The sequence below is a fragment of the Pagrus pagrus genome, assembly GCF_965226575.1.
Source record: "Pagrus pagrus genome assembly, chromosome: 24".
Taxonomy (NCBI): Eukaryota; Metazoa; Chordata; class Actinopteri; order Spariformes; family Sparidae; genus Pagrus; species Pagrus pagrus.
In genome coordinates this window covers 11,202,172-11,327,227 of record NC_140206.1, presented here as the reverse complement: position 1 = coordinate 11,327,227, position 125,056 = coordinate 11,202,172, and the positions used below count along the sequence as shown (strand labels likewise).

General features: G+C 42.5%; 11 protein-coding genes across 19 annotated transcripts in view; 5 read left to right on the top strand and 6 right to left on the bottom strand.

The window, feature by feature from the left end:
* pspc1 (paraspeckle component 1) overlaps positions 1 to 1,257 on the top strand; it is a 14,697-nt gene extending 13,440 nt beyond the window's left edge. The window contains exon 8 of the mRNA XM_084347565.1: positions 278 to 1,257. Coding sequence (XP_084203691.1) covers positions 278 to 304 — 27 coding nt within the window. The 3' untranslated portion in view covers positions 305 to 1,257. The remainder of the gene's footprint in view (positions 1 to 277) is intronic.
* Positions 1,258 to 3,732: 2,475 nt separating this feature from the next.
* Positions 3,733 to 21,065, top strand: LOC311253530 (rho GTPase-activating protein 20-like). 2 transcript variants are annotated; one of them, XM_084347561.1, is made up of 16 exons: positions 3,733 to 4,185; positions 4,278 to 4,510; positions 8,310 to 8,395; positions 10,701 to 10,874; positions 11,052 to 11,201; positions 11,847 to 11,888; positions 11,991 to 12,075; positions 12,204 to 12,281; positions 12,808 to 12,874; positions 13,192 to 13,568; positions 14,779 to 14,943; positions 15,440 to 15,552; positions 15,662 to 15,854; positions 16,812 to 16,926; positions 17,149 to 18,062; positions 18,490 to 21,065. In XM_084347561.1, the coding sequence occupies exons 2-16, from the start codon at positions 4,439 to 4,441 to the stop codon at positions 19,237 to 19,239; spliced, it is 3,381 nt and encodes a 1,126-aa protein (XP_084203687.1). In that variant the 5' UTR covers positions 3,733 to 4,185; positions 4,278 to 4,438; the 3' UTR covers positions 19,240 to 21,065. The 2 variants fall into 2 exon arrangements, with proteins under 2 accessions (XP_084203687.1, XP_084203688.1); XM_084347562.1 differs by having other exon boundaries at positions 3,734 to 4,510; positions 18,493 to 21,065.
* Positions 21,066 to 21,141: 76 nt separating this feature from the next.
* On the bottom strand, positions 21,142 to 26,277 carry fdx1 (ferredoxin 1). Its single transcript, XM_084347566.1, has 4 exons — positions 25,735 to 26,277; positions 22,938 to 23,062; positions 22,564 to 22,693; positions 21,142 to 22,018 (listed from the first exon to the last, which is right to left on the bottom strand). Exons 1-4 carry the CDS (start codon positions 25,866 to 25,868, stop codon positions 21,910 to 21,912), a joined length of 498 nt encoding a protein of 165 aa, XP_084203692.1. The 5' UTR covers positions 25,869 to 26,277; the 3' UTR covers positions 21,142 to 21,909.
* Positions 26,278 to 27,827: 1,550 nt separating this feature from the next.
* On the top strand, positions 27,828 to 32,364 carry LOC311252967 (uncharacterized protein; the record flags this gene model as incomplete). The annotated part of the gene is made up of 7 exons (XM_084346630.1): positions 27,828 to 27,864; positions 28,777 to 28,995; positions 29,166 to 29,228; positions 29,764 to 30,629; positions 30,766 to 30,903; positions 31,432 to 31,543; positions 32,291 to 32,364. The coding sequence occupies 7 exons, from the start codon at positions 27,828 to 27,830 to the stop codon at positions 32,362 to 32,364; spliced, it is 1,509 nt and encodes a 502-aa protein (XP_084202756.1).
* Positions 32,365 to 32,581: 217 nt separating this feature from the next.
* On the bottom strand, positions 32,582 to 74,201 carry nbeal1 (neurobeachin-like 1). Of its 3 annotated transcripts, XM_084346794.1 has the most exons (55): positions 74,110 to 74,201; positions 73,244 to 73,597; positions 65,075 to 65,166; positions 63,659 to 63,820; positions 63,444 to 63,525; positions 63,018 to 63,145; positions 62,801 to 62,883; positions 61,684 to 61,769; positions 61,020 to 61,380; positions 60,766 to 60,872; positions 58,885 to 58,971; positions 56,309 to 56,392; positions 56,005 to 56,103; positions 55,343 to 55,914; positions 55,119 to 55,251; positions 54,764 to 54,883; positions 54,207 to 54,516; positions 53,310 to 53,395; positions 53,031 to 53,120; positions 52,691 to 52,868; positions 52,448 to 52,581; positions 51,303 to 51,462; positions 50,519 to 50,621; positions 50,268 to 50,427; positions 49,072 to 49,230; positions 48,652 to 48,811; positions 48,330 to 48,418; positions 46,563 to 47,168; positions 45,507 to 45,682; positions 45,134 to 45,422; positions 44,741 to 45,049; positions 44,504 to 44,653; positions 44,266 to 44,423; positions 44,046 to 44,170; positions 42,607 to 42,733; positions 42,364 to 42,512; positions 42,139 to 42,272; positions 41,937 to 42,038; positions 41,358 to 41,453; positions 41,139 to 41,263; positions 40,844 to 40,984; positions 40,566 to 40,696; positions 40,130 to 40,239; positions 39,822 to 39,939; positions 39,462 to 39,559; positions 39,210 to 39,326; positions 39,034 to 39,123; positions 38,816 to 38,925; positions 38,539 to 38,711; positions 38,255 to 38,349; positions 37,777 to 37,893; positions 36,942 to 37,103; positions 36,571 to 36,719; positions 36,328 to 36,463; positions 32,582 to 35,139 (listed from the first exon to the last, which is right to left on the bottom strand). In XM_084346794.1, the coding sequence occupies exons 2-55, from the start codon at positions 73,292 to 73,294 to the stop codon at positions 35,050 to 35,052; spliced, it is 8,259 nt and encodes a 2,752-aa protein (XP_084202920.1). In that variant the 5' UTR covers positions 73,295 to 73,597; positions 74,110 to 74,201; the 3' UTR covers positions 32,582 to 35,049. The 3 variants fall into 3 exon arrangements, with proteins under 3 accessions (XP_084202920.1, XP_084202922.1, XP_084202921.1); XM_084346796.1 differs by lacking the exon at positions 58,885 to 58,971; XM_084346795.1 differs by lacking the exons at positions 32,582 to 35,139; positions 74,110 to 74,201 and having other exon boundaries at positions 35,144 to 36,463; positions 73,244 to 73,309.
* A 3,718-nt stretch (positions 74,202 to 77,919) lies between these two features.
* Positions 77,920 to 84,956, bottom strand: stradb (STE20 related adaptor beta). Its single transcript, XM_084346751.1, has 12 exons — positions 84,742 to 84,956; positions 83,903 to 84,254; positions 83,227 to 83,307; positions 80,585 to 80,687; positions 80,339 to 80,460; positions 79,957 to 80,065; positions 79,330 to 79,453; positions 79,032 to 79,203; positions 78,822 to 78,926; positions 78,479 to 78,735; positions 78,324 to 78,366; positions 77,920 to 78,176 (listed from the first exon to the last, which is right to left on the bottom strand). Exons 2-12 carry the CDS (start codon positions 83,912 to 83,914, stop codon positions 78,018 to 78,020), a joined length of 1,287 nt encoding a protein of 428 aa, XP_084202877.1. The 5' UTR covers positions 83,915 to 84,254; positions 84,742 to 84,956; the 3' UTR covers positions 77,920 to 78,017.
* Positions 84,957 to 85,000: 44 nt separating this feature from the next.
* On the top strand, positions 85,001 to 102,955 carry trak2 (trafficking protein, kinesin binding 2). Of its 5 annotated transcripts, XM_084346746.1 has the most exons (17): positions 85,001 to 85,146; positions 88,221 to 88,409; positions 89,271 to 89,456; positions 93,024 to 93,083; positions 93,694 to 93,770; positions 93,856 to 93,972; positions 94,164 to 94,382; positions 94,641 to 94,719; positions 94,808 to 94,938; positions 95,268 to 95,342; positions 95,797 to 95,934; positions 96,138 to 96,217; positions 96,494 to 96,634; positions 96,724 to 97,010; positions 97,916 to 98,440; positions 98,523 to 98,622; positions 99,379 to 102,955. In XM_084346746.1, exons 2-17 carry the CDS (start codon positions 88,355 to 88,357, stop codon positions 100,169 to 100,171), a joined length of 3,063 nt encoding a protein of 1,020 aa, XP_084202872.1. In that variant the 5' UTR covers positions 85,001 to 85,146; positions 88,221 to 88,354; the 3' UTR covers positions 100,172 to 102,955. The 5 variants fall into 5 exon arrangements, with proteins under 5 accessions (XP_084202872.1, XP_084202873.1, XP_084202874.1 ...); XM_084346747.1 differs by lacking the exon at positions 93,024 to 93,083; XM_084346748.1 differs by lacking the exons at positions 85,001 to 85,146; positions 88,221 to 88,409; positions 89,271 to 89,456 and adding an exon at positions 89,623 to 90,036.
* Positions 102,956 to 103,606: 651 nt separating this feature from the next.
* On the bottom strand, positions 103,607 to 110,027 carry trim25l (tripartite motif containing 25, like; the record flags this gene model as incomplete). The annotated part of the gene is made up of 16 exons (XM_084346786.1): positions 103,607 to 104,315; positions 104,600 to 104,665; positions 104,783 to 104,851; positions 104,971 to 105,006; positions 105,415 to 105,519; positions 105,644 to 105,820; positions 106,485 to 106,541; positions 106,661 to 106,702; positions 106,808 to 106,861; positions 106,968 to 107,012; positions 107,106 to 107,144; positions 107,244 to 107,276; positions 107,356 to 107,515; positions 108,218 to 108,451; positions 108,573 to 108,668; positions 109,395 to 110,027. 16 exons carry the CDS (start codon positions 110,025 to 110,027, stop codon positions 103,741 to 103,743), a joined length of 2,421 nt encoding a protein of 806 aa, XP_084202912.1. The 3' UTR covers positions 103,607 to 103,740.
* Positions 110,028 to 111,123: 1,096 nt separating this feature from the next.
* nudt15 (nudix (nucleoside diphosphate linked moiety X)-type motif 15) lies at positions 111,124 to 114,541 on the top strand. Of its 2 annotated transcripts, none has more exons than XM_084346818.1 (3): positions 111,124 to 111,328; positions 111,712 to 111,908; positions 114,474 to 114,541. In XM_084346818.1, the coding sequence occupies exons 1-3, from the start codon at positions 111,180 to 111,182 to the stop codon at positions 114,518 to 114,520; spliced, it is 393 nt and encodes a 130-aa protein (XP_084202944.1). In that variant the 5' UTR covers positions 111,124 to 111,179; the 3' UTR covers positions 114,521 to 114,541. The 2 variants fall into 2 exon arrangements, with proteins under 2 accessions (XP_084202944.1, XP_084202943.1); XM_084346817.1 differs by lacking the exon at positions 114,474 to 114,541 and adding an exon at positions 112,000 to 112,729.
* On the bottom strand, positions 112,754 to 117,503 carry LOC311253081 (carboxypeptidase O-like). Its single transcript, XM_084346814.1, has 9 exons — positions 117,421 to 117,503; positions 116,773 to 116,809; positions 116,572 to 116,673; positions 116,039 to 116,143; positions 115,774 to 115,890; positions 115,456 to 115,549; positions 114,484 to 114,686; positions 113,128 to 113,212; positions 112,754 to 113,020 (listed from the first exon to the last, which is right to left on the bottom strand). The coding sequence occupies exons 1-9, from the start codon at positions 117,486 to 117,488 to the stop codon at positions 112,755 to 112,757; spliced, it is 1,077 nt and encodes a 358-aa protein (XP_084202940.1). The 5' UTR covers positions 117,489 to 117,503; the 3' UTR covers position 112,754.
* An 815-nt stretch (positions 117,504 to 118,318) lies between these two features.
* LOC311253083 (carboxypeptidase O-like) lies at positions 118,319 to 123,266 on the bottom strand. The gene is made up of 8 exons (XM_084346816.1): positions 123,252 to 123,266; positions 123,051 to 123,152; positions 122,518 to 122,622; positions 122,253 to 122,369; positions 121,935 to 122,028; positions 120,720 to 120,922; positions 119,198 to 119,282; positions 118,319 to 119,090 (listed from the first exon to the last, which is right to left on the bottom strand). The coding sequence occupies exons 1-8, from the start codon at positions 123,258 to 123,260 to the stop codon at positions 118,825 to 118,827; spliced, it is 981 nt and encodes a 326-aa protein (XP_084202942.1). The 5' UTR covers positions 123,261 to 123,266; the 3' UTR covers positions 118,319 to 118,824.
* Between the last annotated feature and the right edge of the window lie 1,790 nt (positions 123,267 to 125,056).

Below are 125,056 nucleotides of genomic sequence, written 5' to 3'. Positions count from 1 at the left end.
ATTTTTTTTTAGTAAATCAGAGGGTAAAAGACTCGATAGTCCAGCGGGGGATTCAGAGTGCCAGATCTGCCAGCTGAGGTGTATTTGGATAAAATGAAGAGTGACTGAAAGACGCGCCATCTGATGAGACAGTTTTTGATTCATTTGTCCGCTCTCATCTAGGTCATCTCCGTCTTGCACACATATTTCAGAGGCTACATAAAAAGGTCACGTTTAGTTGTCTGTTAAGTGTTGCAGAATATTGTTTCTAAATTGTCTTCTTTTTCATCTCTCATAGGTCCTGTTTGTGTACCGCGTCCAGTGAAGGTAAATCCCAACACACACACACATGCATAGAGTCTGTACACAGGCTTGAACATGTTTGATCCCAGTAAGGACTGGGATGAGAGTCTACAACTCTGTATGTCCATTATATTGTCTTTGAAATGTTACAGACATACTGGTGAATATTTTTGATAATAGACACATTTTCAATACAGCCCCAAAAAGGTTATATATGTATGTGTGTGTAAATGTATTGTTTCTTCTTCCTTTCTTTGTTATAACAATTTACACAGGGATTTAGAAAAGTAAAGGATTGGGTAAATACAAAAAAGTTCAATGTACTTTAATCTGTTTGTTTCACGAGAGTAACAATTTCATCCTCGAGTTTTCACTCTTTCTGTAGTCAAAGGTTGTAAGTCATCCACCGCCAGCTTTGAATAATAAAAAAATAAAACTTATAGCCATAAAGACCTGTAGGAGGTACACTCACTGTTACACAAACCTTTAGTCAGATCTTCAAAACATGGAGAGACAAACAAAGAAGGACACTTGTTTAGATGACAACAAAAAAATATCTTTGAGGGACGTCAGGGCTTCGTGCATACGCAGTGACTTTGCCTGAGAATAGTGACAGACAGACGGTGAGTCAGCTCTGACGGTGCCGTCTTTGGAAAGGTCAAGGACAGTCCCAAAGACTCTGTACCATCTCGTTACATTTTTGAGACATGAAGTCACGACAAAATGGAGATTTTTCTGTCTGCAGCCCATAAATAGTCGCTGCTTTGCCTTTAATTTACAGACATTCAGTTTTTCAGTGCTGTTAATCTCCGTTGTTGAAAACAAAAGTGGGCTTCATGGAGGTTAAGGTGGATAACATTACACAACAATTTTACAGTAACATTAATTATTTTCAATTTGACCAATGTGATTGCACAGGTAGGTTTTCAATAATTGCTGTGTCTTCATTAAATAAAGATGATTTATAAAACCAAAGTGTTGTCGATGCCTCTGATTTGTGACCTTTTGTTCTTCTGTCACATTATTGATTGATGTCAATGATTTGCTGTTGATTTTTGCTGTTGTTTGAAATATTTATATGCAACTATAAATCAGAAATTGATCCCAGACAGATGATGTAATCCCTTAATTTGAGTTAAAGGTGCAGTATGTAAAATTGTTGATTCAGAATCACTTTTAGCAGCTTTAAGTTGAATAAACTGAAGTTTCTGTTGAGTCATACTTTATAGATAAGTTTTTCCTGTCCTATTAAAACAGAAAGCATAAATTAGATTAGATGCTGTCGTGATCCACTAAATTAGAACCTCAAACATTTAATTTGTTAATTAGGTCATGTCTGTAATTGATGTACAAAGATAATTGTTGTATTGTGGCGGGATCATTGACAGACTTTGTGGGCTATTTGTAGCGAAACAGAACAATAAGGAACTATTGTTTTCATACATGTGTTCAGGAGATATAAACTACAGTATTGGGGCAACAGCCAGTGTTGGTGAAGGTTATTGATCCCCCCATTGAGATCACCATCCATCTTGTATGCGTTTCATATATTTGAGTGGCATTTCATCTCTCAAACTCAGCCGTCTCTTGGCCAAATGAATGAATATAAGTGACAAGTCACACTGAGATGTGAAGGGTCTCTCTTGTCTCGGACATTTGGACCACCTCTGTTATTAATTCAAAGCAAACTGATTGATGTTTTCAGGGTGGAAAAAGTGTGTTTGTAGCAGGAACGTTGGCAGCCAGTGAGGAGGGTTGTGTTGCTTTTCTTTGCCATGCCCAAGGCTGTTCATTATCAACAGGAGGGAAGGTAATCATTGAAGTGATCCAGTTTTTAACGGGGCTGATTGTGGCCAATTTGGGGAATGAATACTCAGTGTCTCTGTTCTTCACTTTCTGCCCTGGTTCTTCTTTAGCCCAGTTTGTGGCCCACTTCTGTTTCCAGAAGGACAATCGATTGTGGGGCAATTATCATTTGTACATTAGAAAATGTGTCACGATTTCCTCCCTTCATTGAGTCAGGTGTTTACTTGTATCCATTACTGTATGTATAGAAATGTAAATTAATATCATTATTCTCTTTGTTTCAAACATCTTCAGAACATTATCTGCTTTGAATTACAGTAAGTTGAAGGAGAGTAACTTGACGTAAGGTATGAATGTGCCCTACATTACAACCTTATGGCCTAGATAGCAGTGAGTACTATTCGTGACTGTTTCCCAGAGACGCTGGAATCTAATAACGTGGCTTCACACTGATGGAGAGCCTGCAGCTACTGTACTGACAGTGAGCACCAGACTCACGCTGATGACCCATAATCTAATAACGTATGTCTGTTGGATCTAAACAACTTCTATTAGTGTCGAACATGTTCCCAGGATTCCTTCGTTTATTCGTCTACGCTGATGACATCGACCTACTCTCTAATTGTTTTGGCTCCAATGCTGTAAATAATAATAATAATTAGTATTTGGAACTTATCTCTTTAGAACAAGTAAAGTTTGTAGTTAAAAATGAGTTATCATTCTGTTACATAATGTGAAACGCTCCATGTTAAAACTGGAAACATATTATTTTAAAGAAAACATTTTTAAATTTGATGATTTATTGTTAAACGATAAAATGTTTCATATCATTTGAAAAGTTGTTGTTAAAATTGAAGATGTCATTAATATTTGATCATTTATTGTTATGATATTAAACATTTCATGTTACAATGTGAAAAATTTATTTTTACCACAGGCCGATGAAACGTTTCACATAACAAGATGTTTATTATATTATAACGGCGAATGTTTCCTGTTATAACAATGTTATGTTAGGGTCAGTAGTATATTGTTACAACAACAACAGTTTATTGTTATAAAGAGATAAGTTTGTGTTTTGGTATGTGAAAGTATTTTTTTTTATAACACAACAAATCATCTTGTTAGAATTATAAATAGAGCCGGACTGATACTTGATTTTTCAGGCCGATACCGATATTGGTAAGTTAAAATAAATAAATATCTGATATGGATATATTGAATATTATACACACATTTGTAGCATCAAACCCTTGTGAAAAAGATATTTTACAGTTTAACCATCAATTATACTGTTTGAAAAGACATCACTGAGATGAAACGTAAACTTTAGTGAGAATTTAATATTTATAAATTACTGCAAACATCTTTTTCTCCATTATGTTCTGTAAAAACAAAAGTTTTCATATGGACACATATCAAACAACATATATGTTGACTGATTTATCTGATGGGCAAATATCTGGTGTTCATCATGTTATATGGTGATACTGATCCATTTTGTTAACTGCCCTTACTTTAGATTATATACATTTGTTCTTAAAAAGATGTAATTATTTATAGAACTATACAGCATGTTTTGTACAAAGCAGCTGGTATCACTTATACAACCAGGAATTATTCAACTGTTTATTAGATAATAAGCTAATTATGTCACTTTGTTTAACAAGCTTCTGAGAAATGTTTGAGTCTAATCTACTAACTGAATTATCTTGTTTCTGCTAATAGGCCAGAGATGGAGACGCTTCTGTTTCTGCACAGAGTAACGTGTTGATTTACAGCTGGCTGAAATTACTCGACTTTTTTCTAACGCAGTTTGGTGACAGTGATTAAAGCCACTCCGCCGGAACAAGCTGATCCCCAAAGCAACCAACTGTTCTTACCTCATAATATTAAAGGTGTCATTGTTTGTTTTGGTGTAAAAATCTGACTGTCTGCTGAATGAAGGAGCAAAGCGGTTAAAAATAGATGGACCTATTTTTTGTCGCGTGTTGGCGCCGCCTCCAATCTGTGCGTAAAGGCGCATTAAGAAGTGGCACAGCAGTTGATAATCCAGACAGGCGGCGCGTTTGGTTACAGCACAGCCTTTCACCGATGGTGAGAAGAGAAGGAGAGGTCTGTGAACCAGCTGAGCTAGAGTTTCTTTGGCTTTTTAAAATAATTTTATTTTTAAACTGCTCTTTCCTCAGGGTTTCCACTGACGCGCCCTGCTCGCAGACTAAAAGTTTTCAGTGACTTTCTAACACGCTTGTGTTGAGATGGTTTCTGTCTTCCGGAGTCGGAGGTTATTAATGGGATATCTGTCACCTCTACATCACCTGAAGTGAGCTGTAGGTCGTCTGGAGGCTGGATGGACAACATGTCTCCACAACAGCAACAGGACAGCCTCAGCCGAGGCGGAGGACAGCAAGAGAACAAACGGGTATGACATTTCTGACAATGTTGTGCGTCTTTGTCAATGTTAACAGATACTTCTGGTTTTAATTGTGATGGAAAACAAGTGTCGTGATTTCTTCTCAACCTGATTGCGCGCAGTTTTCTCCAGATCGTTCAGGTTATCAAATGGAAGACTGTTATTTTCAGCTTCTTTTATTCCGTTTGCGCTCATTTGCCCGATGAAATGAGAAAAAGGGACATTTTCGTAGGAGGAAACCGACGCATGAATGAGTGTATTGTGAACAGTCGGGTGAGAGAGGAGTTCAGAGTTCAAGACTTTTACCCAAGTGACACCCCGCCTCCACGAAGACAGTCAAACAACTGAAGGAGCAGGAACACTTTGGGATGGCGGTGTACAAAATACCTCAAACGCCCATAAATAATATCATAGTGGTGCAGCAGCGCCAGATGAACAGAAAGAGCCCATTATGACCAGAACACTGGCTGTCAGCCCGCCTCTGGGTAAAGTAGATTAAAAACACTGGTAATTAAGAGGTTTGTGTCTCCAAACTAATTGGCTAAAGCTCTGCGCGCCAGTAAAACGCTGGCCAGTACTGGACAGTATAGCATCAGAATGAAGATCATATCATTAATAACTAGTTATTGGTGATAAATAGCCAATAATGCAATTTATGTACAATATATCAGTGTATTTTATCTTATAAACTTATTTCCCAGTGTGATCACATTATTTAAAATACCCTCCATGACAGCATTTATATCATTTGCTATAATGTAACTGTCAACAACTAAAACTTAAGTGTTCTTACAACACCATCATAGTGTGTTTGGTCCATTTATTAAAGCTACAAGGAACTTTTTATGTTGATTGGCGAAAACAAAAAGTCAGCTTTGTTTTAGTGCTGTGACATCCCACCAGACTGCCGAGCAGCTCCTCTCCTCAGGCTGTGAGTCTGACCTGGTGACAGGCGTTAGGAATAACAATAATACTGCAGAAATGGTCAAATGTTCTCACTGGTGGTGTTGTTTAATTATGTAGGTCATACAGAGACATGAGTATTTAGATAAGACTGTTTCATAACCAGTTAAAGTGTCTTAAAATAAAGTTTTAACTAATTTAAACTAGTTTTGAACACATAATTGGTTGATTATTAAAGTTGTTTACTATAGATAAGGAGACTTACTGTTACCTTACGATGATAACAATTCATATCTGTAGTCTGGTATGCAGTTGGGTTGTTGGTTATGTGTATTTCTGCGCTGACACAAGTCAGAAAGCTAATCACCAGCTGTTAATAATAATCAATTAATCGTTAAAGTTCATTTTCAAGCCAAAGTTTCAAACATTTGCTTGTTCCAGCTCCTCAAATGTGAAGATTCACTTCTCTTCTCTGTTTTATATCGCTCTAAATTAAACGTGTTTGTTTCTTGGACTGCTTGTCCGTCTTAAAAATGAAACAGGAAAACAGTTTATAACCATCGTGCATCATCGCTGCTCGTACTGTGGAGACTCTTGACAGTATGAGTAAATACAGTGAGCACTTGAGACGTGCAGTCCCACCTGTACCGAACTCAATCCTGTGTTTGTCTCATCTTTTATATATTTGGCACAAAATCTTAGCTGAAAGTTTAAATGTGGCGTATCTCATGAGTTGAATCGTTGTTCTATGAGCCCTGTGGCACCTGCTGGCAGTATGATAGTCTGGAAACTCTGGAAGTCTCTATGAATGAATTTCCTTTTAAGCTGCTTTGTGTTGAAACAGTCAGTAATATCAGAGCTGGGCTGGTGTTGGTCGGTGGATTTCTTTCCCAGCATTAACCCGTATCTCCATGTTGGCTTATGTATGTTATTTTAAGGTAACATTGCGGCTGGAGTGTAAGGAATGTTTCACCACGGTGTGACCCCGCTAAGTCAGTCATATTACATTGTGAAATGTAAAAAATGCTTGGACGTGGATGGATGGAGGCGGATTGATCTTTTCTCACTGTGGAGATTTTTTTTGGACTGAAAGGTCAAAGAGGCAAACAGACGAATTGCTAATGTCAGTCTCCTGGTTCACCTGCACCGGTGTGAAATATCTCAAAACCTCTTGATGGATTGACATGAAATTTGGTTCCGACATTCATGTAACCCTCGGGATGAGTTGTTATAACTTGAGTATTTCATATGCTTCCATATGTAATACTTTGTATTTCATATTGATTAGTAGTATGAATTATATGAGTAAATGACTGAGAGGTTAATTGGCTGTTCACTTCTTTACTTCTCCCTTTGCAGCAACACATCCAACACTTTAAATAACAAAATATAATTAAATAAGAAATTTTAATAAGCAAAGAATGAATTGTAAACATAAAAGAATAGCCTGCAGTATTTGGTGCAGCTCGTCTGTCGCTGGTTCCCATCCCTCTAAACTCTCGAGGGCCCAAGCCTACATGCTAATGCTAACATGCTTAAATCTTAGCATGTTGACTTTTAGCTCAAATAATATGAAATTCATTTTACAAAGTTATGTAAAGAAAAGAGGAACACTTTTTAAAGTTAAACGTGTTTAAAGGCGAGATTTAAAAGACATTTTAAAGCAACAAAATTTAACTTCCTGGAGAAATTTAGTTGATTGTTGAGTCTCATCCCTAGGTCGTCGAATACTGATGTTTTGGGTTGGCAGCTCGGGTTGGACGCCAACCCAAAGTATTTCATCCTGAAGTCACCGTGGTTACAGTGTTATCTGTAAACTACCATTAATTTTAAAATATCCGGCAGACGGTTGCAACTGTGTACTCAGGCTTATTCACATTAGTCTCTTCATTTAGATTTTAATCGCAAAACTTTATGGTTAGATTCCCTTTAAATCCCACAAACCTAAGAATGATTCAACTTGACACAATAACTATTAGGTGGCGGTACCACAGAGTGTGTTAATCCGACATACAATGACAAAACTCATTATGTAATGTTTGTCAGCTTCACACTCAAATCCTTCTGCAATTAGATTAAATGAAACTTTAATGATCCTCGTGAGGAAACTGGGATAATAGGATCCAGCACAGAAAAGAGGGATCTCAATATGCAGCAATGTTTTATTCAGTAGGAGGGAACAATGGAGTGATTCAGAGCTGAAGTGCCATGTATTTGTCTAGTCTTGTTTTATATCAACTTAGAAGACTTTGGATGAAGAAAAGGCATTATATAGTTATAAAATGACACAAATTAAACACTTAAATATAACGAGTAAAGATTAAATTGAGAAATATATGAATAAAATAAACTAAAGCTGTTTTTTATGGAGTAGTTGAAGTGTGAGGGGGGAGTGTCATGGTACAGACGGATAGTAAAGTCTACCTCTAACATTCCTCCGTGTTTAAATTCTCCTGCTTCAGCCTGATGTTCCCGTCCTTTTGGAGGCCACAGTCGGTCCCAATGATCTGATTAATGTGTTGAACACTATGTGTGGAACATTTTGTGTTAGGCATCGGCTTATGTAACGAATGAGGAAAGTGTAAACATGACATAAGCATGGAGTAAACTCCGTCCAGCTGTCGTCGTAGATCTGAGCCTTTTTATATGTGCAGGGCAGTGTGGTCAGACAGAGCGGGCAGGAGTAAAACGGTTTCATTCAGGTTATTTTTGTGTTTTTTAGACATTTCAGCGTAGACCTATGAGACTATTGGGAAAGATGAGAGCGGGAAGAGCTTATGGCGTACAACTTGACTTTCTGCCACACCCTTAATACATAAATGTTATGAATATGTGGTAATTATGCAGTGGACAGACAGTATTTTGATTCAGATTAACTTTCTTTGCCTTTCTTTGTCTGTTTTAGCGGTTGAAGTCTCAGAGTTATCGGCGCCAGTCTGCCCCTTCTCTGGTCATCAGCAAGGCTCTCACCAGGTCCAAGACCCTCTCCAGGTACTGTGAAATACATTTAAAGCAGCAGCCGTTGATTATGTAGTCGATCAAAACCAACATCGCATTCTATGAGTTCACCCAGTTTTAAAAATCCCTTGTAAATTTGTAATCTCACAATCTTTAGGTCTAGTTATTACTACTTTAGTTTTCAACCATGTGTTTGTTGGTTTGTCAGCAGGATTACACAAAAACTGTTGAGCGGATTTCCACAAAACTTCCATGGAGGATGGGTCCCGACCCAGAATAGACCACATTAGCGCTTGGCGCGAATCTGGGTAAAGGGATCCAGGAATTTAGTCTCATTAATGCAATTGCCCCTTTTTTGCGAAATAATCTGATTTAGTTATAGGTCGAGGTGTCTTTTCTCACCACAACCCACAAGATTTGTTTTCACAACCGGTACATATTCCACACAGACACATGCAGACATAGACAACACTGTATGACATGTACGCTTATAAATAGACACTATACAACATGTCCCTGCCACTATCCCAGTCTATACTTAAATACACCTATATGCACCAACACAGACGACTCTGGAATCGTATAACTGTGTCAGTGGGGCAGTCTGATCAGGGTTGTTCTGGCTGACAGGACAAAACTCCTGCCAAGGTGAGCGCTTATTGTGTATAAGAGAGGTGCACCTTGCCAACGCTTTATATCAACCATCTGTATTTGAGCTATCCCAGGCTGCAGGTGTATCTGCATCCTCAGTGTCACCAAAGGTAACAGCAGTGCTCAATAGGGTGGATAGGTCAGTTATAACATGCTCAGAAATCAGTCCTCATCCAGTTCTGCAGCCCAGAGGTCACTGATGTCAGGCCACGCTGAAGCCACGCACGTACATGCACGCTCACATGCCCCGGGAACAACCCCGAGTGAGGTGTTGAACCCACACGATAGATAATCCTCCTGTAACTGGACTTATCGGAGGATCAGGCGTCTATTAATAGCTCTGCCGTTGAACATATGGAGTGGGAAAGTGAAGAAGAAATAACCTCGTTAAAAAGCTCCTGCAGGGGGTGGGCTGGGTCAGCTGGCCGAACAAACACCCACCCGAGCTGTTGACTCACTCCGAGTTTAAACGCGGTTAATACGATATAACGCAGACGTATGAAGTCATATCTCTTAAAAACTGGTTGACAACCTTATTTTATGTCTCGGACAATTATTAGATCTGCTCAATTGGAATTATTTGTCTGTTTAACTGCATTTTTGGTCATGTAATTGGATTGAATTGGTCTTGAGTCAACTGAACCGAGCAATATAAGCTCTAAAAACCGCTTATTCACTATCATGCTCAGCTATAAATAAAAAGAACGATATATACGTCTGTCCACTAATTGTCTGTCGTCTCCAGTCTGCGCTGAGCTAAGCTAAGCTAACTGGCTACTGGCTGTAGCTTCTGACAGAGCGAACAGATCTTTCTCATCTAATTCTTGCGCAGAAATCAAATAAGCACTGAAAATATCGCACAAATGAATCCACTAATTCGTTTAAATGGTGACCTGGTTCTGAATTAAACCAGTGAACAATAATAAAAATGCCAAAAATAAAGCAATAAATAATTTTTGGCTCCGTACACATTCAGTAACACGTACACTTTCGCTGCTTATTAACCATTTTGAAAGATCCCATTCAAAAGTTGCTTGGGAAAAGCATCAATTTAAGGAATGAGAGTACAGATCCGACTTTATGAAACCTGCAGATTCCCTGACCCCCACACCACACTCGACTCTCAGGCTAACCACCTATACATCACAGCATACACCACAGTTTACATGATGAAGAGCGCTCTGATCTCTTATCAGTCTCTGAATCTGAAAAATCAAGTCAAATCAGGATCAGGCAAATTTAATATGTCAGTATTTAGAAGATATATTTGATGAAGGACACCAGACTGAGAGAGAGAGACAGACATCTGAAGTGAATAATCTAATAAAATCTATTATTTAATAAACGAGGCACTGACTGACCACGCACTATATGAAACAGTCTTTGTTCAGAACGTGACGTCACCAGCGAACACGCCCTCTGATGGGCAAACACTTTAAACTTTAAGTGTCTCCTTATTCGACCCAGTGAGCTGTTTAGCATTACCGGTCAGTCACACTGGTTCAAAAGCAAGTTTCTGCATCACAGATTTGGAAGCTGACAGTAATCCTGGGAGTATTTTTGATCAGCAGCCTTTGCAATAAGTGTCTGAGGAATGATCTGTTTTGTCATTGTACTGAAACAGGATATTTCAACGTGTAAAATGAGATATGTCACTGATTTTTGTCTCCATGTGTTTGTGTTCCAGGGAGAGCTTCCTGGTTCCTGTGTGCCCGGAGAGCTGCCCGTTGGTCCAGTCCTTCCTCGTCGGCTCTGATAGGTCGTTTCTCCTCCACGGTCACGCTCAGCTCAAGACCGGGATGCAGACCCAGGACAGACACCTCTTCCTGTTCACTGACACGCTGGTGATCGCCAAAGCCAAGTAAGCACAAGCGTGTGTGTTGCTGTATTTTAATCCTCGTGCGGAGCCGTTCGGGAGCATTTTGGCCGCTCCTCGCGCCCTTCACCTGTGAATCAGGTTAATACCTGCGTCTAATGTTAAAATTGGAGTGTGTGTGTGGGCGTTTGCACCGGTGCTCATTTCTCTGTGTGTTTTCAGATCAGCCAACCACTTCAAACAGAAGGCCCAGGTGCGCGTGTGTGAGATGTGGACGGCCGGCTGCATGGACGAGGTGTGTGAGGGCAGCACAAACCCCGAGAGGAGCTTCGTCATGGGCTGGCCCACCTGCAACTATGTCGCCATGTTTAGGTAACGAACACACACGTAAATACTTTAAACCAGTCCAGTGATGTTATTATTTATGTTGCTATGAATCTGCACACACACTGTACACAGAAACACACAAATACTGACACATACTGGAATGTGTTTCATTTATAAACAGATAAATAACTGAGATCAATCTCATAAACACATAAACTCAACTTAATGTTTCATATCAGATGATCCAGCCTTTTTTTGTCTCCTTATTCAGGCTCCTGGTTTATGTTCACGCTGCCTTACGTCAGAGGCTGTAAAATGTGTTTATGCTTCATTAGTAAATATGTTGGTGATGCCGTAAACTTGACCCTGAATGCAACACGAAGATAAACCAGACAGGATGAGCCATAAAGACTTAAATTCTTAAGTCTTAAATTTGGATTTGTGAGGTCTTCCACCTTATTCCTTGGTTAAAAATACCTTGAAAAAAGTCGAAAATACCATCAAATTTAAATGTCCGACACCTGTAGACGACACCATGTCCTGCTCAACCTGATATTGAAATCTTTTAAAATCCGACTAGAACCCATTAAAACTTGTTAATACTTATAAATCCCATTAAAAGATTAAACACTATATACCCACGCACTGCAGTGATGTGTGACTGTGACGTCCTCCTCCGTGTTTCCTCAGCTCAGCAGAACAGAAAGAGAAATGGCTCTCCCTCCTCAAAAGGTAAACTCCTTTTAAAGCCTCCACACACCAACATTGAGTGTGTCCACGTGTGTGTAGAGAGAGATCTCACACGTCGTGTTTTCCTCTTTGATTTCCCTCCAGTCGGATAAAAGAAGAGAAGGAGAGTGAAGAACCTAAAACTATTCCTCTGAGAGTGTACGGGAAGGGGATCAATACTTTTGCCGTCGTAAGTTTACATTTTTGCCCACTTTTCTTAATGATCCAGAGGTGAAATGTTGATGTGTGTTGAGAGTATGTGATCTTCTGTTGACCCTGTGTGTGTGTGTGTGTCTGCTGCCCTCTCCCCCCGATTAGACCAAGACGCTTCCCGTCAGCAACTGGGATTCAACCAATGAGGTGGTGCGACTGGCCCTGCAGCAGTTTAGCATCATCGTGAGTGAAGAAAATACTTTTTAACCCACATTATTGGCATCATGTAATAATATCAGTTAGAGTTAGACCAATATATCGAGAACAGTTTGTATCTTGTATCGGTCAGGCTTTCTTTATTATATTCATTAATCTAGTGTTGTAATCACAGCAGCCAGCTGCTCTGTTTGCCGTCCCATCAGATAAGCTAACCAATCACGGAACAGATAAAATTGAAGGGGTGTTGCTGTCCATTAAAGCAAACTTATCTGACGATGGCTGACCTTGATAAAACACATGTCACACAGCAGTACCGACATTTTCTCACCGACACAGAGGCCCTGTGGCCTCGCCGGCCGGGTTACACAACACGCAGCATGTGAAAGCTGAGAGAGAATACTTGTCTTTGTCACATCTCGGCTTCCGAATACGTATCCCTTCCTGCTCCGTGCAGAGGAGCCTGGTGTGGTTTCTGAGGCTTCTTGTTCTCTGAGGCCGTGGAGAGTGTGTGTCTTGTTTCTCTGACTGTCTTTGTCTCTGTTTCGCACAGGGAAATGTGAAAGACTTCCAGCTGTGGGTCATCTCTAAACGAGACAACACCCCCTATCCTCTCATCGGTCAGTGAGCGACGGCTAGACTAGTTTGACAAAATGTCATCACTTCCTGTTGTCGTGTGGTATGAATGTTTTCTGAAAAGGTTTGAGAAGCAGCGCTCTTGAGTCTTGACAGAGGGGTGAGATGTTGTTTCAGACACACTAGTACCATTCATTCCCAGAGAAGAGTGTGTTGTGTGATGTTGCTCCTGCTGGGAAGGAACCAGGGGTAACAGCGTGTGTGTGCTGACGAACATTGTGATGTTGTGGTGGTGTCGATGCTATAGCAACTGCAACGAGCCCCTGGGGAATGATGTGCTGCTGCCTCTCCTCTGTCTCAGGTCATGAGTTCCCCTTCAGTATCCAGATGAGCCATGTGAGACACTCTCAGGGAGGAGGCGGTGGTGGAAGGGACGCAGCTGCATCACCTGCGGACAGACAGGAGGCCATGCAGGTGGAGCAGCTGCAGGCGTACAAGCAGTGCCAGTTCATCCTGAAGCCTCGACCCACTGACACAATGCACCTGTCTGTGGGGGAGGTCAGATCAGAGCTGCCTCGGAAGTCGTTTAAGAGGAGGCGCTCTCTGATCACCTGGGCCTTCTGGAAAGGCTCCTCCTCTCACCTCAATGAACTGTCCCTCGGCGTGGCTCGCGGCTGCCTGTTCGGACAGCCGCTCAGCTCTGTTTGTGTGGAGGACGCTCTGCCGAAGCCAGTCATGGTGAGTGGGTTCATTTCAGATCGTATCAAAACGCAACAGATCAAAATTGAGCCTTCTAGTTCGAATCCATCAACCAAATCATGTTTTTGCATCTGCAGACATCCTCAATATGTTTTAAAGTCAATCACATCAAACTGAAATATTATATTTCTTTTGCTTTGTCTTTGTTTGAGAAGACCAAGTGTCTACTGCCATGCTAGCAGCCTTATGAGGCTGTACGCTAAACGCTAACATGCTCACAGTAGCAATGTTAGCATGTAGATGTTTGACAAGCAAGTATGACGTTTATCTCGTCACCATTTTAGTTTGTGTTGGCATGCTAACATTTGCTAAATTGCACTAAACGCAAGTATAGCGGAGGTTGATGGGACTAGATTAAAGGTGCAATATGTAAGAATTGGCCACGTGTCAAATCCAAACCAATCAGGAGCAACATATCACCAGAGTAACTGCTAACATAGCTGCTATTAGATTGTTAACTCAGTTAGCCATGCAGCTAGCAGTTTGGCTACAGTTAGCAGCAGTTAGCGGTTAGTCTGATGATAAGCTGCCCCCTACTTGTTTTGAGTGTGATTTTGACAGGTGGCTAATTTTTTTAATCAATCAATCAATCAATCAAACTTTATTTCTATAGCACATTTCATACAAATCAATGTAACACAATGTGCTTTATACATAGCGACAACATGAATACAAGACAAGTGCAGAAAGTCTGTGCAATTATACAAAGAACCAGCGCATGCAGCTTTTACAAATCTTACAATATACAGAACAGACACATGCATGCGCACGCACAGACACACACATACACATACACATACACACACACACACACACACACAGAAACTTAGTCATAAACTTTAGAAAAAAGGAAGGTTTTTAACCTGCTTTTAAAAATGCTCAGTGTAGGAGCGTCTCTCAGGTCCTCAGGCAGGGTGTTCCATTTACTTGGGGCATAGATACAGAAGGCAGCCTCCCCTGCTCTAGAGTTAGTACGAGGGATGGTTAAAAGACCGCTGCCGGTGGACCTGAGAGTTCTTGCTGGTTCATATCTACAAGATTAAGACTGAAACAGGCTGGGAAACAATTAGAAGCACACTGGACGTCCACTGGAGGGGGTCATACTTCTTTCCTCCGTCTTCCTCACTCAGTATTGTAATGGTAAACAAATAGCAACAAACTGTTGACTTCCTGTCCTGTCTCTCACCAGGACATGCTGGCGTTTCTGTACTCCGAGGGTTCATGGACGCGGGGGATCTTCCGTCGGCCGGCCGGAGCTCGGGCTGTCAGGGAACTGCGGGACTCTCTGGACAGCGGATCGTCTCACCTTCCTCTCACAAGAGACCACGTCTTTATCATCGCTGGAGTCTTTAAGGTGCGGCAGTATGAGTGTGTTCGTCTCTGTGTGAGTATTTCAGACGGATTTGAAAGAAGCACTCATATTCAGGTGATCTTACCTGTTTAGTTTGAGAAATAATGGGTCTGTTACTTTATTGACCCACATCTGTAAGCACAGAATTAATCTGCGTCCATCCTACTCAGCCTGTGCGTGACAAGCGATGCAGCTTCGTTATCAGGACAAGCTGTTCGGATTGGTTTGTTAATGTGATCGGGATTATAATGTGTTATTATCTGGAGGGATAACGGAGCTTCTGTGCACGAGTGCTTAAACTGAGTCACGTCTTCACATGGCAACTCTTTCATATCCATCATTTATATTTGTCACAGTCACGGCTCATTTTAATCTCACTTATACCAACTCATAAAAATGTCTCACACCAACTCAGTTATCCAACACAATCGTTTGTAAATTTCTTTTATTCTGAGTGATACATTTTCAGTCAGACATCATCTTTCGTGCACGTTTTCAGGATTTCTTGCGCAGCATCCCGGGCAGCTTGTTGTGTTGCGAGCTGCATGAAGAATGGATGGACGTGCTGGAGGAAGAAGAGGACGAGGAAGAGCAGGTGCAGGACGTAAAGAGGTAACGTGCACACACTCTTTTTAGTACCATTGAAGAGTGTCAATGTTCAAAGTCGACACGATACGCAACTTTCTTCTTTTCCCGTTCTCTGCTTTATGTCTTTCTGCAGGATGATTTGTCGTCTGCCCAAAGAGAACGCGCTGCTGCTACGCTACCTGTTGGCCATGCTGCACGGTATTCAGAGCAACGCGCAGGAGAACCAGATGACCACTTTCAATTTATCAGTGTGCATCGCTCCCAGCTTGCTTTGGCCTCCTGGAGCGCCTTGTAGCCCTGAGGTGGAGGGAGAAGGAGCTAAGAAGGTAAGAGGGGGAGGAAGTTCACCCTGTTGCAGCTTTGAAAGAAGGCTGATCAGAATGTTTTTGTCTGAGACGATCAGCTGTGGTGAGCTGTAACTCAGTCGCTTTTATAATGGATTCCATTTTTTGGGTTTACAATGAATGATTGTGTAAATGAAACACCAGGTTTGGTATAAAATTAACCATTTTCTGGGATTTAATTTGAATTCAAGCTTATTCCTAACAACAATATTTTGATATATTATTCCAAAAAGCTTTAAAGACCTTAAGTGGGATCAGAGTTTGACATTTCATTCTGAATATCAGTTTAACAGTGAACAATTTGTGGAATTTGACCCGGACCTCGATAGAATTGGCCGTTGTAACTTTGGCTACTCCTGCTATAATGACTTTGTAACCCAGGATTGTTGCAACACAATTAAATCAGTGTGTCTAAGCCGAGACACGGCTCAGTAACAAAGAGAAGTTTGTTAGTGTTTTGTCTGCAGGGAATTAAAAACAGAAAAACAACTGCCTCTCCTCTGATTTGGAAATAGAAATTCTTTTTTACAGCTTGTTTATACAGTATTTTGTATTATTTGGTCCTAAAATATTCATTCACACACGCTGAACTGCCTAAACAGTCAACTTAATGATTTCTGTTTGTTTAATTCCATTAAACAGTGCATTGTAACACCTCTGACCAGCTTTTCTTATAGGAATGTCTCAAATTAGTTTTCTAGAAAGGATAAAACGTCTAATTTTAGAGCAGTTTCACATTTTGAAATATGGACAGGAACAGAACAAGCTCTAGAAATAAGGTCAGATGAAAGCACGCTGACACTCGATCTCTTGTTTTCAGCATTTAAAGTGTATCATTTCTGGAACAAAGTGTTTCCGCGCAGCCTTGAAAACACTGAGAACACTAAAACAATTGTTTCACTTGTTAAATGCCAGTTCTCTTCCTGTTGTCTGCTGCAGGTTTGTGAGCTGGTGAAGTTTATGATTGAACACTGTCAGCAGATTCTGGGAGAGGATCCGTCCTCTCTGTTCGGAGGGCCGCCGCAAAGATGCAACACTGACGAGATGGGATCAGGTAGAGAAACAACTGACATATACTGAATGTTTTTGTTCAAGTCTCAACTGGAGAGGGGTTAACAGTCATGGTACCGGTCTACTTCCTGCTCATCTTCTGCATGTATTTTGAGTTTTGTTTCGTCCTGGGCTGTAAAAGATAATTTTGCAAACAGTTTCTCAGTCTTCCTACATCTGTTTTTCTGTTCTCCCTCAATTCTCGTCGCTTCTCCTGGACCATCAGACCCGTGGCTGTTCCCTCTGACCGACTCATCCTACGACAGTCTGGAGAACGAGCTGGACAACAGCAGCGGTGGCTCACCGGGCTTCTGCAGCAGAAGGCAGCTCAGACCCAAACCACTACAAGGCAGCATGGACTCCATCCTCACATTCAGCGACTACGACCCAGACACAGACCCGGATGTAAACCAGACCCAAACCGACAGCCTGCATGGCCTCAAGTTAAGAACCAGAGGCAGGAGGCAGGACCGGGACCTCTCCTGCCACAACCAGGATGCACCACCTGTGGACAACTCCTCCCTCCTGGACTCCCTGTCTCTGGATGGTCTGCGCAGACAGCGGCGGCGCTCAGAGCCAGCTATAGCATACATGGCCAAGTTTGGACCGTGTGCTTCAAGAAGCACTGAAGGTCTCACCGGTGAGGATAACGATGGTGAGGAAGAGCCTGGCAAGAAGCACAGCAGCCTCACTGTCCCAAGAGGTCAGACCAGGATGGGTGGAGGTGAGCATGGGGTGAGGTCAGCAGCTCTGGACACAAGCTTGTCCAGCCTCTCCTCTACCCCCGTCTCCCCTGCACCAACCCACTCCCCCCTGGACTCTCCGGACTCCCTCAGCGGTGACAAAACCTGGATGACCAGAAGGACGCTGCACCCAACCAAGACAGACCTGCCCAACTCCTCCTCATCATCATCTGTTCCCTCCTCCTCTACACCCGTCACCATCAGCTCTACTCTGACCTCTAGTGGAAACCCAGACCTGGGGACCTGTCCAAAAGGCTCCCCACCTAAAGAACCAGTCAACTGGGGGACTTTAAAAGGCTGCAGGGGCCTCCACCCAAACTCCTGGCTAAAGAAAGGCCGGAGGCTGTCACTAACACAACAAGACAATTTAGAGAAGGAAGAGGAAGACAAGACTGGGGTGAGTCTAAAATCAAATTATACATGCTATTAATACCACTATGGATGTAAAACACTTAAATGGGATCTTTAGGTGTTGAATGGTTTGTGAGCAGAAGCCATAACATGACACGTGTGACATTACAGGGACAACCAAAGGCAACCCAGTGAGACTCATTATGTGGCTGGACTGTCAGGACATGTAGTGAGCATTTGTCACAAACCACTCAACACCTTAAGATCTCTGCTGGTACTGAGCCACTGAGTGACATCACTGGAGGCAATTTATCATATTACATGTAGCTTCCTCTGGAGCCACAGAAGGCTTTATGCTACTTTTTCCACATATGCAGTAGTACTCCACAAGACCTGTAAACACACTTTAATGTGTAAAATTGGCAGAGTTACCCTTTAATAAATTTGGATTTTCTTCCCTGTGTTTCTTCAAGCAGGGAGGACCCACTGACAAGTCGCTCACTCTTGGGAAACTCATCCCAGAGAAAGGAAAAGCAGGCGAAAAGGGAGATGGGAAACGCATCTCCAGCAGCCAAGCCAAGCCCAAAACAACCTGCAGGACCTCAAAAGATGAAGGAGGAGGTGGTGTAAAGGGGAAGCATCTTAAACAGAACTCATCCAGCCCTCCGTCCCACCATCGCTCTACAGGGAGCCTCCACTTTCCTAAATCTCCCTGGTTCCACTCCTCAGACACACATGCCAACAAAGGAGGCGGCACCAACCACAGCCACGCAGCAGAAAGTGAGCTGAAGCAGCCGTCGCCATCTTTATTTTACAAGCAGAGTGGGCCATCTCTGTCTCTGTTCAAGCAAAACAAGTCTCACTCCGTGGAGGAGCAACACCACCCCAGGCTCTACCAGCGCCGGGGCTCAGAACCCGGACGGCAGGTTGTGGAGCGAGCCTCCACCCTCGCACGGGCGAGGCTGCCCAGCGACCCAGGACTGAAGGTTACAGAGGTGGACGCACAGGGCGGGACGACAGAGGCCCGTTTCTGCCTCTCCCCATACGCCACCAAAGCTGTGAAGGACTACTTCTCCTCTCACCCGTGCAGTAACCCTCAGAGCAGCCAGCAGGTGGCGCTCGCTCTGGTGGAGAGTCGCAGGGAGTGGGTGAAGAGATGCAGCGATCCCTCAGCAGAGGCAGACTTTGACCAGCTTCTGTTTGCTGAAGAGTCCTACGTCTGATCCTGACGGTAACCTGAGGCGCAGCCAACGCTGGAAATACACGACTTCACTGCTGTTCTCAACCTTCGAATAAAAATATTAGATATACTCACTTCCTTTAAAAATGATGCTTTTCTGTGTTTCATTAGATGCATTGGACTCTACCATAGTACAGTGATACGTTTTTTCTGAGTTTGTAACAGGACTTAATTGGTTTTCTGTGGTAGAACAAACAGAGAAAACTCGTTTCACGCAAGACTAGGTACATTTTTTAAACAAATGAGAAAATAAGCACATTTCAATCTTTGCCTAGAGCTTATTGCCATTAAGGGAATGTAAACATTGCACAACACGCAGAAGGAAAATTACTTTGTAACCTTATTTATATTGAAAGATTTATCTTGGCCTAAGCTGATGGGTTGTCTTTTAATTTTACACTATATTAGGCCAAAGTTGAAACCTGCCAATTAAAACTACCTGCTGTTGCCTTGTTCATAAAAACTGTTTTGCGTATTTGGTGGGATGCTACTTTTTTTCACATTTTATTCTTAGAAATGTTCAAGCATGACAGCTAAAGTGTTAAGAACTGGTTAAGGATCGTGTTAACACTTGATTTCTGTAGTTAAATAGGATGCTTAATAGAGTACCACTGACCTAGACAACTTTTTCAACGCCATACGCTTTTCAAAACAAAAGCATAAAAGTGTAAGAAATGGATTTAACAGTGTGTTTGTCTGCTGTAATTTACTGTATGCTACTAATTTTAGCATTAGTACCTGAACATTACGTCCAAAGCTCAGAAGCATTATCAATAGCTAACAAAAAGATGTTTTGGGATAGGTTAAAGGCATGTAAGAATTGGCCACCTGTCGAATTCGAACAGACAGGGGGCAGCATATCACCAGAATAACCGCTAACTGCTGCTAACTGTAGCTGGTGTTAGCTAGTTAGCTGTGCTGCTAGCAGTTGTATAGGATGACACTGCCTGTACTGGGAGTTTTGGGGAGCTCTGACGTTGTTTACTATCAGACTATAACCTCGTTAAGCATGTTAACTTCAGTATATATCCCTGCAACACAATACATGACTGTTCCTTCATGTTGTTTGGATAACTTTAGTTCATTTTGAAATGTGAATGTTTTAAACTGAAATTCTTACATATTGCACCTTTTAATTAAAAAAAGCCCAACTGTGGGATGTCATTAGATTTGTTAACTTGGCCTGTAGTCATTTCATAAGAAAAGAGAAGCTTATTTAATGGCTAACACAATCACGATTATAGTTTAGATTCAGAACCATCACTTCACGCTACTGTTGGCATCTTAACTTACACAATATGTACTGAATGTACACAGCTTTTGTAGTGAATGGTCATATTATTCATTATTTCGAACAGATCTGTGCTTTTATTTTGGTCTCTAGTCATGGTTGTACGGCTTTTTGCCAACTCTAGTGTCTGGAGTGAAATATCATTATTGAACTTTACTAGACGACACTGATTAGGTTTTGCCTCATCTTTGCTCTTTTACGTCCTTTTACATTACGCACATTTCAAACGCTTCTCTGCATTAGCACTTAAATCACGTGTTCCAGCTCATATATGCAGTAGATTTAATCCTCGTTTCCTATTTGTTGCCAACTTTGTGGTTTTCACAGAAGCCTGTATTGATTTGAATTAATCACATGTCCCAGTATTTCTATTATGTAAACATTTTCAAGCTTTGTTTTATGCAGCTCAAGACTGTTGCTTTATTACATTGTCTATGCCTCCTTTCTATATTCATACGCTGTGTTGATACGCCTGAAAATCTGCTTTTAAATAAAATTACCTACGAGTGAAAATCTGATCAGTGTGATGTAATTATTGGTTGATGTTTTTCATTACAAACGGCATAAATAAAAAGTGACAGTTCAACACACCGCTAGAAAGGTTATTTCTTTTATTACATTACTTTTCACTCTATACACAGATATACGTGTGTGCTCTAGATATGTACAATCACATGATGAAATTATGCGGTTACATGGAGGATTCGATCAAACCAAACAATGGCAGGGGTATACATAATGTGGAGAATAAAATAAAATATGTTGGAGAGGATTTCGGCATCAGCACATTCTCTAATGCGAACATCGAGGACTGTTAGTTTTACGTTTCAGTCACAGGAGTCAGCTGTCTATCTGTTCATTTACTTTTTTAGTAGATATGACTTGAATTTACACACAAAGAAAGTGTGTGATGTGTCCGTGTAAATTCAGTCATAGTTACAAAATTAAATACAGTCTTTGATAATCGAAGGCACAGCCACAAACGAGAGGTGGACAGCAGTGACAGGTTAGATTCTGAGTGTTAATGAATGATGAGTTATATTTATTTAAAAATGGACCAACCTTAAATCAGGGCGGATTAACAGTTTACAATGATACAATATCATATACATATCATATATATTGTCATAATTTACTGTTTCACTCTATAAAAATCTCCTTGTGCAGTTTGACCTTCTAGAAAAAATCCTGTATTATTCATCTGTGACTTGGAAAAAGGAGGAGATACTGTTGCCGCCGAGCAGCTAGAGCGGTGCTGGCAGAGTTACACCTGCCATCCATCGTCCTCATACGGACACACACGTCGTGCCCTCAGTTCTGACCGGGCAACGACCACACTGTCTGCATCCGCAGGGCTGCCGGTTAAGAGGATCCGTCTTTGCTCTGTCGGATGTCCGCTACGCTCTCTGGAACCCTGGCCACCATGCCGTCCAGAGACTTGGTCAGACAGATCTGGCAACCCAGACGAGATCTGAAGGGAAAAATGAGAACCTTTTATTATTGTTTGAGGAACATATCAGGCTCTTTAGCTGCTGAATGCACCACCACATTCAACAGCTAATCGCTAACTATGTTTGTCTACCGTTTTATGCCGTTTTGTTTATTTATTTATTATTTATTCCTGGAAATGACACCAATGAGAGCAATTAATCAATTAACTAAAAAGCTCCATCGTGCATTGTAACTGAAGAGTCTGTTTTCTTGTATCATTTTGAGTTAATGACAGCTTGTTGAACAGTAACAAGGGAGGAGCTCAGTTGTGTTTACTCCTTTGTCCCTCGCTGATTAACTGATCTACTCTGACAAATCTCATTACCTAACAGAACCATCTCATCAGCATCAGGCAGTGTGAAACCACTTTCCTAAAAAGGATCAAGCTGACACTGACCATCTTATCACTTTTATCAACACATGATAGAGAAAAAACTAACACAACGTTAAATAATCTAATTAACAAGTACTGTATTTAGCCAGAAATTCAAATGTAACTGTGACCATGTTTTATAACATCCTTACGTGTCGGTCAGGCCGTACGCCAAGTCTAGCATGTCCATCTCCTCATCTGTGACTCGCCCCAGGTTCTTGTAGACGTCCTCGTCAAAGATCAGATGGCACGTGGAGCACGCCAGGGTTCCCTCACACGCTCCTGAAGACACACACACACACACACACACACACACACTTTTACTGCACAACTTTATCTGATGGATGAGGGGGAGCTCAGCCACGGAGAGGCAGCTATCTCTTCCTGTTTGAATCAAGTCGGACAGGTCTTTGCATGCCAGTGAAGAGCGCGAACATTGAAAGTGGTAAGAGACGGCAAAAATGTGAGGGAGAGAGGTCACTGGTTACACCAATCCAAACACTAGTCGGTGTGTGTGCTGACGTACCAAAGCCGTCAAAGTCGAGGTCCTCATTAATAACAAGATCTAGCAGTGAGTCTCCAGGCGAGCCCTTCACTGTGATCTTCTCCCCGTCTCTGTTGATGAAGTTGACCGTCACCTTGTTGTCTGACCTGAAACACACAGAAGAGTTTCAGCCTCAGTATAAAGTTGACTTACACTTTGCTGCCCTCTGGTGGCCAGAGCTCATCACTACACACAGAGGAACGTCAACAACTGGATATAAAATCAGATTTTAAAGTCTGATTTATTCATCAGAGCACAGTTCTTGTACCAAGAAATGTTCATTCCCACTTAAAGTTGAGTGTAGGAAGTAAAATCTTCACACTAAAAATATTCTAAATTCTCATCAATGAAATATTAAGAGCTCCAACGATAGACAGAAAAGAATCTGCAACTATTTTAATTTAATTTAATTTTAATAATTGATTAATCATTTAAGTCATTTATTAAGCAAAATGTATAAATCATTTGATGGTTTCAGCTTCACAGTTGCTTGATTCCCTTGTTTCATGTTACAGTACATGTAATATTTTAAATTACATCCGCTAAATCCACTAAATCTTTTGAGGAAAACCACAGATATCCTGAGGGTAACTTTCTCACTTCTCTCACAGTGGTTCGCTACGGGTCACTGTGCATCAGGGAAAATTACCAGATATAGACCACATATATTATATACATAAGCATGAAATACATGTTAAACCTCTGTGACAATCCTTTACTGTATTCGGCAAATTAATGTTTCTTTACGGCGTAATTTAGTTTGAGGATCAACATTTATCCGATTACCATCGCCAGTCAATTCGCCGTTTAATGACAAGTGAATGTTTAGGTGTAGATTAAATTAATGCCAACTTTTTCAGCTTTATACTAGTTAGGTTTGAACAAGGATTGGAAACAATAGAGTGAGATTGTGAAAAGAACTTTGTACATCTGTAAGCAGAACGTTAACAAAGTCAGCGTTTTGCATCCAATGAATTTTAGCACAGAGAGAACTAACGCAGCAAGTCCTTTTTCACCAAACACCAAAATAAACCACTGCTCCACGTTAATGCAGCCACTTATTCATCTACTTCAGAGCTATTTGTGAACCAAGGCTCACTATTATCAAAGGCTACAGACTCAGTGACTTTCCACAAACTAATATTCGGAGGTCGTACAACTTTTTAGGAGTCAAGCACTTTCAAGTTACACAAAACAACTTCCAGACTCTTGAAGCTGTCGTCATCACATCTTGTTATTATAAATGCAAGTGCGAAAAACAACCCACAGCAATCAATATATATAAATAGTCACTTTGGTTTTTGTTCCAGCTAATAATTAGAGCTGCGATGATTTTGACAACTGATTGAATTAAGTCAAAATTCTCTGATTCAAGCTTTTTGAAATGGGACTAATTTCTTTTTCCCCCTCTTCTATGACGGTAATCTGAATATCTTTGGGTTGAGGACAAAACAAGACATTTGAGGACGTCAACTTTATCTTTGGGAATCACTGATTGACTTTTTGCACCATTTTATGACAACCCAACAACTAACTGATTAATCAAGAATAAGATGCATCAACAGTGGTCATTATATTTGTTTTTCTTAAATATAACAACATGTTGGTTTGTGTGCGTGAATGTGAAGATGAAACACCAGATTATGTCAAGCAAGCTATATCAAGCTTTTTTGCCAGGATTATATTCAAATTCCAGCATTTTCCCCAACACTGAAAACACAACGGTTAAAATCAAGCTTTTCTCAAACCCTTACTAACAAAATGTGTTTGTAAAGTTCCCTGACATTCTCAGTCAACAGATGAAATGCTCTCATTTCCCGGCCATTACCATTAAACTCAATGACCTTCTGTAAATCTCCAGACTAGTGGGAACCCTGTTTAATCCTCTTTAAAAAAAAATATGTCAATTACCAAACTTTACTCCATGACCTTTTAAGACATTAACAGGGAAGGTGCATGAAGCTTTGATCACCAAAGTGTTGTTTTTTTAAAGAATGACAGTTACGGGAGGGTCAGGGCCAGCCATGCCCGCCTGACGTGAGCACACAGGGACAGTGCTAACCAGTTTAAGGCCAAAACTCCAAACCTTCAACCTGAGCTGCATGTCAGCGCTCATTATGCAATTCAACAAGTTGTTTGGCCCTGGGATGCCCGGCCTCAGTTAGAGAGCCTTGTACCTGAACAGAAGGATGGATCTCTTCAGCCTTGTGGACATATTCAAGATGATAACTACCAGTCTGTGTGTATTTGCTGACATAAACACACCTGTTTCACACACAATTTCAGATTTTCATATAAACTCAAATGCAAACCTGATCAGGTTGTTTCATTCCTGCAAGTCAGTTTTGTTGATCTGTTTACCTTGGAAGAAGGTTTCAGACCAAACTCCATTCAAAATTATGACATTTTTGAGAAACCTCAGGGTTTTATGAGGCAGTCTCAAGTTACATTGTGATACTAATGAAGGAAACAAACATTATCAAACATACTAAAGTTCAGCTTGGTGTTTCCTGCACACATGTCTCAATATTGAGGACAAAATTAAGTAATGAGCCCACCCAAAAAAGGGATAACAAAGCGAGATGAATCAGCATTCACACTGTAGAGGTCTCCACTAATGTTCTACCTGATACTGTACCAGCCGCACACTGATAACAAAGGTCATATTTAAATATGCCTGTTTACTGAATGGAGTTTGGTGTGACAGCCAGTGGTGAACCTCACCGAGTTCAAACTTAATATTTGAGCAGTGCCCTCTTGACAAAGTGACATAACTCACCTCAGAGACTGTGTTCCGGTGGTAAAACTCCTCTGACCCGTGAGCCAGGCACCTGAAGTTACTGCCGCCGTCCGCCGCGAACATTCACGTAACCGAACATGAGCTAGTCTCCTCAACGCTGTTACCAGAGCCATTTAAAAAGTAACGTAACGGAGAAGAAGTCGAAAAGAAAGCAGAGAAGAGGGACTGTCCGAGCTGCTGGACACTAAACACGCCGGGTAACACGGTCCACTTCGGTCGACCTCTTCGCTTCTCCACGCAGAGACACCCAACGATGTTAGACTTAGCACACGGAGCTAGCTACCCGAAGCTAGCTTGTTTTATCTGCGAGAAGTCACTCTGTCACTGTCACGTTCATTGCGTAACGTGCAACATATGTCAACTGCTCGTCGTCGGAGGTCTCAGATCAATTAGTCGAGCGGCTCGTGATAACCGGCTAAAGAAAGCACACAGAAAGCAGATGTTATCGGCTGCAATCACACTACACAGCTTTCTGCGGTCAATCGGTAAATGTGAGCGAACTCTGATGTATTTCCTTGTGAGGAAAACATTGTAAGAGTAGGGAAATTAAATCAACATCCTGTCATGACTTCAAAAATAAAAGCTATAGCGTGCTACATGTTGAAACGTTTCGGGAATTACACCATCCAGAGGTTACAAATAAGTATTTACATAGTGAGAGATGTTGAGCTAATAAATAGCCAACATTTCGTTGTTCATAGAACCCAAGCTTTCATTGATTTTAACGTAAATGTTTTTGTTTTACCTTTATTTTGAAAGCTAATCCGCCACGCTTCCTGCTGTGTGCTGCTTAATTATCGCTAGCTTGATGCAGCTAACAGAAACGGCTCGGTGCCCTCTACACGTGCTTGCGTTTGCCAATCAGGGTCTGAGTGAGTTTAATGCTCGTTTTGAATCACAGCGTCAGCCGGCAGAGCGGGGTTAAAGCGTTTATTTACATAGTAATGTTGACTTGACTAGTGTAACTACCACTCAGTGTAGCTGAGTATCACAGCTGAGACACTCCCAAAGTATTGAACAGTGACAGTCAAAGCCGTCAAAGTTTAAGGGCTCCGCGCTCTTCTCTCCTGCCAAAGGGATTAAAGGAAATACAAATCAAATGCAGCGCAACCTTGAAGTTTCGAAATGTTTAAACAGGGCACACTTTAACTCATTGTGCATACGCTCTTCAGTTCGATCCTGTCATGAAAACAGGAATGACAGGAATGTACAATATTCATAAATACAAGGCAATCTATGGCTGACTAATCCATAAAAAATGTTGAAACTATAATTTTACGCAGTGTGTGTATTGCAGTGTTTGTGTGAGACTAGTATACACCAGGTGGAGCCAGAGATATAAAATCATTTGTCACATCCTCCATAAAGAATCTATGTGATTTACTCTATCTTTAGACTTTAACATTGATGAAATGCAGTGATAAATCTGGAAATGTCAGTATCCAGTAACATATGGTTTTATCTTTTTAATCAGTGGCCCCAAATTGCTACCCAGCCCTCTGTTTTCAAAGTCAACGGCACTAACAACACAGTGTACATGTATACCTACAAACACATCAAAATAACCTGTAAAATACCTCCCAAAACAATCACGTCATGTTTACCATCTGTTCACATTGGTCTCCATTCTCTGACTATGTTCACAAATATTGATTGACCCTTGATTAACCCAAGTGCCATTCACCTGGAACATATTTACAAGACCCTGAAAACGGGATGAGCACGTTATAATAGGATGTCCGGGAAAACTAACAATTTCTCTGATGACTTAACATCACAGGTCAAATGTTGACCTAATGTTGTGTTCAGGCAGGCAAAGTGCATCCAATATCAGTGGTCAGATTTATCTGTAATCTCATTCAAAGTCTCATTGGTAGGGTTGGGTTTATGACCAAGACAGTGACATATTAACGCACAGCCCTTTGTTTCTGCGGTGCTCAGTGTTCATCACCGCCGTCTCAGGTAAGCTGCACAAAAAAGTGGCAGAGTCTCTGCGCTGAAACAGCCTCTGTGTTTACGGTCATCTTAAATACTAAACTGACATCTTAAAAGGTTGTTCTGGTGTTCACAGGATGTTCAAGTTAGTGCTGCTGTTCCTGACGCTGTCAGGTAAGATCCCTTCTACTATAGTAGTTATGTTTATTTAATATCTGTCAAATGTAGTCATTCTTGTGAATTCTTTTTTGTCATTGATGTGTGTCTCAGGGTTTGTTTTATCATGAGCAAAATATCTGTTTCTCTACATTGATATAGCTAGATGTTTTACCTCAAGATAGTTTTATTACACACGCCCTAGAGGTTTTCTAATGAATCAGTTTTTAAAAACTTTATTATTCCGAGATCATACCAGAAGCAGTTTGACAGCAAGCAACAAAAAAAAGCACAATCAAAATCAAAATCAAATAATCCTGACATAATGTCGAGATAATACAATATCTTTCATGCAATCAAGAAAAAAAAAAAATAAAATATATTTTGTTTCTTGTGAGCAATTTTCAATTGTCTTGATGCACCAAGCTTTTCTTTGACATTTTATCACATTAAAATCTGGTAAAAAATGTCAACTTAATTTGAATAAAGTCCCCTATGGGCTTCTGTATTCATATATTTCCACTGCTAATTAGATGTACATCACTGCTTCCTGTAAAAAATGTGAGAAATATTTTTGAGACTCAGCCAAACAATTTAAGAACACATTTATTCCTTTTGACAATCCAAGTTAATTGTTTGATCATTGTCAAGCCAACACTAATAGCGGCCTCGTTGCCTCGGCAGTAAAAGTGTTTACTGGGGCAAATAATATAATCAGTTGGACTGACGTATGCAGATATTAGACTTTGTCCATTATTGATTTATTACACTGTTAAAGAAAAGCTGTGCCCCACATAATATTCTGGCACAACAGTTAATAATTGATGTAATAGGCCAAACAGTTATGTATCCTATAACTGGCAAAGGTATTTGTTTAATCGAGGCTGTGAATTCAAACACTAACTGTAAAACAAACAACAGCCTTCACAGGCCTCCAGGCTGCCCCACTTGCAGTCCCTAGAAGATTGCAGAAGACATCTTCAACCTACCAGCTCCCTGATGGCTTTCGACAGGGCACCGAACACTCCTACACCGGCCGGGCTCTTCCTGACGGCTTCAGACAAGGTACTGAGCCCTCCAGGAGAATAATTGTTGACCTCAACACCGGCCGGATGCAAGAACACATCAGTGAGATGGAAAGGAGAGTGGGTAAGTACATATTCAAACCCTATGAGGAACTAATGACTTCAAGGGTCATTTGTCTCATTTTGGCTGCTTATTGATTAGATGTAATGACACAAATATGCTAATGTAAGTACCTATTTGAGAGAGTTCATTAGCAACAAGACCTGAGAACATTTGTACGTTTCCTCTTCCAGATATCGCTCGTACTTCTCTGGGCAATAGAGAGATGGAAAGAAGACACTGGCTGACTGATGAGGGTGAGCAAATTCAATCATGACTTATCCTCCACTTCTTTCAGCCCTCACCCACAAGAAACTACCAAGATACAGCAGAGATGTCTGTAAAACTACATCATATTTGGTCATTGTGGTGTCATTACTCTTTGGACCAAAATGTATGTCTGTTAGTTGGTCTACCACTTTGGTTTCAGGCTTAAATATCTCAACAAATATTTGATGGATTGGCACAAATGTTGTACAAACATTCATTGTTCCCAGATGATGTATCCCATAGCTTTGGCGATCCATTGACTTTATTACTAACAGCAGATTGAAATTTTTGAGTTGTTACAAAAGAATCTCAACTATTGTATAGACTTATGTGAAATTTGGACATTTATGGTCTGCAGAGGACGAACTATAATAACTTGTAATAGATACTAGATCCACCCAAAGTACATTAGCCTCACATAGCCACTAGCATGGCTGTAACATCTTCATCTTGTATTTAATGTACTTAATAGAATATCACTATGTTCAAGCCTGTATAATCTAAAGACCATCTGTCTTCCAGTTGCTGTTGATGTTCCAGCCGAGAGAAGTGGTGCTGGTTGGGTCCGGGTGGAGGAACTCTCTGCTCCTCGTCTTCCTGACGGTTTCAGACAGGGAACTGAACCAAAGATGTCTATCCCTGTTGGTTTCAGACAGGGAACTGAACCTTTAATGTCAATCCCAGAAGGTTTTAGACAGGGAACTGAACCAGTTATGTCTGCCTCAAATGGTCTTAAGATAGAAGCAGAAGCTGCGTTGTCCAGACAGGAAATTGAACCCATCCACATGGTCCCAGACGGCTTTCGACAAGGAACAGAGCCATCATCTCGTATCCCAGAGGGCTTTAGGCAGGGAACCGAACCATCTCTTCGTATCCCAGAGGGCTTTAGGCAGGGAACCGAACCATCTTCTCGTATCCCAGAGGGCTTTAGGCAGGGAACCGAACCATCTTCTCGTATCCCAGAGGGCTTTAGGCAGGGAACCGAACCATCTCTTCGTATCCCGGAGGGCTTTAGGCAGGGAACCGAACCATCTTCTCGTATCCCAGAGGGCTTTAGGCAGGGAACCGAACCATCCTTTCGTATCCCGGAGGGCTTTAGGCAGGGAACCGAACCATCCTTTCGTATCCCAGAGGGCTTTAGGCAGGGAACCGAACCATCCTTTCGTATCCCAGAGGGCTTTAGGCAGGGAACCGAACCATCCTTTCGTATCCCAGAGGGCTTCAGGCAGGGAACCGAACCATCCTCTCGTATCCCAGTGGGCTTCAGGCAGGGAACTGAACCCTCCACCAATAGCCGCCAAACACAGACAGTGGCATGCAAGGGGGAGGTCATCGATGGAAACTGCTATGAGTTCAACCCCACTCCACTGGCCTTCCAGGAGGCACAGGTAAGAAACATTATCTCTCACATTACAAGGAGGGTAATACAGCCCAGTTGAACTTTAACTGGCAAGTCCATGTCACCAGAGCCTGTGTGGCTCTGTAAATCAAATCTCACACTTTTCTTTGTCCTTTGTTCTCCAGGCCTTATGCAGAGCTCTCGCCCCAAATGCTGAGCTTGCATCTGTAACCAGTGGTGATCTGCATTCCCGCCTGGTCTCCCTGGTGACCAAGGGTGGGAAGAGCCACCCTGTGTTGACCTGGCTCGGAGGCACGGTCAAGGCAAGTTCCTCTCATCAACTCTCAACAACACACATTTTGAAGGAGACTGTTTGTTCTGAAAATATACACTGCTGTAGTAATGTAGTAGCAGTGAAACCAACCGATCGGTACCCAGGCTTTCTGTCCCCCAAGTATCTAGTTATATCTAAGTTAATCTACTTTATGTTTTCTTTAAAGAGAAAGGAGAAACATTAGAATCACAAATCAACATGTTTACTTCATGTGCTCATCGACTGTGACGCCAGCAGTCTGGTCTTGTACTGTGGCACAGACTGGAGGCCAAGGAGACTATCATTAGATATGTTATCAACAGACAGATAGTGTTATTCTTACCTTGGTGAAACATTGACCTTTAAACTTTTTATTTTAGGATGTTCCATCTGTGTCCGTACAAGTACATTTTCCTGATAAAACTTCTGTACTGTTACATAAGTAATACTTTACTTTTAACAATGTTTTTTTTTAAATAAGAAGGGTTTGTGTGCAAATGTTTGATATACTGTATATATGTTGTGTTGCACACCTCAGAACCAGCAGGGATCGTGGGTCGATGGGTCAGAGTGGAGTTACAGTGACTGGATGCCAGGTCACCCCAACATTCACACTGATAAGCCTGTCTGTGTAGAGATGTTCAAGATAGGTAAGAACTGCACTCACACACTACAGACACAGTAACACACATTGATCACCGACTTATGTCTGAAGTCAGCATTTCTCAGAAGTCTTGTGTCAGACAGGCAGACCATTAAAGTGAAAATATGAGCCTTGAAAAAATAAATCACACATTTGTTACTTTAAAAACTAAATGTTGAACTTTGTTGCTGTCATGCACACGTTACATGTGCTCGCTTTAACATCTTACCAAAAAGTATTAATAGTTATTAAGTACTATGTGATATCATAATGCACCTTTAAACCAGAAAGAACCAACAAGATCAGGTGTTTGATTTTAACGTTTTTAATCTTTGTACCACCTGTTATTTAAAAATTGTCTGACTAACACCACTGGACCAGGACTTATTATGACTTGTTGATAAAATATGTACTTGTGTATGTGTTACACATTAAACAGTAGAGCTTTAGTTGCGCAACTAATCAAAGGGTTATGGATCAGGGAAGGTCAGATTACTCTCTGACCGTCTTGGAAAGATAATAAAATACTAAAATATTAACTTGAATGGTGTTATCTTTGCCCTTTCGGCACAAAGGACAATCTCCCCTTGGATTTATTTACTCTTAGTTCTTTCCCTTTTGCATAATTATACAACGTTTTTAGATGGCTTAACCTAACTCCACCAGGCATGTTGGGTTCAGTCATATTTTACTTAATGCTCTTAGAAATACTCTATGAATGTGTGTTACAATCTGTCCCTACCGCTGTTTGCAGATGAGAGCTGGTGGACGGCCAACGATTGTGAACTGAAGAGGGCGTCTATCTGCTCGTACCCGATCACTGCATGAAAACCATAAAGAGACACAACATCTTGATTTGTCTCCTCCCGAACATCCTGAACAATCAGACATTGTTTCCATTGGTTTGGGCTACCATCCTGTACATTCATGTGTCCCTGAATAAAACTTGGCATATTACACACAAGACTTTTTTACCTTAGCCATGGCAGTCACTCTTCACTCTTCTTCAGCCCTCAGACAGATGAACCACAATCCAAACAATCCATTTAAATTTAGACAAGACTTTAATGATCATTTTCCACTTGTGTATACAAAGCAGTTTGTACAGATTAGGGAGCCAAGTTAAAACAATTTGTTACAATTTAGTACCTGGAAAGTGCAAAAGTACATTTCAAATACACTGAAATAAAAATCATGCTGTACATTATATACTGTATTCATAAATAATCACAGATATACACACATCCATTTGGTGACAGTCACAGAGAATGTTGCTAAGACACAAAATAGTAAGTTTTTTTGATTTTGAAGTCCTACAGTATAATCTTGGTTCCCGTTGAACCTGTGGAGGTTTTAACATCTGGAATGCTGCTTTTATTTGAGTTACGGTAAGGTCGGGGATGATTATCTTAAACCTAGCTCTATGTCAACGCCACACTGGGGGATAAAGGCACTCCGTTTTGTTGCAGTCGTGGAACAACTCAAACAGTGGTCTTTTGTCTGAACGACAAAATGTGGATGAACGAATGAAAACAAAAAAAAAACTGCATTGAAAAACATTTTATGCACCTTTCACAGAAATCTCTTAGAAGGACACAGATTGGTCTTTGCACTCCACCTCGCTGTGACATTTAAATACAAACCAAACACAAAAAAGGGAACCACTAGAGCAACCCTATGTCCAATGCCTAAACCATGACTGAGGGCTGCCATGGTTCACAGAAACAGTATCAACATGTATGATCAAATCAAGAATTTGGCTATAAAAAAATATTCTCACACACACACACACACACACACACACACACACACACACACACACACACTCAATCTCACACACTCAATCTCACACACTCACACACACACGTATGGTGCAAAAATATAAACCACACAGTCTTATCCACAGGAGCTTCATACTGTGGCTTTTTTGTGATTCTGACAATCACATTCACACAAGCGAACAACACGTCTTTTGAGCGACCTACACAAGGCATGCGGACCTTCTCGATAAAAGGAAAAAACTCCTCTGAAATCAGTCACTTCACAATGAGCAGGAAGGAGAATGAGATGCAAAAACAACAAAGAATGATAGTTTGATGCGATGATGAGAGCTGAAGGCAGTTGAGGGCGGGGATGTTAGGGTGCATTTACTGTCCCAGTTAAGCTAAAGGAAGACGGGATACGATACGGGACAGAAAAAACAGGAAGGAAGCATCGACAGCCACCCGATGAAGGAGCTGTATTGCTGTTAACACTGACATCTCATAAAGCCCTTGAGGATTTCTTCTTTCTCCTTCTTTTACAGGTGTCTAAACAGTCAGAAGAGTTTAAAGTATGCCATGAAAGTGTGATTTTAAAAAACTGCTACTTTGACTTATAAATAAACACGGATTCAAGTAACTTAAAAACATTCGATGAAGCACTGAGAGCGTTTTTTCTCTCTACTGCTGTGATAAATCTTCACATGGAAGCGCCTTGCGTTTCAGAGTGTAGTGTTTCCTTGCCTGTAGTGTGATTTTTTTTGTATAAAACTACATCTTAAATGATATGCTAACATTAAAGACAGACGCTACAGATGCTATCTTCTGTTGTGTGGCAGATGTTTCTAAAACAAAACAAGTCAAGCGTAAAAAAAACCCCCAAACTTCTCCGTCACTTTGCTACCTAATCTCAAACTGGACCAAAAATGCCATGCGGACAAACAGATGCCAAGTTGCTGGGCACATGCATAAAGAAAGAGACAACAACAAAGAAATCCACAATAAAAAACAAATGACACACACGCGCACACACACACATATTTTTATATATAAAAACACACAGGAAAGGCAGAGAGTTTGGTCTTGTGAGTGATGGAGCCGTCTTACTGCATAAGGCTGCTGTGTGGCAGCTTTGAGGCAACCATGAGGAGTCTCCGCCTACAGAGCACAGGCCCGCCTGTCTGCATCGAAGGCAAACTAAGAGGAGGCGAAAAGGCCACTTGAAACTATATTTTGAGATAGAGCATGGCAATACACTGCGCATGCACACACACACACACACACACACACATACAAACATGAGAGCAGTAAGCTGACCGATCCTGTTAAACCGAGGCTGAGCAGGTCAGAGAGTACGCAGTGCCTCTTAGCATAACCATGTAGCATCATGTGAAAATGTTGATGACTGGCTGAGAGATTAGGATGTTTGGGAGTGGTGGGTAGTGGTGGTGAGGGTGGTGCTGCGTCTGGATTTGAACCACAGCGCCGGCGCCATGCAGTCAATCCAAAGCAGCAACACACACACAGAAAAAACAGACGCATGGACAAGCGGACTTTGTGACGCTTAATGTTTTTTAGCATCCCAAACACAGCTGCCCACCACCTGTTAAACTTTGGAAAGGTGCTGAGGAGAGCTCCTCAGACAGAGTATGTATGTATGTATGGTGACAGGAATGTGGGTGGATGTGTGTGGAGGAAGGGAAGGGGGGGTTCAGGGCTTGAGGGGTAAGGATGGATGGTAAGGATGGTCACGCTAGATGTTGTACACCGTCTCCCCCGAGGAGATCTGGGTCAGTTTCTTGCTGGAGCCCCACAGCTTCCGTGTGATCTGGCCCGAACGCATCTGAGAAAAGTGGAGGAAGAGGAAGAGGAGGAGGAGGAAGTGGGAGGGGGGGAGAGGGGAAAGAAAAGCATGAAGTCAAAGGAAACGAGGGGGGAAAAAAAGGAGGAGGGATATGATTCATGAGTGATTGATCAGTTCATTGGAGCTTGATTGACTTGTGAAGCTTGTGAGGCATTAAAGAATAAATCAAAGCTCGATTCACTTTGGTGAGTCAGTCTGAACAGAAAAGATGAAAAATAAAGGTGCGATGATCAAACTATTCAGAGGAAGACTGCCTGTATCAACCTCTGACAGCTACGCTACCACACTTTCTACATTATCAAAACATTTAAGTCTATCTTGGCGCAAGATTATTAGTTTGCATTATTAGATTGTAGCTACACTATCAATATGGCTTGAGTTTGCAGAAGCGTTAATTAGTGTTTGTTTCACAGCATATTTGTTATATTTGTAGAGTACACTCGAACACGGAACATAATGACACTTCAGGTAAACAGCAGGGGATGGAGTTTATCCCAGGTCAACGGCCAAATCAAGTCAAATATTGCACAGATGCCAAATATTTTGAAAAAACAAACCAACTGCATGAGGTAAACACAAGTCGTTTCATGTCACAGTTGTGGTTCTACTGGCCAGTTTCTTTTCAGCTGTGTGCTGAAGGAATGTGTTAAATCTGCGTGCCTCAGATGTAAATGTGTGTCTGTGTGTGTACCAGAACCAGAACATGTTTTTATTTTTTTTACCAACAAAGTGAGGACATTTTGGCCGGTCCTCACAACTTCTGTGTTTGTGTGTCTCTATGTTTGCGTGTGTGTGTGTTTTGTTTGGGAGGAATGAAGCCAAATGAGTGATTGTGGGCGACAACCATCCCTGAGAAGGAGAGGTGACTGTGTTGAAAAAGGTCTTTGAGGATACAGAGGCCAAGCATTGCAACATAGGTTTATATCTGTTTGTGTGTGCGTGTGTGTGTGTGTGTGTGTCAGATCTACAGCAATGGATGGAAGGGGACGAAGGGACTGGGAGCTGCTAAGGTTTGTGGGGGCCGGGAGAGGGGCTGAACACCAGCTGGTCGCGCTGGTGCAGCAGGCGGGTTGGCGAGCGAGCTCGGAGCGGGGCCAGCAGGGGGGAGGCCATGAGCGGCGATCCCTCCAGGCTCTGAGCGATGTAGTTCCTCAGCGAGTTCTTTACCTCCGCAGGTTTGCCCACGCCCACGATGATCAGCTTGCCGTCCTCCAGGCCCACCAGGACGTGGCTCTGCTCCTTGGTGACCGAGACGCAACGCACCGGCACCCGCATGGCCATAGGCTCTGTGCATAGAGACAGACTGCACAGGAGAAACATGTAAACATTAGTTTAAAATCCATCAGAACTATTCAGAAAATGGACGTGTACTCCATCTGATCATACGTTTGTTAGATAATGGGAATTTACCTGTAGAGGTCACGGATGGACAGGTATCCCTGCTCGCTGCCGATGACTACATACTCTCCTGAAACACACATATCAGTCACCTGCTCCATCAGAGGCTCACTGCAAAGGTGCTTCCCATTTACGGAGTACAGATGTAGAGCGTTTTTATCCTGGGAAGAGAAAAAAAAACATGTGAATAACATTTTTGAACATCAACATATCTAAAAATAAGTATTATTTTGGTGCATTCAGCAGTATATTTATCTATTTATCTTTCTATCAAGCATTCATTTATTAATTTCTTTAACTAGTTTTGATTTTGGCAGTTTCAGTCCTCCATATTTGGAGTCTATTTGCACGCAGTGTAAGTGAAAAAAAGACTGTGCCTGCACCTTGAGCTGTGCTTTGCCCTCCAGGCAGGTGTGCACCAGCAGGTGACCCTCCCAGGACACGGCCAGGTGGAGGATGGAGAGAGGCAGGGAGCTGTCGCATGGCGGCCGCAAGCAACGCATGTACTGACCCCGACGCACTGTGTGGATGATCACCGTCCCATCCTGGAAAACACAGACACAGTTTTTCATTCATTAATTGTGTTTCAGTGGTGGCAATTAAAAAACTTTAAGCTAAAACCTGCAAGTTATAACAAATAGTGCAATTTCCCTTGTGACAACACTCGCCAGGGTTCTCTGCTTTTTATAATGGGAATTGTGGATCAAACAATATTCATTTTCCATTCCATAACTAACAAAGATAAATCAATAACTCATTTAACAGAGAAATTAGTTCTTTTCCAGGTTAATTTAATGTAGCCTCCACGTATCTCCTCTAACTTGAAGGTAAAGCATACTTAAAATAAAAAGGAAGGTTCAGTCAGCTGTAAAATTATGCTGGAAAGTCTCAACATCCATTACATTTTCAGCATTATGACATAAACTGCAATTGTGTTGTTATTTTAGGCAGCGCTTAAACTGCAAGATTAAGATTGCATTTGAAATTACAATAATGCTAAAACCTTACAAATCGGTCTTCTGTTAAAGTCCAGTAATTCCACATATCCAGGCCACCGACTTCCCGTCTAAACCCCATTTTACAGCTCATTAACTCAGGATGTGGCTGAATACTATTTCCAATATCACACATGACTAAAACTAATTCTTTAAGTAACAATTTACATGTAGCAGCAGATACAGAGTCATTGTTGAGCTCCCAGTCTGTATGTGCTCTTACCCTTGATCCAGACACAGCCATGTCCAGCTCCGTACTGATACTGACACTGACCACCTCGTCCGTGTGTCCGTACAACACCTGAACTGGTTTGGGATAGAGACCCACAGGAGCTCCACCCTGCACAACAGAGCAAACAAACAGACTGAGGACAATGTGTCTGGTTGGAGGAAGTCACGACGAAGTCCAGAGACAAATTTTCAGGTTTCCAAATTTAGTGAAAACTTTAAATGAATAAAAACAAAAAAAAAAACCTTTGAAGCATCAAGACAAACAGCTGGTGGTGCTATTTCTCCAGTCGACTGCCATTAAACTACTGAAGAAGCCAGCGCAACATGATGATGTAATTTAAAGAGCACCGCTAAATATCACTAAATAATGAACATACAGGAATTATGTTTTGCTTCTACATGTTTCATGAAGTGAAATCTATTACTATATTTGCAGATCAGTATCTGTCATGGTGTATAAGCATCCTAACCTGCTGCAGAACCTGCCACACCATGCAGGTTGTGTCTCTGGAGCCGGAGATGAGGTGGATGCCGCAGTGGTCCGTTGACAAGCAGGTTACAATGTCTGAAGGAGAGAGGAACACACTGGCTGATTATTACAGGACATTTAAACACAGGGGACACAACCCTGAATCATAAACTGTAAATTTATCGCTTGATTTAACACACCAAGTTGCTGCCAGTACCCTGAGCTCTGTGCTTTATACTTATTTCCTGTCTAGAAATTAGGTGTGAAAGTGGGGTCCGTGTTTACCCATGTGTCGGATGTGCTGTCCCACAGTCTTGCCCTTAACCAGGGAGGTGACCCGGAGGCTGTTGTCCCAGTGGCCACCGCTGAAGAGCAACTTGCCATCGTGGGAGGCCACAAATAACCCAGCTGTGACCTCCACGCCGGGGGCGAAGGGTCCAGACAGGAAACGCTGGGTCCTATGAGGAGATGGCAAGAGGAAGACAGAGGAGAACAAGTTGGTACCACAGAGCAACTTTGCTGTTAATGTACTGATTTGCATGTGTACCGTGTGTGTTCTCACTTGATGTTGGAGACTGTGGGGTCCTTAATAAAGGTGAAGTAGTTGGAGATGTTCTTGTTGTAAGGCAGCCACCCGTGGGTCCCAACCAGGCAATTCTGACTTACTGTCACCTGGAGATTTGAAGACATTGCTGACTATCATCCATCCAATCATTCTTTTTGTTTACAACTTTCTTCTCCGATTTCATATTAATTATTAGTATCAGTGCTGAGGCTCACCATGGTGTCGGGGCTCCCCTGGGTGATGAAGGAATGGGACTGATTCTTTGGCACCACGGCTTTGACCAGCGGCACTTTGTCACTGATACCCTGCAACACGATGAGGGAGAAAATCAATTAGTTGGCGTTGTGTTTTAGTTTACAAGCTTTTGTAAGGTGAGGTAGGAAAATCAAACCTCGACAAAGAAGGACTTGAGGTCGCTGAGGTGTTCGAACATGCTGAGAGGACACGAGTCGAGCTGAGCCTTCCTCTTCTCCACTTCCTCCTGAGACAGTCGCACTGGATGGGGCTCCTGTGAAGTCATACACATACAAAAGTCTTAATCTGATCCATTCGCACACATTAAGAAACTTTATTACATTAGTCATTATAGGTTTCAGTCTTTTTGTTTACTTCTTTTGAAGCTAAATTGAGTGCGTGTCTGCACCTTGAGTAACTGGCACGGTGTCTGTCCAAAGTTGCTGATCATGCCTTCCACGGCTTTACGCTCCTTTTCATCAGTGATGGCGTCAAGATCCACCGCTCCTGCAACACCAAACCAATAACTCAGTCAACTTTCTCCTTTAGGAATTAACTGTAACATTTTAGTAATACAGTTTAGCACAATACCAACAAATCAGTATGCATTTGATGGTAAAATCCTCAATTATTTCCATTTCCACTTTTGTTCCTGAATACTTGGAACAACATGATTGTTGTTGTTAATCTATGTTCACATACTTTTGCATCTAATCTGTTGCTGAAAGCATTTTATACATACAGTACTGCAACCGTCCTGGATGCTTACCCTCATATGTGCAGTAGTAGAAGACGTTCAGGGCCTCCACAGCTGCAGGACCCCTCTGCTTGTAACCAAAGATCAGATCGATCCACTCGTGGAGGTGAGCTGATACGTACTCCGACTCCTAAGAGAAAAACACATACATGTTGTGGCTGTAAACCAGGCTTCGCAAAATACACATTAACACAATAAGTAACACAGAGATATGTAGCACAAAACTACATCTGTGTAAACAGACCAGACAGTAAACTGCTTTTTTTAAAATAACTTTTTTAAAGTCATATTACAGCAGTAGATTTAAAACTGCATCTCACCAGGGCTTTACGGTGCTTGTAAATGAAGTCCTCAGGGGACTTGGCCCATTTGGGCAGAACAACATCGTTTACCCTTTCCTTGGAGATCTGCAGGCGACCCAGATCAAAGCCTGCGGGACAGTAATAACAAAGGACAAGGGAACAGGAAGAGGGAAGCGAGATATAGAGAAAAAAGAAGAAGAAAGGGGTCAGATGATCAATTAAAAACACATTTATGATCATATTCAGAAAGAAACCCAAGTATCTTCTTTTCAAGTGTTTAATCCAGGGAATAAATTGTAATCTGCTCGGATACATATCTTTTAAATTATTTTTCAATGTATTTATTGAATGATTTGACAGCTCAGTGCTACCGGCTTTGCTTTAAGAAACTTTGATGATAGTAGTCAATAGTTTTTCTTACATTATATTCTAAACTATGAAATGGGTACCTCACCATTTTGGTTCTCAAGGAATTCTGGGAAGTAGAAGAACTCTGGGATGAGCTCTTTGACATCGTTAGGGTTGTCCATAAGGGTCTGCCATGTCGCAGGGATGGAGTGGAACTGGCGGTCGGCACAGTCGAACCTGAGCCCGGGCAGGATGACGGATTAATACAGAGAATACATACACGTCTAAATGCCAAACTATCAAAGCTGGAGACAAATGGAGGGAAAGTGGAAGTGTGGCTGTAACATGGGTCCAACTGCTTGTGCGAGTCTAACTGAGCCTTACCGTCCACTCTGCAGCTGGATGTGCAGGGCGGTGAAGGGCTCCACTCTGATCAGGTAGTGCATCACTCCAGCAGCGTTTGAGTAGTGGGTGCCATAGTGGAACCTGTCGATGGTGCCGGTCGGGTCCTCGAAACTTTCATACCTGATGGACACATTTTAACAATGAACTTGTGGTTTTCAGCAACGTGGCTCCATCCAGCTGCTGACACATTTTATAAACATCTGTTTTATTATGTTTAGTTTGTAAATTAATGAGAATAAAAAAAAAAACTGAATTGCGGACATATAAAACCCACTTCTCTCTAACAGCCTTGGCGTTTCGTTCATTAAGAACAGCCACTGGCTTTGACAGGTCCCTGAACACTCGAGGATCAGACAGGTCCAGCTCCTCTGAAGTGTAGTCGGCTAAAATCCAGGGAAACTGGTGAAACAAACACACACACAAAATTAGCTGATATATTAATATTCACCTTGTCACCACAGTTGCATAGTGATGTGTTCAATGAGAAACATACCACTGGATACTGAGCCAGGTTGTTGTACGTTCTGCCTGCGATCGTGTTCAGCTGCATCAAGTAGTCAAAGTTGGAGATCTCTCGGTTCACCCATTTCTGTGCAGAAACAGGAACAAGGAAGGAACAAAAGCCAGATTGTAAGAATTTAATTAATTTGTTTCCTACATTTATGAAAACCTTTGTATCTCAACAGTCATTTAACCAAACATTACACAAAAACAAGCTCAGAATGTGGTCTGATGTTTGAAACAGGTGTAAATATTGCTCAAATTTAAAAGAATGCTTTTTAAATTGATAAACAAATAAATAAAAATAAGAATCTCATTTACATATCTTATTTATAATAAGTGCAATCTGTGCATATACCTAAAAACAAGAGTAAGGGAGGCCATATTGAATCTTAAGAATCTAAAAGACAGACTGTTTGGATGACAAAAACTTTTCCAGTTCATTTTTTAGGGTATTTTTTCCTGTTGTGTCAATAAGATACCACCAGCTGACACCATGATGAGGCCAAATAATGTAGTCACTGTTATGTGTGTGACCGTTGAGGAGAGCTCTGCATTACTGTTTCCTGACCTGTGTGAGTCCCGAGGCTTTGAGGAGCTCCTGCGGTGATCTGGTCCCATAAAGGCTGAGCGATCGCAGCAACAACATGCGGCTGTAGACCTTGTTCCTCGTCTGTTAAGAAGAAAACACAATAATGTTATAATTTATTTAAAGAGGGGCTCAAATATTCTTTTCTGATCGTAGAAATGCATGTTAATTTGTGACGCATCACCTCCTTCTTGAAGTTGAGGAAGTAATTGGTCTGGTCGATGAGGAAGATCTCAAGAGCCGAGCGTCGCAGGTTGTAACGTCGCAGGTGGACCTCTCGGATCTGAGACAGGGGCCATTTGAAGTCGTGGCCCACTCCTTTGGGGAACAGGAAGGAGTTACGGTAACTAAACTTTTAGTTTTGTTTTATCCTGTATTTTCTCATCCATCTTTCTCACTAACTCCCCACCTTCTTCTTTCTCCTGACTGCTGTCGTAGAAGTAGATATGCTGGGTGGTGAGCTCCAGGCGCCCCGGCACCACATCCACCACCGTCACCAGCTCGCAGTCCTCCCACAGCACCAGCTTCTCCTTCTGGCCTGCCTCCTCTGCTTCAACTCTGCAGGACATAGACATAGAAAAAGATGCTGTAATTCTATGCATCTATTACACAAACACAGCAGTTTCTGTGGTTTTTATATTTGGCAACTGACTGGTTGTTGGCAGCAGCAGGGTCGTCTTCCGGCAGCTCCAGGATGTCGTCTTCCAGGTCGCTGACTTTAACCTGCTTCACGGCCTCCAGCAGCAGAGAGTCAGGGTTCACACGCTGCTGATGGACACCTGAGCAAAGCAAAAGAGACGGGAGATTATTAGGAAACGAGAGGAGGCATCCAGAGATGGTGCGGTGGTTAATATCATATGACAGCGCTGGAAATTAACTTCTTAGTACGCTTGTCAAGGGCTGACAAACTACAAAAACAATAAACTGTACCAGCCAAGAACATAGCACTGCGATTTGTTCCAGAAGCAGAAGATTTATAGTTTTAAACTTGCTCACAAGGCAGGAGAGAAACAAGTGAGAGAACAAGGTTTTGAGTGCACACACACACACTGCGTGGTTATTTCAGCACCTGCAAAACTCCTACTGGCTTGTGTTCATCTATTTTAAATATAAACACCTCCAATTCAGTGGGTGAACACACAGCAAAGTGCCAGACCTGTGGGAGGAATCCAGGCAGCAAAGTTAGCATCTTATTTAAAATAAATAAATAAATAAATAAATAAATAAATACTTGATATCATGGGGATTTCAATCCAGCATGCATAAGATTTCAGGTCAGTAAACTACACCTTGCAGGGCCTCCATGTCACCTGCTGTGAGATGAAAAAATACACCCAAATAGGTAGATAAGCTAATCATTAAAGTCTTACAGTGGTAAGATATCAAGAGAAGAGTCCCAGATACATTCAAAGTGTGTTGGTTTTTATTTTATTTATTCAGAAGCTAGAATAAAATTAAGTAAAATTGTTTTGGTTTCCATTCTCTTTCACACTTGCCTAGCGTAGGCCGTTTTCTCTCTCTTACTTTATAATAAGGCTTTTAATTTACTTTAATTTGTGAGGATAGCTAGAAAAGTGCAAACCCTCAGTCTAATAACTTTTATGTGGTTTAAGAGTAATTTTCTTGAGGGTGGAGTTTTAATCTGCCTATTTCAAGGAAGAGATATTCACAGGAGTTTGTCTCAAGACAGTGTACTGAGAGATGAGTGTCATTATGTATGTATTTGTCCTGTCTTGCTTCTGCAACACACTCGTCCTTGCACACTGGATCATCCTCCCCACAGAGAAGATGGGAGGGAAGGACATGAGTTCAGTTTAAAGAGGATTTTCAAGGTCAGTCCTATTTAATCTGTTTATCAAGGATGGCTTGATGAGTGTGCTCATGACATACTGTACACACACTTATCCCTCATCATCACATCCATTCACTGAACACATCTACTGGAGCTGAGCAGGTACCTTTTTGCTGTCAGAGACACTAATGTTCAGCTTTAAGGCCACAGGAGGATTAAATGTAGCACAAATATTTAAGCACACATTTAAGAGACATAGTTAGTCTGAAGTCACATAAACAAGGAAAAAAACATCTTACCTAGGTTGTCTCTCAGAGCACTGGCCTCTCGGTGTGGGTCAAAGTTGTAATTACGGACCAGCTTCAGTCTCATACGTGAGAAGTTCTCAGCACTGGACACCCTCCAGTGCATCTCATCCTGTTGCCTGTCAGAAATAATCACAAAACACATTTGTAATACTCCCCAAACCTGAATGTAACTGAATGTAATGTAGAGAAGGAAAGAAGTTGATATCAGTACCTGTCAGCCCAGGGCCCTCTCTCACACACCAGACCCCGGCGTGCTGCCTTCCACTGCCTGAGGGTGGCACTGTTCTGGCTGTGCTGCTGCTTCAACATGCTGTTGTAGCGGAGGTTCTCCTGGCGTCCTCGGCGCGTGAAAGGCTCCACAAATTGCTCCTGAGGGGAAATTAAAGAGCAGCGTTAGATAGTGGAAAAGAGGCTTTAGATATTCTCCATTTATTATTGATCCAACTGACCTGGAAGCGGATCTTGCTCTCACCCCTCTCCCTCTCTCGCTTATGCAGGCTGACCATGAAAGCCTCGTAGCACTCCTTCCAGTAGAGAGCCATGGTCTCATGACCCTGGCTGAATGTTTCGATTTCATACTGCTTCATGTACGGGATAATCTGAAGGCAAACAGAAGAACATGTTTCATTAAATGTGTATCTAATATGCTACAAAACTACCAGAGACTCTTAAGCTCAATCACATACATATTTGTCGAGGTAGACGCGCCACTCAGGTGAGTTGCAGTAAAGCTGGAAGTCCTCAAAGAAGGACGGGCTGCCGTTGGTGTCAGGCAGCTGGGGGAGGTGCAGCTCCATGTAAAGGAGGCGGTGCACTTTAGAGAGCAGTGTTCGCAGCAGGGGAACCAGGAAGGAGTACGTCTCCTCTGTTTGCTCCTTGACGGAGCGCCGCAGGATTCCCTCCACCTTACCTAGCAGGTAACAGGCCTCGTCCTGGCTGGACACCTCCTTTGTCTGCAGGATGCCGTTGAGCTTGGCGGTGGCCATGGCACACACCTGGGAATTCACAAAAGACTCAAAATTTACACATGAAAGAGTATAACAAGGGCAGAAATGGTGGCAAATAGGATAATATCTTACATCTGGATCCTCCTGAGCCATGAAGCCCAGTAGCAGTCTCAGTCCAACCTGAGAGAGCTGGAACCACTGGGTGCCAGACGAGTACCACACCATGAGGCTGTCCATCAGCGTCACGGTCTCCTCCAACACCTTCTCCGTCCACAGAGATGGATTGACCAGGCCCTCCGCCTGCAGGAAGTCTTGTACCATGTGAAGCAACCGCACTGCATTCTCCGTGTGCTGTGGCAACGTGGCAGCTGATGCCTCGCGGTTATCACTCACGGCCCACTCCAACATACGTTCCATAAGACTTAATGGAGAAAGACAGAGCGTTAGATCTTGTTAGCTGGTCCTGTTACGTTTTCAGCTGTCAGCAGTCAAATTGAGGACTGACCTGAGTTTGATTTGGTCGACAGGAAGCAGCAGCTCGTTGGCCGTTCCCAGTTTGGTGAGAGCTGAGAAGACCTGTCCACGCTCCAGCCACGCTGAATCATCTGAGCCCTCAACACCACGCCACATCACGCACAGCACGATCTCCAGCAGCATGGTGCACAGCTCCTCCTCTGCCCGCTAGAGGGCGACGTAACACCAAAGAGACAAAAACAGAGAGGGGTTATCTTTAGAGGAGAATAGATGAAATTTCATTGATTGCTGCAGCAGCAGGTAACAGGATACAGCAAGGAACAAACGAGGACATTGATAACAACATGTCACCAATAATTAGGACAATCTTAAAGTTCTCTGCTGTGCGTGCAGATACTATTACTAACACTTCTCAAAGGCTTATAAGAGCATGAGTTTTTGCGAGATCCCCCCAGTTCTGTCTTGAATGTAGATGATACTACATTTATACTGTTGGGCCAATCAAACGCTCTGTCACGTTCTGCGACTTATACTTGACAAACATGACATATTAAATGCTCTAACTGACAGGCTCCTGCTGCGGGAGGAGACAGGTTGTCTCTCCTCCACCTTTGCCCTTCAGTGACTCACTGAAATGACGAAAAGAAGCAGACTAGATGAAAGTAAGCTTTGGGCTCCCTGAGGTGTCGGTGACATTTCACCCAGTCGGAGTCGGAAGCTCTCGCTGTTTGAGTAGCATTAAGGCGAGCTCAGAATATTATGAAATAAAGACACCAGAATGTTCTTATTACCTGCTTATTTCTACTGGCTTTAAGAGACACTATTATAGGGCTTATTGTCCATCTAACAGCTAACAAAGACATAAAAGTGGGCTAACATTCCAGCTCTCATAAACAAACACAAGCCCACAAGGTAAATAGTATTTAGTTTTTGTCTTTTTCTGGGTTTGATGACAATAACAAAAACCAAATATTGTTATCTGGATCTTTTTATAAGCAACTGCCGTGAACAATTTAATGACAAAACTCTCAGTAATTTATCCTTTCTCTTAAACCATCGAAGCTTGATAGAAAGTTTTGCATCTCACCTCAGTGTTGTTGAAGGACTCCCCCAGAGAGATGTTGTCACTAAAAAGAAAACTGTCTTCAGTAAGGGAGGAAGTTGCATCTCGATCCGCGGAGCCCCCTGGGAAAGGCTTTGAGGTCTCCAGTGGCGACGGTGTGCTGGGCATGCTGCCAGGTGTCTGGCTGCCGCTCTCTCCGCCCTCGTAGGCCTGCAGATGGGACAGATCTAACGACAAGCCCCCCGACTTCCCCACCACCCAGGGCTTGACGTGAAGTTGTGGCTCGGTGGAGGCGGAGGAAGATGGCGTGTCCAGCAGCGAGATGACGTCTCCGTTCTCCAGGCTGTCCACAGAGCGAGTGTCGCCCATGCTGAGCCGGTCGTCCTCCAGCCGGTCCAGGCGAGTAGCGCTGCCTGCCCTTGCCTTCCTCTCCAGCGGCAGCTCCAGGCGGTTGCTGCTGCCGCCGCTGGGCCGGCTCAGGTCCAGGCTGCAGGTGCTGACGGTGTCGGTGCCCCGCAGTGGCAGGGACCCTTCACCCCGCAGGAAGAGTCGCATCAGAGTGTCCTGCCAACACTGCTGCCTTGAGATCTGGACGGCAGCATCCTGTTGGGATTGTAGCAGCTGGTACACCTGGAGACAGATGAGGAACAAGATTAAAGTTTGATTACACCTGCAGGGAAATTTAGTCTTTGGCATCAAGAGATAGAGGATGGACAAGAAAAACAATCTAAATCTTTCTTTCTCCAGTTGATGCTTTGAGTTGCTTTCTAACTGAATTACTTTGATCATTACTGCTTCCCGCCCTCAAATACAATTATTACAAACTCATATGGCATTATTAGTGTTTGAAATGATGAAGAGATTAAATATAAGAGATTAAAGAGTCACTTGAAACAAGACATGAGTAAGACAATCAGATATAAGAGAGTAGAGCTAATTGAGGGTATTAAATTGGCAAAAAAAAAAAGAAGATAAAAACTGATAGTTAGAACAAATCACTTTAAAGTTACAATTCTTGAGATTTTCATGAAATCAGTCAGTTTATTCATAGTTTGTATGGTCAGCAATTTTAAGCTAAAAGGCATTCAATATTTTTCCATCCAGTAATGAACTTTTTATATAAAGGTTTTTATTGTCAGTGGAGGAAATTGAGGTTGTGAAATTGAGGTATTCACAGGAAATGATGCATGCATGTAATATAGCCTTTCTGTTGGTAATTTTAATTCAGGAATATCAGCCTTTCTGTTTACTGTTACTCCTATTAGATTAGGAGGATTAAGCTACCGCTAAAGCTTACCCAACATTTCCTACTAGGTTGCATAACTCCAAGTCCTTTTAAAGTTAATCAATTATGCCAAGCAGTTGTGTGGAAAACTTAATACTCAATCTTAATATTGGCTTGGCTTGATGGAAATGATTGTATCATTTCTCTATTTAAAACAGCATGTTTGTCATGTATTTTTGACAAGAAGATGTTAAATTAGTTTTTATGGTAATAAACTGCACTTGTTGTTATTACTAGTAACTACAAGTCACTAAATCAACCAAGACTGAAATCTTGAGGAATAATTCATGAAAAATTAACAACTGTGTGTGTTTGTGAGGGGAATGGAAGGAAATAATAAACGAAGGTAAACAGGCATAACGAAGAGAACCAAAATAGCAAGTAATGTAGTAAGCATTCCTTGATAATAATCAATTGCTGAAACCTACAGTCATTTCCTGTGTCTGCTGTTATTCAATATATTTAACTTATAGTGTCTGCAGGTTTAAGTGCCGGTGTTTCCTCACCCTCTTGCAGACGATGAGGCGAACACTGGGTCCGGCCCGGTGGGTGAGCTGGACCAGAGACATCAGGTCCTTGTAGTTCACCACGGGATCTGTAGGTTTTACAGACAATTTAACATTTGTGCAGCTGTATATGGTATTGATTGGCACTTGTGCTAATGCTATCGTCTGGTTCTTTCCTAATGACAGACAGGGGAGCATTTTTGTCCACTGCCTTTGACATAAAGCTGAGTTTGATTGATCTGCACAAAGTATTGGTCAGACTGACTGAACAGCTACTGAGCAGTGTAAAACACATTTTTGCAATGTAAACAGAAGAGCAGACCTGTGTGGAGGACCTGGTTGAGGAGACAGCGGATCAGGGTGGGAGTGATGTGAAGTTCAGAGAATAGCAGCGATAGGCCGGCGTAGCCTGCCTCCCTCAGCCGCAGGCGCTGCTTATTCTTCTCATAGACGCGGTCGCAGCGCAACATGCGCTCAAACAACTGTGACGAGATGAAGAGAAAATAGAAAAATCAACCATTTTGATCACACCGTGTTTGCTATTTTTATAGTCTTACAATCAGTTTAATGATAGATGACCATGATTGATAACAATGTACACAGAGTTAATTCATATTTGACCTCTTCTGCAAGACATTAATGACATTTTAGGAATTCCAATACTAATTGTGACATTTTACCGCATTTATGATGCCAATAATTAAGCATTGCAGCTTTTACATAGCAGCAGGCTGTAACCCACCTTGAAGACGAGCTCTCGGAGCCGGTCTGAGTGCTTGTTATTGAGAAGGAGAGCGTAGCAGGAGTCGGCCGCCCCTGCCTCAAAGAGCAGCAGGAAGAGCTGGTCTCTGGCCGGGCTGCTCTGAAGGAGGCTGAGTAACAACTCCAGCAGGCCACACAACTGAAACACACACAACCACAACTATATTTACATTTACTCACTTTTACAGACTGCTTGTGTGGAAAGATTCAATTGTTTTGAGAACAAAATCATAGCACTGAAAGACAGCAAAGCAGCTTATTCTTGCAAATGTTTAATGATTGTGTTCTGATTAGGAGTGACGTTTTTACAGTTTTTACATAATTAATTAAGTATTTTGTTTGAACACTCTGTCTGGCTTAATGGATGGATAAATAGTATCAGAGAAATGGCAGATGCCAAGCAGCGGAGGAGGATCATGCGATTATATTGACCATATGTTCATTGAGGGTGACGTAAGCTTCCACATATACTGCTGCAGTGTAAGAGGATACACAAAGTGACAGACAAAATGAAAAACAAGACAGGACTATAAAAAGGAAGAGAGGTGGGGAGGAGGTGTGACAAGCGAAGGAAACGGTTTTCACAAAATATGTGACAAATGCTGAGCTCTGTGTAAACTTCTAGCAGGTGTTGGAGCTTTGAGAAAGACAGTCAAGAAATGAAGTGGTTTGTTGAACCGTCGCTGATGGATACTGCTTACAGAGAGGAAAAATAATGCAGAGAGACGGACAGAGAAAGGCTGGCAAGACAGCTGCCAGGCGGGAAATGAGCCGATAGCTTCCTGTGCAGGCATCCCTGCAGTAAGTCTCACAGGGGAACAGAAATCCTATAGTGAAAGGTCATCTTATTTTTCAATAAAATCCTCAAATAGCAGGAGTGGCTGGCATTAACCTGTTTCACAATATATAGGTCATCTGGCAAGCACACACAAGAGAGTATTGTGTTCCTCAATGGGGATAATCTTAATAGGCTACAGTATGATTTAGTACAACAGGATAAGCATGTGTAGAAAATGGATGGTTTAATACTATTCACATGCACATGATGAGAAGTTTCTACCTTTAAGATTTATTTTAAGATTGAAGGTCACTGTTTCCTTTTTTACTGCTGTGATGCTTCTTATTATGTATATATCTAAAAAACGACACCTCTTCAAAACAACCCGACCCCCTCACCTGGTCCTCCTCTCCAATGGCAGCGATATATCCCAGAATGCTGTGCATCTCCTCCTGCGACATCCCCTTGCTGATGTAGTACTTGACGAGGCCACAGAGAGACGCTCGGATTGTACGAATGTCATCCTCGCTCAGGTCACTCTCTTTGTTACTGTTCCTCCTAAAGTGCAGAGCAGATGGCAGTTATGATATGGGAGAAAGAGACTAAAAATGTACTGGAAGGGTATGAAGTTTGACGAATAGGATCTCACCCATAATAAAGGCGCACGGTGTCCAAAAGGAACTGAACTCCGTATTTTTTTCTGAACTGCTTCCTGTTATCTTTGATGACAGTGGACATGTACTGGATATGACCTTCATTGGGCGAAATACAAAAGCACAAGTCAGACCTGGTAACACTTTCAATCAGGGACACACACTCTATTATGCTTTGCACATGAAATGCAGCAGCATCACATCCAACAGCCATAAGGATGTATATTAGACTTGGATACATAGAAAAATAAAAATACGGGATTATTAACGGATTGTCCTTCATACAGTTAAAAGCAAAAACATGTACAGATACTTGGCTAACATAATTTGTAGTGAGTGACCAATTATAGTCCTGGCTGATTATCAATAATCTGTGTTTTGTCTATCCGATTGCTGTTAAAAACAAAACCAACAATAATCTAAATCTGCAAAGTAACTAGTAACAAAAGTAATCAAATAAATTAAAGTAAAAAAGATTATATATTTTTAAATCACACTTCTCTTCCCTCTCCTTTCTGTTCACACACTGTGTTGTCACTCATATGCATGCTGTACAAATTGACTAGTTAAAGGGAAAGCTCGACATTTTGAGTATTATGCTAATTTGCTTTCTTGCTGAGAGTTACAGAAGAAGATCCTTACCACTTTAATATCGGTTTGTTAAATAAGAAGCAAGAACCAGCACATAGTTAGCATTGCTTAGCATAAATAGCTAGCCTGGCCCTGTCCAGCTTAGGTTAAAAAAAATACAGAACAACAATACAGACACATAGATCTAACCTATTCGCAAGGGGAAGTCTCCTTTGTTCCAGATGTTGAAGTTGAACAGCAGATGCGTGTGAAGCTGCTGCAGCAGAGCCTGGTACTTCTCACACGTCACCTGCTCGATCAGAAGCTGCACGGCAACCAGAACGCTGACATCCACATGACCTGCTGGCAGCTAAAGAAAAACGATAGATTGTATTTTACTACTTTTAGTAATTAGTGCTGGCACACATGCAGTAAATAAACCCATAAAATGTGATAAAGCTTACTGGCAAACAAGTGTAAAATAACGTCTGACACCTACAACTCGCCTCCACAACACAGAACAAGGATCACGTTGGAATGGGGAAAGCATTAATGGTTTATTTGGACTTTTACATTTAAAGGGTGTGGTTACTTTGCTGAGAGCAACTAATTACTGCATCTAAGATATTTCTCTCTTATCTGGGTCTCTGTGGAGGCTTTCATTTTCCCATGCTGGTGTAAATGCTGATTCAGAGGTATTTCCACCGCCTGATAAACAAATAAATAAGTGAGGCATTTGCACCAGATAAAAGATAGAAGAGGAAAGAGAGCCAAGGATAAAAAAGAACTGAGCAATCAAGGGAAACAGACAGACACAAAGGAAAAGACAAACACAGACACACAGAACAAACACAGGGACAGACCTACGGACGGGGTGAGCGGCATTCACAATTCTCACGCCATGCGAGTCTCATGTAATAAAAAGCTATGCGTGGCTTGATGTGGGCTTGATGTCAGTCAGCAAAGATTCTTAATTGTCCCATTCAGAAACAAACTAATCCACTCTAAATTTGGAGAAAAACAAGAGGCTTATGTGGAGATCTTGCGTATTAATGCATTGTGTAAAACACCACTCTAGGTCACAGTCTTGCCTTCTTATTGTATAACTGCAGGAAGACGGAAACCACACGTCTGAAGGAAGAAGAAACTTTATACTCCTCAAAAACGAAAGCTGAAATTAATTAGTGTGACTCATACAGGATTAGTATTATGAGGTGACCCGTGATAATTAGGTGGCATGCAATGTAATAAGGTCCCCTAATAAGTATTCCATCAGTGTGATGCCCAAATTATGGACATGTTTTTTTAACATGTTTTGCTTTGTGTAAGTGAAGTAGACATAAACCAGGAGAGACCTTCTGCAGCAGTGCTCCCAGTGTAGCAACGCCATGTGAGTGGAGCAGATTCTCCTGGTTGATTGGGTGTCTCTGCAGGAAATGCTTCAGTACCAACAAGAAGGTGGCCACCAGATTCTTCTCCAGTCGTGCCTCTGAATAAAAAAAAACAAAAAAACAAAAATCCATTTGCTACCCCCTGATTACATTAAAGACAAACGAGGAAAAATAGAAATATATTGTTGCAGGTGGTGGCAAACACACCTGAAGCTCTGTTGGATGGGAGAATGACCCAGTCTCCATCGGCTGGCGTGGTCACATCAGGGGTGATGAAATCTGACCCAGCTGCTGGATCACTGGCCTGTTGATCAGGGGTCACCAGGGCCAACTGCTCCAGGATGGGGAAGAGCACCGTCAGGCCGCCCACACAGTTGATCATATCCTGTAACACACATAATCAAATACATATAAATATATATATATATATATATATATATATATATATACACACACACACACACACACACACACACACACACACACAGTGCATCCATGCAATTTATCCCTCTGAGCACAGAACAATTGAGTTAGATGTCACTCCCACCTTGATATCCCAGTTGACGACTTTATTCCCAGTCAGGCGTCCATGTAGCATGTTTGGGGACAGATCAAGACAGATGGGGTTCCTACATGCCTGTAGACAAAAATATCACATTTAGTTAACAGTTAGCAGATTTCCCTAAAATAGTTAATAGGATGGTGGTAAAAACATGTTTTTATCTTGATAGAATCATCCCCAAATTTCTACTCATTAAAGGAATTTCCTCATTCCCACAGCAGACAAACTACAAAAGAATGGCTGAAATTGCAGTAGTCTAATCACCTTGGGTGAGTAGTGCAGCAGTAACTTGGTTGAAAGGTCTCCAAATTCTGATTCCTGCGCTTTGAATGGGGAGATGCAGTTTGGACCTGTGTAGAAGACAGAAGGAGAGTTTAAGAAGGAGAAAGAGCCAACAAAATACATTCTTTACGGAACAGTCCACCTCAGAATGAAAAATACATATTTTTCCTCTTACCTCTAGTGTTCCTTCTCGTAGATTGTTTTGGTGTGAGTTGCTTTGTCTGCTAATGGAATTAGATGGCACTCGGCTTGTGGTGCTCAAAGCACCAAAACAATTTGAAAAATTCAACAGCAATGTCTCTTTCCAGAAATCATGACTCAGTTATTCTAACATAATCCACAGACCTTTTATGAGCAGTTTCTTGTCGAAACTGTTTTCCTTCTACCGAACTACACCTGCCAATCGTATCACCGCACAGAAGGAAGCGTACATCTACTAATGGACAACAGTTCAGCCGAGGAGGACGCCATTAACGTTTACATCCCCCACTGTCACTAGCATGAACCTCTTGACCATAACTAGATGTACATTTGCTTCGACACAGTGGTACGGTTAGTTAGTGTAGAAAGAAAACTGTCTCTAAGTGAAACTGCACACACAAGAATTGTGGATTATGTTGAGTAACTGGGTCATTATTATTTCTCAAGACAGAAACTGCTGTTGAGTCTTTCAAATAATTTTTTTGGCAACTTTGAGCACAAGCCACAAGTGCCATCTAGTTCCATTATATTTGAGAGAAGGCAACTCAAACCAAAAAATCTACAACTGGTAATAAAGAAAAATATGTATTTTTGATTTTGGGGTGAACTGTCCCTTGAGTTTATTTTGACTTTATGATACATAGTCTTCTTCCTCTCACGCCACCTCCCCCTGCTTACCAGCACTGCAGATGGCTTTTATGTGGTTAGGCTGCAGGGGTTCATGGAAGACCATGACGCTCCCCAGCTGGCCCTGCAAGGATGTAGGGCTTCCCCACTCGCTGTCCTGAGTCCCTGCAGAGATGAGCTTAGTCACAGACTCAGACTTCCCCCCAAGCAGGCCCCCCCAGGTCTGCGGCGACAGGATGCCACCCAGTGAGGAGCGAGTGGTCGGTGTGGTGGCAGAGGAGAAGGGAGGGTCTGGGATCTGGGAGGGCGGGGGAGTGGTGGTCCGGTGGCCCGCTGAGCCGATGCAGCAGGAGATGAAGGGCTGTGGGTGGGATAAGATAAAATACATGTGTTTGTCTTCATGATTAAGTTGAGATTTAGGACAGCTTCAAGGCCCACACAGCTGTTGTATAGTGAGTGTTAAAGCTCTCATGTGTTATTGCTACATTAAGTAGAAGTAATGATGTTGAAGCAAATTGCACTGAAGATTAACTGAATGAAATCACAAGCATTCAAATTGCCAAGAAGTCAATGAATTCCATTATTAACCACATGAGTGAAGGTCCCACCTCAGTCATGGTGGGGTACTTCAGGGGGGCAGACAGTTTCTGCTGTCCGTCCACATAAATGTAGACAAGACTCTGCCCAAACGGCCTCTTTCCAGGTACATGGACCACACCGATGCTGTGCTGTAAGCAGAAATTCAGACAGCATTTAGTCCCTTTTCATCCTCAGTGTCGCTTTCTTTAATCAGTCTACAAGACGTCAGGTTAAAAGGTGTTAATCTTCTAAATGTCGGGTACCATCAGTGATGCCAGACTTTAAGATGGTCTTGATTAGTTTTTAGCCTTACTGCGCTATGTTCTGTGTTTTTATTCAGCATTTTATTTACATCAACAACAGATGTTGTTAAAGCTGACTCACCCAGAGGGAGTCACAGAAGCAGTAGTCGGGCAGCATTACTGTGACGTACTCCTTCTTCGTGCATACAGCCACGACCAGCACCCCTGCTGAGCTGATGAAGGCCTCAAACCCCGTCCCTCCTGGTGTGAAAAAGCTGTACGAGATAATATATAAGCAAACGGTTTGAGTGAGCATTAGAGATTACTTTTGCAAAATTCTTTTTTCCATTTCTCTTTTCCTCTCACCTGTAGAGCTGCTTCCTCTTGTCCTTGCTGGGTGGACCCAACTGGTCCTGATCAAGTGACAACCAGGCGAGAAAGCTGAAGGCAGAGCCTGGCCAGCGCTGCACTGTTGGGACTACAATGCCGGCCATGCTGGGTGACAGGTCAAAGTACTGCATGGCACTTTCCAGACCCTGCTTCCGTACCATGGTCAGGAGCGCTTTCAAGGCAGGACCTACATGGGGGTGTGCTTGCGCAGACTCTGAAGGCCTGAGGAAGCGCAAGAAGCCAAGGAGTTCCCTGGCACTCAAGGACTGAGAGCCCAGTGAGCCCAGCAGCCCCAACAGGCTCTCGGCGCAAGCACGGTGTAGCCGTTGGTGGCGGTCCAGGGCAGCCAGTGCTCGCATGACCATGGCAGCGTTGACGCAGGTGGCACGGGTCTGTCGGTTTAGGCAGCTGAGGCGGCGGAGCCAGTCGGCCGTAAAAAGCTGCTGCTCCGATGAGTCCAGCTCTGGGAGCCACTGGACCAGCAGCAGCAGGGGCTCCACGTTACTGATGCCCAGGAGCCCCACTGAGGTGTGCTCACCCTCCACTGCCTACACCCAGACAGAGGAAAACACATAAACACCAACGTAGATAAAGACACAGATAAAGATACAACAAACACCAAAGACAATCTCTCTCACCATGTTCATCAGCTCCTTGAGAAGGTGCCGTGATGGCTGACCGAGTGAGGTGAGAACTTCATACAGGTGATTGTAACCAATCCTCTCCTTGAACACCTCCTGCAGGGGTGGTGGAAAAACATAAATGAAAATACAAATACAAAAAGCTACCAAGTTCTTCCTTTTTCATTATTATCACCATCCTTCAAAGTATGACTCTCAGCCTTAACAGATTAGGTAAAAGTCAATTTAAAAGTAGAGCTTTAGAATTCAGCAAAAGGAAATTATTGCTTTTAATTAACTGCGTGCATGTGTGTCCTTTTACCTTTGCAGCTGGTGATTTGTGCATCACTGTAGTCAGGGCTTTGATGGTCGCTACAGCGAGGGAGTCAAGTCGCCCTTGAAACACCTGCAGGAAAATCAGACGCGTCAGTCACTCATCACAGCCAATCAGTTGCTCTTTTAGTGGGCAGACGATGGAGTACCAGATGACTGGACACAAGTCAAATCTCCTCTTATTCCAGATGAATGTCTTAACACTTTTATAAGGTGACAAGCATGCATACAATTCAAAGCCACATTCATATTCAGGCTTATACCGCTTAAATGATAATGATCAACTTATTCAAAGCACTGAATACAACATGCATCACACTTGAATGAAAGGGAGGCTTAAGTCGATGTCTTCGAGTCTGATTCAATTAGTGTGTGCGTGAAAGTGTGAGTCAAATCATCGATGAAGGTTAGAACCCTTTTTGTCGCTGCAGTAGGAGCTGGCATCAAAGCTTGTACTGCAGATGCTACAGTGCAGATAAGTAAAGTGTCGTCTTTCTGCTCCCGGTTAAATAATCCTTTTAATAGCAAGATGATCCAACTGGAGCAGGAAGTTCTCAGGGCTTGGTAAAAAAAAAACAACAACAAACAAAAACAAGAAAAACACCCGCCTCCACACACAAACAGCCAAGGAGAAGTACCTCTCTTTTTCCTCATGTTCACAAAAAGCATGCAACCCATAAAACACAAGCCAAACCATGAAAAATACACACAAACACATCTCCATCCAGCTCCGTCCTGCTCATGTCCAATATGTTTCCAGATCAGTTAACGCTTTTTTGATCCTACAGAGAGTCTCGGACCAGCTGGAGAGGGACTGTGGTGAAAATTAAACACTTAAAGATCATTGTCACTGGGTCCAGATCACCTCAAACCACTGAACTCTGTGAGAACACACACCAGGCCAATGTGATAGCATTCCAGTGGGAACCATAATTTACCGCAGGGCAATGTGGAGGGGAAAGAGAGGGGAAGGGTGAGGGAACTGAAAATGGCAATAAAATAAATGAAGTGACATAGCTGTGAAAGAGGCAAAGTGGCCACTCCACAGCAAGGCGAACCATTGAGCACTTCGGTTCGATTCTGGTTTTGGAAACTCAATTTTGGTGTTTAATTACATGAGGATTACTTTTTAATCTCTCTGCTGTATATGAACTAAAAGCTGCTTTAACCTCAGGTGGCCGCGCCAACAAAAACTTGATGTGTAAAAACCTGCCGAGCAGGGTGCAGCATCTGCCCCTGCATCAGGTTACAGCTGTACAACAAGAAAGGCACAATGGTGTGTATGTGTTTGTGTGTGTGTGTGTGTGTGTGTGTGTCTCCACGTTGGTTCGTCCACCTGTATTTCACATTATCCAGATAAATGGAGGGATTATACCTTATGAAGGTGGCTCTGTGATTAGAAAACCACATAAAGAGTAGAAAGAGAGCTGGCATACCCTTAGGAGAACAGGTGACCTTTCTGTGCACATGAGATGATTCAGTGAGAGCTTTGACTTATAGTTGACACTACACCATTAAAAAAGACAGGCCTCAGACAGGCACTGTAGGTAGCAGCTGCATGTCTTCAGCTAAACAAAACGTACCCAGAGGGCAGTTATTAATAAAAAATAATGGCTTTTAAGTGTGGTAAAGACCACTGTTTTTCCCTTTTTCTTGCTGACTGATGCTTTACTTGCCACTAGCTGACTTGTTGCACTTGTTATAACCTGCTTAAAGCACCAGATGTAGATCAATAGCACTATTATGTCTGTTCCTTATATAGGAAGCTACAGCTAGCAGCCAGTTAGCTTGGTTCAGCATAGAGACTGGAAGCAGGAGAAGTTGTTCGTATCGTATCGCATCGCATCGTATCATACCGTATCATATCATACCGTATCATATTGTATCATGTTATATCATATCGTACTGTACTGCGATGTATAGTAACATATCGTATCTTATCATACTGGAATTCCCTACTTCAGGAAGTCGTTGCTCCCAGTGAAAGAGATACTTCTAGTAGGCAGCTTTGGCTACCGTTGGATAGAGCCAGGCTTGCTGTTTCCTTCTGTTTCTTTGTGCTAAGCTAAGCTAACTGTATGTAGACTTCGAAAGCGTATAAGCATATTTCCTAAAATGTTGTACTATTTCTTTCAGAAAGAGGTCAACAAACCTAAAATAATGAAACCAATCTCTGGCCTTGCTATAACTTTTGCTAAGCCACACATAAAACAGGCTGCTTCAGTTTGTGCAACAGGAAACAAAAGTGTTAATGTGAAAACCTTAAGCACAACCAACATGATGGTGTAACAGTTAGAATCTGCTCAATAAATAACACACACATGGACTAATAGTGTGTTGCCTGCCAGCACTCTGACAGTCCAATGACTCAGTGAGTTCTCTGTTGAGACATGATCCAATTAGAAATAATAATCTGGAACAAAGCAGTGTAGGTGTCTTGCTGTGGAGTGGCTCTGCTGAGGTGAAGGTGGTGGGATTTGGCAGCAGGTGAGGGCAAAGAGTCAGGTAAGTGGATGGTATTGGGGGGGTTCAGGTGAGTTAAAGTGGGGACTTTCTCGGCGGTACCTGCGTGTCCCTCTCTCCTGTCAGTAACCTGTTGTTGGTTATATCTTTCTGGTCCTTGTCTGCCGCCGTGCACCTAGCGTTAACCAGCTGACACACACAACAGGCAACATGTCAACATAGCATGTGAGGGAGGTTGACAAGAGAGAGAAAATGGAGATGAGGGAGAGTCAGAGGATGGTGCAAGGGGGGGAGGAAAGATGTTGTAAGTGGAGGAGAGGGTGAGAGGTTAAAGGCCTCAGCAGGGGTCACTGTGAGGAGGCGTGTTGGTGATCCAGCCTTGCTGTGGGGAGGGAAACATGCAAGGTGGGCAAAATGCTCTTGTTCTCACTGAACATGACATACAGGCTGACCAGACCTGGACAGTTATACATCCAAATTACATGTTAAATACCTGGGGCCATATTCACAAAAGACCCAAAGGCTAAAAGTAGTCCTGTTGTAACTTTAGGACACATACACTTTTGCTTTTGTATTATGGCTCTTAATGTAGCTCCTTTGTCTGAGAGAAGTTACCCCTAAGGCCTGCTCATACTCACTCAGCTGCTGGTGTTAATGTGGCTCATCGGGCCTGAGACAAATAACTTTTAAAAGCATATTCTGATGCCGCTGAGTCGATAGAGATTAATATAACTCAACGACAAGTCTAAACAATTAAATAACACTGGAGAGGATAGTTTGCACAACTCTACACTCCTGTGACTCTAGAAACAATCAGTTTGTAGCACTGATGAACTTAAAATATCTTAGCCACCATATAAAGTCTTCAACAAAACCAATTATATAAAAATAAAGTCTAAATCTCTGGATTTACAGTTAAAATTGGTCTATATGTAGAGCTACCCAATTAAAAGATGTACTTATCTAATTTAATTTGTTGGGCTCCTGTGTGTTAATGACAACTAATTCACTGACAAAGGCTGGTCACCTGCCAAGCATTCAGTCGAGACTTACTAGGTGAACATGATGTCACACATAGCAGCAGGGTCAAACCTTGTCTTTGCTTAGGAGTCTTTTGTTCTTTACTAAATAAAAAGGCTCTCAGCAGCTTTCTAAAAAGCTCTTAAGAGGAACTTTTAGTGCCTTTTAGGATGACTCCTACTGATGAGATCCTTTGTGAATACAGCCACAGAACTAAAGACAATTATTTGCCAAAGATGCAAATCATGAATCCAAGATATAACTCTATATCATAACACATTCATGTAAACACTGTATTTACTCAAGTACGTTTTTGAGGTACTGGTCATTTACTATTCCACTACATTTCATAGGGAAAATTTATACTTTCACTTGTTAGTATCAACAGTTACTACTTTACAGTGTAAGATTTTTCATTTAAAACATATGATTAACAAAAAATATGATGCACTGTTTATAAAGTGGCTTAAAAAGCTTCACCTCAACCAGCTACAACACTAAATGCTACTTTCAGTTAATATTGCTCATAATACTTCTGTACTTGAGTATTTTTAAATTTCGGTATTGCCACATCTGATAACTTTTTCCAAAACAGGAGAGTATATCTAAAATCTACTTTTCTACTTTATAGACTGAATAAAACACAACTGCTACTAACTACTAATTATTCATATTTTAGAATTGATAAGGTCTTCAAAATTCATAAACCTCCACATAAAAAAAAACAAAAATGCTGTTATCAGTATGTCACACTGATATCAGATTACAAATTCAAACAGCCTTAGGATCTAGTAGCAAGATATGATCAAATGCATTTAATAAGTTAGGAATAATGTTCAATTTGACCCAGTTCTGAGCTACAAACATGAGCTCAGAATGATCAAACACCAAATCCAGTCACTCACACTCATAACAGAGTTGTTTCTTCAGGTTATATTTAGATAGAAAGACCTGCGCTGTTACCTTGCTGTTCTGCAGCAGTCGTGTCAGGTGCTCGAAACAGTTACTATTGAGGAAGATGGCTTGTAGAACTGGCCTGTCTGAACACAGGAACATGTCCCTGATAGTGTCTGAGAGGAAGGCAGACGAAGAGATGGCGACACAAGAGACAAAGGAGGAGACAGAACAGAGACTCAGACATAAAAGAACACCTCAAATAGTACATTTAATATCACAAAAGTGTTGTTTATGTCCCTTATTATCAATTAAGCCCCTACCTAGCATGTTAACTTGCAGCGCCACGAATCGGCTCTCCCAGTGTCTGCCCAGTGTTGGCACTCGGCCCTTGGCCTGCTGCTGCTGTCGAGCAGCGACGACAGCAGCCGGGTCTGAGTTGAGAAGCTTGAAGTAGTTTTCCAGCACGGAGGCGATCTCCACTTGCCGTTGGTCGGAGCTTGCGGCCAGTAGGCGCTGCACCACCTCCCTCAGGCAGCCCAGGGTTAGCAGTGCCTTACGGTCGGGGGCCTCGCTGTCCCAGTCCTCGCCCTCATCTGAAGAGCAGCTGCCCATAGAGCAGTCGGCCAGCACGCGCATCAGAACCTCCATCGTGGCTGGGGAGATGGCAAGCAGAGCATTCCTCTGCGAGAGAGGAGGGAAAACAAAGTGAGTTTGGGGAGATAGATAGATCTGTTTAGTTGATCATTTTAGGACTCACTAATAGGGCCCAATACATAAAAAGCCAACACAAATCTTTAATTAATACTAAACCTAAGCTTTGTCTCACGGACCAAGAAAATGAGACTGAGCAGTTTAAATGGAATGAATAACTGTGCTGCCATCTTGAAATAGTCTCCAAACACATCCAGCCATCAAGAGGCGATAAGGACACATCGGTTATCATGGTGACATGATATGTGACCTCCACAGCATCCAGAGGCTTACCTGATCACCAGCTACTATGGCTCCAAACAGGTGCAGCAGGCAGCACTTCAGGCTCTCCTTTAGGTGCTCGCTCTCTTGGAAGCACTCTGCAACGACACACCACACCCACACACACCATTAGTTCGATCAGCAGGCATGATGTCTTTTATGCAAATAAAACACAACCACATAACGAAACTGCAGCTCAGAGCAAACTGTTGACCATCCTGTTATTTGTGTCTGTAAACAAAACACTGATGAATGCACACACAGACACACCTTTATCATTTCGGACTCTTTCACACACACACACTCACCCATGGAAGCCAAATGAAATCTGCAAACCAGATAAGATAGCACACACAGGCATGTGGCAGCCCGTCAGTAACCTCTGGGTCATGATAGCCCCAGTCATCCATTAACTCATCTGTCAACACGTCCAACTGGGGAGATGAAGGGTGACATCTTGGCTCCGTGATGTCTGTTTCCTTTATCTCAATCATGCTACAACTGAATTACAACTTCTATCATTGGATCACACTATTGGCAACATTATCCATTAAAATATGGAAAAACCAGCTGAACATCAGTCTTTAACAAAAGTGTTCAACTTGTTCTTTGAAAATAAAAACACACACACAGTCTGTCAGGTTGGGCCTTGGGTGTTATCTTTGCTGCCAAGCCACAGCAGCCGCACACAGGACAGAAGGGAGTATTTGTTCAAAATGGCCGCCAGTGTGGCTTAAGTGGCTTGACAGACACCATTCACTATCGGCTCATCTCAGCGCCTGGCAAACAGAACGCGGATACAAAGAGTTGATTCAACTGGACCCAGAGAGGAAAGAAGAGGAGGCAGCGGGAGAGAGAGAGAGAGAGGGACGGCAAGAGAAGAGAAGAGAAGAGAAGAGAAGAGAAGAAGGCTTTTTTATGATGCAGATGATTGCTTCCTCATCCAGCCTCGAAGAGATCATTAAAGCAGGAGATGCAAAGTATGGACCATAAGATAATGTTCAATAGGCGTTTGCTTTTCAGGGACAGGGAAGCGATCACACCCCCTGCCCCGCACCAGTCCACCAGTGCTGTGCTGCAAATAGAAAGAACCTTAAAGTGTGACTAAGAGACAGAATGAAACACTTACGGTAAAAGAAAGGAACAAACTCAACAGTGAGCGGAGCTGCCTTGTACTTCTGTCTGCTCCTCTCTACTGTACCCAACTGCTCCCTGGGAAAAATAAAACAAAGATACTTTAGGTAAGACACAGCAGAGACGACCAGTAATTCATATTGCACATTGCCTAAGTCAAATCAACACTAGTTAAAGGCCAGGACAGTTGAATGTTAGCTGGATGCTGTTACCCGCAGGTTCGATGCCTCCAGTTGCGGTACGGGTCGTAGAGGCTCTCGCAGAAAGCCAGCGCGTGGCGGACAAACTCCTCAGCCTGGCTCTGGTCTGCCATCTCCTTCTCTTTGGTCTTGCTCTTCAGCTGCACACACAGACACACACACAGACCCACTTCACACCTGCTATTACGTGTCTTATTCACACTATTTAATGTATGATTCAGGTGACGGGTGACATTTTCACTTCAAACAGATTGCTTTATTCATTGCCAAATTGCAGAACAACACAGATGTTACTTCCTCATTCATGTTCCTTCAAAATGAGGAAACTATTCAACTACCATTTCATTAATAAAAATGAAATTTCCTCAGCAAATCTAAAGGGGAGCATGTTTGAGAGGAACTGATAGCTCAGAGTATAGACAAAAGGAGGGGTCAGACCTGCTGAATGTACAGTGTTGTCATGGTGATGATGTGATTGATGTAAGAGCAAGTGCCAATCTCCTCCACGTTGGACAGGTTCCTTTGAGAAACATCCAATAATGCACACACACAGAAAAAATCCACCATTAGCTTATCAGTTGCTTGTATCAGAGAACCAAATTTTCCATTAAGGTAAAATATTTACGCAATGTCCCAATTTTTACTGTCCCAACCTGCAGATGATGATAAGGAACTTGAGCAGCAGCAGAGCCAGGTTTTGCTGCTCAGGCTCCAGGCCATCAGAGGCTTTCTGGACGCACTGCAGCAGCTGGTGGCGCAAAACCTGCAGGATGTTGTCTGGGAGGAGCGTCAACACCGGGGGAACCTCCTCTGGCCTGGAGACACAGAAGGAAGGAGGAAAAAGCTGCTTATATACCAAGCTTAGGGGGTTAATATGCACATGGACAACATGTAGCCTTTTATCATGGATGTGTCCCTGCAGAATAAACAAGGGCAACTTCAAGGACCCTGTTCTGCATTCACTCAATCACACACACATGGCTGATGCATTCAGGCATTATTTCCTAGGAAAAGCAGCATGTGTGCTGCAGAGAGAGAGAGAGAGAGAGAGAGTTAGAGGGAGAGAGGGGGGAGGGAGAGGGAGAGAGAGCAGAACAAAACTAACACAATGAATGTCAGTGGGAAAGCAGGACAGATGTGGCAGCTGCAGATGAAGGGATGGAGAAGGAAGGAGGAGGGGAGGCAAGAAAATGGAGAGATGACAGAGGACAAGAGGCAGAGACAGCAGAGGGAAGAAGGAAGGAGAAAAGGCAGGAGAGGATGAGGGAAAATGAGTCAAGAGGGGAGGAGAAAAAGGAAATGACAGAGAGTGGGAGAGAGGAGAAGCTCAACAAATAGGATTTAACAACCCATATTCCTCCACCCACCTCCACCCTTTCATATGGCCCTGCCTCCATTATAAAATGTGTCCGGCTGTGTCATCTGATGTTGATCACAACCAGCAACAAACTTCACATTTTTCTGCATGCTCTCAAATGCTGGATACAGGCTTTCAGGCAAGTGTTTAAGCACTGAGGGCATCTCACATTAAAACATGCATCATATGTTAACGTGTCGACACCAGTCACAGAATCACCTGCAGCAAAATGTGACCGCTCTGCACAAAAGCATCTGGTGTGGCCGGGCTATTTTGGGTTCTGCTGTGGAAGGCGGCACAGTATGTGTTTAAGCTGTGGATGACGCATACAAGAAGAGATAGTTCTGATCTCACTCAGTGACCTAATGCAGAAAACTGCTTTATAATGGGAAGGTCAGTGTAATGTGCAAGACTAAATATTTGAAATGACATGCCACCGTGGGATGGTGTAGGGTAGGGATCCGTGAATCCAAATCACCGCTGTGTCACCGTGTTTTTATTTTACCAGTAAGCCCCGTAGACGTTTCCCAATAAAGATATGTCATATATGTGTTTTTTCTGTTGCAAACATAAAGTGAGGCACTTTATATTTCCAGTTAGTTTTGAATTAAAAGAGGAAGTGGGTATTTACCACGGTCTGTGATAGCTTATCTACTCACACTTAAATATGTTTGTCATCATGAAAATGGACTTTAAGTTTGCCAACAGTTACCTTGAAGGTGGCTTTTCAAAGTCCACATCCAGGCATCGCTCATAGGAGCCGATGAAAATCTCCAGCCATAACTTCAAGTAGTCTGGATCCTTCTGAGAAATGAAAAGACATACAAACAAAGAAGGGAGGGGAATCGAGATGGAAAGAGAGAGCAGAATATAGTTAGTGGTCTTCGCTGACAAAAGTTGTCATTGTTAAAATAGATATATTGTTGGCAGCTGACAGGTCCCATCTGGAATTTGATTAAATGTACTGCATTTAGTCTCAGTGTGTGTGTAAGTCTGTGACTTCTATAGCCAGATGACAATAGGCCGCAAACTTTGTTGTCTTCTCTTATTTCAGGATAATGACAGTGGATATGAAAAATTGACACACCCTGTCAAATGCTCCAGACAATGTTTTCATTCCATCAAGGATTTATTTGTGTGACGCAATATTAAATAAAAATGGTTTCTAGAGGTTTATGAAGCTGCAACAGAAGCATGTCAAATACGTGAGAGCAGGAATGTCTCAGGTGGTTGTGTGTGCATCTAATCTCTTTAGGTCTAGGTGATAAAACATGCACCTGTCTGAGTGGAAAACAGGCTTGGCTGCATTGTGAGATGGGGTTTTCTAACAGCCGGCTGATCGACATTTCCTAAATTCCTGGAACAATGCCTAGAGAAGGATGGGATGGCAACAGCAGCCACAGAGGAAGGCTGGCCTAACTCGAACTGCTAGGTCGCAGTGGAGTTCCTGGTCTAAGATCCCGTCAGCCCACAGGAAGAAAAACACTGAACACCAAACACAAGGGAGTACACAGCAAAACTGTTTAGCTGGCAAGAGCAGGAAACATAAAGACGTGTGTGACAAATAAAAACTACAAATGGGGTAGATTAGTGTCAGGTTTTATTACTATCATTATTGTAATAAGTGACAAAGAGTCACATTACACCACACACTTGTGAACAAAACAGCATGCCAGCATATACACATTTATTGAGGTGAAGAAGGCAAGCAGAAATAAAGAGACGATGCAAGAAGCTTCGGAAGGTTGACTTGACATTATTTTTAGTTGTTTAATTATATTAAACATTTTCTTTTTATCGCAGCAATCATTTACACAAACTTAATTTGCACTACAACTATCATTAATTCTTCATTTATCTGCTCAAACCATCAGCACCAACGGATCTGACCTGGGGACACCGAAAACGGATGGCTGAGAGAACCTCGCACTGTAATGTTATTATGTAGCTTATCTCTCCTCACACTGAATATAATTGATGGGTGTGTGCTGTAGAAATTACATTTGCAGCAGAGGGGGAACTGTTGCAGCATATGTCACTGTAAGACTGACACGAACGATAAGGTCAGGAATTTGCAAGAAAAATACAAATTACAAATTTCTAAGAGCAGAAACAGAAATATTGCATGATGAGTTTTGTTTGACCAAAAAATGCTAAGAAGAACTAGTAAATATGAATAATTTTTGCTTGTAAAACGATTAGAAATACTAAGCTACTGTCAAAACAGTTGTCAATTAATAACTACTCATCATTTCTGTAAACCACAGATATACAGTACAAGGTGCGAGACACATGGATGGGCCAATACAGCTATGACAGCACCATTAATTCATCATACAGGAGTAATCACATGCTCAGGGCCCCCCAACATATCCTGTCATAAGGGACTTTGGGCCATCTGGAGGGTGTGAGTGAGCAATCTAGGTCAAGGAGGGCTGAAGAGGTAATCGGGGCAGATTACCATAACACAGTGCATTGTGCATTTGGTAGTATAGTATGACCAGCCTAGATTTGGAGGTCATTCATTTAGGTAAAAAAATAGAGGTCTCCTGTCATGAGATTAAGTGTTGGACAGCTGGAAACTTTGCGTGTTGATGGAGCTTGAAAGGTCAGGGGTTTGTTAAAACCATTAGGATCCACTCTCTGGGGAACATGGGGTACTTAAGTAAATTTCCTAACAACATACCTATAACAATAATAGCCAACATACTGCATAGGTATCTATTAGCTAACCGGGAAACAAAGACACAGATGGAGACAATGCGTTTTCTCAGAACTTTCTTCCATCACTGTTGCATTGAAGCTATCCCCACCTTCATACTCCAGACAACACATACACCTGATGCCAATTTCAAACAAACAGAAAGATGGACAATTCACACACCTATGATACAATTTCCTATGAGGCCATTACTTAAACATGGAAGAATTTGCAGATTAGGGCTTGAAACGTAAGGGAAAAAAACACCACAAGGGGAAAAAGTGGGGTTTTCTCAGGATAGCAGCAGTGCCATCTGGCTAAAGAGTGGGAGAGGGGCTGAAAGGCTGCCTGCTTCTGTCTGCGTGTCAGAGTGGGGATCTGCCAGAATGAAGCAGGAAGCATGGCCTCTGCAATCCCTGTGAAGTCATCAGAATGATCCTGCGACGTTGGCCTATGTGTGTGTGTGTGTGTGTTAGGGTATGTGTGTGAGAGAGAGAAGAAAAGAGGCAGAGAAGCATCTGACCAGAGGCAGCAGCAACGGCCACGTGTGAATAATATGTTCTGTTGGGAGAACATGGCATGTCGCCTGTGTGCTTCTTTTTCCTGTTACCTTAACTGCATGACTCACTGGCTAAAGTGAGAAAAACATTTATTTGTGCTAGAGCTGTTCTGTAACACAAGACATACTAAATTGACTTTGCCAGAGAATAAGAAGTCACTCTCAAGTGACTGAGCTTGCTAGCAGCAGGGACTGAATGACTGTGTGTGTGTGTATGTGTGTGTCTGAAAGAATGTCCTCTTTTAGGCAGCAGCTTGGGAGCACAGATGCCCATTGAGGGTTCGGACTGTGGCAGGCGGGGACACACCCTGCTCTACATTGCTCTGTTTATCCTTTCATCGCTGACCTGACACACACACACAATGATGTCGAAGCAGGAATCCTAACGCAACAACGGTCACCTTGTCATGACGCTAACAACCATCTTGTGTGTACAATGTGTATAAAACAAGATCACATGCTTCTCCTTTGTATATCCATTATCATATCAGGCCTTTCATATTAGGCCCCTCGCCATGCTTCCTAAAGATCTGTTTAAGCTGACCTCTGTAAAGCTGACAAGGTTACCTGCAACGCAGATCAATGCACTTCATTCTTGAAATTGAGACCCCCATTAACCCACAGAGACACTCGATCAGTGGGAGTGGTACACGGCCATAGTGAAAGTGCTGATTAAGGATCAATATCTGAATCCATAACATTGACAGCCTTCGTTCATTCTGATATGAGACATGAGATATGCGTCTGCAGATCAGGGTCTATTAGGTGATACCATATCAATGCAACTAATAACGTGTTCAAGGGTTGGATGCTTCACAGCAACTGATAATAACAGACAACATCCCTTTAAATGAGTGGGAAAAGTGATACAACCATTTAACGTTTCATTGAATGTTAATAAATATTCATTTGGCCAAAATCACTAGCTATTAAACACATGATTAATTCTACAATTATCGCTCATATTAATTGCTCTTGATTAAGCCTCAATAAAAATGTTAGAAAGTAGTAAAAACACAAAGTGCAAACTACAGAAAAGTTAACTACTTCTAAATAATGTCAGAGAAAGAAGTCAACAGCAAGCGTAGCAGAAACCACATCACACTAAAGTCAACCAAGTTTTATACACAAGAGTTACTGCTCTAATAAAACAATTATGGCAAACATAAAAACAACCCTAATGCTAAATATGTCATTATTTTCTCTGGCAACTCAAAACCAACAGCTTTGATCACATTATAAAGTTGTTTAAAAAAGGACCCTGATAGATTTTTTACATTTTTTTTTTATCAGATCGATCTATTATCAGATGCTCAGTGTGACTAGACAGTCTGCAGCTCAGCAAGTGCTCCGCCCCTCCAGACAGGCGTGGTGGGCAGGCTGGTCGGGTGGCTGCTTGCTTTCTTAGTTTGGGTGGGTGACCTGGTTTGGTGGAAGTGGCCCAGAGTCACTGAAACCACAATGTTTAAAGGTCCCCTCCCTGTAGGTTTTAAAAGACGGGAGCTGTGGTCATTCTGTTTCTGCTCTACCATCACAGTCTGACATCACCGCCTATCAGTCAGAGGCGACTCGGACATGACGTCACTGTCAGGCCTGTAGTTAAAGAGGCTGGTGGGAGGGGTTACAACCACATGAGGCATGTCTGATACACAATGTCAGTGACATCAGTGTTATTCCAGAGATATTCATAGCGCGGAGGAAAAATGAGAAGCGAGAGGGGAACGCAGAATGAAATCAGCTGCAGCGAGAAAGAGAGCTAGCCTGAGGGAACAAACTTTGCATACCAGCACATAAACCAAGCCGGAGTGTGAGAGCTTGTGTGACAGTGTGTGGTGTGGTGTACGTACTTGTGAGTGTGCATGATGGAGATTAGACTGTAACAAGCAAACAAGCAGCAAAGCCGGAAAAAGACCTGAGTAATCTACTTGAGCAAATATGTGAAACCGCCGCGCTTTCTCCTCCTCCGTCATCTCCAGCTCAACTGTTCGGGTTTATTTCCCCCCTTATTCACCTCCTCCCTCCAATCCTTTCACTATATCTTGACTCCCTTAAGTGCAGGGGTTTATGCAAATTCTCCGATGCAGTCACAAAGCGTCTCATCAGGCAGGGCAGGGTGGGGTGACATGAGACAGGATGACAGTGCTGTGAACCAAAAATCTCTGGTTTGTGGGCAATTTAAAGGGAGTGAGGATATCTGCTCCAGAATTAAGAGAGCGAACTCAGCTTTAAAGCCAGTGGAGGGTGAAACGATGCCCCTGGCTGCAGAGGCATGCTCCCTGTGGTTGGGAATTAAAAGGGCTTTTCTGCAGCAGACAAAGGCTTTAAGAGAGGAACTGGCTAAACCCTCCACTTTCTCTGACAAGTCCTTCTGGATAATATACTGGTGAGGAGTGAGAGCCACTGCAGCGTTGTGTTGTTGCTACTGTGCACCAGCGGCAAACCAGCCGCTCCATGTGCTCGGAGACAACGCTCAGGCACGGACCAATGACAGGCAGTTAAGAGGATCGCTTATGTAACAGTTTCAGCGTCGTCTGTGACCTCTCGGCCCTCTACAACCGCAACAAGCGAGCAGCAGTCAACCTCTGCCTCTACTGCACGTTCTCATTAGAACTGTTAATATAATGGACTGTATAATATATATAAATCTCGCTTGCACAATTCATAAACCCCCACAGTGGGTAGAAACCTGCAGGGTCCTCCAGAGATTGTGATGATCTCGCTGTTTTTGAAGGATATACCAAAATATCTAAAACAATGCATTATTAAATCAAATGATATATGCATTTAGATATGATAATATGCAAGTGCTACTAATGCTGGACCAATCGCAGGTAATGTGTTGGATTGTGCTGCGGTCCAGTCAAAAGCAAAAATTGGGTATAGAAAATGGGTGGTAATATCGGAGTTACTCATGATAGGATACTTACACAATACAATGCCCACAATAACAATGGTATGACACTACAGCAAAGACATATAGCTACAATACATCACTATGTCTGTGTAACCTAAGAAGAAGAAGAAATACCCCTAAAAAGGCCAAAAAGAGGAATCATGTATGTGGTGTCTGCATTGTGGTGTCAGTTTCAGACTCTGACGTGAGATGAAACAATGTATAAAAAAGTGTATTAGTGTCTTAGCTCAGTGCCTCTTTATCACACAATGACTGGTTAAGTCAGGTTGCTGGTTAAATTCAGTAAAATTCACAAAAAGATCAAAACCAATGATGAAATTATCCTTCTAACAAGTATTCAAAGCCTAATATATTTTATTCCTCAATGATATAGAGCTTTATTGTTGTTCAAAAACTATTAAAAACACATCAGTGGGCCGCACTGTTGCACTGGGTGATGTGTTCCTTCATCATGATGAACGTGGGCACTTTTATTTATTTTGACTCAATCCCACATACGCTGTCCTGCTGCCAGAAATACCCACAAGGGCACCAAATGTGGATTAATCTGCAGCTGAAAATAGTCCCCAACAATGTGGTAAGGGACAGAGAGAAGAACCAGGATCAGTCCAAGTCTTGAAAACTTCATGTCACTGAGCTGCTCCTCGTAAAATCCGAGTGCGGCACCGGTCCCCATCAACACACCAGCTTCTTCACTGACTTTGAAGCCACAGCTGCTCACCCAACAATTTGTGACTTCATCATCTATTCATGAACAGCTGCTTGAAACATAGCCTTAAATTATTATCACAATGTCACATGTCAAATTCTAAGACATTAACTGGAGCATCTGTTTAAACACTAGCCCAACCCACGTTTTCTTCCAGCAACAAGGACTGGGTGACAGTCAGGTGAATAATACAGAGATATGAAAAGACAGCTGATGTCCGCCTGACAGAGCCGGTTGAGCTGGTTCTCCTAATGTGACCCTCGGCTGCTGCTTGTTTTGTACAAGCTTGTACTGTCAACAAAACACATCCGAGTGAGTCCTCCTCCAAGAGCAGCACAAGTGTTGACCTCTGACACTACAGGCAGAGATGTCCCCACTGTTTTGTCAAACATTAAACAGACAGATGGAACGAGGGAGCGATTATGAGCACAACATAACCTAGTGTATATGGCTATTATTGTTTGTACTCTATTATGCTTTTATGCTCAAAAAGCCTCAAAGTGGCAGTGCTATCTGGTGATGCACACAGTGAGATAAGAACATCTCTATGCTTGGTTGAGACAACAAGAGGCTGGGAAGGGGAGGTTAGTACTGAGGCTGGCTGTGAATTAACCCTTTGGTTACACAGGGGGTCTCAGGGTTTCCACGTCAACATTCCTTATCTGATTTAGCCCACGTGACTGCAGGTTCTCCTTACAGCCAACATTATCCTGGCAACCCCTCGCATACAAGCATACACATATAGTGTAGAGACGCCCCGCCGGCCATACCTGACATTTCAGCTGCTGGGGGAGAGAGACGGGCCGCTACACATATATATTTAAACGCCTCACTCTCTCTTTGCCTCACGCGGGGAGAAATATTGGCCTGGTGGACGCTGGCTCACAGCCAGAGATGAAATGAAATGATCCCCTCCTCGCAGTGTAATGCTTAGTCAATGCAAACGCACACTCCTGCAAGAACAAATGCAGTGTGTACGCTTGAAGCAATTGCTGGCATTTTCACAAGTGACTGTGACAAGTGTGTGTGGGTAGCAATGTGTCTGCATACTTCTGTTACCAACCCCAAACACCCACACCGCTGGCATTAGATATTCTGTTTGTGTCAGCATGCTAGCCTCCATACTCCTCAGGGTGAGGATTACTCGATGTCATATCGTAAACTCGCAGAAAACAGCTCTTCTTTTTATGGGGTAAATACCTGAGTGAGGTTTGTGTACTGCGTGTGTGTGTGTGTGTGTTATTGTGAGGGATTACTGTGGGAAGTAAGTGTGTGACTGCAGCCAGGCTCACGTGAGGAGCGGCTCAGGCGGGCCGTTTTGATTGGACGCCAGGACGCGCGCGTGCTTTATCGCCGAGTGAATTAAATGCAGCCAACAGCTGACTCAAGGGGTGCTGTCTCTTCTCGAGTGTCACTCATTCATCTCCACTGTGAAAACAAAGCAGTGTCCTACTGTTCACTGCAGCACTGACCGACCATCCTGAGATGGAGGGTCCATCCTGACCACAGCTGCAGAGAAACTGACATTGGGTTACACTGGTTCTCTGAGGATTAATTATTCATTTACCAATAAATCCTTGAGGATCTGCAAGCAATTTCATTAGTCTGGGGTTTAAATTGGAAAGCTATAATGTTGTACATGCTGTTTCAGAGGCTTTTACATCCTGAAAAGTGTTAGATGTGCAAAAAAAAAAAAAGATGCTAAACATTGCCACAAAACAATGGCAGTCAGCGGTCTCGGTATAAAAATGTGAGCACAAGCTTTGATATCTCATATTGATTTGACTTACTACCTACCACAGTCTGCCACTGTTTAGTCTGTCAAAAACAGTCAGTAACACTGGAAGTCCGAAATATAAATGCCAAGAATGAATAACCTTTTTGCCAGGGAGGAAAATGCCATCACACTGCCCATTACCTCACCTCATGACATTTCCTTGACTCTGGGAGAGAGTGTGTGTGTGTGTGTGTGTGTGTGTGCGCAGGACTACACCTCACCTTAGTGCAGTAGAGCATCCAGACCTCGTACAGTCTCTCCTTGGATGCCATGGTGGCACCCCCAGGCTGTAGTGTCCACCGAGGTCACTTCCCTGGCTGCTTCATGGCTTCCCAGTCATGAGCTAAACATCTGCAGCTGGCCTCCGGAGCTCAACACCATGACTTGTCCGACTCTGGCAAGGTGTGACGCTCCTTCAAAGATGCGAAAAACGGGACGATGCTCGGCGTGTTGTGGCGGAAACTTTGCGAAAATTATTCCATGGCAGAGGAGAGGAGAGCCGAGCGGTCCCAGAGAGGTCTCAGTGCAGCCGGGCCTGTGCCTCCACTTCTTCAAGCTCTTCTCCCAGCGGCGCTCTGAATGATAACAACACAGACGATCATTTATCACGAAGGCGGATGTTTTCTGGAGCGTTTTCACTGCTAGCAGCTACAAAATACCTCCAGTAACGTTAGTGCACTTTGAGCTGCCGTGCTGGCTCCGAGCGCAGACGGACTGAGGCGATGGTGGTTCAACTACACGGCAAAACACACACCATTAATACTGTCTGCTTCTGTTGTGTGCTCTACCGATCAGCAACAAGCAGCCTCGCTCGTCCCTTGACAGCTCCACAACGCCTTACGTTGTCCTCGGCAAACATTACAGTTATCAGTCGACCTTACCTGACCAAGCTAGCTAAAAGCTAGCTGTCAAAAAAGCCCTATTTCTGTTTTTTTTCGCCTCCCTTTCTCCTCCTCCTCCTCATGTGACAGAAACGCCTCGTCCTCCCGAAGCCAGCCCGGCTACATGAGCCCCGCGTGAAGAAGAATAAACGTGCGAATACCTGAGAAATGTTTTTAAAACCGTCGAGAAACTGACGAGCACTCACCTGTGTAGGGGAAAAGCAACTGTCACTGACGCCGTCTATCCAGAGTTGTTGGAAATGCGTCAAGTTGCCGACAAAGACACCGCGCGCATGCGACCAACGGCAACTTCCTGTCTCTGCGCGGATGAATTTATTTCAAAATAAGAGTCCACCCTTAAATATATCAATGACCTCATTTCTTGTGCGTTATGCAAAGTAATGCTATCAAAAATCTGACTTTTGAATACAGATGAAGTGATGCAACGCTGTTTATTTTTAGAAGACCTTTTTCTGCTTCTCAGTGTCTGTTTTTTTTTTTCTTTCATTCAAATTGAGTCAAAGATAAGACAATTCTTCTATGCAGTATGTGTAAAGGTGGATTTTATCATTATTTAAAATGGGTGTGGTAATGGCACATTCTTGTCATTACTCCTGTCATTGGTTTAATGGGGCACTATGTAATTTTGGAAAGGAAATCCAAACTCAGAAATGTAATATTTACAATATTAATGAGGTGATAATATAATCTCATCTTTCTCATCTGATTACAAACTACACAGTGCACCTTTAAGAAACATTTTTAAATAACTCACACGTCTTATCTTACCTCAATTCGTTTGCAAAGACTGCACCAAAAAACAACTTTTTATGGAGTAAGTTTTGCTGTATAAATACCTTAACATGCTCACTATGCAATCCACGTAAAAACTAAAGAATGCAGAAGTAGTTTTGTGGTTTTAATAAACCATCCTTCGCCTGTTTGGCAACATTTAACAGTTGTATTTCATGAACTGGGGTCTGTATGGGGTGTGCACAACATAAGACGAAACTTTAATTTGGTAGGCGAACCGGATGCACAATAAAATGCAGTAACTGGCACAAAACAAACGCGAACAAGTAAACATATTAACACTTAAGCTGCAGTTCCAGTTCAGGAGACGTGTTTCTTTAGTGAACTTGTTCTGCGAGAAGGAAAAAATATCACTGACACGTAATGTTTGTCACTCGGTCTGTTTGCGACAGTCGAACCACTTTACGTTGTCGATGTGGAGCTGTGTGGTTGCTATAGGCTGGGCTTGGTTGCCACTTTGTTTTGATGATGTACTGCCATCTGGTGGAGCAGTGGGGGATTGATAGGTGTCACGACAGATGTGTAGATGTGTTTCTGTGACGAAACATTTTATTTTAAAGGGGAAAAAAGGTGGTTTCAGGTATAGAAAATAGTCACATGATATCATATAAATATATAGACCAAGCTAAGACTATAAATATTGGAGTATTTTAAACAAAAGAGCCTTCAACTGCCCAATAATGTAGAATACGGGTACACGCTTTACACTACAAACATTTCCTGATACAAACTGATTTCCTGCTATTTCAGTGATAAGCAAAGCCACTTGAATCAATCCATGACTCTGTTATTCAACCTTTAAATTAATCTCTCATGGTGGGGACCCCAGCAGAACCATTCGAGCCACGTGACAGACAAACTTTATTGACCCACTGATTCTTCCACAGTTTCTAATCATTCGGGCATTCTTGTAAGAAGATCAGATCTGCTTTCACTTCTTTGCAAAACAAGAATATCGATATTGTAATAATACAAACTCAGAAATATTCATTTTTCCCATAACTGAATAAACAAGCTGTTCTCAGAGGAAATACTGTATGAAGCTAGAAAGGTGGCAGGGTCCGCCAAATAAAAACAAAGTAAAACGCTATGAAATTGTGTTGTCCTTTAAGGTCAGTTTGTTTATTCAGTTTATTCAGGCATGAAAACAAAGAGTTTGTTTATTTTGTTTGTTTAGGCATAAAAAAAAAAATCACTCAATGAAGATCCTTCTCGATCCTGCTAACTTGTGCAGGTTTGGGCCTAAATACTTGTTGGAGGAAGAACTAGACTTGTTTCAACTCATCAACATTATAATCTCATACAAAGAACAGACATCAGACTGCATTGTCAACTTGTTACACTCCATTTCCAATCAGCCAACTCAGTGGAGTGGACGGATTTAAAGGACTGAACACAGGCAACCAGATTAAATCCTCAGGATCCATCGGAGCTCTGAGGTTTGTGAAGAAGATCACACCGTGCAGGATGGAAGTACATGGAGCATACTGTCAACACACACACTTTTCTATCGACACAAATCTATAAAGAAATCAATCAAGGCTAACAGGAAGTTTATAAATCAAATTTTGTATATACATGTTTATCATATATAATACGTGTATATATAAGGCTCATACAGCTACCATGTTTGATATGTACTGCGGATCACAGTTCTCATACACAGCACACTTAATCACAGTTACAGATAGATCACCATATTCAGAATGCAGGTTTCATTCAAACATAAAGGCATTGTTGGATAAGTGGTCACAGAGCACATTAGAAATAATCTTTTGGCATATCACTGATGATCAGGGCAGGGACGGTTTTCATCGAGGGTCTCTAACTCCTACATGGAACATTAGATGAACTCTATTGCTCGTGTGCTCTTTTTTTTTTTTTGCAGGTTTGCAGTTTGTCTCACTGGCTCATAGGCAAACACAGGATAACATGTTATGTTGACATGACTACACATAAACACTATGTGCATATATGTTAGAACGTACGGGAAAAATGTATTTACATATTTGACTGTGGTCAGTTTTCTAAACATTTTGGATAGAGGTAAACATCAAGTCTAATTTCTGAATGGTTTATAATGGCCTCAAGGCAATACATCTTAAAATTTGGAGGAGTGTGTGATTGAGTTATACTTAATGCTAAAGATTGATCAATTTAGAGCATAATCATGCTCAAAATGTTTTTAACCATAGCTCCAATACTTGGAGATGTTAACAGCAAGTAAAATGCTGCCTTGGAGCCAGTTATATAGTGAGCTGCTCTAACTTGAGCCTACAGTTGTTTACATTATGGCAAATTAGCACCGTTACATGTATGCCGAATTAGCTATTAGCCACTCCTGTTTGTGGTGCACCCATAGATGTGCACACAAACATCACATGATTACTCTGACACTGAAGAGAACGGAAAATGATGATTCTCAGAGGAGTTCTGGGGTTTCTATGGTTTCTACAAGGATTTGTGGATGTTTATTCACAACGGACGTCAGAGGTAATATATCTCCTTTATATAATATAGATATATACATCCTCGAGAAGTGTGAGTCACACTGAATCTAAATGTGTGCATCATGTCTGTGCGTTCAGATTTGGCTGAGTTATGACTCAAACTGCGACTCAAGCCCCCTGCGACACTCATAGATGAATATATATATGCACATATGTATTGTAATATCTCTTTTAAGTACCTCAGTATTCACTATTCACAGTCTGAATACAAAAAAACACTTGAAAGGAAAAATCCACCCTCACATAGTGTCTTAGGAGTGAAATTTGTAGTGTACGCTTTTTAGTATTATTTTAGATTCGGTAAACAAGGTCCTCCATCGTTCAGAATGCCTTTAGGAAGACGAGAATTATGGAAAGTACACTGTAAAAACAACTAAATGTTCCCGGACATAAATTGTTTAGTGCCTAGAGAAGTATTTCTGGGTGGATTTTTCCTTTAACTAATAGTTGCCTTTTACATCAGAGGAAGTGCGTGATTATAAGTCAACCGATTAGTCTTTTGTTCTGTAACTTGTTCACAGTCCATTTTGTAGTTATGGATCTTTACTATCTGATCAGAGCAGCTTCTTTGATCCAGCACTTTCACAGTCGGGTCACCGACCGATGACCCCAACTCCACACACGCATCGGACAAACATAAAAAAAAAACAACAACTACAAAACTACTTTAAAAAAGGCTCAGAGAGTCGGGTAAATGATAAAAAATAAAAGCACAGTAGAATTTGGCCTCATTGCTTTGCTTTGATTGTCTCGAGTTTGGCTTGCTAGTCAGGATTCGGAGAATCGGGAGGTTAGAAGTCCCACACGGCCTCAGCGGTGTCGGTGGAGGCTGACGTAGGAGCGTGGCAGGACGGGGCGGGAGGGCAGGATACTGGAGGGTCCTCGGGGCTGGTGAGGGGCGCTGCTGGGTACATGAGGCTGAGGAAGGAGTCTCTGGTGTGCCTCTTCACCTGTCACAGAACAACAAAACTCAGCTTGAGCACGGTATACTGTATTGTTAGAATTTAATGTGAGCTGTCACTCGTTTCATTTAACAGTATGTATACGTACAACAAGTCAAAAGAACTAACAGAGCTCCACTTAGAGGAGAAACCCACCTGCTTGAAGAAAGCATGGGTCAACAGTGCAGATGCTGACGGTCTGTGGAAGACAAACAAAGGACACTGGGTCATCAGCATTGAGGTCAGTGTGTTTGTACTGCAATCATATCAGAGGTGTCATAAAAAGCTGACTGGTCCTTTAATGTACCGACCTGCGCTCAGGCTGCTGCTGGAGACACAGCTGAACCAGGTTGTGCAGGGTGACCGAGTGGTTTTTGGGCGCGGGGCTCTGAGGTCGGTCGGTAGGCGGAGCGGTGGCGCTGTGCGACAGGCTTCCGGTGGCCACGCTCTCCCCGATGCCCGAGTCCACTCCGGACCGCGACACCTTCAGCCCGCCCAGCTCGCCCAGCGGGAAGGGAGCCACGTCCAGCAAGCAGCAGTGGGAGCCGCGCAGCTTCTGAAGCAGCATCTGAACAGGGAGATTCAAACACTGACGCTAACCGTGGACAACAGCGAATATTTTATGATTTATAATCTGGGTGGAAGTTTCATTACCTGAGTGGGGGGCATGTCCTGGAAAGGCACCCTGCCGCTGACCAGCTCACAGGCCACGATGCCTAAACTGTAGATATCTGACTTCACTCCGTAACCGTGCAGATCCTACTGACCATGCAGATCAGAGAGATAAAAGTCATTAGAATAATGGAGAAACTGATCCTGTAATATTTTTGCATTGCTTTTCGATACACTTGTTACAGTCCTGACCTGTCGCAGGAGCTCAGGGCTGAGCCAGGGCAGCAGGGCGGGGCTGTGGTGGGGCATGTCGAACACCGCCCTCATCCTCTTCCCCTCACGCATCATACTGTAAACACTGTGGAGCCCTGAGAGGTAGACACGCCCCTCCCCCGACAGCAAGATATGACTGGCCTTCACACCCCTGACAGGTGGACAGACATTGAGATACAAATATTTATATGTATATATATATATATATATATATATATACATACACAGTATAATTTACATTCTTTGTATTCTGTAATGTCTCCTGTCGCCTACTGACCGGTGAACGTAGCCCATCCGGTGAAGGTATTCCAATGCTTTCAGCACGCCATGCAGCAGGTACGCTATCAGAGATTCACTCATTCCATCTGGGAAATATGTTCTTAGTAATGTATCGGCAGAGCCTGAAGGCAAGAGGGGAAAACTGTTAATAAATATACAGCTAAATTGTTAGCTTGTTAGCTAAATTGAGCTAACAATAGCTACAGGCATGGATGTATTAACAGAATATAGTTAGCAGCAGTTAACAGTTACTTCTGCCTATAGTTGTTGGAGAATGGGAGGTGGCAAATACTTACATATCACACCTTTAATGATTATTGTTGAATTTGTTTTCTCAATTAATCCATTGAAATGTTTTGTCCACAACATTTCAGAAAATACTGAAAAATGCCCGTTAACATATTCCATCTAGAGCAGTCCAAAACCCAAAGATATTTAATTTAATATCATGCAGACAAAGAAAATGATTAAACCCTCACATTTGAGTAGCTGGAAGTAAAAAAATGACCTAAAATATGATTATTAGATTATCAAAATAGTCAAAGATTCATGCAGATCTAGTGAATTCATTGTAATCCCAGCACAAAACAAAACAAAAAGTTATGGAGGTGTAGCAATGGCTGACCATAGGCCATGAGTGGTGTGAGGACCCACAGCTGGCAGCAGGAGCTGAAAACCAGGCGAGAGGTCAGCAGGTTGGAGTGACGAAACAGCCTGGACAGCAGAACCTCGTTCTGGGGTTTGAGACACAATCAGACATAAACAAACCTGAATGGAGAGCAGCTAGATTTGACTGTGGGTTTACAGAAGCATGGCTGATATCTTCAAAAACTGTTTGATACCCTGAAACAGGCAATGAATTGAAAGACCATTTGCCATTTAACATTAAAAATGTTTTTTGAACATTAAAGCATGTAAATGTTTTCTCTAAGACGACCAAAATAAAAGTATGAACTTGAATATGAGCACAATATGGGACCTTTAAACACATTTCCATTTCTGCTCACCATTAGCTGCAGCAGCTCCTCCTCGGTGCACTCATCCAGGTTGGTTTGTTTGACGGCCACCAGCTGGCTAGTAGGGATGTAGCGTGCCATGTTCACCTGGCTCAGGTTGTTGAAGCCCCTCCCTGCAATACAGAGAGTTGACTTTAAGTGAAATCTCACTGCACTTACAGTTGCTTTGAACGAATTGTGCCGGCAATTAGGTGCAATTTCAACTCTCAGTCTGACTCAATACTGTGGCGTTCTCACCCAGCTCGGACAGTAGCTGGTAGTGGGCGGGCTCGGCTGACAGCCCTGTGATGTCATCGCCACCTGCTGGCCCTTGCAGAGTGTATTCAGAACCGTCACAGCTCTGCAGGGTCATGCACACACACACACACACACACACACACACACACACACACACACACACACACACACACACACACACACACACACACACAAAAACAGCATATTCTGCATTTATCTCGAGGGTATCGCAGAATGGAAGATAAAGTCACTCAGAAGAGTAATTCAGCAAATATGATTATGAACATGAACATTTACAGGTGTGCAATCAAGTTGAATGCGCATTTATCTTTTATTAATGACCTTTATCAACCTCTGTATATGACCAGTTCGATTTGAAACTATACCGACAGAACTTAGCATCCTCATTGACATTTTAATCCCTCTACCCGCTATCACCTCTTAGCATTAAAACTGCCCGTAGAAATCAGTGAGCCGCTAAATGCTAACATGCTCACAATGACTATGCTAACATGCTGATGTTTACCTTATTGGAAGTCTTTGTTTAGTGTATCAGCATGCTATATGGCAATCTTTTTAAACATTATTTAGCTGAATTGGATATTCTTTACCGGTGTCTGCAACGTCATTTTGCCTAGTCAATGCTTTAATTTAAGATATCTGTAATTAAATCAAAATCAAAATCAAAACAATAGTATCTATAATCTTAATGGATTGACAAATTAAATTGAAAAAACATTAATACATGTTAAAACAGCTTGCCATAATGCTAACATTTGCTAACATGAGCACTCAACAAAGAGTAAATGTCACATGTTTTCCACGTATGTGGACAGAAACCAAAGTATTGGTTAACTTTATGTTTTGAATTTCACACCTTCCCATCCAATAGTTGTTGTTTCGGCCTGGACTGATATATATACGTATAGCCAGACTGCAGACTTGTGAGTTGATCAATTTTGACAGAAGGGATAAAACAGCACCATGCAAAGTATATTGGAATAATATTAAATATTCTTGTTGCTGGCTTGGACCAACATCAACGAGCAGATGAAATTATGAGTAGGCAGAGCGGAGGTGGATTAGGTTTGAGACCAACTAAATCTCCACCTGGAAAATGACTATTAAGTTACTGGTGTGAACAACAACCATATAATGCCTTTCTGGTTGTATTCTAATGAGTCTATGGTATGGTACTGGTAAAAAATTGCTATCTGCCCCTTTAACAATGCTTCTGACACAGTAAACCAATTTCGTGGCGGTGAGATAATGTGTGAGGGGATGAGTGGCTGCCAAAGAGAAGGAGGCTGGAGGAGGGATGCTTGCACTATAAGTGATACAGACAGATTTTTGGAACAGAGTCTGGTTGTTCCTGATGCAGGATTGTTTCAAACACACCAGCTGAATGTGTTTTATCGGGTTCAACCACACTGCGCCAACATTTTGTCTGTATTATTGAGGGAAATGACCTTACACACTAGCAGTACATTGTATAATAACGATTAAATAGTAAGTACTGCCTTATAATAATTATAGTTAGAAAGGTTTAGTGAAATCTTTCAATTAACATTTTGCTTTAAAGAGGCACTCCACTGATTTTACGCATGCAGATAAGTTTACATGTTAATTGCTAAGCTGTGTGATGTCTTCTTTGGCTCTGGAGGAGCTTTGTCTGACACAATAACTCCTGATGATGTCATAGTGATGTCATCTGGATTATCTTGATCTTGGCTGGAGACTTAATTACAAATTAATTGCAAAAAAGCCTGTGTTATAAACTGGGAATATAAGAGACTTTGGCATTCACCAGGTATAAAAAGTTCCCCTGGTGTTGTGGAATATTAAATCGGTGGAGTACCCCTTTAAGTATTTGTTTTGTTATACCAGTTGCCATCTTTGAAAGGGGACAGTTCAAAATGAAAAATACATATTTTTCTTCTTACTCTAGGTTATATTTATCTTTCTAAATTGTGTTGGTGTGAGCTGGCAAATTTTGGAGATATCAGGCACAGAGATTTCTGCGTTCTCTCAAATATAATGGAACCAAATGGTGCTCGGTTTGTGGTGCTCAAGGCGCCAAAAAAATGGTTTAAAAAAACTCAGCATCAATGTCTTGTTCCAGAAATCATGACCTGTACAATAATGGTTTCCTCCTCCTCCTCTGAGTTTTAAATTAGTTAGTTTAGTAAGCTTAGTTAGCCAGCATCTCCTCCATGAGTAGATGCACGCTTCTTTCAGCTTGGTAACAGGGGAAGAAAATAGTTCCAATATGAAAGTGCTCACAACAGGTTTGTGGCATGATCTTGAGTAATCAGGTCATGATTTCTGGAAAGAGACATTGTCGACGAGTTTGTTAAATATACATGCACTTTGAGCATCATGAGTCGAGTGCCATCTAGATCCATTATATTCGAAAGAAGGCAAATATCTTTAAAACTCTGCACCTCAAACCAAAACAATCTAGATGGATAAAGAGCGCTACAGGTAAGAGGAAAAATATGTGTTTTTGAATGTGGGGTGAACTGTTCCTTTCAGGCAAGGGTTGAGCAGCTTGACATAGATGATAAATGAACAGTGATGAAATGGCGGAAGAGCATCAGTGTGACGCCTGTCTCCATGCTGACAGTGTCTCGGCTACTGACCAGGAACTGGTGGCTGGTGTCCTCATAGCGCTCCTCTATGTCCAAGGGCTGGACCTGAGAGTGGGAGATGCAGGAACAGTCCTGGTGGAGGGGGGGAGGAGCACACAGGTGAGACATGCCCGACAGGACAGGGAGGAGGAGGAGGAGGAGGAGGAGTGGGGAGGAGGAGGACACAGCCTCAGGGGAGGTCGATGTGGCAGGGGAGCAAGCATCTGGGAATATGTGCTGTTACGGGGCGGTTTATCGGAGGTGGTGAGTGGAAAGAGAAGTAGAGTGATGATAACAGGCAACAAAGAGGCGGCTGACTGACTGGATTGTCCCAACAGAGCAGGATAATAGCTGCATACACAATTAGAAGTGAAGGATACAGACAACCCATATTAATATTTGATGTTTTCCATCTCTGTTAGGTCATAATATACATGTAAATGCAGATCCAAAGGATACCGGACAGCTTATATAATTCAGATGAATTAAAAATTGATAATGTGATAAGTGACAAATTATCTGGAAGCCCCCATTTTTAAATACTCTTGGAAGACTGGTTGAATTTGCCAAATCCCACCAGAGGCGTCAACATGAGTCACCTGATTCGTGACCACAAGCACATTAACTCGGTCACAACAACAACAACAAACAAAGAAGAAGCTAAATCCATGCAGCGTGATATTCTTACCAAGAAAGACATGGAGTCCTTTTGGCGATGGTAAAATCCCAGGCTTTGGCATTCATCCGCTCACAGGCCGCAGGAGACCGACCGCGATGGAGGGAGACGGGAGGAGGATGGAGCTCAGCAGCAGCAGCGGCAGCAGAGGTGTAACACGAGACGGAAAAATCCCCCACTAGACTAGAAAGCAGCGAGCAGCAGCAGCATCCATCCAACTTCGGCCATTCATCCATCCGTCTGCAGTTCACCTGGCTGCATCAGCTGATCTCGAGATGCGAGGAAGTGATGGGGAAAATTCAGCGGCGGAGATCCCCGTCCAGTCGAGTCAGTGACGTTTATATCAGAAATTTGTGAATGAGTCCTGGAAAAATAGTGTTTGGTTATAGAGCTGCACATTCCCGATAAGAAGTTAATATATTTGAACTCAGGTGTCGTTGTTAATGGTGGACTAATAAGAGGGTGGTGGTGCAATAAAAATAAGGGGAAAAAAAGATTTCGCAATACAATTATCAAATTCAATTCCACTTCAAGGTTAGATTAACTGCAGCCATTTTAGTTTAACCAGAGGACGACTATAACTCACTGACGGTTATTGTTAGTTAACGACTATTAGAAAAGTAGCTCATTTTGGGTCACATTGTGTTATTACATGTTGTTTAGTGTCTGCGAAGAAAGAGGGGCCACACAAAAACAATAATACACGTCCTGTAGGTCTCCCATTTCGGTAGCTAGGCTAACTAACGTGAATGTATTTGCACGGTTCAAGCTAACGTTAGCTTAGCTAAACAATTTGTCGTGTATGTATATTGTTTATTTGAAGCAGCCCGTAGTGAAAAGAAGCGTCTTACCTCCTCCTCTCGACAGCAGCTCCAGCGCTTCGACGTAAACAAGTTAAAAATACAAAGGGGAGCTCGATATCCTAAAGGTTTTGTCCATAAAGTTCGTCTTCTTTCATTTCTTGTTCAAATTGTATAGAGTGTGCAGAAAGTAAATAGTTTTCCTCTCGGTATCGAAACGTAAAACTCCCCAAAGCGAAAATGTACTCTTTTGACAGGACTTTTAATTTGACACAGATAATTGGCGCGGGATAAAAACGTCATCGAGCTTTTCCTCCCAGGCAGTCGCACGTTGATGATTCGCAGGTGTTGCCGTCTCCCTCCCTTCCTCTATTGTTTGAGGCTTTGGTGAAGGGATTGTCAGACACCGCATGAACCGCAGGAATTGCCCATGTTGTGGAATAACAGTCACATAGGGTAAGTGTTATGATAGTCAAACATCTTTAGTAAAATGTCTCCAATGCTAAAATAGTCCCCGCGTGAGGGACGGTGCCAGTTGCTCGCGGGGGCATTGTTAGCTAAGCGACAGTGAAGCTGTCATCATCTCCCAGCACGGGAAGACATGCGAAACGCTATGTTAGCTCATGCTAAATGCTAAATAAATATAATATTAGATTGATTTCCAGGATATATTGATAAAGGGTTAATAAATAACTCACAGAATGTGTTTATTTAGCACATTAGACGGTAAATGTTAGCTGGCCTGCTAACTGTTGAATGTTATTGGTTAGCTAACATATCATCAGTGGCTCGTATTGGTATTGTTACTGGTACTGTTTTATAATATGGATAAAATAACATGTACAGTAAATGTTAGTTAGCTAACTGACAGCTGAACACGTATAGCTCGTCTATTTGTAAATCAGCCATCGAGGGAGGACACATTAGCCATATTCAGATTAGATTTCTGAAATCCAAACTGAAAACCCTGAAAATAACTTAAAGCAAAATATTTAGAAAATGTCTGGATGTTTTTTTCTGGATGACTGTAGGAGTTTCACACCAACAAGTTAAGTAATTGTTAAATTTGATCTAAATAAAAATAGTGTACAGAAGTCGAGATGCCGAATTAACTACAAGCTCCTGATGATTAATTGGATTGGGTTAAGTCGTGTTTTTCTTGACTGACGAGTGAAGCATTTTTGAGATGGAGGTTTTTTCAAACAGAGTTTTGATGGGACAATTGAGGTGAAGGTTAGTTGTTATGGATATTAGCAGTATTTCATGATGCTGTAGGTGTTAGTTTCATTACGCTTACTGTTTCTTTCCTTTGGCAAGCCATTTGCATTTGCATGACAAGGAGTGTCTGCTGATGTTCCAGCCAGAGGTTTCTGGTTATGCAGTTAAAGGGGTCCAGTCAGTGTCACATGCTGCTTCTCATGCCTTTGGTTCTTTTAAAGCAAGTCCTCAGGCCCTGTCCAGTCTGTCAGATCTAAGATAGCCTGAGTGCAGATGCTGTGATACAGCACAAATGGAGTGACGGTGCAGCAAGGCAGATAAAAACAAGGATATCTTTGATAAATTCATGTTAGAGGTTCATGTGTGGAGGGACAGGAACGTGTAGGATTTGACCTTCAGAGTATGATGAACAGATAGAGACATTTCTACTCCTGCACTTGACGTAGGTCACTCTGGATAAGAGCATCAGCTGGATGCTTAGACTAGGCATGAAGGGAGATCACGTCTGTTAAAAGCTGATGTAAGCAGACAGTCGCTCTGGGACAGCTGGGACAGACTAGTGTTGTCTATAATGCTGCTGTTTTGTCTGTGTTCTGCTGAGTTGCTGTCAGGGCTGCTATCTTGCTGCTGTGCCCACATTTTACACCTTTTTATTGTGCAGTAAAATTTCACCAACATCAAGTAGTGTTTTCAGACTGTGGTCAGAATCCTCTCCATGTTTTCCAACCCAGCTGTTTAATTTTTACAATTTAAACACTCTAAATACTCAGCAAAGCAGGCTGTATTATAAGGGAGAAGCTGTGTGGCTGTGACAGTGTTACTCATGAGGTGACTCACAGGCACTTGGTCAAGATCATCCTTAGCATTTTAAATCAGCGCAAAGAAGAAGCTCTCAGTTCAGTGTGAACGATGCAGATTTCTCTCCCGGGCTCACACTGATGTCAGTCGCTATAAGAGATAAGTGATACCTCCTATCTGTTGTACTCACAGCCCTAATGTGAATGTGACTATTATAATTCCAGTGCCAGGGTCGTTAATAGGTCAGTACAGGATATCTATCTGCCAGGCCTCTAATGGCAAACAGCACATTTAGGCTGCAGCATTGCGTGCCTCGCTGGCAGTAATCTCCTCTATGGAGCAAACTGTTTCAGCTTCAGTGTTATGTAAGAAGAGGATGAATGTTGCCCAAGGACTCTGTCTGTCCACAAGCACACTTACTGATACACCGCCACACAAATTTGCATGTGATATGTCTGCATGGGCAGGCCGAGCACCAAGGTCACCGATGCAGATGGTACTGGGGACGCATGACCCTGCTCAGTGTCCTCTTGGTAAAAGTGGCTGTTCATGGCTTTGTCCTTTAAAAACTGTCAGTTTCTCAGATTTTTATCTTTGTTGACATAACACATATGTCTGTCTACTTAAAGGAGCACTCCACAGATTTTACTCCTGGAGATCAGTTTACTAACCGTGGCAGGTCTCACAAGCCTCCCAACTTTACAGAAGTGTAGTACCAAAGAGAGTTCCCTCTTTGACTTTGTGTGTTTCCCATAGCAGAGGGTTATTTAAAACAGAAGGAGTACAGTGAAAGCCACTTAGGCATGACAGACTATCAACAGAGAAACTCCAGAGTGCCGTACTGTACAGGAACACGTGTGACCAAATGTCCTCCATTTTTCAAATTCTCCTCGGGGAGCTCAGAGAGTGCATCCTGTCTCATTCCTCCAGAGATAAGCAACAGGATGTGGACGGGCTCTGTCTCACCCCTCGGCCCTCCCTTAAAAAAGTACGTGGGCGTAAGAAGGACATAAAAATGTTATGAGTTTATTGTCTCTAAATTGACTAAGAATTCTTAATGAGTGACTATTTATCATATCTAAAAACATGCCTCCCTCAGAGACTTAAGAGAGTACAAACCTTTCTTGAGATTTTAGGCCTTGACTGATGTCGTTTTAATGGTTGTAGTGGCACATAAGATATGTCAAATCCTAAAGAAGATGCCAGACAATCGGTGGTTTAAGTGTCAAACAGCAAACACTGTGGGGATGAATGTTTTTTCTTTTTATCTGGCTTTGAATGGCAACAACCAAGTGGGAAGGAGAGACGAGGGAGGGCAGCAGAGGGAAACGACGAATGTTGTCAGCAGCCTGGAGTCAGAGAAGCTTCATACACACACACTGATCATAAGCAACAGAATTACTCCACCACTAAACTGATTTTAACTCAAGTTTTTACACTTTATTTTCCTTAATTTGCCTGTAACCATGAGCAAAGTCAATGTGAACTGACATCTTTTCACTTTCTCTCCTCAGGTAAAGGTGTGTGTGGGCACCACCCATCAGTCCGAGAACAGGATGTGATGTCACAGCAATAGAGGCTGCCATTTTCTGTCCAGCTTTGTGTTTGCGAGTGGGGACTCCATCCTCACCCGCTCCAAGGACAGGAGATGTTTGAAGCCAAACCTCGGGCGGTGGAGAAGAAGGAGTCGAGCACTGAGACAGGTAGCATGTTTGTGTTGCTGTGTGTGTTGATATTGTAATATTATCAGTGAAAAATCTCCATGGTAACTGTAAAATTTGTACGGATTTTCAAAATCATGCTCTGCCAATGTCATGCTGCCCTGAAGTACAGTATGCTGTGTCTTTGGGCTGGATGCTATAGATAGCCCCATCTGTCCCAGTAAACCACATATTTGCTCAAGTGGAAGGACGTGGGCTTGTACAGTGCCTGAGCCAGGAACACACACACACACACACATACACACGCACACACACAGAGAGACACATATTCAGATGCTTCATCTGCCCACACTCAGTCTGAAAACACATTCACTGCAGTCTTACATTTTTCATCTCACTGTGGCTGCACTATTTTGACAAAATAAAAGCATCCCTCATCATTCATTTTATATGGTTGGTTTGTTTTCTATATAACGTGTCACTGGTGTCATAACTGATTAAGTACATAGTATAACTATGGCAACCACACACTTCCTTTAACCTGTCAGTATAATGCAAGCTGCTTTGGCCATTTTCGTAGTTGTAAACCTGAAAAAAATTTCAGAGCCAGGCTGACCATTTCATCGCGCTTCAAGGTATATGCTAAGCTAAGCTAATTGCTGTAGCAATTACAGCTCAGCTGTAGCTTCATATTTATGTGGACAGACATCACAGTGCTATCAATCTTCTCATCTAACTCTCAGTGAGAAAGTGAATGGTGTCAATTCCCCAAATTCCTAACTACTACTTTATAATATTGCAGGGGCCAACCATATGCCTGTTGGGACTATGAATGATGACTAATGAAAGTAATCATTAGATGCTGGTCCCTAAATTATATTTTAACGGCCTTCTAACCCACAGATGAGGGTCTGGGCAGCAGCAGTAGGCATTATGGGTCCGGCTCACTGGGCTCAGGTTCGGCCGGATCCGTCTACCTGTCCGACAGCCAGGACTGGGTGGTCTCCCCAAGCTGCTCACCGGATGAAGGCCCCGTCCAGCCCACCGCCATCTCTCCCCTGCTGGCCGAGGAGACATTTCGCTACATGAGTACGTGTTTAGATTTTTGTTCAGCGTCATCAGGACATCACTGCTGTTGTTTTGAAATAGGTTGGACAGACCTCTTTATGCTTTCCTGTTTCTGTGTCTACTCTCTTTTGATTGGTCAGGCCTTATGTGACATCACTGAGCAGATGGTGTGTGTGTCTCGGTGCATTAGACACGTGAGGGATTCATTTTATACAGCGCACATCCTCTTCAATTAAAATCCCAGGGATTTAGCGTGGATATTATTTGACTGTCATTGTGCCTGATTGTCTTTGCTTGTGTGTATCAGACAGCTCTGACAAGTGTGTGTGTGTGTGTGTTTGTGTGAGAGAGAGAGAGAGAGAGAGAGAGAGAGAGGGAGAGAGACAGTGAGCAAGAGGAATCCAGCGATCCAGCCAGAGTTAAGTGCAGCTGAGTTCAAAGCCAGGGCCAGAGTCACGGGACAGAGTGATGAGGGGGGAGGAGGAGGGTGAGACAGAGCGGACTGATAGAGGATGAAGACAGGACAGTCGGGAGAGCAGTTGGATCATGCCGGTTTTAAACATCCATAATGAGGAAGTTTATGATAACTTCGCTATGGAAGGTGAGCGGAGGCGTTAGCACGGTGCTCGGGTGTGTGTGTGTGTGTGTTTGAGAAAGAGAGACGTGAGCCGGTGTGACTGCAGAGTGTGCTCAAGTTTTGTCTGCAAGGTCAGGCAGAACAAGAAGGGGTGGAGGGGAAGTTTGAGAGCATACTGTATCGTGCGTTGGTAAAATCCTTGAAAGACAGGAAGTAGACAAGTCTGAATGAATGCTTGTGTGTTTACATTCGAACAGGCTGTGGTATGCGGGAGCAGTGTTGACGGTTGGATTGATGCCACTTCCTGTCTGTTTTTCTCTTCAACTTTGCACAATTTGCCACACTTATTTCCTCTGTAAATCATTGTATAAGAATCATTTTGCAGTTTTGTGTTTTTGATTAGATATGACTTGAAAAAATACAGAAGATTTAACACCGTAGATGCAGAATGCTTTGTTGACATCGTATTTTCATAGGGTCTGTGTTTAGGTGTTTGTTAGCTGCACGTGTGACAGAAGGGGTACAGTGAGGGTGTCTCGGTTTCATGTTTCCTCTTGGTGATACATTTGCTCCACTTCTGCAGTGTAAAATCAGACACAGCCTATTAATAGTGCCCGATACACTGGCAGAGGCCTAATGCACTCACAGAGGCATGGCATGTTAATATACAAATGCCCCCTGGTTGTCCTAAAGCAAACATACGGTATATATGCAGAAATGTGTGAGGAGGCTTAGACGAGTGTGGTTTTGATGCATTTAGACAATGCTGAAGATGTTTAAACAGCTTAATATTTAATCCTGCTATATGATGATATCTCAAGTATCAAGTGTCTCATTTGTGTCATGTTGTGAAATTGGATGAAGGAACTGTGTTAGCAAAAATGCTGTTTGAACAGCAGAAACTTGAGACGATCACCACTCCACTTTACTGAAAATGCAAAGTATATTTATTTGAAGAATCATTATGCAGTGAACCCCATGCATTTAATTGTTCATGAACTAATATTTGCATTTGGGTTGGGTGATGCAATATGCAATACCATTACTACTACTGGAGCTATTCCTTATTGTCCCTGCTATATAGTCTTCTTTTCCTCTGAGAACAGCTTGTTTATTCATTCATGGAAACAAAAATATTTCAGAGTTAGTGTTATTACCTCTACATAGTAACTATAACTATAACATAACTACATAGTTCCCCTTTTAAGCTTTTATTTTGAAAGACCGTTTTGAGTTGTTAGGTGTTGTCTCTTGTGAGGCAGTTATTTTTGTTTCAATGGAAGTTCCAAATAAAGGGGGAAAAAATTGTCATTTTTTCCAAAGTACAGTACAGTATTGTTATTTTAATCCAATGTTTATTGAATTTACATAATGTGACTTAATTGTGATATACAATTACATATACCTTGATAGTGTAAATTTAAATCTGTTGAAGTAGCAGCTTGGTTTGTGTTGTAATTATTAGTTTTAAATGATCGTGTGGTTTTGTCAGTCTACAGTGATGAGTCAGGGTATTAACACTAAACAGAGTTTAATTAAAGGATCAGCCTGCTTCTAATGCTTTCTAGTCGTGGAAAATCTGACCTCACACGTGTGTGTCCTGTCTAATCCAACCTCACAAAACGACATCAGTAGCACAATTGACACAACTTGTCTTGCCTCTGTCTTGGTCAGTAGGGATCCGCAAACTTGACCTTTATCCCTGACTGACACAGATTTAAAATCAGGTGTTACAATTCATCACATAAAAAAGTTATATCTTCTGCTGATGTCGCCAGTTTATTAGTGCCAAAGGTCCAAACAACCATGAATAAAAAGGACCATATTTTTTCTTATCAAGTCACTCATTGACCATTGCACTGTGTGTCAGTATGAATACAGTTACATGAATGATGTCCTGTACATGAATCAGTACCAAAATGATAATGATAATTCATTGAACTTTGCAGTTAAGCAGTTAATTGTGGCCAGAGTTCAGTCACACAACCCACACTATGTGTGTACAGTGTGTGACTGCATTTGGAGTTATATCTTCAGTTTTTTATGTTGGGTTAGGTAGATCATGATCAAACCGGACCATGGACATATTTTATACAGTGACAGCATACTCTTCCCAGCAGGTAATGGGATATATGTGTGTGTGTGTGTGTGTGTCTGTGTGTGTGCGCGAGCATTGTCTTCCAGTGTGTATAAGAAAGATGGCTCTGTTAGACAGAGGTTATTTTTAACTGTCGGTTGTTGGTGGGGCTTGTGGACCCAGAGGTCACTGTGGGCCTCAGATTACTGGACAGCAGCTCTCATCCATTAGAGCAGCTGCTTCACTTGAGGCTTTCTAACGCTGCTTATTACATTCAACTCCTGATGAAATGTTGTTTGTTCGACCACAGCAAAGATTGCACTCAATTGTTGCAATTACAAGTCTTTTCTGATAAACAAAATTAATTCACTGAACTTTATGCAGCAATACGTGATCTCTATTTATCTTGTGTTTTTAATATTTTGCCACGTTTCACTCGCACTATCATTTATACTTAATACGTTTTAAAGTTGTTTGTAACTGTTGAAATCGAAAAGGGGATTCACAAAAGTTCATGTTTTGCTGCAAATATAGCAAAAAATACAAGGTGTGTGATTGACCGAGCATTGAAAATATGAAAAATGCAGTTTTGTAAAAGTCCAGAGTGATGATTCTGAGTGGTAGACAATGTTTCAATGATTAGAGATGCCACTTTTCTTTAAACAGGTGGAAAGGGGAGCGGTGCAGCGCTGGTGACACCCACTCAGGTGCTAAAAGCGAACAGAAGTAGTTGATGTGTAGATTCTCTGACTCTCAACAAACTAATGTTTCTATATGAGATTGATTTATTGAAGCTTCAGCTTTCACCCTCAGCTTCTCACTTCTCTCTCTATGCTGCTCCTTTTCTCCTTTCTGTCTGTTCATTTTCAAACAAGCTGTTTGCTTGTTCACCTTTTGAAGTCTCCCTTCTTTTCTTTCTCCCGTCTCTCACTAGCGTATCTTGCTTTGGAGCCCTCCTCTTATTCCCATCCCGGCTCTCAGAGCCTCTCCAAAGGTATCTTCCTCTCTGTACTTGCCTGTTCTGCTCTGCAACTTCTTCATTTAGCTCCAGTGTGAGAGAGGGGCTTTAGTCCTCAGCTGCACTTCACCACGAGCCCCTCTCTGCTTTTTTGCATGTAGATGACAGCAGACAAGAGATTTGCATAGTATAGGTCTGCTGTCTGCCACTGTAGGCAGCTTGTAGTATCATATAGTGTTCATGTGCAGTTTATTTTTTGTCTGTATAGGGCTATTGTGGCTTCATTACATTCAGACCACTAGCAACCACATTGCCACACTGAGCCATATCTTCAAATTACATTATTAGTGATTAAGCAATATATCTGACATATTTTAACCACACTAGTTCATGATAGATATGGTGCTGTGTGATTAATTTGAGCAAGTTGCTTGTGGTCAGAAAATATTTGGTAGTAGGTAAAAAGGTGGCATGCTACAGAAGTGTGTCAAGAGTGATATTTCATGTTTACTTTTGTTTTTGTTTTTGTGTGACATTCCCTGAATGAATATTTTGAATGCTCATGCCACAGTGTGCATGAAAGATTGCATGTTTATGTTTGCGTTTGCTTGTGTGTCTCCTAAAAGTAAAATTTTCTTCCCGGCAGTCCTCAGTGGTGATCGCGTGGAGCAGATGACCAAGACCTACAATGACATGGAAGTGGTCACGCAGCTTTTGGCTGAGGTAGCTGTCTTGTCACTTTTAACATTTAGTTTTTTATAACGAAGCAGCGTCTAATTGGCTGATTAACTGTGCTCTTGTTGGACAGCGGGACAGAGACTTGGAGTTGGCGGCTCGGATCGGTCAGTCACTTCTGCAGAGGAACCATCTGCTGCAGGAACGCAACGAGGCCTTAGAGGAGCAGCTAGCACAAGCCCTGGACCAGGTAGCTTCAGCATGCTAGTTATTTTTTTGTTTATGATGGAAGATAGCTTTGCAGTTTGGTTGCATCAGTATTAGATGCATATAATGGTGTCATCTGTATATAACCAAATAAAGCCCCCAAAAATAATGGCCCAAACATAGATCCTTGTGGTACACCATTTTCATTCTACCCAATCCTTCCCCATCGACCAGGTTCACCAGCTGCAGCATGAGCTCAGTAAGAAGGACGAGTTGCTGCGAATGGTGGCCAGCGCCTCCGAGGAGAGCGAGACTGACTCCAGCGTGTCCACGCCGCTGCGGCAACCTCTGCCACTGGGGGGAACCACCGCCGCCGCAGCCCTCAGCCAGCTGGAGTTTCTCCAGAGCAAGCTGCAGGACCTGGAGGAGGAGAACCTGTCACTGAGGTCTGAGGTACGAGGCATACACAGGACAGATGAGGTTGTAGTGGAGACTGGAACAGAAAATAACAGGAAGTGAAATGGGAAACTTAATTTTGGGAAGTTTAACATATAATATCAGTATAATTACTGATGCAAATTACCTTTGTACCTTTTGTTTAACTATGTCCTCCTGTTAAACAAGCTTTTTACAGAAGGTCTATTATGATGAGAAGGTGTGTTGATAACGGAAATGGTATGTGAATTGTTCCTCTCAACATCTTCACTCCAGGCATGTCAACTGAAAAGCGATACCATCACCTATGAGGAGAAGGAGCAGCAGCTAGTGAGCGACTGTGTGAAGGAGCTCCGTGAGTGAGATGCACACACATTTACACTGAGAAGACACGGTCTGGTAGAAGGCTCTTTTAAACTTCCATCTCTATGTGTTGGTTCTAGGTGAGTCCAACTGCCAGATGGTGTCTCTGTCAGATGAACTGTCTCAGAAGAACGAGGAGCTGCTCAGACACCAAGAGGAAATCGCTCAGCTGCTCTCTCAGATTGTTGAGCTGCAGCACAGAGTGAAGGAGGTGGGATCACATAACTACTGTTACAGGTTATGTTCTGATGAGATGTGCACTTCAGTCACGTAACTTGCATTAGAGTCAGACTGAAGTCATGAAACTGATGACTGTAGTCTGCACTTAAGAAGATCAAAAGATTTTCAACTTGACTTTGACTCCGACAAGACTGAGAAACTGATTATATAGTTGGACCGTGTATGGACAGCATGCTGAATTGTGGCCAGACTGTTCATTTCTTTATACCTGGATGTAATAAAACATGACTACTCGCGTCTTGGACAGTAACAGTGTCACACTGACCTGATTGTGTTTTTAATATATTGTTTTCTGTGCAGCTGGCTCTGGAGAAAGAGGAGCTGAGGATCCACCTACAGGCCTCTAAAGACGCTCAGAGACAGCTCACAGCAGAGGTACAATGTCACACACACACACAGGTCGCAGATAAAACAAAATCACAGCTGTTTAGATGTGTAGCTTTAACGTACAGTATCTGTGAAGAGCCACAACATTGTGTCTGTGTTTTAGCACATTATGGCAATTACCTTATGCTTCACAGCCTTAACCCAGATTATTAAAATCACTGGAGAGAAAAAAATATAATCATTAAACTAGTAATGTAATTCTACTTGAACAGCTGAAATTCCTCATTTAAATTGTGGTTAAAATCACAATTTCTTTAAATTGATCTTTTAATTAGTAATTATGTTAATTCTGTAAATCGATAAAAAGGTTTAGCAATTTATTTCACACCATTAAACTGACAAATTATATATTTATAGTCTGAATGAATGTTGAATTTAAATATCTAATTGAAGTTTTTTCTTAATCACTGTGTGTGTGTCTTTGTGTGTCTGTGTGCTGCAGCTGAACGAGCTGGCGGACAGGAATGCAGAGTGTGTGGAGATGCTCCATGAATCCCAGGAGGAGATCAAAGACCTCCGCAATAAAAACACTCCTTCTGCCGGGATGCGAAGGCACCTCTCCTACGGCCTCTACCCCATGGTGAGAGAAACACACCAAAGTTTTATGTAGCAGCAACGAGGAGGAAGTGGGAGTCCTGAGACACAAATACACAACATGTTACTAAAGGCACAAAATGCACCAAAAACGACAATAACAAACTAAGATTCCAGTGCAGAATCATGTACATGACCAATATATATGACCTTTTTCAACTTTAAACTTGCTCGTTTGTTTGTGTACAGGACTCTTTGGCGGCGGAGATCGAGGGCACCATGAGGAGAGAGCTGAGTGTAGAGGAAGAGACCGCCTTTCAGGACCAAAGGTCAGAAACCTTCACTGAACTACTGAAAAATCTAATGAAAAGGATTGTTTTGTTACTACTGGGACTATGTAGACAACAATTGAATCCCACTTCCCCACACAGACTAGTTTTTCTGTATAGTCGTCTTTATACCCATTCATATAAATCCAAACTATTTCTATAGGACTCACCTCAGGGATATAACGGTTGCTTTCACTGACTTCTTGTTCAGTAGTCGACAGTATTTTTGTCAATTTGTGGACCTTGTTGCTGACCTTTCACCTCTTCTCCATGCAGAACATCCCAGAAGCGAGTCTTCCAAACAGTCCGCTCCATCAACGCCTCAACATCACGGCCAGCTTCAGCCACCCCTCCTATCCCCGGCTCAGGGCAGAGCTCTCTAGTGATGACTGCACAGCCCTTCCCATCCAATCAGGGGTATGTTACAAAGAATGTTAGCTTTCCTGTTTAGCATTTTAACTTAATTTTGGACGATTTCAGCTCATTAAATGTGCCTGTGTTTGCAGGGAGGAGGTGCGGCTAGGCCAGCCCGGCTGTCCAGGAGGAAACGACCTGACCAGAGCCCTCCACCGCCTGTCGCTGCGACGACAGAACTTCCTGTGCGAGCGCCAGTTCTTCCAGGCGGAGCGCGAAAGGAAGCTGCATGCGCTGGAAGACGGGGATGGCAGCGGGTGCAGCTCACCGATGGGCAGCGTGGTGTCTTCTTTCTCCAACCTGTCGGAACTGTCCTTCAGCTCCAGCGTGTTCAAGACCTTCCTGCCCGAGAAGCTTCAGATCGTCAAACCCATGGAAGGTAAAGTTATCCATCCAGCTTATGTGGAAGCCTCGCAGTACGGCAGCGAAAGTGGAGAAGCTGTCAGGAGCAATTTGACGTGTAACTGATTACATTTGAACCAAGAAGAAGAGTTTGCATGCTGTAAAACACCACTCTGGCAGCGCGGCTCGATTAGATGCAGCAATTTCAGGCTCTGTCACATCAGCTAGAGATCAGTCTTTGTTGAAATTGGCACAAAATTATTACTGACACGTTTCTTGGTGAAGTGATCTGCACAGTAAGCATCTGACTCCTCCGGGTTAGGTGAATATTCAGACTGGAGCTCAAGGAAAGGGCCCTTTTCTTCAAACAAAGAAGGGAATAAATGGCGAGCTATAAAAGACAATCCCTCTCACCCTCTCTACGCCGAGCTGAGGCAACTCAGGAGCAAGTTCAGCCACAGACTCATTCAACCACATGCCTCAAAGCTCTTTCATACCATCAGCGATCAGACTGCACAACACCACCACCACCACAGCTCCCAACACCTCCTTTCTCCACTGATTAAGGACTCAGCCATACACTTCACTGTCACTTAAAGACTGATTGCTTTTTTTTGTTCTTGTTGTTATTTATCATCTCAGGAACATTGCACATTTGCACATTATATTTATTGTATATTGTACACGTCGTGTACATACAAGGACAGTTACTGTATATGACATGTTTATCTTTATTCTAATAGTTTTTATTATATTTTAATTCAATTTGTTATTTTATTCTTCCAGTATCTCTTTATTATTGTCTCTATTTTTTGAGACTTAGTCTTGTGCTGCTACTTATTTCCCTCTGTACTGTGTTACCTGCAAATCTCTTCCAAGGAGGATCAATAAAGGAACATCTTATCTTATCTTATCTTATAACATTGTGAAATTCCTTTCCAGGCTCACTGACACTCCATCACTGGCAGCAGCTGGCCAAACCACACCTGGCCACCATCCTGGACCCCCACCCTGGTGTTGTGACCAAAGGTTTCTGCTCGCTGCCTCAGGATGCCTTCTACCGCCTGTCCGACATGGAGGAGGATGAGGAGGATGAAGAGCACCAAGGAGCAGGTGTCCTGGAGAAGGGGGCGGCGGAGCGAGGAAAGGAAGAGGAGGATGAGGAAGAAGAGGAGGGTGGGATCATCTTCAAGGTTCGTGTTTCGTCCACACCGGAGGAGAGGAGAGACAGAAAGCATTCAATGCCAGCTCTCCCTGTGTCGCCACTCCCGCCATCGCAGCAGACGTTACCTGGGACTCCTGCCACCTCCTCCTCAGTCACATCAGTCCTCTGCCTCACCCCCCCACCCCGACAAATCACTGACAACTCCAGCCCATCATCTCAGCCCATTCCAGGCGTTTGCACAACAGTGGTCGAATCACAAAGTCAGATTTGCACCTCTACATCCACAACTGCATCTTCCTCAGGTAAATACTACTTAAAATGTTAAAATATGACTGTTCAAAGTACTGATTGTTCTTCTCATAACCTGATTCGTTGTGTGTCCAGTCCAAAATCCAGGAAAGTGTCAGAGCTCCACCTTTTCCACCTACACCTTCACGACTTGTCGCATCCTGCACCCCAGTGACATCACACAGGTCACCACAAGGTAAGTCTTCCTCAAAGGATAGAGAAAACTTGTCATGAACTATTTTTTTTATTTATGATGGCAGCAATAAGTGACCGAGTGTCAGGAAATGAAGGGGAAGGAATAATAACTAACATCCTATAAATATAAATTGTCTGTGTAAATTAAGTTTACAGAGTTATCATCACGAGAAGTCATAAAGTATTGACTCTGGTAAGTCAAATTAGCAGAGAGGATCTGTTCAGAGCACTGTTTGTGTAGTGGTGATGCGATATATCGCTTCCTCTTGTGATAAGATATATTGCCATATCGATATTATGTCCCACCCTCAGAGCCGATGTGCCGAATTAGCTTAGCTCTGCCCGTTACTCACTGTTGTTACACCTTAAAAGCTCACTGTTCTATCACTGCACAGAATTGACATGAATTTACACAACTTACCACTCGAAAATCTTAGTAACTTTCTCATTTCTAGCTGATGACCATCAGTATTATCGGCTGAAATGACAACAAGCTCATTTAGCTCACGTTAGCAGCAAAAATTGGTTGAAAAATGTGTCTGATGTTTCAATGTTTTGAACTTGTTAAAGAGTCTTCACCTCACAAACTGATGTACTTAGTTATGATGTGATGTGCTTCGTCTTTGTTACAAGGTAGTACTCCGCAGATAAACACACTGTAAGATCAGTTTGTTACACCTTGTGTTCTTTTAGTTTTCTTTTTAGAAAAAAAGAGACGCCACCCTCCAAACTCTTGTCTCTGTCTCGTGTTTTTCAGTTCTCAGTCGTCCATCATGGCCAACACACCCAGCTCCATGAGGACAGGTCCCAGTACCCCTGTGACTCCTTGCAGACTGAGTCTCGGTGACTCCTTTCCCCCTCGACGCCCTGCTGCACCCCCCGGCGGCCTGGCCAAGCTGGTCCTAGAAAGGGGCATTTCTGCACAAGTCTCTACTGACACTCCACCTTCATCCCCAAAACCCACACCGCGGCAGCCCCTTTTCCGTCTCCTCCCAAGCACTCCCCCTAACTCCCCCACCCACTCACCTGCTCCCTCCCCGGTGCCCATGGAGGCCCGCCAGCACTCGGCTGACAATTTCCTCGCCTCGAGGCCAGCAGAGCTTTTTCTCCAGGACGTTTACGGTTTGAATTTGGGCCGTGCGCCGCATCCCGACTTACCAAGCTCTTCCCAGGAGCCCCCAGGCCTTGTCCCGTCCCCTAAGCCAGGCAGAGCCCGGCCTGACCCAGTCAACGTTGGCCTGGTGGAGAGGCTGCGGCGGCTGGGATTCGCCAAGGTGCTCCATGGTTCAGAGTCTGAGGCCCCAGTGCCACGCCAGGATTCTGCTACTTTTGTGTCAGCAAGCGGAGGAAGCCTATTGGACGGTCTGAGGCGCAACCAGAGCCTTCCGGCCATGATTTGTGCCCGAGCGGGGAAGCCATCCGCTCACCCGACACCTCCTCCTCACCCCACCTCCCTGGCCATCCCACCACCATCATGGGGAAACCTTAAAGAACGCCGCCGGCATCTTGCCTCTGTCTCCCATGTCCCGTCAAGTTCAACCAAGCGCTGAGGGCAAAACATGACCCCCTCCTGTACACCTCCATCCTCCACTTCTTCCCCCCATCTCTCCTCCTTTCTGCCTTTGGAGAGAGGAGTCGGGGCATCTTGTGGCCAGAACAATCCCTCCTTTTTCTGAATTAATTTTAAAGCACAATTTAACTAAACTGACTGTTTTTAGAGATGCCGCAGTGTCTATGTGTGTAGATGTTTGCAACAATGCTAGATATTGAGGCCTTAGCTTGCCTCTGAGTGGGTGATTCAGCTCCCCGTACCTTCTCAGCCGTGTAGGAATCTTAATTAGGCTACGTAGTTTTCCTTTGAGACTCTGGATGTTCAGGTTCAGGTAGAGGAGGTGAGGGGAGGACAGCATGTAAGTGAAAGAAGGTGAAAGAAGGTTTGTGGATGTGGATTAGAAAAGAGGTAAAGGTCCCATATTATGCTAATTCTCAGGTTTAATTTATGTTGTCTACTAGAAAGTGTGCACATGGTTTAATTTCAAAAAACAGTGTATTGCTACAGCAGGCTCTATTCACCCTCTGTCTGAATGCTCTGTTTTAGTGCCTGTCTCTTTAAGGCCCCTCCTGAAAAGCCCACTGTTGCAGTTGGTCAGCTCTCACAGGCCTGAGCAGGCACCGCTCGCAGCGTTTCCACATTAGCTCAGCTGGTTTTTGCTACCACAGAAGTCCTGGGGGGTGTGGCCGAGGGCAGTGACTGTATCATTGTGACATCACAACTTTACAGAAGTCCTGACCGCTCGTTTACAGAGAATATGGGCTGTTTGCATTTCTCTGTGGACTGAGCGTTTTTATACTTTTACAATATTTATACAGCACCTTGACCTGCTTTTAATATAAAAAAAGAAGAAATCTATCTTTCCACAATATGGGACCTTTAAAGGGGCATTAAGTAGTTTTGGAGAAGAATTTTAAACTCAGAATTTTATTATGTCTAATATTAATGAGGTAATAATACAAACTCAGAAATATGTATTTTTTACATAACTGAATAAACAAGCTGTTCTTAGAGGAAAATAAGGTCCCTCGAACACTGTTTGAAGCTAGAAAGGTGGCAGGGTCCGCCACATATAAGCAAATTGTGTTGTCCTTTAAGGTCAGTTTGCTAAAACAAAGATAGTTTGTTTATTTAATTTGTTGAGGCATACAAAATATCAGTCAATAAAAATCTTCTGATGAATTTTTTCCCCCAAATACTACACAGTGCAGGTTTTTAAATATGAAGCGATGAGATGTTGGGAGAGTTTTGTGTTCGCATGTTTAATCATGTCAGAAGAGAAAGTAAGTGCAAAGAGAGAAAGACTGAGCATCCAGAGTTTTGCGATTTCAAGGGCTTGTTGTGTAGTAGGTTGGAAAAGCTTTAGTCTGTAAAAAATCATTTACTGTCAGAATAGAAGGGATTCGAGGAAGACTTTAAGTGCTAGCTGGCTTGACAGCATACTGCCAGGCTAATCTTGTAGTCAGACCATGCTATTAACGCGCCAGTGTTAACATTATAATGATTTTACAGTTCATTCTTGCACGGACGTCCGGTGACCCCTCATGTGCCGTCTCCCTTTTTCCTGCCTCTTTGCAAGCGTCTGCATGACACAAAAGCAACTGTGCCTACGGGTCCCAGCATGCACCTGTCTGCTGACTGGTGGGGCCAGGCTTGAGGGGAGGTCAGATATCAGGCGCCAGGCAAAAAAAAAAAAAAAAAAAAAAATGGGTCTGCCCTTTCCTTCTTGTGTTTTGTGTGTTTTTAAGGTATGAGGCCTTAAGTAGAAGCCAGCACTGTTATGATTTGTGTTCCTGTTGAAGCCATGTTTGTATATATTGGTTGCACTCAGTGGGATTTGGAGTTTATTTGAGGATCACTGCTCGGTTGAAGACATTTCACCACGGCCTTGGGCTTTTAAGAGAGGACTATTGTTTCAGTTTTCAGCCACCATCTTTATCTCAGGCCCGTGGGACGTTCAGGTTCAGTCTGTTAAGAGGGAAAAACCATTGACACAGTATTTTAGTTGTGTATCACATTCAGGTTTATTTTCTGTGTGTCAGGGTTATTTCAAGGACACAAACTGGCCAGCAGGTGGGAGTATCCCTGTAGGAACGCATATTAAAGTTCATCCTATACACTCATTTATAACATCATGTTTAGATACAAGGAGCATAGAGCTGTGTGACCCTTCAACCTTCCAACCGGACCCCCCACCCCCCCAACTCAGCTACTGCACTTTTAATTTTTACGTAACCTTGATTTACTTACACAACTATTTGACGTATATAGATTCTAACATATTAATGAGAAAATTAGCATTATGTGTGCCTGTTGTATCAATGTCGGCTAACATTTTGAACTAAGGTTTTAATATATATAGCAATATTTTTTTTGCTTTTTTTTTTTGCTTTTCACATGTAGAGGCCCACAGAAGGGAAATCCAAATGACGCCAAACGTTTTATTTTGAAGAAATGGAATATTCTGGCTCACACGTGTGTATGTGACATATTATAATGTATTTAAGGAGCTTCAGTTCAATGTTTTATGTCTATAGGATAGGGAGACGAGAAGAGAAGGCACATTCAGACTGTTAGTATCTTTTCATTTGATGTCGTTGTCATTTCAGTTTTACAAATAATGCAGGAGGTTCAGGTTTGTGCTTTTCTTCGGCTAAAATCTAAAATGTCCTGTGATTTCTTCACCAGTCCCCTCCCCCTCCAAGATCATGATCCGATGTAAACTACTCATGGCTATTATTCGGTTGCCTCTTTTTTTAAAATAAAGCAATGGAAACAAAGACACTGACTCACCGACTGGTTTACTCTTACTCATGTGAAGGAAATTGGTTTGTAAGGTCACACGGAGAAAAGGATCCAGACTGATTTTTTATTTCATTATTGGGAATGTTTTTGTCTTAAAATGAGAAAACAAACTCCTGAGCACATTCTTCGGTGATGAACAATGATTTCTGGCATTCTATGGTGTGTAGAGATCTCTTTTGCCATGCACGTGTGTTGTGTGTGTGTTTGTGTGTGTGTTTGTGTGTGTCGTGGCTTGTCAGTCAGTCAGCGACCTGTGCGCAGTCGGAACAGGGGGACTTGGGAGAGCTCCTTGTTCTGGCCGAAAGAAAAACAACAAGTATTGTAGGAACGTTTGACCAGATGATGGTGTTACATGAAAAGTCAGCGGATCACCAGATGACCATGAACATTTACAAACTTTTATGGGAACCACAAAAGTCAACCTCTCAGTAGCACTAGAGGAAAAGTCGGGGGATCACCAAAGTCTTAGGATTCATCCTTTGACATATTTCAGTCTGGATCAAAGTGGTGAACCATCGAGTCCAGCATCACTGTAAAAAATACAATATTTGTTTCTTGGGTAGAACAGAAATTATCAATTAAGTGCATTTAAAAATATGAAAAAACAGTCATCAATCAGGTGCAACCACACTTTATACATCTTTTCAGTCAGTGTGTCCAGACAGTTTTGAATAGGTTTGATAAGCATAAACAACTGGGTTCAACTCTGTGAAGTCATGAATGTAGCATTATCCACCAATCGGTGCCCTCCAGCCTGCCTCCTCACATGGGACAGATCTTAATGCTGTCAGAGCTGGAGCTGAACTGGCCGAGGGCGAAGTCCAGACCCACCCCGACTCCACAGCCCACTCCGAAAGCAGCGTAAAGCGGCTGGGTGAAGTTGGCGCGGAAGGTGTGAAGGTGTGTCATGCTCTCTGCCACGCTGTAGAACGTCAGCGTCCCCCCCGACAGGTCCAGGTAGATGCCTAGCCGGGGGGAGTAGGTCACCGGTATGTCCTTCTTCTCGTTGTCGTGCATGGCAGCGCAGCAGGTGTCGGACAGCTCCAGGGTCCAGGACTGGGCGTTGTAACCGATCCCCGACCTGGCGTCCGAGCCCTTCCTGTTCAAGGCCCCGTAGGCTACGCCCATGGAGGAGCCGCGGCCTCTCCACTCCACCTCCCAGTAGCAGCGCTGGCCGTACAGCGGGGCCTGGCAGATCACCTGGGTCCAGCCGTCGAAGCGATGGGGAGTGTCGGGGTAGGGCTGCGCCGCCCCCTGCAGGGTGGCTTTAGTGTTGCCTTCGGAGAGAGCCAGCCGCCTGTGGGCTGTGTTGGGGTCAAGGGTCAAGTTCACAGAGTCTGAAAGAGAAGGTTTAATGACAATTATTCACATATTCTGGAAAGTTAATAATATTTGTTAAGCTTTAAAGTTCATGATGGTCTTCATGAGCTCAAATGTGACATGGCTTGCTCAGTAGCTGTTATGGTTGGTCCTTGTATTATTATTTCAGTTTCTTTGCAGTAATCATGAACAGCAATACGCACCTGGGCAGACTATATTTATCACTCTCCTGCAGCAGACATGATGACACAACTCATCTAATATCTAAAATGTAATACTGAAGTCAAACATTGAGACTCACACTGAAGGAACTCCTCTCTGCTCCTCGGTTCTGGGGCCTGGATGCTGTCGATGTTGATTTCTCTCACTGGAGAACAAACAGTGTCAGTTCACGCACATAAAGGCATTGATTTTCTTATTTATTAGCATTTTTTAATTTGTGTTTCCCGTTTCAAAATGATGATACAAAGGTACGTTAACTCACATGCAGGGAAAGCAGGAGCCTGATTCATGGCGTTGGGGAGGGGCGTGTCCAAGAAGAGACCAGGGTTAACTGTCCAATGAGAAAACAGTGTTAGACACATCTGTATTAAAATGCCCATGCTCAAGTGATAGCACTGAATGCGGCCAAAAACAATCATAATTTTGCATGTATGAAGGCAGCTATCTCACTTTCTGTAGGGGTTTCCGGCACAGCAGACATCCCCCCTGTTGAGCAGACACAAGTCACACACTTTAGACAGTTTGAAGTGTAATCAACATCTACAACTTCATGTGGAAACAGTAGTTATATTATTATTTTTCATCCCATCTGCATGAAACCAGCCACAGAAAGTGGTTTAAGACTTTCACTTTCTAAAATTAATTTCCTGGCTTCTTAAAGTGATTTAAAAATATGCAGCTACAGCAAATGTCTATTAACTACTGGCCATTAGGTTGAGCATATTGCATGCCCTGACATATATTAATATGAACTAGGATGGGGCAAAAAGGCATTCAGATCCCAATTTCATTTAGCACCTCTCATATCTTTTTATTACCTCCCTCAGAGAATATCGAGATGATATTAACAGTATAATAAAAGAGGAGAGAATGAGAGCTGGAGTCAGGTCTTACATGGGTTTCCTCCTGCAAACGGTGAGTTATTAACTGGGGTGGCTGGGGTGGTGCCACGCCGATGGGAGCGGAAGAGGCTGCTGATTGACGCCATCCGACTGAAACCTGACCACACCAGGAGGAGAGGAGCAAGAGGTGTTAGGGCATTTACTGCTTGTCAAAGATGCACTACACATGATTTGCCAGTTGGAGACAGCAAATAGCAACAATTCTGATGGGTTTTTTGTACCTCCAGTGGCTGCTGGAGCTGGAGCTGGAGCTGGGGCAGGGGCAGGAGTAGGAGTAGGAGTTGGTGCTGCAGCAGGGGCAGCCTGGCTCTGACTGGACCTGCTCCAAAGAGACTGAGACTCTCTGCGGCTCGGAGTGGGGCTGGGTCTGGGACTGGGTCTGGAGATGGTCTCCCTCACTGTTTGGAAGACATAGAGACAAAAATAAATGAAACTAAGTGAAGGCAAGTCTAAACAGGTGGGTCGTAGACTACTTCTTAAAGGGGCACTCCATCAATTTTTAACATCACTTCCATAAAGTTGTAAGACTTCTGAGAAGCAGATTTAAAAAAGAATGATCAAAATCAGAGCAGCAGAGGCCAAAATATCCTCACTTTAGTCCCTAGTGACTTAAAAACACTGTATCCTACATTTCCCATAATGCACCTGGGTATTATCTCAAATTAGACCCTATCCCTGAATGGTGAACATGCTCATCTGTAAAACTGCTTTCCGTTATAAATCTGTAGTCGACTCATGATGACATCATTGTGACGTAATCATAGTTATCTACAGCTATGCTAGCAGCTAGGTGACACAGCTGCGCCTTTCGCTAAATGCGAAGCACTCGCGCTGACAATGTGATGCTAGGGGTAATGTTTACCATGTTCATCATATTAGCTTAGCATGTTAGCATCCAAACATTTGCCCTAACTACTGAAAATGAAATATGCTGCGTAATTCAGATGTTTATTGACATTTGCATGGAAACATTTCTTGCAGTAGGAAGTAGCAGCCAGATTATTATCAGGAAGTGTTTTTGTCTTGTGCAACCTTCTACCAGACAAAGAAGAATGAACATACCTGTCTCTCTTTCCTCTCTTCTCTGTCTGTCCCGAAGTCTGGGTGAGTTTCCTCTGTCTGTAACCAGGAAGAAGAATCATTTTAAATAAAGCACACACAAGCACGCATTTTTAGTTTTCCATCCATGGTAGTGACTCACACTGCAGGTGTGAGGTTAATTTAGGGGGTTTTCTCACCTCGTGGTGTGTCTCTGCTCCTCACGTCTTGAGTTTTGAGGCCTACACATGAAGAATGATATATGAATGTCATGTTTATCAAGGACTGAATATCGAACTGCTTTTGATATTGTCACATATTTTAAAATGACTGTCAGGGTACAGTACCAAGTGCTCGTCTGTCTGTACTCCTCCCTCCAATTGAGATACTGGGTGTGGAAGCTGTGAGGCATGAAAGAAATCATGTAGATGACACCTTAGATAGTAAAGTGAAAAGATGTAGTGATGGTAGATGAAATGTAGTAAAACCTAAAGACACTGGACATACCCTGAGAACGGCTGTTTGGGTTACGAGAACCCAGACCAGAAAACACTAAAGAAAAAAAGGAAATTAGAAATTAGTTTCTCGAAACTTTGTAACACAAAGAAATATATTCAGATAAAAAAATACACAATCCAGGCTCACATTTCAAAAGCGCTCCTTTAGTCCCTGCATTGCGGTTGGCTGGATGAGATAGAAGAAGTCATTGTTAAGCAGGAAGGTTCAACACAACTACAGCTTTTGTCACCCTCATGTTGAAAATAAAAAATGTTTGGAACTTACCATCTCCCAACGTGAACATTGTTGTGTCATTGACTGGAAGAGAAAAGATAATACGATGAAAAAAAGATAAGATATGAAAATAAAGGAAGATAAAACGAGACTTGTGACAGACCTTGTTTGGTGATCTTGCTCAGCTCCTGGTTGCACAGGTCCTCCACTTTCTCCCTGAGGTCCAGGATGACGTCTCGTACGGGCTCAAAGGAAGCTTCTGGATTGACCACCACAGGGGGGAGGTCTCCAGTCTCCAGGGGACTGCACATGGACTCGCATGTCTGAAGGAAAATATGGCAGTTTCAGGATCGGGAACTGTAACTTTTAAGGCCCTTTCATTAGACAGGGTACACGCTATTATGGCTGCATTACCCAGAAGTACCCGGAACTTTCCACCACAGTTTAAAGACATGCAAAGATGAGCCAAATAAGTCTGCTGATGTTTGAAAAAGTGATGACTGTTTTGAAATGTATGCAATTTTCGTGCGCATACAACAACGAGGCCTGGAATAAACTTGTCACTCCGTCTATCATATGCTTTCTTTTGTAGCTCCATATTGACATGTCAAAGCACAATGAACAAAAAAAACCTTTGTGGCTCAAGACTTTTTCAAAATTGCTGAAAGAAAATGCTGCTAATACTTGACTGGACTACTCAGAAATGTCCAGTGCTGCAAGCTCCACCCCCAAATTTCCTTTTGGGGGTGGAGCTTCAGCAGATATTACTCAAGCAGGGACTTTTTGGGGGGTAAAATAACTTCCTGGAAACTTAGTTTAGACCTTGGTCCCTGGAGTGGAAACGCAGCTTATGCTCCATGCAGGATGATACACATCATTTATAGTAGAACAAAGGAATGGTCACTATGCAAAACTCACTTTTTCATTGCTTTTGCACATAAATATGTATCAATGCATGAGAAGAGACCATCCACCCTCTTTTTCTCTTGCTCGATATATCAGGAAAACTCCCTCTTCCATCTTACCTGCAGGTAGTAGATGTGGTCCTCGCAGCGGGCCAGGTCCTTCATCTCCGTGTCCCTCTTCTTCAGCACCTTGATCTCGGCCTCCAGGCTGTCTGCAACCTCCTGAGCCTGCTCCATCTTCTCCAGGCCGGCCTGATCCATCAAGTCCTCCAGCAGCTCCTGCAGACGCTCCACCGAGCGCTGCAGCTCGGACAGCGCCTGCTCCGTGTCGTCGTGTACCCTGCCTGCAGAACGCTGTGCAGGCACGGACAGAGACGATAAGGTGGTCATGTCTCAGAAGGGGTTATGGGAAATGTAGATTTTTATTTTGTGAAATTTGGTGCAACCCAACAATGATAAAATTCTGCTGACCGACCTTCATCACCTCCATCACCTTCTTCATGTCTTTCAGCTCCTGCTCTCTGTCTTTCAGCCTCTGCTGGTTCTCCGTCTGCATCTCCGACAGCATTTTCTACATCAAGATACACAAAGACATGAGATCAAGTCCCATCTGTCTCACACAAACACACATACACAAGCACGAGGAAACAGCTGTGCAGTGTATGTGACACAGAGGGCAACATGAGAGGGTGGAGCGTTATGAATGGATAGGAATGAAGTCAGGAATGTCCTCAGCCTGCCTGCAGCCACAGTTAGACACAAAGAAGAGAGGACGACACCTTAACTGATCACACAGAACATTGGACAGTTAGCATGAGACTATACTATTAATAGTGTAGCCTCATCTAGAAACAGCTGCCCCCTTTCTTTCTAATGTGTCTTTTAAAGAAATGTTAAGTGTTTAACAAGTCAGAACTAGTATCAGTTCTGATATTGTGTGTTCAGACAGGAAGCATAGCAAGTTTTTTACAACACACGTTACGTGTCTACGCAGCATTCCCACAACAGTAAGCAAAATCGTGTGATCGGAACTGAAAGTAATTGTCACTTGCAGCCCTAGAGGAGGAATTAGACCAGGGGTGCCCAAACTTTTTCCCTTTGGGGGCCAAAACAGGCCTCTTGAATGCCTCTATGATAGATAAAACATGATACCCCCCAACCCTTCTAGAGGACAAAACACGGCCCTCTAATTGTGACATTCTGCGCGCTAATGCTGCAAAATATACAAGTGGTGCCCTTTTTATTTTTTTCGCCCCTGCCCCTCAAACATCCTGACTCTGCCACTGCTCCAGCCTACCTGTTTCTCCAGGCGCTCAGCCTTGGTGGACACACACTCGTGGCCTTTGTGTGTGTTGCTGGTGCACAGCCAGCAGACGAACATCTTGCAGTGGCGACAGTAGAACTCCTGCAGGTACTTGTGCTGGGTGCAGATCTTCTCAGCCAGGTTGCCTGTGGGTGGGATCAGCTCATGCTGCTTCAGGGCCTTTTTGGTCTGGTGGGGCTTCAGGTGGGCTTCGCAGAATGAGCTCATACACGCCAGGCAGCTCTTGACTGCCTCTCGCTGTTCTCCTTTGCACATGTCGCATGGCACTGCTGCGGTGGAGAGCTTACCTTTGGATCTAGATGAGGAGGATGAAGCTCCCCCATGGGCTTTCCGCAAAGACTCACGCACATCAGCTTTGAGGGCTCCTTTGCGGAGCTGCTCCACAGCCTCAGCCAGCATGGTGTTCCTGGACAGGGAGGGCTTGGGGCAGAAGGTCTGGCGGCATTGTGGGCAGCTGTAGACCCCCTTGGGGTCATCTTTGCTCCAGTAGTCCTTGATGCAGCCCATGCAGTAGCTGTGTCCACAGGGGATGGTGACTGGATCATTAGGGAGATCCAGACACACAGGGCAGTTGAACTGCTCCTCTGTCCACAGTTTAGCACTCATTCTGACACTCAGTCACAATGGAAAGAAGAAGCTGAACAAATAGAGAATACAGAGGTGGTTTACAGGTGTGACTCTGAGATATCTGGCAAAAAGTAGAACAGTGGAAGAGAAAGATCCAGAGAGGTCCAGGTGCCTGGTATCACAGGAGGAAAATGCTGTCTCTCAGGTGAGAGCAGGGAGAGGTGAGCAGGGCGGGGCCAGAGCCACCAGGCAGGTCGAGCGGGGAAAACGGGTGTCGGTGGAAAACTGTTAAAAGCCATGAGAGCAAAGGTGTGAATGGACTGATCTTTTTAGCATTTCACCAAACAAGTGATGACAGAAGTCTTCTGATCATTCAGTTACCAATAACACAAGGTAAAAATACTCCATTATAAGTAAAAGTCCAGCATGCTTCTGATAACCCAACAGCATGTCCTCCTCCACTGTCCTGCATTTCACATGCATCTTACTATGACATACATTTTCATATCTGAATACTTAATATATACTTTTTAAAGGGTTCGGTTTACAGAAATACATGCTGCTGATACACCATCCAGTGGTTCTAGAGTAGTATCTGAAGTACACATAAAATAAATTATTTGATGGTCAGGCTTCATCTGTCCATTTTGAGGCGGGGATACAAATTCTGGCAGACAGGTTGCTAGTCTGAAATAATATGTCTCCCCCCCATATCTTTGGCTAGAAGAGAAGAAACTTGTTCATAATTACAGAGGTTATAGAGTAGTATCTGAAGTACACATAAAATAAATTATTTGATTGTCAGGCTTCATCTGTCCATTTTGGACAGATTTTGGACGCCCCCCACTTTGGGAGCCAAAGAGTGTTTAACTTTAAAAATAGTGCACCTTTAGCCCAGCCAACACATAATGACCGGCTATATAGAACATTATTACGATTTAATCAGCCACTCATTACTTAAATACCATCATACTCGTGCCGCCCTTTTTGATTTGAACATAACAAGAAGTGAATGTGTCGAAAGTAAGAAAGCAAGGCAAGACAAGGTCTCCCAAACGATTTTTGAAGCGAAGACGGAAGTTCACAGCAGGGACTCATCTTGTACCTCCTGGTTAGCTAGTTTACAGTGCGGCACTGCCGACTAGGTCTGTTTAGCTAACTCGTTTATGACTTGTTTTTTAGTTTATCCAGATGTCAAATAAAGCCGTAAAACGTCCAGGAGTTGGGGTCGGAGTGTTGGTGACAGATTCAGCCCACCCAGGCTGTGTTCTCCTGGGGAAACGGAGAAGCGAGATGGGCAAAGGGACATACCAGCTCCCCGGTGGCCACTTGGAGTTTGGGTAGGAAGGTAGCTAGTTAGCAAAGTCCATTAATGAATATATGTGTGTATATTCCTCTTACTGTTGTGTGTTTCTCTGTCATTAGAAGGTACATTATAAAGAAATAAAAACATATTAGACAGTTATCATTATGCCGAATTTTCCCAAACCGTTCAGCAAATATTTAGACATGTTTTGAAGTTGCATGGTTACAGGTGCCTGCCAAATAAGTGTGCAGGAATACCAATTTGCTATATTTTAAATGCAGTTTGGTAGAAGCCTGTTGAGGAGTGAAGGAGGACTAGTCTAAATATGTTCCTCAATGTTCAGTCCATATGATGTGCATGACCTGAATGTGATGAACTCCAATGCATGTGACACTCATTTATGTCATTGAACGAAAGGGAGACGTGGGAGGACTGCGCTCACAGAGAGGTGTTGGAGGAAGCAGGTGTTCGTTTGGTGAACGTCGGCTTTGCGTCAGTGGTGAACTCCATCAGGCTGGAGGAGCAGTACCACTACGTCACCATAATCATGCAAGGAAAACTCGACAGGGAGCAGTCAGGGGAGCCAGAGAACCTGGAGCCGGAGAAGAATGAGGGTATGTGCAGAGGATCTAACATTAAATGGGAAAAGATATCCCCACTCCCCTGAGTAGTTTACGATGAAAGAAATGTGTGGTTCTCTATCAGGTTGGACGTGGACGCAGTGGGACCAGTTTCCCTCTGAGGAGCAGCTCTTCTTGCCGCTAGCCTGTCTGAGACAACAAGGCTTCCATCCGTTCAGGAACACAGTAACAAACACTGAAACTCAGCTGTGAAACCGGCTGTTACAGCAGGAGACTTTTCTCGTTCCCCAAAGGATAAATCCAACACACATCAACAACGCACACGTCGGTTGTGGAGCATACTGTAATTTTTGCCAATATTATGTATATTTACTTTCTATTTGGGACACACAGTTCGTCAGCTGTACATTCATTCATATTTAGAGCAAATGATGCAATAAATAGAAGGCAATAAACATTTTTCTATTAGCTTTATTCACAAATGTTAAAACCAAACACATTAAAGGTGCACTATGTAGTTTTCGGGAAGACATTTCATTGTATTAATTGGGTGAATTTTTTTAATGCCTAAACAAACTAAATAAACAAAATCCAAAACTACATAGTGCCCCTTTTAATACAAGAAAAGCCAAACATATTTAAGTAGTTGGCTCTTTTTAGGCAAGTTGTTATTGCTCTTTATATGTAAATGAAAAAAAAAAAACTTGGGAATATTCTAATGCATCAACTATTGGCAGCAATATGACATTTCAGATCATTTAAAGACACTTTATAGCAGTTTAATAATTGTTTGAAACAAGGATGCAATATTTATCAAGAGATACATATAAAAACTTTGTAGCTTAAAAACTGGAGCCATTTCTGCAGGTTTTTTCCACCTCACATCAGGTTGGTGCCGGTGACACCCGCTGCTAACAGCAGGGCCCACAGGGTTGCAGCAGCAGTTGCCACAGCACCATTAAAGGTCTTGTCGTGGGCGTAGGTGATGATGTGCAGGGCTCCGCTGTAGGCCTCCTCGCACGTTGGCTGGATCTGGTCCTCGGGAAGCTCAAAAGCAAATGTCCCGTTATCTCTCAGCTCGAAGGTAAAGGAGAAGGGGATCCCAGATAAACGAGCCCAGTCTTTAGATGTACCTGAGTGGGAATCTGTAGAAAGAGGTTACGGATATTACCGTTCTTTATGTGATATCCACTTTATATTATTTCTTTAACGCCTTCCATGGTCTGTAATCAGCAGTGATTTGTGGACTTACATAATATATCTGGCGAGGTTCCTACTCTGTACTCTTTCCCGTGGACCTTCTTAATGGCTTCTGCTGCAGCCAGACCAACTTCCATCTGAGGAACCAGACATTTAAAACTGTTAATCACTCTTTGTTCACAATTTTGAGCATCTACAACAACTTTGTTTGCCTTTATACTGTAGCCTTATTAATCCTTAATATCATCCAAATATATATAATGTTAAATATATACGGTATATCTGTACAGCAATTTTTTGTTACTTAGCAGCGATTTTACACATCAACTGATAATCGCTCAATGTAAACAAGTTCTGTCGGTGACTTGTTGGCCAATTTGTTGCAAGAAATTGTAGTGCAATACATCGGTATTGTAGCATGAAAACTGTTGTTTCTTCACATTATGTCGGTAATTTCAGTTAATGTCATGATGTTTGGACTGAAATTCTTATATAGTGCACTGATGTCATTTTGAACAAAAAGGTCTATTGTGAAACTGTAAAATATCCTTCTCCATTACATACAGTGTAGTGTTTGACAACCACATTTGAGGGAGCAGTTTATTTATATACTCTGTGTAAGAATATTTGCTGATATATTAATATACATTTTTTTTAGACACCCCATATATCAATATCCGTGTCAGCATCAAGACTGCAATCTGTCAGGTGTTGCGATGTAGAATTTTACCAGTCTGATCAAGAGGACCAGGCAGGATGTTACAGCATCAATTTAAGAGTGCTCATAAACCAGTTTTGCTCCAGGTTCACTCATTTGAGATTCCTAATTGAAAACCTCATCACATCATCTGTGAACGTCCGATGTAACTCTGCCAATCCAAAAACACATGGTGTTTGAGTGGCTCAGGAGAGCTGGCTGGACATAATCCTGTTTTGCATAATTCTCTCTGGATTGTGGCTCCAGTGAGTTATTACCTGCATCAGCCTCCCTGCTAACAGCTTCGTTTCCTGCTATCAATGCTTCACAGCTTCCTCCTGTTGTGTTGTGTCTTGGCAGATGAGGACTGACGGCTTTGAGATGCCAACTGTGTTGAACTGTACTATTATGTGTATGTTTTGTGTTTATCCAATGAGGGATATTAAATCCTAAACCTTGAAAAAAAATTAATTTGTGTACAGAATTTTTTTTCTCGCAGATTTCACTCATATACTATGGGTTTTTGTGATCTGCATAGGCAGTTTCTATGGCAATATGCAGAGTATTCTCCTTCTTAATGTAGAATCATGCAGTGATAATCAGGCCATAAGGATTCATATACACTTTTTGTCCTGATATTACCTAGAATGCTGCGTGTGAATTCTCAGAAATGTGTGAAATATTCATCACTGTGTTTGCAGATGTAAATACCAGCTCGCCGTTGTTGGAGTCAGTTAAGTTGGGGTGATCGTAGGGAATCAAGAGCAGCTGGCCGTAGGAGTGGATGGAGAAGAAACACAGGAACTCGTCGCTCCGACTTCCTACAAAAAAAGTGATGGCCGCGGCCTCTGGCTCAGACAAAGGTTGGCTCCCCGGGTAGGTTGTACTGCAGCAGTTAAACGATACCCCGACAGCTGAAAAGAGGAGCAAAATTTATAGATTTATTTGAATCGAATGTAGTTGTGACACCACTTCTTCCCTTAACAGTTAGCTTAGAAACTGTACCACATCTCTAATATAAATGTACACAAGTTTAAAGCTGTATTAACCTATTTTTGGCCACTTGGGGGAGGCAGAAACAAGCTGTGAACACAACCCCTTATAATAGCCAGAACTTTGACTTGACAATAGGGAAGAGCGAGTACACCATTATCTGTATCTGTTCGGCCAACTAAATTATATCTGTATCTGTATCAGTACTCTGAACAGGTGGGACTTAAACCAGAAGTGGGTGGTGCGTAAACCTGACAGGGCTGAAAGTCTGAAGTCTGAAATCGGTTGATATGAAGTTGCCATATATATTGTTTGTTAGAAAACTATTTTTAGAACAGACTTAAATTGAGCTTAAGATGTTTTTGATCACAAACTTGAATAAATAAACTTCAGTGAACTAACCAGGGGATTTTCCTTAATCATGAGTATAAATATTGACACACTTTGGCGATTGTTGTACTGGATACCGAAGAACTCGGACAGCCCTACTTCATTGTCTTAGAAGTTATTCAGTTTCTGTTGCCAGGGTCTCAAATCCTGTTAAAAACCATCATGGGGCGTTAAATTAAGTGCAGTAAAACTCTAGCTGTGTCCAAATTCAATTCTAAAAGCTCCAATTGGCTATTTTTCATGATTATCAAAGCTACAGGGTATATAAATAAGGAGATGTAGATCCACAATAAGACTCACTTCCCCAGTTGGCGTCAAAGTTGCGGTTGAGGTCAGTTCCGTAACAACCGCAGTCCGAAGGTCCTGGTGACCTGTTCTTCCTCCACAGTCGTGTCTAAACGGGTCAAAATGATCAGTCAGTTAAATTAGCTGGTTCTGATTACTCTCTCAATCTAGTAATGAATACATCTGGGGTACTTAACATTTATCTACACACTGAAATCCTGCCCCGGATTGCAAACTCAGATCATTCTCTCATTTCCTGTTCACCTTCTTGAGGCACAATTTAGGACCCTAGAAAAGTAATTGGATAAATATCCATCAAAAATAAGCACTGACCGTTTCATTCGTCCAGGAGTAGATGTAGCCGTCTATGTTGAACACAGGGGTGACGTAGAAGTCCATGTTATTCATCATCTCCGCCATTTTCGGGTCTGTTTTGTATGCTTGCAGGATCTGATTTGAGAAAGCAAATGAAAACATCAGGGTTAGATTGATACAGTGTATTGGAAGGGTGATAAATCATCCTCTTGTTTTTCACTCAGTTCAGCTAAATAACAACAGTTTGGAAACACACTGTTAATTAATGATAAATGTCTCTTACCTGACTGACAAAATACTGACAGAAGGCTGGGGCGATCCATTCCCTGGCGTGTATACCACAGTCCATCCAGATAGCTTTCTTTTTCTCTCCAGTATTCACTCCAATCTGGAAGACAAATTAGGCACTTAAATTTCTGTTGTTTGGCTTTACAGCTGTTGCCATCTTTGTTTTTTGGAGCAAGAAGTGACCATATTTGGACAAGAGGGTGGAGCTTGGGACGATATCCTGATTGGATCTGACTGAGAATCTGAGGACGCGCCATGGTAGCGACTTGAATATGTGAACGTTATGCTGTATTGAAGAAGACTTTAAACTAGCAATTGAGACCATAAACTCATTAGGAAACTGTTCAATGAGGTAACAACTCAGGTGAGAAGTAGAGTCATTTTCTCATAAGCTTACATTCAATCAGACTTAGTTTTTAAAAACCAGTGGAGTCGCCCCCTGCTGGCTATTAGAAAGAAAGCAGCATTCGCTTCACTTTTCAGACCTGGACTCTTCGTCCAGGTCTGACGAAGAGTCGATGGGTTTACCTTGAGTAAGCTAATAACCCTCTTCTCGTAGGTCTGTCCGTATTGCACTATGGTCACAACATCAGGGTTATCCTTTGCAGTCTGCTCCATCCAGTCACTAATCTGTAGTGAGGAGCATAGTTACACATCTGAGTATGTGTCTTTTGTATAATTGTGTAGTGATCTCATTAATGTGGGAGAGCAGTGATCTGGCCTTCTTACCTCGTGCATGGGATGGTATCTGTAGTAGTCATATGCTCTGTTGCATACACACCAAAATAATTAATGACATTATCAACATTACATAAGTCAAGTAATCTTTATTCACAGTTGCTTCATACAAACGTACTATTCTGCTTGCAAAACAGTACAACAGTACAGCCAATGGGTCTGAATTAAAGTTATATATTAAATCCAGCTTATTTGGTCACATTTCAGTGGATGAATGAAATAAACTGCAAATTAAAATTCCGTAACTGATGATCTATTAAGTTGTAACTTCATGATTTGTTAATGGTTAACAACAGGAATCCAAGCAAGAACAATTGTACTCTAACTAGGAGTCACACTTTAAATCACAGCCACAGCTGCCGTCTCTAGCTGATTATGCGGCCAAGAAATAGTCTCACACATAAGCCCCCATAAAACCACAAGTTTTTGTCTCTCTAGTGAACTTTAGATAACTGTTGTTAAGTTTATCTCCCTAAAATATCAAACTATTGCTATAATTATTAGGTCGGATGCATCAATTATAATGACAGTAAAGATTAACTACATTCAAATTATTTGGATAAAAAGTAGCTGATAGTACATTGTGTTACTGAATTTTGAACAAAGCCGTCATTATGTAATTTAATGAATAAAACTCACCTCTCTGCTGTGGCTGCTCCCATCGCTGAAAGCAGCACCACAAGGCTCAGTACTACAGAGTTAAGCATTGTCACTTTGTGAGAGTGAACTCCTTGTTTGCAAGTGTTAAGTGTTAGTGAACCGACCTTGGGATGATACAAGCTTTTATAGAAGGGATCCGTCATATAAAGACACACCTTTGACTCAGGCGCAGACCACAGGCTGCACACACATGATCATTGTGTTGGTTAATGTTTAATCTGTGTTTTTTCATGCTGATTTTTGTACTTCAGTCAGCAATTTCAGTGGTTATATCAAAGCTGTTATACTTTGTTCCATAAATACTGACATTATCTCCATAGTTAGCCACAAAATCCATTGATGAATGTCACGTTACTGCTTCTCTAATATTGCCCAAGCTCCAAGGTAGCATTTCCCACAATGCCTTTCATAAGTCCCTTCCTTCTAAACTCCCTCATCCATCTTACCTGCAGGTAGTAGATGTGGTCCTTGCAGCGGGCCATGTCCTTCATCTCCGTGTCCCTCTTCTTCAAGCACCTTGATCTCGGCCTCCAGGCTGTCTGCAACCTCCTGAGCCTGCTCCATCTTCTCCAGGCCGGCCTGATCCATCAGGTCCTCCAGCAGCTCCTGCAGAGGCTCCACCAAGCGCTGCAGCTCGGACAGCACCTGCTCCGTGTCGTTGTGTACCCTGCCTGCAGATCGCTGTGCAGGCATGGACAGAGACGATAAGGTTGTCCTGTCTCAGAAGGGGTTATGTGAGATGTAGATTTTGGTCCTTTGTCTGAGACAACAAGGCTTCCATCCGATCAGGAACACAGTAACAAACACTTAAACTCAGCTGTGAAACACGTTGGTTGTGGTACATACTGTAATTTTTATCAATATAATGTATTTTACTTTCTATTTGGGACACACAGTTTGTCAGCTGTACATTCATTCATATTTAGAGCAAATGATGCAATAAATAAAAGGCAATATACATTTTTCTATTAGCTTTATTCACAAATGTTAAAACCAAACACATTAAAGGTGCAATATGTATTTTTCGGGAAGACATTTCATTGTATTCATTTGGTGGATTTCTTTAATGCCTAAACAAACTAAATGAACAAACTCCAAAACTACATAGTGCCCCTTTTAATACAAAAAAAGCCAAACATATTCAAGTAGTTGGCTCTTTTTAGGCAAGTTGTTATTGATCTTTTTTATGTAAATGCAAAAAAAAAAACTTGGGAATATTCTAATGCATCAACTATTGGCAGCAATATGACATTTCAGATCATTTAAAGACACTTTATAGCAGTTTAATAATAGTTTGAACCAAGGATGCATTATTTATCAAGAGATACATATAAAAACTTTGTAGCTTAAAAACTGGAACCATTTTTGCAGGTTTTTTCCACCTCACATCAGGTTGGTGCCGGTGACACCCGCTGCTAACAGCAGGGCCCACAGGGTTGCAGCAGCGGTTGCCACAGCACCATTAAAGGTCTTGTCGTGGGCGTAGGTGATGATGTGCAGGGCTCCGCTGTAGGCCTCCTCGCACGTCGGCTGGATCTGGTCCTCGGGAAGCTTGAAGCCAAATGTCCCGTTATCTCTCAGCTTGAAGGTAAAGGAGAAGGGGATCCCAGATAAACGAGCCCAGTCTCTAGATGAACCCGAGTTGGGATCTGTAGAAAAAGGTTACGGAAATTACCGTTCTTTATGTAATATCCACTTTATTTTATTACTTTAACCCCTTCCATGGTCTGTAATCAGCAGTGATTTGTGGACTTACATAATATAGCTGGCGAGGTTCCTACTCTGTACTCTTTCCCGTGGACCTTCTTAATGGCTTCTGCTGCAGCCAGACCAACTTCCATCTGAGGAACCAGACATTTAAAATTGTTAATCACTTGTTTATGAGCATCTACAACAACTTTGTTTGCCTTTATACTGTAGATTTTCCCTAGTGGTTCTTGGAGACACCAGGAAGCAGTTTTACAAGGCAGGAAATGCAGATTTAAACTCAGTTTTCATCAGTTTGAGTGCATCCCTGTGACACTGTCCTTGATATGGTGCACAAACACTGTGGCGGGGGAGTGTGAAATGTTTTTTGCACCCAGTCAGAACAGATGAATATGTAGATTAGATTTGTGGAGCAAGCGAGTGCTGCAACCCAATGCCATTTACAGTTTGTTTACATTAATACCAACACAAGGGTTGAACTGTTTAATGTGTATTTTCTGTTTTCAGTTTGAAGACAGTAAGAAGATGTGTTTAGATGTACTAAATATCAACATTTTGCATATTTTCCATTAACATTTTTGTAAGGATTTTGGGAGGGATTTCTTGCCAGTTGCCTTTTTTGGGGAATCCAGACTATAGCGTCACTAATCATTAAAATGTTTAGGTTGATACCAAAATTGTTTATTAAAATCCATTAATAATATCATCCAAATATATATAATGTTAAATATATGTTGAATATATATGGTATATCTGTACTGCAATTTTTTGTTACTTAGCAGCCAACTTACACATGGATATCAATACCTTAGCATTATTTTTGTTCTTCGAAAATAGCCATACCTTAGTTTATATACACAGTATATTGTATACATAGGCTATATGCATTTTAATTCCTACCCTAGTGCTACACCCATAAATTGGCAAAGCAGGATATTACAGCATCAATTTAAGAGTGCTCATAAACCAGTTTTGCTCCAGGTTCACTCATTTGAGATTTCTAATTGAAAACCTCATCACATCATCCATGAACGTCCAATGTGACTCTGCCAATCCAAAAACACATGGTGTTTGAGTGGCTCAGGAGAGCTGGCTGGACATAATCCTGTTTTGCATAATTCTCTCTGGATTGTGGCTCCAGTGAGTTATTTCCTGCATCAGCCTCCCTGCTAACAGCTTCGTTTCCTGCTATCAATGCTTCACAGCTTCCTCCTGTTGTGTTGTGTCTTGGCAGATGAGGACTGACGGCTTTGAGATGCCAACTGTGTTGAACTGTACTATTATGTGTATGTTTTGTGTTTATCCAATGAGGGATATTAAATCCTATACCTTGAAATAAATTAATTTGTGTACTGAATTTTTTTCTCGCAGATTTCACACTTTTTGTGATCTACATAGGCAGTTTCTATGGCAATATGCAGAGTATTCTCCTTACTAATGTAGAATCATGCAGTGATAATCAGGCCATAAGGATTCATATACACTTTTTGTCCTGATATTACCTAGAATGCTGCGTGTGAATTCTTAGAAATGTGTGAAATATTCATCACTGTGTTTGCAGATGTAAATACCAGCTCATTGTAGTTGGGGGCGGTGAAGTTGGGGTGTCCGTAGGGAACCAAGAGCAGCTGGCCGTAGGAGTGGATGGTGAGGAAACACAGGAACTCGTCGATCCGGCTTCCTACAAAATAAGTGACGGCAGCGGCCTCGGGCTCAGACACAGGTTGGCTCCCCGGGTAGGTTTGACTGCAGCAGTTAAACGATACCCCGATAGCTGAAAAGAGGAGCAAAATTAATAGATTTATCTGAATCGAATGTAGTTGTGACACCACTTCTTCCCTTAACAGTTAGCTAAAAGCCTCAGCTTCACATGTTGAAAGCTTAGAAACTCTGTACCACATCTCTAATATAAATGTACACAAGTTTAAAGCTGTATTAACCTATTTTTGGCCACTTGGGGGAGGCAGAAACAAGCTGTGAAAACAACTTGTTAGCAAACAGTTACCCAATCCAGCAGATGCAGAGCAATATTATCATTCATTTTGATCCACGTGTCTGGCAAGCTGGCAAGTTTAAGTCCAATATTCACTGACTTTAAGCTCAGTCTTTTCAGCTCCACTTTGATAGCTAGCTCGTTGCTAACTGTATCTTTCTGATGTTTGGTACAGCGCGGTAGAGGCGCTAAAATGATCCGTAGAGGTGAGGGGAGCTGTATAGTTGGGTGATATGTCTGTCAATTTATCACCGTGAGCGACCACTTACAAATACAATTAATAATGTCATCCATTGTTAGTATAAAAATCTTGATTATAGCATAATTAGCATAGCTAGCGTAGCATATCTTTATCCAAACCAAAGTTATTAAACTGATGTCACTTAAAGTGCTATATGTAAGAATTGGCCGACTGTCAAATTCATTCTCAAAATGAAAACAGGGCATCACATAACTGGAGTAAACACTAAGTGCTGCTAACTGTAACTGGTATTAACTGGGGATTTTCCTTAATCATGAGTATAAATATTGACACACTTTGGCGATTGTTGTACTGGATACCCAAGAACTCGGACAGCCCTACATTATTGTCTTAGAAGTTGTTCAGTTTCAGTTGCCAGGGTCTCAAATCCATTTAATCCATCTTAAAAACCATCATGGGGTGTTAAATTAAGTGCAGTAAAACTCTAGCTGTGTCCAATTCAATTCTAAAAGCTCTAATTGGCTATTTTTCATGATTATCAAAGCTACAGGGTATATAAATAAGGAGATGTAGATCCACAATAAGACTCACTTCCCCAGTTGGCGTCAAAGTTGCGGTTGAGGTCAGTTCCGTAACAACCGCAGTCCGAAGGTCCTGGTGACCTGTTCTTCCTCCACAGTCGTGTCTAAACGGGTCAGAATGATCAGTTGGTTAAATCAGCTGGTTCTGATTACTCTCTCAATCTAGTAATGAATACATTTGGGGCACTTAACATTTATCTACACACTGAAATCCTGCCCCGGATTGCAAACTCAGATCATTCTCTCATTTCCTGTTCACCTTCTTGAGGCACAATTTAGGACCCTAGAAAAGTAATTGGATAAATATCCATCAAAAATAAGCACTGACCGTTTCATTCGCCCAGGAGTAGATGTAGCCGTCCATGTTGAGCACAGGGGTGACGTAGAAGTCCATGTTATTCATCATCTCCGCCATTTTCGGGTCTGTTTTGTATGCTTGCAGGATCTGATTTGAGAAAGCAAATGAAAACATCAGGGTTAGATTGATACAGTGTGTTGGAAGGGTGATAAATCATCCTCTTGTTTTTCACTCAGTTCAGCTAAATAACAACAGTTTGGAGACACACTGTTAATTAATGATAAATGTCTCTTACCTGACTGACAAAATACTGACAGAAGGCTGGGGCGATCCATTCCCTGGCGTGTATACCACAGTCCATCCAGATAGCTTTCTTTTTCTCTCCAGTATTCACTCCAATCTGGAAGACAAATTAGGCACTTAAATTTCTGTTGTTTGGCTTTACAGCTGTTGCCATCTTTGTTTTTTGGAGCAAGAAGTGACCATATTTGGACAAGAGGGTGGAGCTTGGGACGATATCCTGATTGGATCTGACTGAGAATCTGAGGACGCGCCATGGTAGCGACTTGAATATGTGAACGTTATGCTGTATTGAAGAAGACTTTAAACTAGCAATTGAGACCATAAACTCATTAGGAAACTGTTCAATGAGGTAACAACTCAGGTGAGAAGTAGAGTCATTTTCTCATAAGCTTACATTCAATCAGACTTAGTTTTTAAAAACCAGTGGAGTCGCCCCCTGCTGGCTATTAGAAAGAAAGCAGCATTCGCTTCACTTTTCAGACCTGGACTCTTCGTCCAGGTCTGACGAAGAGTCGATGGGTTTACCTTGAGTAAGCTAATAACCCTCTTCTCATAGGTCTGTCCGTATTGCACTATGGTCACAACATCAGGGTTAGCCTTTGCAGTCTGCTCCATCCAGTCGCTGATCTGTAGTGAGGAGCATAGTTACACATCTGAGTATCTGTCTTTTGTATAATTGTGTAGTGATCTCATTAATGTGGGAGAGCAGTGGTCTGGCCTTCTTACCTCGTGCATGGGATGGTATCTGTAGTAGTCATACGCTCTGTTGCATACACACCAAAATTATTAATGACATTATCAACACATAAGTCAAGTAATCTTTATTCACAGTTGCTTCATACAAACGTACTATTCTGCTTATACAGAGGCTGAGCAAATGGGTCTGAATTAAAGTTATATGTAAATCCAGCTAATTTGGTCACATTTCAGTGGATGAATGAAATAAAATGCAAATTTAAAAAAAAGTGTGAACTAACCACATAAAGTTGAAAGTCCATCATTTGGTAATGGTTAACAACAGGAGTTCAAGCATTAAATCAACTTGAGTCTTGCATTAGTCAATCATTAAGGACTGTTATTATAAAGGTGTTGCCAGTTTTACAACTTATTTCACGTATGCAGTACAAATCGGGAAATAAGTGCCATGATTTCAATGATAAGACCGATATCACTCTCATATTTTTGTTCTAGTTGATGGTTAACTAAGTCTAATGAGACTGGGAGCAGGGAGAACATCATGCATCGCTCTGGGTAAAATATAATCCACCCACCAGCACCCTTTTAAGCTCACAGTAAACACATTATTCTACATCCTGTTTGTTAAATATGTAAGAGTGTAAAAAGGGAACTTGAAAGCTAACTTAACTATCTGGAAAGGCGCCACGAGAAACTATTTGGGAAAGGGCAGGTGATTGGATGAACCATCTTTTTATCACGGGTTAATTTCGGCCAATCAGATCAACAGGAGGAGAGCGAGAGAAACTCTCACTAAAGCCAGTCGAGAGAAGAGTTAAAACATCTTTACCATCGAGAAAAGCCTTTAGTATCACTTCTTTGCTCTTCTTCCAATGAAATATACTCTCCAGTTCTGATATAACCAATGCTATAGCAGCTACGCTAATGTCTTGATGAGCCGCCAATGAACAGTTGCTTCCCTCACTAGGCATCACACCTTTAGTTGCACACATAAACCCCCATAAAACCACAAGTTTTTGTCTCTCCAGAGAGCTTTAGAGGTGCTGTTAGCAGTTATTTTTACCTTTGGACAGAGCTAGTTTACTTGCTAGAGTAAGTTTATCTCCCTAAAATGTCGAACTATTGCTATAATTATTAGGTTGGGTGCATCAATTATAAGGACAATGAAAGTGAACTACATTCAGATTATTTGGATAAAAAGTAACTTAATGAATAAAACTCACCTCTCTACTGTGGCTGCTCCCATCGCTGAAAGCAGCACCACAAGGCTCAGTACTACAGAGTTAAGCATTGTCACTTTGTGAGAGTAAACTCCTTGTTTGCAAGTGTTAAGTGTTAGTGAACCGACCTTGCGATGGTACAAGCTTTTATAGAAGGGATCCCTCAGATAAAGATACACCTTTGACTCAGGTGCAGACCACAGGCTGCGCACACATGATCATTGTGTTGGTTAATGTTTAATCTGAGATGATTACTTTATATGCTTTAAAATAAAAACAATTATTATATTGGCCTGTTACTTTGATAAGTCCTGCTCATCAGAAAGGCCGAATAAATTCACATGAGACTATTGTGTAGTTCATGACTGTTCTGATCCGAAGTGTATGAGGAGTCATTACCGCAATGTTTTCCTCAGTTCAGTCTGGAAACCTTTAATTACACAGAGAGACTGCCGTCAGTAGAACTGCAGCTCCTACCAGCCCGTTAAGAGGAGGTGTTAGCGGTCAGTGGTTGTATAAATAACAAGTGGTCCTTGAGCATACAGTCATAAATGTGCACAAAAAAATAATAAGCTGCTGGGTCCAGTAGTATGTGAGAGATTAGCTGCACACACA

Bases quoted from the DNA above. Each gene is read 5' to 3' on its own strand.
- fdx1 (XM_084347566.1), bottom strand. From the start codon at position 25,868: ATGGCTCTGGTAACAGCGTTGAGGAGACTAGCTCATGTTCGGTTACGT. The intron at 22,694-22,937 runs GTACGTCAGCAC...GTGTGTCTTCAG, and splicing joins CCTCGACTTTGACGGCTTTG to GAGCGTGTGAGGGAACCCTG. The intron at 22,019-22,563 runs GTAAGGATGTTA...TTTTCCCTTCAG, and splicing joins GCGTACGGCCTGACCGACAC to ATCTCGTCTGGGTTGCCAGA.
- LOC311253530 (XM_084347561.1), top strand. From the start codon at position 4,439: ATGGACAACATGTCTCCACAACAGCAACAGGACAGCCTCAGCCGAGGC. The intron at 4,511-8,309 runs GTATGACATTTC...TGTCTGTTTTAG, and splicing joins GACAGCAAGAGAACAAACGG to CGGTTGAAGTCTCAGAGTTA. The intron at 16,927-17,148 runs GTAGAGAAACAA...CTGGACCATCAG, and splicing joins CACTGACGAGATGGGATCAG to ACCCGTGGCTGTTCCCTCTG.
- stradb (XM_084346751.1), bottom strand. The intron at 80,688-83,226 runs GTCAGTAGCCGA...ATGACCCTGCAG, and splicing joins ACACCAGCCACCAGTTCCTG to AGCTGTGACGGTTCTGAATA. The intron at 80,066-80,338 runs GTGAGCAGAAAT...CTCAAACCCCAG, and splicing joins AGGAGCTGCTGCAGCTAATG to AACGAGGTTCTGCTGTCCAG.
- trak2 (XM_084346746.1), top strand. From the start codon at position 88,355: ATGTTTGAAGCCAAACCTCGGGCGGTGGAGAAGAAGGAGTCGAGCACT. The intron at 93,084-93,693 runs GTATCTTCCTCT...TCTTCCCGGCAG, and splicing joins CTCTCAGAGCCTCTCCAAAG to TCCTCAGTGGTGATCGCGTG. The intron at 94,720-94,807 runs GTGAGTGAGATG...TGTTGGTTCTAG, and splicing joins CGACTGTGTGAAGGAGCTCC to GTGAGTCCAACTGCCAGATG.
- LOC311253081 (XM_084346814.1), bottom strand. From the start codon at position 117,488: ATGCTTAACTCTGTAGTACTGAGCCTTGTGGTGCTGCTTTCAGCGATG. The intron at 115,891-116,038 runs GTAAGAGACATT...TTCTCAAATCAG, and splicing joins GTCAGTATTTTGTCAGTCAG to ATCCTGCAAGCATACAAAAC. The intron at 114,687-115,455 runs GTGAGTCTTATT...TCCTCTTTTCAG, and splicing joins CTTTGACGCCAACTGGGGAA to CTGTCGGGGTATCGTTTAAC.
- LOC311253083 (XM_084346816.1), bottom strand. The intron at 122,029-122,252 runs GTCAGTGCTTAT...TGACCCGTTTAG, and splicing joins ACTCCTGGGCGAATGAAACG to ACACGACTGTGGAGGAAGAA. The intron at 120,923-121,934 runs GTGAGTCTTATT...TCCTCTTTTCAG, and splicing joins CTTTGACGCCAACTGGGGAA to CTATCGGGGTATCGTTTAAC.
- nbeal1 (XM_084346795.1), bottom strand. From the start codon at position 73,294: ATGGCATCCAAGGAGAGACTGTACGAGGTCTGGATGCTCTACTGCACT. The intron at 42,513-42,606 runs GTCAGTTGCCAA...TATGTCCTGCAG, and splicing joins CCTGCTGCTGCCAACAACCA to AGTTGAAGCAGAGGAGGCAG. The intron at 41,454-41,936 runs GTCAGGAAACAG...GTTTCTGCACAG, and splicing joins AAGCCTCGGGACTCACACAG to AAATGGGTGAACCGAGAGAT.
- nudt15 (XM_084346817.1), top strand. From the start codon at position 111,180: ATGTCAAATAAAGCCGTAAAACGTCCAGGAGTTGGGGTCGGAGTGTTG. The intron at 111,329-111,711 runs GTAGGAAGGTAG...ATTGAACGAAAG, and splicing joins GGTGGCCACTTGGAGTTTGG to GGAGACGTGGGAGGACTGCG. The intron at 111,909-111,999 runs GTATGTGCAGAG...GTTCTCTATCAG, and splicing joins GGAGCCGGAGAAGAATGAGG to GTTGGACGTGGACGCAGTGG.